A 119,430-nucleotide genomic window follows, 5' to 3' on the forward strand; every position below is an offset into this window, starting at 1 on the left:
CACATAAGATTGTAAAACACGCAATAATAAAGCAGATAAAATCACTGAAAGGCAGTTCTAAACGAGTGGGGTTTCTAAAGTGATTTAAAAGATGAGACTGATTTTGCAGCCCTGATCTCCTCAGGCAGGTCATTACAAAGTCTTGGAGCTATAACTGCTAAAGGCTTGATCACCTGTGAATTAATCTAGACCTAGGAACAAAAAAAGATCCGTTAACAAGGCCTCTCAGCAGTGGCGGATCTAGACAAATTTTACTGGGCGGGCAAAGGTGGGGCCAGTGTTTAATCAGAGGGGCACAATAAAAAAAGGGAACAAATGATATTTAAACATTAAATACTTTTAATTTTGCATTACATTAAAATCATACAAAAGTTTATTTTGTACATGAAGAGTGCATCGATTGAAACAATGAGGTAGGTCCATCAAAAATGTTGAAATAAAATACAGTGTAGCAATGCTGCAAAAGGTGAGCATGGACCCCTGACCCCCTCATACCAGTCTGGCCTAAAACTCCATCTCCTGTCCCCCATCAAAGTGGTTGGGAATATGTTCAACTTGGGCTGCACTGCTACAACGTTCTTGGACCTGCTGATATCTGTGGAGAGATGCACGGTAAGCATTGGGCACAACTATAAACAACATTTTTTTTTACTTATGTATGCATTTTTTTTAAATGTAGGCCAAGTACTTGTTTATCTTTTTAACATAAGAATCACATATTAATGACACAAAAAGAATTTATGGCAGAAATCTCCATTTTATGGACACCCTGTACTGTGAATTGTAATGACACTGCTTTGCAAATGGCCTGAACAAGAAGAGCTGTTGTACATGACAAACCTGATGGTGCAGTACTTGATCCACATGAATCCACTTGCTGTTCCTCTGGTTGTTCCTGTTTTCTTCCTCCTCACCCTCTGGAGTGTCCCTCTCTGTGTCAGTGCCCTCACTTTCATCACTGTGAAGGTAGATTTGTGTCTTTATTATTCAATCAAAAAAAAGTTTGCTTCAATCAAAATATATATTTTCAATAAAAAAACCTTCACTTCAATCAGAAAAACCCTTTTCAATCAAAGAAAAAAAGTTTTTGAATGCAAAAATATAGTTGAGACTCAAAAACATGCATTTGAACACTGTTTTTCTTTGATTGAAAATGTTTTCTTTGATAGAAGTAAAGGTTTTTTTGTTTGAAGCAACTTTTTTGATTGAAGTAATGTTGTTTTGTGTTTGGGCCATATTATGGGTAGGACATTTGTGTCTTTATAATTCAATCAAAAAAGAAGAGTCCCAAAAAAGAAGAGTCCCAAACTACTGACCAAACATTCTACTTTTGTGATAGCTGAATTTGAACTATATCATATATACACATGCATATGTTCTTTTTATTTCAGAACTAATACATGAAAATCATTCTGAAATAAATATGGATTATAGGTTATTTTTATTCTATAGGGGGCTGACAGACAGCTGCTGCTGCTGATGTTGATGATGCACTAGATGTATCTGTTCGAACGACATGTTTATTTTAATTATACTCTGCCTCATTCATCATTATGTGAGAAAATAACTTGTGTTTGAATTTCTGTCATTAATAAATATTTCCTTTTCTTTTTTGTAATGGTAAAAAGAGCCAGAGAGAGAGAGAAATCTCCACAGACTCCCTGCAGTGATGCTAACTGGCGTGTCATTGAACACAGTGTTGCTCGCCTTCTTCACTGGGACAGTTATGGGGAGACTGGGCTGCTGCTGACTCTGCTAAATGGAGCAGGGACAATGATTTAATATAAATATCTTGCTAAACGTTTCCCTGCACTGATTAAATGTTGATGAAATGTAGGCTAACACTAGTCTGTAGCTAGCTAGCTTATTTCACTATGGACGTTAAGCCAACAGGTTAATACCACTCACAGACTGAAGGCTTCCCACCTTTCTTGGTAAAAAACTGGGTTACAGATTGAATCCCTGTCGTTTGTCTTTCCTCTCTCTCTTTCCTCTCTGTCCTTTTTTGAAAACCAGATTTTGATTTAGGCAACATTGTGATCATTGTAGTTCTGGCGCATCTACTGACTGCAAGTAAACACCGTCACTGATAAGTGCACTAAGGCAGGACCAAACCATTTCATGCAGATACAGGTGGGTGGTGGGTCAATATGGATGTTTACTTTTTGGTCAATGGGGATATTTAACTATTTATTATTAGGTTTGAAATATATACTCGATGATGATGGTTTAATTATTTTTTATTAGTTCTTCTTTTTTACCTATTTTTTGGGGCCTCTGACAGTCCTTGACCTTGGAATTGTCCTAACTTTTCGGCGCCCCTGTGACACATATGAAAGTTCAGAGAGGGGTGAATACTCATTTCCTTAAACTAAGGTAGAAAAACAAGTTATAGAAAAGGTGCAAGCAGGCCTGGAATTTCATCATTTTAGGGGCAAGGCCACTTGGCCTTTCGTATTGTCAACTATTTGAGGGCACAAAGGCCAAAAGCCAGGGCAGCAAGGCCATAAAATAAAACAATGATTTTAAGTCCAGGTCCATAATAAATTTAAGGACTAAGAATGAAAAAATATCTGTGAAATGATTACATAAAACAAGCTCAGGCGAGAAATGTTCAACTTTCAACTATTAATTAATTCATAAATGCATTTATTTTTATTTTACATTTATTTTTAACATATACTAGTATTTATAAACAAACAATGTTTTTTCAGTGTACATGATGAAATGATTGACTGAACAATATCTGTTAACAATTATTTTAGTTTTTTTTAGATAACTAACAAACAAACAAACTACAGTAAAGGTATATAGTTGCCTCTTTAAACATAGTTTAACACTCACCTCTTAAAAAAAACCTCCATGGTTTTGCAGTTTTTAGCTGCATCTGCAAAGCTTTTTTTTAAGGCCCCTCTCCCTCTGTTGTTTGCTTGGCATGGTGATTGCTCGGGGTAAATGAATAAAAGTAAATATAATGTTGTAATGAAGCCAGCTACCGGTGTTAGCCTACCTGGCTACCGCCGGTGCTTGACAGCAAACTAGCAAGCGTTTGTTGACAAAAATGTTACAGGCTGAGGCTACGGTCGGCACGTTAAACACTGGGTCAATGTTGTTGCGATATACAAGCAACGCGTATTGCGTAAATGTAATGTTAACTCTGGATCAAATTTTTTTTCGCTAATTTATCACACTGTCATACCTTAGACCCGGCGACTTTTTTCCTCCTCCTCAGACCCAATGTCTCGGTCACGCGGACGTTGGGGGTGCATTTGATGAAGTCTCCGGGTTAGCCAGTGATATATTGCTGTCAAAATGTCGTTGTAGCTTGCCCGAGTGGTTAATACCTGGCTCAAATCGAACCTACCACTGGTGATGTACGCATCGTCTCATTTGATGTTGCCAGAATGTCATAAAAAGACGCATTTCTTTTTCGCAAAAGATTAAAATGACTCAAGTCAGTTTTTCTATAGTGATTACAGTGTATGCTGTAACCTGACTGCAGTTTTTAAACATTATGTTCTAGTTGTTTGATCATTCCTTTTTTTGTTTTTGGAATAAAGGGGAAAGTCAGCTGGCAATTTGCTCCCAACCGCCATGTATAAATGTACATTAACTCAAAAAATTAACAAATCTAATCACCTATAGTAAATGACTTAACTTTCAGCCATTACCCTTGTCTCGACTGAGATCTGACCAAACAGCCTGGTCCCTTAATAGCTTCGCCACATCATAATTTATTTAGAGGTTAAGCTTAAATTTTCTGTTTTTTGTTTGTCAGGCATTAAAAAATAAATCCGCTCAAAGTTCAGTGCTGGGTTCTTCAAAACAAATTCTTGTTTGAGGTCATACTTTTTGTTAAAACTTGTTTTAGTTTTTGCAAATGCATCTCTGATTTATCAGATCTGGCACTGGAGAGCTGAAAGAGATATTATTGTGGGATTGCTGCAGTTCTTGATGCAGATTTTGGAACCACTGGAACCAATCAGAGTTACCAACAAAGTAAGTCTGATTGACTTTAAATTGGGCATAGGTTCAGGCAAAGGTGCTCTACAAAAAACACCTTGACCATCATTTGTTGGATTTTGTGCCAATTAGCATAAACTGTGACTTTTACTTTTCAATTTCTCTCAATCAACACCAAATTGGGTATATATATGGAATAGAGGTATGTATTTTTCTATCAAATGAGCAAGAACATTTGAAACACTTGGTGGTTTATAATAGATGGGTCATAGCTCAACAGCCATTTAGTCCAGTCATCCAAAGATTCTGTAGATATCTTCAGGCCATGGTTGGGAATAGGTCTACTAAAGCATCTTGAGCCCCAACCATAGGGTGCTCCACAAATACCAATGTTTATACCACAAAACCCGGTGGACAGAATTTGACACATTTTGCCTGAACCCGCTCACTGCTGCTTGTATATATGTCTATTCTATTTCTTCCCTTTTCAATTTTATTGCTTATTTTTGCTATTGTTTCTGTTCTTGTAATATGTTTCTGTTCTTGTTATATTCTGTCGCTGCTGCGACAAACAAATTTCCTGTCTGTGGGACATTAAAGGATTTCTGATTCTGATTCTGATTCTGATTGTGTTCCAGCCAATTGAGCTTCTTGGGTGACAAAAGCTTGAACCTGCCCAATAGCCACTTTCAGTTATATATTCTTTTTACTTTTGGGATTAAAAAGATGGATGAATTGCCAATTTACATGTATTATTGTTCACACATGTAATTAATCCCATTGTAATGTAATGTAATGATGTGAAAAATGAAACCTTCTCTGTCTCTCTCGGCTGTCTATACTAGCCTTTGGGTGATTTGTTGAAGTTGTTTAATGCTGCTGGTCCATGGATTTCTTTTTGAGGAGGACCGATTTGGGCAACAGTCCAATGGATGTGACTTTCCTTGTCTCAGTGCCTCTCTCTGCTCTGCTAACAGAGAGTAACCGTAGCTAGCTTTGGTTTAGAAATGGAGATGGCAGAACATAAAGTGATCATAAAGCCCTAATTTGAGTCAATTTCTTTCAGTTGGGTTGCACAGAAGCCAGGCTATTTCAGTGTGCTATGGTGTGAAGTCCTGCCTCAAAGAATGTTTCACAGCCTGAACAGACCAAGCAGATTTATGCAGTTAGAGCCGTCTTTTTCCAGTTGCTTTCTAAACGCAGCTGAATGCAGAACAAAAGAAAATTTATGATGGAAAAATTTGTTTTGAGTTATAATATTAGAATATTATACTGCATATTGCCTAGTATATATTATACATATTGGCCCACAGGATTAATATATAATATTAAATATAATGTTAGGGTTGCAGGTTTTTAGTTTGAACTCCCCTCCAGTTAATTAGAACTCAAGAAGCCTCCTGGATTAGAGGTCAAATTACTTCAAGACAATGAAACAAGTCCGGTTGCCTACAACACAGCACTGAGATTAGCACAACCTGTATGACTGAGAACCTTCATCAACATGTAGTATAACTTATTACTTTCAAATGATAGTAACTAGTAATAATCAATACATTACATTTTGTAAGTAAACTAGCCAAACAATGATTTAGAGTAAGATATTCTAGCTGATCGGGGCGAATAAACCTGCGGTCAAACTTGAACGATTAACTTGAGTAAACACAAAAGATCCTGCGATCAACCTGACGGCAAAAATGCGATTATGATTTGCTTGTCTCTCTGTGTGAACGCAGCAAGTTTCTCAGCCTTAGCTAGCTTGGTAACCTCCAGCTAGGTGGGCCTGTTTTAATAACCAGTCTTCACTCGGCTCCAACTCTTTGCCCATTTTCTAGATTAGAGTTAGATTAGTGTGCCTGGCCATGAGAGGTGGTCACAATTTCCTTCCATCTTCCCTCCCTGCTGCTTCTCTCCTGGGCTCTTTCACACAGCTTCTCTTCTAACCGTCCTCTGTCACACGCAAGATGTCCTCACTTGCTCAGCTCGTCCCAGGGGTTTGAGCCTGTTCTGGTTTGCTCTTGTTCTGGTGTGGCCTGGTTCGCTTCATCCTCGCTTCAATTATTCATCACAGGCTGGTTACTGTTAGGCTGCCGACTCCTTTGGGCTAGTGTCCCTGTATGACTGTGTTTTGGTGGTGTACTACTATATAAAAGCGTGCAGTGAATTCATAATAAGTTTACGGCTGGGAAACATATCCTGGGCGAGCGGCGTGTATGCATTGTGGAACAACCTACTTTTCATTTCGGTGACCATGTCAACAGGTTAGTGCAGCCACACACCTGGTATGAGCAGCTCACACACAGCAGCTAGAGATTCGGAGCCTCACCCAATTTTTCCACAACATGCGTTCCTTTGCTAAAATGCAACTGAAAATAATCAGTGGACAACATCAAAGCAACAGGTGTAGGGCAGTATTTCTCCAGTTCGCGCTTTTGTTCTTTCTCCCTCTCTCTTTCAGAGAAGGTAAAGGAAAATCAAGTCATCGTCTTCATTGATCATTATGGTAAGCTCCATGTGAGAAGATAAGGCTGGTAGTAGCAGCACTGCAGCAACAACACTGTCTGTGTAGACAAGCATGCACGTGTGAACGGCAGCAGCTCAGCAACGCTGATCACACATGGCACACAGGATATGTGTCTCAGCCCTGATACAGTCTAGTGTTTCTGTTTGCTCTGTACTGTTAACATTTGGAGCCACTGATGAATTCCAGCATGAATTTACCTGACACCTTCCTTTCAGATTTGTATAGATGATCCTCACTGGCATTGAATGCCCAAGAGATAATATAAAACTAGATTAAATACTCAACTTCACCTTTTTATAAAGCAATGACATAACACAACAAACCAGGGTAAGAACCAGTGTAAAGCCGGAAAAATAATCATTTTAGTGACTCAAACATATTATTTAACATCTAGAGTTAGAGTAAAGCAAACATGAATTCAGTATTGAGCGTATTAGTAACACATTAGAGCAAAACTGACATTTCCGTCAGCCTCAGCTGTAGTTTGTGTTTGCTGCTACTGAGACAACTAAGAATCGTAAACATGGTAAAAGTTACCTGCTAAACATCCAAGTGTTAGCACTGTGATAGTGACATGTCCTCCGAATTTCAGTCAGTTGACCTGGTTTTAGTCTCTGAGCCTGTCAGTGCTTATTTGTATGCTTGTTTATGAGTAAAATGTTTACAGCAAGACCTGCCACCTTTCAAAAACATAGGCAACTGTCGAAGACGTGAAACATCTATGACAGATATATATGTGAGATATGGGACAATGAGGAGATGGCTGGCACAGATTACAATGTAAGCCTAAATAGCCCGGAGCATGTCAACGACATCAACAAATTAGTTCTAAGTAATGGAGAGGAATTACCCGATCCTTCTGCTATTCCAGGAAATTAAAAACAATTAGAATGTTATCAAAAATATAATTCAAGATCTTAATAATTTCATTAGATTTACAAAATAAAATAAAAAAAAAGCAGTTGTAAATGATTCCCTTTCATGTGATCCTACACACAGCAATTACAAATGAAAATGTCCACAATGTGTGCAAATGAGGATGTGCGTGTGTGTCCGCAACACAGCTGCTGCCTCGGGCACAGATACAGCATCAGAAACAGAAAAATGAAGTCCTTTAATCCCCGACAGCGTCAAAAGAGGCTATGGTGAAATGAGAATGCATTGCACAGCTGACAGCCAGGAAGATCTACAGGATGTGATTAAAGAACAGGCAAAGTGCACAGCACTGAAAATAAACAGAGTGAGATATATAACAGGTAGTAGATTTAACAGGGTTGTTAAATACAAGGGCACCTCACTTGAAAGTATTGTTAATCAACTAATGCAGTATAAATCCAAAGATCGTACTGTTCAGACTGTCATGTGGGGTAAGCAAATGAAAGGTAACACATGCCAATGTCACCAGTGAATAAATAGAATACATTTGAACTTCAACGAAAGCAGGTAAGCAATACCTGCTAGTTTGTCCTTGAAGTTCATGTATGTACAAACAGAGACCAGAGTTGTCAGAGAGGTACGCCTTCTTTTAGACTTGATGAAAACTGTCATCTGTCATTTACCCACCCATATTATTGACGGCTTAACTACCTATCAGGTTTGTTAAAAAGACAGCTGTGATTTCATGCTGTGGACCAAGACAGGGACCATTTTGGCTAGTATAGGGAGATAAGCCCTTTCTATTAGGAACTGCTCCCGAGTCTAAAGTCTTCTTAAAGGAGAACTTCGGTCGATTTAAACATGCAGCTTCATTGCTCAAGCTATCATTGACTTGCCAGTACCGAAGACGCGAACAAATTTGGTCCAGCCATTACAGAGCTCCGTGAACGGAGATGTAGCATTGAACGCTAACAGCATGGGGTCAGAACTTTACACTGTGTTTTAAGCGTCTTAACATGCTCCACATCTCACACCAAAAGTTATGCAACATCAGCAGACACCTTACAACACAGCACTGTAGCGTGTATGACTCAAAATGAATAAAAAAGTAGTTAAAACAGTGTGTTTGTGCAAGCAGCTACTTACCTGTTTGTTGACATCCGCGTCTTCCGGTAGCTAGACCAAACTAGCATATCCATCGAGTTTAAATCGACCGAAGTTCTCCTTTAAAGGACCCCCTCCTCCCAGAACTTATATCTGTACATCTATATACATACTATATATATACTATACATCTGTATACTGTTTCTATTGACAGCGCAGTGCAGTGCTCTATCTCTTGTTAAAAGTCAATCTAGCTCATCCAGCCGTCAATCTCTCTTTCTCTCGCTTCGGTAAACTTAAACGATTTTACAGTTAGATCGTCTACAAAATCCACAGCAAAAAATGAACAAAATAGATAGGAAAACTCTGAAAAGAAAAAAAAGGCAAAGATTATTAACATAGACTGTATAAGTGAGGCCCAGCCAAAATTACTGTGGCTCACCCAAAACTGAAATCATGGCGCTGTATCTGGTCGAGACACCATTAAACAACTACCAGTGCTCATGAAACTCTATCTGACATGACTCAGGCCCAAATGTTCGCAGACAAGGTAATGTTTGTAAAGATTTATTCATGTTGCGTTTAGTTTCATTTGCCAACTTCTTTCACTGTGACCTCTGGGTTTACAATATTGTTTGAAACATTTGGAATAATGTAACTACACAACTCCAAAAGTATATAACAAAGGTCTAGTAGTTTGTAGACATTTTAATGCAAAAATATTACATAGGGAGGGGGGGATATAATTATTTGTACTAGTTGACAGGATAAATTCAGCATTATGTATATTTCCAAGGAGGTGCAAAGTGCAAAGTTTCAGTGATGGTAGCTTAATCACAATCTAAAAAATGGCAAAGCCACTGGAAATATTCAGTAAATTAAAATATTTTTTAACTCAGAGCAGCAGTGAAATATATAGTGAATTTATCAAGACAACAGTTAAAGATGAAAGAAGTTTTGAAAGGATCAACAACAATCTAGAATGGCGTCTCACCAAAGTGTGATAAATATGGAAATTAGAAATAATGGCCCAGTCTTAATATGTTGGTTTGCTTTATTGCTCAAAGCAGGAGAATGGCACTATTCTTAAAGCACTAAAACCTGTGTTGCCATTGGAATCTGTTAGTAAACTGTTAACAAGCTGAGCCCAGGGCAGCAGTATCAACAGAGTTTTTGTCTTGTCTTACAGAATGTTTACCAGTTTCTTTCAGTAATTATTCTAAATCCTCAGTAATCTAGTGATACATGCTACTTCATGGCATAACAATAAATTGACAGCAGTACAGGTATTATAAGCACTCTTATCCAATAGCACATACATCAATCATAATTTACAGTAATACGTGATGAATTACATAAATAAACACATATTATTCTTAGAACAGGACATGTATAATGCAAAAGACAGTATCGGTGTTACTGAGGAAAATCAACATAACTCTCATCCACTTAAAGGTGTAGGATTTGGGAGGATCTATTGGAAATGGATTTTTATATTCATCATATCATGTTTTTTTTTTTTTACTGGTGCATAAGGGGGGAGAAGCAGGTCCTCTCAGCAGAATCTGGAGAGGGCCTTTAACATTTTTGCTGCCACCATAGGGGAGATTGAGGCGAGGGGTGTTTTGCTGGGTGCATTTTGCAACCTCACCGCTAGATGGCACTAAATCCAACACACTGGTCCTTGAAAGGGCATCCATCCAAAACCCTATTCAGCCATTTTAAAACACATGTTTCATTTGACCAACATCAAAAGTAGTGATTATTGCGAAAGTACAAAACACTGTTATTAAGAAAGTTTCTAGCTTTAGTTACGTTAATAACATATAGCATTTAACAACCCCACTGCCAATAAACAGACATTGAGGGTTGGGATTGTATATTAGATATTCAAATCCCATTTTGGATCAATGCTGTCCTGACAGAAAGCATTAATAGGGATAGTGTTGCTATCTGGATCAAGAACTTCTCAAACTCTCCAATGTTTGAATATATGTACGCATTAATAATCACCCATGGTCATGACACATATTTTGACATGGATATAAAGTTAGGAAGCATATGTTGATAGATGACACATATCATGGTACCATACTTAACATGAATCTTAAAACTTATTCTGACATTGATCATACAACCAAGTTAATGAAGAGGTTATTTTTATTAACTTTATCCTTTATCCATTCTATCATATCCCTGTGAGGACATTTGGTCTGCAGAGAGTTCTAATACTAAGAACACACACATAAAATGAGTTTCATCAAATGATGAAGCTGCATCTTTACAAGTAAACATACTATAATATTGAACATAGCTACTGTACCTCAGCAGAAGCTCAAGATGGAGCAATGTAAATGCCACTCTCTCCAAAACCCTTAACTTTTAAAGTAAGGTGATTTTTGTGGGATGAAGGTGGGGGACATTTGTCTTTAATAAAGAAAATATAAATAACATTACCAGCGATCCTCCAGAAGCAGAAACAACATAAATATTTCTCTCTTAACAAGAGTATTTATGCACGAGGATAAACTTCATTGACTGACAGAATCAGTTAGTATTTCATTACTTTACATTTTTAAGTAATGTTCTGTGTTCTTCTACACATCAAAAAGTCACACACACAGTTCAGATTTATACAGGAAAATAGTTTGCTCCTGATAAATTCTGAGATTTAGTTTAAAAATATTTAATTCAAAAGCTTGAAGTTTCATTCTGTTTCCTCTGGAGGGTTTCCTTTTAGTTTTGCTGCTTAAGTATGCCATAATATTGTTTAAAATGACCGAAAGCAGCCTCTCTTATGATAAAAGCACAGTGTACGCAGGTTGTGAACTTGCCTGTGTAGGTGAATCTGAGTCTGAATAATGCATTCTTTAAATAGCAGGAAAAAATACTGCAGCATTGACTTCTGATCAAAGATAGCAGTGCACCTGACCACACCTCATTTTAAGACCAACTCGCCAAGGGACGCACAGGTGGGTGCAAGTACATTTGCTATTTAGACAACGTGGGTGCTGGGTGTGAAAATGACAACTGTAAGATAGAGCCCCAGATCTTAAACAGATCAAAAAGTCTGTGCCATTGAAGTTGGTGTTTGGAGTTCTGGCCATTTTCCAGTGTTTCTGAGTTTGAACATTAGAAGCCAATATACTGTGACTTCTGCTTCAAGGATTTTGACAATCCTTTTCTAATCAGTCTTCTAGAAGTCATCTTACCTAATGAAAGTGCAGTACTAAATAGCTGGAGCTCAACCTTAAGGTTTTTAATGTAACCAAAATTTGCACGTCATTTCAAAACTAGCCAAAATCTTCTTTTTGAATGGATATTAATGCCCTTTATAGCAATTACTCTGTTTTAAGACACAGACCTTAATCGTGATATTCACTGTGCAAGTTCATTGGCTATAAGAGTATACAGAAACAACAATTTAGTGGCAAGGATAAAAAAAAAAAACAACTACCACTCTATTGCTACTTTAAGTGAGTCAAGTGAAGTCTTATATAGAAAATAGTCAGTAAAAGTGAGTAAATGAAATAGTAAATGAAGTGTGAAATAAATAAACTGTAAGTATATGAGTATTTATTTTTGTCTACTTCTCAAAGTCACTGCCACGGTTTTGTGGTATATTCTCCACCTGCAACCTACTGCATACAGCGTGACAGGATATAAGATATGGACACACACATGCAATACGTACACGCTAAAAGGGATGAGCTGCTCAAGAAAGAAAAGCTTGCGCTGTAATGCTGTAATGTTATGTAACATGCAAGGATAGATCTGCAGTTAACTTAAAAGATGATGAAAGATGAAGAGAACCTCCATCTTTCACACACATACATTGAGTTATGACATCCCTGACAGTCATAATGATCCACTAAAGGTAACTGTGTGGAGCATGAAGGCCTTGGATTCTGATCTACAGTGAGTACAAACAAGTATCTTAGTATCAAACGAGAAATTTAACCTGAGTTAAAACAACAGTCTGTACGAAATACTACTACATTTATCATAAATTTAAAAAAAATCTGTGTTAAATAGACAAATCACAATTTTAATAAGACTAATTAAATGTCTGTTTTCACATGACAGCATGGAGAGAGATGCTGAAAAAACTTTCAGATACTTCCATCCTTATAAGCCTCCATCTTAAAAGAGCGAATAGATTGGCTCAAGGCAAAAGAAAAGAAAACCTTTATCCCACTAAACTCGGAAAGGAGTTTTAGTTTTCTGGTCTCTGCCGTCACTCCTTTATCTAACATTCTCACTGAACTCAGGAATCCAATGCTAGTAAGCGTCTTCTGACACATTTAGGCTAGAATGATGATTCCCAAGCTTCTCCTCATTTTTCGTGTCCCTTCCTTTCTCCTTTCTCAGAGAGATAGGCAAAAAGTGTAAAATGAGTAAGGGAGAAAAAGTACACCGCTGGCTGAATCTACAGGGCCTCTCTGTCTCCTCAGAAGGGAAAAAACAACCCAACTGTGCTGCTACTCGAGCTCTACCAAAGAGCTGGTCCAGGAGCATCACAGGGACCCTTCAAACAATTGCCCTGTCACCATACAGTTGGCTTAGACGCGAGATACCAGTTGATAAGCTGACAAAGGTGGGCAAAGTCACAAGATGTTGTCGTAATCCAGCAGCTTCGAGTGCTGACGGCTTTTCCACAAGCGAAACAGGCGGAAGTCAAAGTACATCTCAATCATCTCTTTTCCTGTAACAAGAGGTAAACACAAAGGAAACAAGGTTAACATTACAATACTGTACACTGCAGGGACAACCTGATTCAGCCTGCATCACCCCGAGCAACTCTGGAATATTCTTATATACTGTTATTTTTAACTTACTTGTGTGCATTATAGGTTCATTACAAGGACCACATCAGTATTTTTTCTTGCGAGCCATTTACCACAACAGAAACAGGAAACATGCCTCAATTACATCACTTCCACGGGGACCGGTTACATTTGTTTTAAGGGTTGTTACAGTTCAATTTGAATTGGTAATCTGTGTTTTTAATTTCTGGTGTTTCACTCAAAGTTTTGATCTAAAATTACATGTCATCACATTTGCTGACCATACTATGATTATGGTAGGAACAGTATCTGGGTCATGGAGCTGCAGTCAATCAGTATGTTTACATGCACAGCTTAGTCAGATTACAGCCATAGTTCGACTCTGCTGCTCAATCAGACAACTGCAATTATCAGAGTATACATGCCAGTGAGAGAATCGGATTATTGGGCCGGAGCATGTCATACCCCGGTACGATATGTGGCGCTGTACCCATTTCAACTAGTGGTAACAGGGCCACCTCGGGCTGACCTCTTTACGTCACCAGCTGCCTCGGCATTCAAGAAAGATGGCGTACGAAGAGCGAGACGAAGCTACATGTTTGTACATTTCGTATATGGTGTACATGATAATTACACAAACTAGGTGCACAATGGCGCTCTTTCTTTCGGTGGTTTCGGAGGAAAGACGCCGCCGCCGCCGTCCGTCTACTTGCGGCTCACGGCCCCGGGGAAAAAATCTGAACGCAAAATCTGATCCGATCTGATGGAACGTATACATGCAGGAGTAATGCGACTATCAATCGAATAATCTGGGTGCTTTAATTCAACTATGAGAAATCCGATCCGGTCCGATTTTAGTCAGACTAAGGTGTATACATGCACCTTAAAAATCCATTCATAGTTAGACTAACACAGTAATTCGGTTTTCTTGAGTGTCATGTAAACGCACTGAATGACTGTCTGGCATGACGTCTTCTCTTTCCAGATTCATTGTGCTGATTTAATAAAAAGGACATACTTGGTAATTCGACATCCATTTTTCCAACATAAGTTACCTGCAGTAGGCACTGGTACTATTGCATTTCTACCAGCAAACTGTTTCACACCTAAAGTTGACTTTTTTTTTGCAATGTTTGTGCATCTATGAAGATGATCCTTTGTTTTTGCCATGTTCACGAAATGTTTCCCAGTGGATTAAACTGACTTTGATGACCCTACCACCATGTCAGAATATTTCAACTTCCATTGAATGGATTGCCATGAAATATATGTGAAGACATTTACTCAGGATGAATTGTGTAAAGGTTGACCGCTGACCAAAATTCTTTGGTTTAAAATAAATCAGATACCTGCAGATATAATGATCTTCCCTGTATTCCCTGTGGTAAGTGCTAATTAGCAGAAGCACGCTAACAAATGCTGAACATGGTAAACATACCATCAGTATGTCAGCACTGAGGATAAAAGCATAATCACTGTGCTTTTAGATGAAAGTAAAATAAAGACTGAAGCCATGAAGGACATCCCAGGTCATACTGTGTTGTGCTGGAAGCCACTCCTTCTTTAAGAGTCATTGCATGAGGAGAAACTTAACAAACTTTAGCTTAACAAAACCTATGGCAATTTTTAAATCCTCAGTGCCTCCTTGTAAATTCGACATTAAATACAATACATTAGTATGTTTCTGTCATTGTAAAAAGTGTCAGGTTGTCGTGGTGTGGTAGTAAGTGCCTGTCTGCTTTTTGTATTTTGTCTGAAATGCGTCATAACTCCCAACAGCTGTTTCAACACACTGTCTCAACTTACATCACCATTCACACCAAATGTATCAAAGAATATAACACATTGCAGGTAAACAGTAATTGATATTGGTAACTTCTGTTACCGTCTACAGGCTTGCATAGGCAACAAAGAGTGACAGATAAGGTCTCAATTTTCATGTAAAGAATCAGAGACACACAAGCTTTTTTTGAGATCTGTGTTGACATCTGTGCTGATTGACATAGAGGTGTACCTGATCCATGTGCAGGGTCATGAATGACCACAAAATGGCTGAAACACTGTTCATTTTAGCGATTGTGTAAGACTAAAAACACTAAACACACACATACTTCAGTGCTTTGACTACTTTCTCTGTCTCTATGATGTGCCATTGGCAAGAATGGATGCAAAACTCTTTCACGCAGTGCGTGTTGAGAGCATTGCCCTTTGGTTCTGGCCATTACTAATCATCTGCTATCAATGGAAGTTTGAATTGTTGCCATTAAGTCATGATTCAGGGCACCAACTGCATAGACTAAAGGAATGTAGAGTAGTAACCTAACACCTGCTGAAAATCTTGTTTTTGTTCATTTCTTGTGGTATAACTTCTCACCAAGCAGCAACCTCCAGGGCAGAGGAATTTTTAAATGATATTAAGGTTTATAGTTATGCATAATTAAGGGCATGGTCACCAGTGTTGTGCTTGAACGCGTTCAATGAACGATCGTTCATGAACTCGTTCATATTTTGGGCGAAAGTGAACTGAACGTACTGTATTCTGCCTGATGAACGTTATTGTGAACGCGTTCATTCTGGCGTTAGTGAACGGCGCGTTCTCACAGTTTAACTTCGTTCAAGACAGTGCCAGATTTCCATCGAGCCTTCCAGGCGAAAACCGGCTAAAACACACCGAGAACAGGCCTTAATGTGTAGCGGAAAAACACCCAATCTGGCTGTTGTGTATAAAAAAGGACACTGGACGAGAGGTTTGTGCAATTCGCTTTACTTTCAATCAAAACGAAACTTAACTATTTCAGACAGAAACAGCTGCATATCAAACATTCAGTGAAGCATTACCAAACGAACACAGATGAATTTGTCCTGAATGGACACAACACTGGCAACACCAGCCACCACAGAGTCGCTCCGCGCATGTGTCATCAATGTGCTAAGCATGGAGGCAAAAACAAATGAAGGCTTCACATCTGTTTTTTTATTGTGATATATCTAAAAAGTTTTGGAGTGATGTTGAATCTCATTTTTTTTGATGCTGCTAACTCTGTCCATTCTCTTACCCTTAAACATGTTATTTGCTGTTAACCCAGAAGATAATGCTCTTGAACACACAATGAACTTTGTTATCCTATGCAAAATGTTTTATTCACAAACAAAAATTTGCAAAATCACTACCTAAATTTGCTCCTTTTCTGCTGGAACTGAGCTCTTTGCTTAAATCTCTGATTTTGTTAAATAACAAGAAAAGTAATACCTTACTGAGTCATTTTGAAAAGTTTTTCCCTGAAGCCACTGTCTGAACTATCTATTTATTTATTATTTCATTTTTCCCTTTTTTCTTCTTCTTCTTTTTTAAAATTATTTATTTAGTTACTTATTTATGTATTCTATTTTTAATTTGAACTCTATCCTGTACCGCAAACCTGAAACGGCACATTGAACTAAAGCACCCGGCGAGCCTTTCAAGGTATGTGCAAGTGAATAAAAAATCAAAAGACATGGCAACGGCGAGCCAAAATAGATCCTCTACCACCCAAATTGCATTAACGGAGTACAGTAGTGGCTCCATTGTCTTCATCTCCCAGCCGCAGCTGGACAACCTGGTTTTGCAGTATATTGTGGGAGAGCTGCAGTTTCAGTGTTAAAACTGATAGAATAATAGCCGTCTGTGGTTCTATATGGGCTGTGGCAATAAGTTTGAAAAATAATAGCTTGCATCAACATATTGAAAAAAAAAGAACTAGTTCATTTTTGGAACTGTGAACTTAGTTCAAAATTTTGAATTATGAACTATGAACTGAACTAGTTCATTTTAAAATTTGTGAACTGAACTTTGAACTAGTTCATGTAGAGAGTGAACTTTCCCAACACTGATGGTCACTTTGCGTGACAGTTAACTAATCCCAGTCAATGATCTTGACCTATCTGCCATGTTTGTGGTGTTTTTGGTGCCTTTTGGAGAATTTTTAATTCAAATATTGGACCAACAATATGGCTGCTGTGCAGTAAACAGGCCAAAGTGGGAAGACACTGGTGTTTTGGATGAACAAGCAACTCTGTTAATGTTAACTGGCGGACAGCTGCTAGAGTTGGTGAGCTCTGGAAGATACAGCTGAGGGCAGAGCCCAGAGCTTCTGGAGGAATGAACACACTGAGTCGAGGAGAGCACAGATTTTGTTTTTCAAACTTTTGTTTGAAAATACTACCTCTGGTGGTGTTCACTACTGTGCAGGAACTCTCTCTTATTTGATTACTGAATGGAGGGGAAATGTACCTACTTCACAAATGTATGGAGAAGAGAAAGAAAAGACACTGCAGAATAGCAGGAAGAAACAGAGTGCAAGTGGGTGCTTAATTTGGTCAGATTTATCACAATCACGCACACACACCTTCAGTGCTGGGTGTTGCTCGCTACCTTACAGCAAGTGAACAGTGAAGTAGATATCTTGTTGGCCTTAGCTCGCTTGGTAGCTTCCAGCTGGGTGGGCTTGTTTAACTAGGCTCATCTCAAACCCACGCACCCCCCATTTTGTTAATTTTTTGATTAGGCGTTGTCAGACACTGCCATAATGATGACATGTACCACTCACAATGTGCTACATGTTGGCTCTTCAGAAACATATGAGTGTTGTCACTGTGGCTCTGTCAACTGTTTTATATCCAATGCTTATCACCTTGATGCAGTGATCCAGCTGACAAAATTGTTGGGGTGTGTTGACAGGTGCAACAAAGCACACTTCTGACCCCACTTTACCACAGCTATCCATGATGTTGGGTTTGGTTAGACGTTAAAAAAACGTTCTACTATGAAGGTGCATTTAGCCTATTGAATTACTACTCACTTTTCTAATGGCAATATACAGTATCTGTACTTAGCTATTCAAATTGCTCGAAAGCAATATGCACTATGAAAGATGACCTTCTAGCAAATTGCATTGAAAAAACTGAAATGCAGAGGAGGCGGAAAGTATTGTATAAACACCTCAGCATAAGGCACTACGTTTTAGGGCTTATCTCTGACATGTTGATCTCACTTTGATGACATTTGTTCTTGTGTCTCTGCATTCAGTCCAGTCATAATAAAGTACATTGAGTGCTGCATGCTTCTTCACAGCATTACAGGTTGTACATATGGAGGGAAAAAAAAGAAAGATGCTGACAAAGCAGCGTGTGGTGGAACAAGAGAGGCTCGGAAAATACATAGAGGCAATAATGACATCGTAAGGAAAATAATTAGCATTGCATGAGCAGACGTCAGGAAAATGATTGATGAGGGATGCAGTGAGAGCTCAAAGGAGTTCACGCCTGTGTGTTCGTTCATACTTCCTTACTGGCAACGATTAATGCTCGCTATTAACATTCAGTGGGTGTACAGCTGGGGTACTATATCGATACGTTGACTGACTGTATGTATCTTTTTTGTGTCAGAGGTGGAATAGACATCAATATAAAGGCAGCAAAGAACATAACGTGTTCGAGTTTGTAACTATTTGCAAATGTGTGTACAATATAAGATTACTCTCACCTTGGGCAGACAGCTCTAGAGGGGACTTGAATTCGACTGAGGAGGGTCGCATCAGCTTCTTCAGAGTCTGAATCAGCTGGAGGCAAAGAAGGAGAAAGAGACAGAGAGGAATAGTTAGAGAGAACAAATGCTTCATTCCGGATGCCAACAGGGAGTTTTACACACAAACAAACCAGTGATGATGCAGAGATATGACTGTATGCAGTGAGCATGAGGAAGAAGCCCTGCAGCACTTTTCATGTACGTGAAAAGGTCAATATGCCAGTTCTAAGTGAAAGACACTTCAGGGTCTGTTTTCTCTCCATATAGACACTGTCTGAGTGGATCTATGGTGGGCTAAAGGCCTGGCAATGCAAGGTCACATTCTGGTAGGTAGAAGAGGAACATCCCTTATCTCACGTACCTACCTCTAAAAGCAGACATAGACCTTTGTGCCCTAAATTATTTATGATCCCAGGATCAAACTAAAATAACTTATAAAAACTTGTTTTTTAAGAAATGAAAAGTGTTCTTTAAAAGGTGTAGGTATACAGTCACGTAAGCCTCTCTGGAAATAGAGACTTTCATTTTTAAGCCATTCTCAGACATGGAATCCTAACACTGCTGACTTCATCCATCTGTGACGGCTTGCTGTCATTCAGACAAAATCCAAAATCCTGTTATTTTTCATATTTTGTAGTTATAGAAAGATGTAGTAGGCAGGCATAGAAAAATTATTTTCTTCAATCAACACTTGAGTCTGATCACTAGAAGTGAGTGGAAGTGTCAGGATGTCAGCCTTTGGGGAGTGGATGTGTAGCCTCCGGCAGGGTGTGAGGTCAGAACTCTATATAAACATAGCAACCAGATTACAGCGCTGTCTCCGTCCCTCCTCTAGGCCTGTCATGAAGCTACAGGTCTGTTTGTCTGTCTGACTGAGGGCGGGCTAAGCTACACACACACAGGGAGATGCCAACTCGGACAGGATGTAGCCTGTGCTTCAGCTGCATTCTGTGGAGGGTTTTACGCCTCACTTCCACTCCAAGCTCTCTGGTAAAGAGTTGCACCTAATGTGCTTGTTTAGTTGGAGAGAATACCATAGCACTGAGTGGGTGATCAACAATGACCTCTTGCCACACACTTCTAACAAAAAGACATTGGGCCTCATTCACCAATATCTTCTTAAGAATCTTCTTAGAATCTTTCTTAAGTTGTTCTTAAGAGGTTCCTTAAGAAAACCCTACGTCAGATTCACCAACTCGTTCGTAAGCCTCAGAATTGTTCACAGCTGTGTTCTTACATTGATGAAAGCCGCAGGAGCAATATATATGCCATTGTTTTGCGGGCGTTGGATGGAGAAATGCCACGTAATAAATATGGTGTGGGGGTGTTACTAATTGATGGCATGTTTCCAATTTACTTGATTTATCTTAAATCATTGGCACATTTAATTTATTTTAGAATTTAAATTCTTTGTAAATTACCAAAAATATGAAATGAATAAATAAATGAATAAATATGACAGAATTATCACTGTAATATTGCATTTTATTGAACTACACAAGAGAAGAAAACACAACCACGCCAACATTTCGGCACTGAAATGTGCGTAAGAGTACTCCTGAGTGTTCGTAGGATTTGTTCTTGCCTAAGAATAAATCCTAGATAAGAAAACATTTATGAATGCCACAATCTTCGTAAAATCTTCGTAAGTGGGACTTAAGAACAAATTTGTTCGTAAGAACGGTTCATGAATGAGGCCCAATGTTACTTTACTCCAGAGATTTACTTATGGAAATTTCTTTTCTCATGTATGACATCAGCTGTGAAAGATGGCTGGTAAGAGTGCTATAAGGAGTGGTGCTGCGTGGTGTGGAGCGGAGCATCACCTGAAGGTCGCTCAGTCAGTCAGTCTATAAATAGTGACTCTCCAGCTGAGCTTGCAGGAGTGCACATAGGCAGCGAGAAAATTGTTAAATGCAGCGAATCAGCCCTCCCCTGTTCAACCCCCTCCTCATGTGACTCATACTGAATCACTGTGGAGAAGATGCAAAATGTCACAGTGACTGTCAGAGTGCACTGCAGGGTCCATCATACCTATTAGGTACAGGCCAAAGGCACAAGTGTCTATTGAATCTTGTAAATGCATTGTGTGTCTGAAACATGAAAATAGCATTTTGATTAATTTCTGCTTGTGTCAGACTTTTAAAAGCTTGCAACCAGTTATGACACATGCTTAAGTTATACCCACAGGGTACACGCAGTTATGACTCGGAGTCGCATATCACCAATTTTACGCATTGTAACATAACATTTTTTTTTTAACTCAACTTTTTTCTACCTTTTTTTTCATCTAAATGTATTACATTTCTGTATCTCTGTCTCTCTCTCACATTCACTCTCTATATTGGAACCTAGGGACAAATGACATCACATTCATAGCAGTGTTCATGGTTTATGTATGATTGTGGGACTGATGGTACCTTGCTTCAACACGTTATGGACAGTACATGCTTATGGAGAACAAAGTTTCTTTTTCTTAAACACAAATTATGTTTTGAAATATTGTGTTTACAGTAGCATGCCCTGGTGGTTTCGAGGTTTAACAGGCTATGAACATATTTCAGCGTCTTCACTGAAGTCTTGTGCAGCTCATAGTGCAAAAAGGGTTTTGATACAACTTGTTGAGCTAGGAGAGTATTTTCAGTGATAAACAGAGATTAAATTGGGCCGGAGCCCTCCGGAGCTCAGCTCCGCCTCCTCACCTCGTCAGTACAGCCAGCAGGAGCTGAGCTCCCTCTGCTTCAGTGTTTCATTGTAATCATGGGTGTAACTACCATTATATGACTTTTTAAAATCATTCATTTGGATCCCCATCAATACATCAGCCTGTTCACTCAGCGCTGTTTTCAGAGCGCTGTGTCAGAGCTTCATTACTGAATCCGTTCCACTCGTTTATTGAGATAAAACCTGAACCAATGAAATTCCGTGTTTTCACTGCTACCGGCATCTTCTCGCATACCGCGCAAGTGCACGCACGCACACACACGGTGCTGCTGACGCACAGAAGGTGGGTGAAGTAACTGTCACAGCAAAATGTTAACTTTGTTAATTTACTGAAACTAAATGTCTGTATTTTTCACCTTTTAGTTTCTGTGATAAAGTCTCTACATAGCTAATGCTACGTTAGCAAATTGTGAAAAGATGAGGAGGGCGAGTAGTTTTCATTTGATTAACCGCCATCCTCATTAGCTAAACGTAGACGAGCTAATGCTAAGTTAGCGTTTCCCATTAATCAAGTCATTCCGCCACAGTCTCTCACAGAAAAAAAAAAAAACGTTACATCGCGACCCCCCACCGCCGCCACCGCTGATGATAAAATATGTGTTACACTGATGGTGCAAGGTAAAAAAAAAAATATTTTGAGAGATAATGGCTGCTGAGTGAAGAAGGGCTCCCCCTCCTTACAAAAGACAATTTAACCACTGGTGATAAGTACCATAAATACTAACCCCGAAGCATGAATTATCAACTGATTTTTGCCTTCTTTTGAACAACTTTCTCCCTTCTCATTATTACATGTTCTGCACTAATTTATGGCATCAATGGGATAAAGATCTTGGTTATCCAAAATAATCCAACAGTAGTACTCCACATGCCACTGGCACACTCCAAGTATTTCTCTGACAAACTTCTAGTTAGGTCATCTTGTTGTGTCCTCTTCTTATGCAGTGGTTTAATGGCACTGACTGGAATATTTTTGTCACCAGTTATTTATATTAATGTGCTCAGCTGCTAATAGTCTAGTTAGTTAGTTTTTCAACATGTTTCACCTTAGCTGTGTAGCTTCATGTTAGTCATTTGCTAATAACCTGCATGTTAATTTGTTTTTGTGTGTTGTAAATTCTCTTTTTATGTTCAATTTGCAGTCTTTCTCTATTTACACGTTTTCTGTATTTGTTTTGTTGTTCTGTATGTATTGTGAACGCAGTTAAGATGTTTTTTATAGGAATAGAAGACATGAATTTCCATGTGTCTTCCTCAGCTCCTTTGAGTTCTGAACTGCCAAAAACCAATGAGTTATGCAATATACATTATGCAGAAACATTCTGCATCCTACTTCAGATGGGGCAGCTCTCTTATCTACAAATCTGACCGAGTTTGTTAGTCATCCAAAACCTACAACCCGGAGTTGAGACCAGCAGACCACCAGAGCCCTACACACTCCTGTGCATTTCCTTCAGAGCAGTTACCCACCTAAAACCCCACTGAAACTGTGTCTGTCCCCAGACCACATGAATCAGTTAGAAAGAGAGGAGTTTCACATAGAAACTTGATAAAAATCAACACTACAACTGTTACAAAAAAATAGGAACATTAAATGTGGACTCTTAAACATCAAAGATTTCTATCACTCAAAACTCTTTTAGTAAATGATATAATATCAGATCATAATATTGATTTATTCTGTCTCGCTGAAACCTGTCTGTGTAATGAAGAATATGTCAGCCTTGATGAATCCACTCCTCCCAGTCACAGTAATAATCCTATTCCCTGAGACACTGGCCGAGGAGGTGGAGTTGCAGCCATATTTGACTCAAGCCTATTACTCAATCATAAACCTAAACTTTATAACTCTAATTTTATTCTGAATTCTTATCTGAATTCTCAGAGTTTTAATCAAAGCCAATCCTTATATATATATAAGTATATATATAAATATATATATATATATATATATATATATATAGATATATATATAGATATATAGATATATACACACACACATATACACACACACATACATACATACATACATCTAAACCATCAACATGTCTGTTCGACCCAATCTCAACTAAACTGCTTGACGAAGTTATACCTCTAGTTAGCACTTCTATACTAGACATGATCAATCTGTCCCTATTAACAGTATATCTACCACTGTCCTTTAAAGTAGCTGTAATTAAACAGCTCCTTTAAAAGCTGAGACTTGATCTAGACGTTTTAGCCAACTATAGGCCCATATACAACCTTCCCTTTTTCTCTAACATCCTTGAGAAAACAGTTGCCACTCAGCTATTTGACTTTTGACTTAATAATAGTTTATATGAGAATTTCCTAGAGTGCATCATTGGACCGAAACAAATCGCATCTTATGAGGGTCTTGTCTCTGTGTTAGTCTTGTTAGATCTTTTGCAGATTTTGACACTATTGACCATCACATCATATAACAAAGGCTGGAACATTTAATTGTCATTAAAGGAACTGCAGCAGGCTAGTTTAAGTCCTATTCATCAGAGCGATCTCTGTTTGTACAAGTTAACAATGAATCCTCTTTGAATAACAAAGGTAGTTACGGAGTTCCACAAGGTTCTATTCTCTGATGAATACTATTTACTCTACATATCCTTTATTTTGTGAAATTGTCATTGTTATGCAGATGATACACATTGATACTTATCCATTAAGTTAGATGACACTAATCAGTTAGCAAAACTTATGGCATGTATTAAGGACATGAAAACCTGGATGACCTTCAATTTTCTGCTACGTACAGTAGGCTTACAGCTATGAATCACTGGCTAGCGCATGACTGTAGGGAGCAGGGATACATGTTTGTGGATAACTAGCCCTCTATTTGGGGATGCCCTGACCTGGAGTTATTCTACTGGAGTTGGCGCTGCTGTTTTGTGTAGCAATACAGACAGGTATTTGAAGCAGGTTTAACACTAGGGATGTAACACTCTGTAGGTTGCAGATGACTAGAGAGCCTGCTAGTGATTCAGTTAGATCTCGTATGGAGTCCACTAGCCCAGTAAATATTTCTCAGTCTCATCATTCTGCCCTATATGCCTGATATAGGGCAGAATGGTGAGACTGATATCTTAATTTAGAACATTGAGACTGTCACCTTCCCTCGCCACTCTCTCACTGAATCATCCTCTAAATGTGGAAATCACAATAATCTAATTTGGATCTCCTCCTCTGACGGTGGGAAATGTCTCAGCAAGCACCTTACACAGTCTTACATGATACAATACCAAAGCTAGTGACTACTGCATCCTGTCATCCCTACCTGCATAGGCAGTGGAAACATACTGCTACTAAAAGGTACCTTGTTCCATTCCTAAATTATCATGAGCTCCATTGAATGGCCTGTCACTGGGAACTGCAGCTCTAATGATCTTAAAACCCTCAGACGTGTCTTCATTAATAATAGATCACTGTCAACCAAAGCCTTACTGATTGACCATTTGATTACTGAGAATAAGATGGAAATGATTGGCTTATGTGAAACATGTCTGAAACTTATACTTTCCGCCATTAAATGAAGCCTCTCCTCCTGACTATAACTACGCCCGTGTTGCTCGGGCCTCTAAACAGGGGAGAGGTGTTGCTTAAATCTACAAATCTATTTTCAGTTCAACCACCAACAAGGATTATTAAATTTACATCTTTTGAGGCTCTGGTTTTTAAACCATCGACATCATGTAGCAACGCCCTCACCAATGGAACAGGCTTTCACCTGGTGGTAATCTACAGACCTCCAGGGCCTTACTCCCATTTCTCAGAAGAATTTGGTGAAATCTTCTGACTCGTTCGGATAAGATCCTAATTATTGGAGATTTTAATATCCACTTAAAAAAGCCTTCAGGGACTACTTGATATTTCTGTCTTCATTCCGGCTTGTTCATGAACCTACTCATTCCAGTGGTAACCCTCTGTACTTGATCCTTTTCCATGGATTAGATTCTGTCAGCCCTGAGTGTCACTTCTGTCTCTTCTGCAGAATTCGGACCACTTTCTTATTACATTTGAAGCATCATTAGCCTAACCTTGTACTAGCGAAACAAATGTTTTTACTTCTCATCATATCAGCTCAGCAATCACAGCGACGCTCAGTGATAAATTGCCTGGGGTCTTGGCTCCTTTTTTGACTGTGACAAAACCTGTGGAAAAATTCACTAATGAAGTTAACTCTGTAGGTTCTCTCCTTGATTCTGTGGCACCTGTCTCTACGAAGACAAGATGACCAAAGAAATCTAATCCCTGGTTTAATGATGAAACCTGAGATCTCAAGCAGGCCTGCAGGAAAATGGAATGTGCATGGCGAAAATCTAAATTTGACACTTTCTATCTTGCATGGCGTGATAGTGTAAGCGTGCTCTTAATACTGCTAGAACAGCACATTCAAAAAACAATAATAAACACAGACACTGTGGCTAAACTTACTCACACAGTATGTGAACTGTGCACCCTTTAATGCAAATTATTTCTCAGATTTCTTTTGCAATAAATTGGTGAGATTAGAATCCAAATCAACTCTTCATCTCTGGTTTCCTCTGCATAGTTTATTATAAAACATCCTCCAGCTGACTCTCAGTCTCAGCTCTTAACACTTCTTCTCTAAAGTCTTGGAAAGACTTGTGTCCCAGTAACTTTCAGGATGCCTACGTCATAGAAATCTTCTGGAACCATTTCAATCAGCTTTCAGAGCTAGTAAAGTGATTAATGACATTCTACTTACTTTGGACTCAAACTCTATCTCGGTGCTTCTGTTACTGGATCTCAGCACAGCATCTGATGCCATAGATCATGGCATATAGTCAGACCGACTTGAAAGTCAATTTGGCATCTCTGGCCTGGCTCTCGCTCGGCTACAGTCTTACCTATCCGAAAGAACACTATGTGTTTCTTACAACAATACTACATCAGTATTTACTGATGTGAAGTATGGAGGTCCCCAGGGCTCTGTTCTTGGCACCTTGCTCTTCTCTTTTTATATTTTAACTGTTTGCCAAATCATATGGTGTTATGAAAGACATTTCCACTGCTATGCGGACGACACTGACGATGATGTATCTCAAATCACTGAATCCTGCTTGTATACAGTGAATACATGGATATCAGAAAACCTCCTGCTCCTAAATTCAGATTAAACTGAGATGTTGGTCATTGGCCCCACTCAACAGAGACACCACTGTGATGAGGTGACAGAAACTCTTGACAACTGTGTTATTTCTCAAAGTTCAACTGTCAAAAACCTTGGTGTTACTTCAGCACATTAAGAAAAAATTACCAAGATCGTCCTTCCCGTCTAGGGCTGACACAAAGATCCTGATTCATGCCTTTGTTTTATCTAGGCTGGATTATTGCAATGCCTTATTTTCGGATCTGCCACGTGAGAGCACTTAAAGTCTTCAGATGGTTCAGAATGTTGCAGCCAGAGTCTTAACACGTGCAAGAAATATTTATCATATTTCACCAATCCTAGCCTCACTGCACTGGCTACCGATTCATATAAGATCAGACTTGAAGGTGCTGCTGATGACATACAAAACTGTACATGGCCCTGCCCCGTCATACATGTCCGATCATATTATAACACATATTCCACTTTGTGCATTACACTCTCAAAATTCTGAGCTCCTGACGGTTCCCAGGGTTAGGAAGAAGTCAGCTGGCTGCAGGGCTTCTTCCTCTGGAATTACCTTCCTGCTGACATTAGACAATCTGGCTCTATTAACACCTTTAGATATCCTGGATCCACACAATTTACATTGCGGCTGTGGCTCAGTGGGTAGAGCGGGTCGTCTAGTGATCAGAAGGTCACCAGTTCGAATCCCGGCTCCCCCTAGTTGCATGTCGAAGTGTCCTTGAGCAAGATACTGAACCCCAAATTGCTCCTGATGAGCAGTTGGCGCCTTGCATGGCAGCCTCCGCATCAGTGCGTGAATGGGTCAATGTGGCATGTGTTGTACAGCGCTTTGAGCTGTCGTTAGACTGGAAAAGCGCTATAAAAATGCAGACCATTTGTATCAGATATTCTGTCAATGCAACTTGTGATTTTGTTGTTCTTTTCTGTACATGTGACATCTATTGCACGTCTGTCCATCCTGGGAGAGGATTCCCTCCTCTGTGCCTCCTCCTAAAGAGGAGCCTGTGTTAAAAGGGTTTTTTCCATCAACATGGCAAGTTTTTCTTCACTTGAATCCAGGGTCTAAGGACAGAGGATGCCTTTTACTGTACAGATTGGAAAGAATTGAGGCAATGTGATCATGATTTTGGGCTATATAAATATAATTGATTTGACTTGATCTTTGGTCATGATTTGTCCTTCAACTACTACATAACAAATTTCAAGGACTACCTTCTTCTACCTACAGAACGTCACAAATATTAGGAACATCCTGTCTCAAAAAGATGCAGAGAATTTAGTCCATGCTTTTGTTACTGCAAGACTGGATAATTCTAATTCCCTTTTATCAGGCTGCTCTAATACGCCTCGAAAGACTCTCTAGCTGATCCAAATGCTTCTGTACGTGTACTGACAAGAACTCATATTACATATTTCTCCCATATTAGCCTCTCTGCACTGGCTTACCGTAAAATAGAATTTAAAATCCTCCTCCTCACATACAAAGCCCTTAATGGCCAGGCACCATCATGTCTCAAAGACCTAATAGTACCCTATTATCCCACTCGAACACTGTGCTCTCAGGATGCAGGGTTAGGAGTTTGTTACTTTTGGTTCCTAGAGTCTCCAAAAGTAGAATGGGAGGCAGAGCCTTCAGCCATCAAGTTCCTCTCCTGTGCAACCATCTTCCAGTATCGGATCAGGAGGCAGACACCCTCTCTATGTTTGAGAGTATTTTAAAACTTTCCTCTTTGACAAGGTTTATAGTTAGAGCACTCCCATGATGCACTGAGCTCCTCTCTCTTCATCTGTACACATTCATGTCTCAGTAATGCATGTTACTGACTTGGCTTCTTCCCCTGAGTCTCTGAGCTCTCTGGTCTTGCAGGTTCCCATGGATGGTGGTTGGCCCTGCTGCTGCGGTTCTGCTTGACTTCTACTATCATCATTATTATTACTATTGTTATTATATCTATAACAACAACAACAACAACAACAACAACGGCAATAATAATAATAATAATAATAATAATAATAATAATAATAATAATAATGCTCATATCTCAAGAAGTAAATATGTTATACTACTGTGGCTGCTGTGATGAGATGTATTGATAGTTATAGTTTGACTGCCCCCATAGCTTCTTCCTGCATTAAGAACTTCATTCTTTAAGTATTAAAGTCAAGAGCCTTAAAAATGCATCAAGCCTGCATCCAAGCCAGATTTTTTTTTTATTTCAAATTCAGATTTCTTTTTAAGCTGACAGGAGAAGCTCTAGCTGCATTTTTTTTCACCAAAGTGCAGAACAATGACTGGTATTACAGTTAGCAATCAAAAAGCAGTAGTACAGTGGTTCAAGACGGGGCTTCTTGGGAAACTATGAATATTTTAGTGAGTGGGCTTGTTCATGTGCATATGCTGTATGTGAGTGAGTCTGCATTTTGCATGCGTGTCTCAGTCTCTGAGGGGGTGGATGGTTCGTGGCAGGGGTTGTGGAATTTGTGTGTGAGTACATGTGTGAGTGTCTAATTGCAGCAAGGATGAGTGGGTGCCTGTGTGTGTGTGTGTTTGTGTGTGTGTGTATAGCCTAATCGAGTGGGTTTCATTTGAAATTGTGTGTATCCTCATTATTGTCCCAATTAGAAGCAGACATTTAAAGTACATGTAAGCACTGCCTAGTGGACTGTGTGAGAATCTTATTTGTTCCTGACACCTGACATGACTCCAAATACAAAGAAAACCACCTTTTCTCCATTGGCGCTGCCCAGCACATAGCAGCCCATGATGTGGATGACATTGGGCTCTGGGTTTAGCTTACTCATCGACTTGCTTAGCCGCCGCCAAAACCTGGAGAGGACAGGTGTTACAGAGGTTATGAAAATCAAAAACAAGCTGAGCAGAGAAAATAAGAAGAGCGAGTTTGAGAGAGGGTCACAGTAAAGTTTTGATGAGGGGTATGAGTAACTGAATAGTTCCTATAATTAACACAATTTGGAGGTAGCTATGTAATGATTGGATATTTTAATTGCATGATTTTATGCAACACCAAACATAATGTTGAGTTACAAAGAACACATGCCAATTGCCGCAATAATTGAACTCTTGTGTTTGGTTACACCTACAAAACAAGTCTTACTGGATCATGTCTTCTTCCTTCTCCACCTTTGCAAAGGTGGCAACCTTATTCTTCAGCAGGTACACATGTCCTGGACCTCCCTGCAGAAAAGAGTCTGAGTTACTAGATTCTGAAAAGTATAAAAGTCACCTCATTCCTTCACACGCTGTTGAATTTATGACAGTGGTTGAAATTGGAGGCAAATTGTTTGCATTACAACAACAACATGATATATTAATTATGTCTAATTTGTTTCATCATGGCAGCATAAGATGTGTTACATTGTTCAACAGGATGGCAGATTATAGTTGCATGGAGGTAAGAAACATCAACAAGTGTCGACAAATGTCAAGATTTTTTTTATTCACTTACCACGATATTTCAAGCCCTGCGATATGTACATATCTCATCTTAAATAATATTAGGATCAATTTACAGTCACATAAGTATTTTCTAATGTCATTCTAATGATTTAAAATTATGTTTGAAATTATGATATTTATCTGTCATATGAGTATTTATATTTTGTGACTTTACCTACATCTATCCTAAGCCCTATTCAAATGTGACTCGTATCACCTGGGGATCTCTATTCATTTGTAATTATTATTGAGATCATCTGTCATCTTAATCCTGTGTAAATCTCCCATATCTGTCATTTGTAAAGTAAAAATTCCACCACATATTGTAACATATGTCAATAATTCAGAGTTATATTTTCATTTTTTTAAATTAATTTCTATTGTCAGATGTTGGTTGTGGCTCATTTTAAACAGATGTTTTTTTATTTATTTATTTTAAGCTGCCAATATTTGTCACAAAATATTATAAAAAACTTTATAACTGCAAATAGTTTCAACTTCATTATCATTAGCAGCTGATATCAGTTTATCCTTTAATCAATGCTAATTAGAGAGGACTAACCTTACTCATTGCATCCTAACACTAAACCTAAAACCCAATCATTTCCCAATGTTTCTCTGTCTCTCCTGTCACTCACCTGGCAAAAAATGAGCATGTTCCAGATTTTACAGCCTTTTCTGTATGCAGTCAGCTTCTTCTCTATCTCCTCTGGGTGACAGTCAGAGAAAGAGGGAGAGAGGTGTCACTTTTCCCACTCAGCTGTAATGGTGAGACACATAAATTGGCTGTCCCTCAAGACACACACATGTACAGATACAATGAGTCATCTCTGCTCTCCAGCAAGCTGAAACTTACCCATCCCTTCTCTTTTCCACAGTTACACTGCCAGAGTAATTTTCACTTGAAAGCTAATATTTGAAAACAACAACACATGCCACACTCACCAAGGATGTCATCAAATGTGGCATGTTCATGGTCCTTTGAATGAAAGATAAAAACAGAATTATTTTTTTAATTAAATCTTATTGAACAGAAATTAAATCAAAGTGACCTGTTGTAGCAGTAGATGGACTGGAGACTAAACATGAATTTATACTGTAAGTACCAATTCACACGATCTCTATAGTAAAGTTGCAGCGAATGTCAATGGTGAAGAGCAAAAAGATTCAGGTTACATATTGTGCTTGCATGTAATCTCAACACTTCCACTCACTTTCAGGGATTAGGCGATGAATTGGTCTATAGTAGTAATTCATAACCTGTTTTTGGCACTGCACAGCATGGAGTCAACTGTTCTACTGTCCCCCATCCTCCTCAGTGAGTGAGAGATGCACAGAGAAATAGAGATACTCATGCAAATGTGGATGTTCTGAAGAGAAGATATCTGGTTTCTTGGGAAAAGTTTTAAAGGAAAGGGGCACACATTTTGTAAAATCTGCCACATCAATATATCTGTTGACCACGGGGGTCCCACCATACCAATCATAATGAAGAGACTTGGTAAAATTACATAATTTAAAATTGTATTATTATTATTATTTTATTTTATTTTATTTTATTTTCATCTGTTAAAAGTCAACAGAATGCAGGAAACAGAGTAACAGGGGGAGGGCTCACAGACCTGCTTTGGTTTCAAAACCTCCTTATTTTTTAGGTGTCAAGTCTGCAAGCTTTCTGCACAGCTCCATACTGCCATTGTAGAAGCAGACATTAGAGAATCATCTACAACATTTCACAAACATGGCATTTATATTGTCAACAAAGGAACATTTCAGGGGAGTCCCTTGATATTCCCAGTTGAGGAAATTAAAAGCTTCTTCTTCTGGAAAGCATTAATTTCTCCCAAGTCAACGTGGTTACTATTTACATGAGGGATATTACTGTTACAGTTGTACTTGCAGTGAGAGCAACGTGGCACCTAGTATCTGGACACACACTACACACTATTCTAAAACCAAACACCTGTCACCAGAGCTGGGGTAGTTCACACACCTGCAGCTTTTCATGTTCATCTTAGTTACTTTGCAAATACTGTATGTTTATGCCCTGCTCGAAGACAGCGTCAAGATCCCTGTGAATTAGTTGTGGCAGAGTGCAACTTTAACCAGAGGTGCAGGTAGAACAAAATGTTGTAGTAGCTTATACCCACTTCTAAATCCCCTCTGATCTTCATTACATTGTTTGAGGGAAGTATAGGTGACTGCGTACTGGTGGATACAACCGTCACTAGTCCTTATGTATATCCTCAGGGATTCAAGCTGTTATTTTTTAAAATTTTGACAATCGAACCCGTGTTGACACAGTTTTAATTTTATGCGTTATTGTTCTTCAGACAATGGGGCTAAGCTAGCTAAAATGTGCTTTGAGTAGTTGCCAATTATTGCCATAGCAACAGTAAGTATCACGTTATTTGAATACTACTATAGAGTGCCGATTCAGGCTACATTATACATACAAATGAGATCTCTTGTGTTCAGCAGGTAGTATGTAGGATTTTAGTAGTTATTAAGCCTATAGAAAAAAAATACCTTTTGATATATTAGATAAATAATTCTTTGGGATATTGAATACTGTGACTTTCTGTGGTTTTTACTGTGATTTTACGCAAACAAAGACGTACCTAAGCACTCCTCCTCCTCCAGTTAAATAGATCAGCTGTGCTGATCAATGAGAAGAAGGCAAAATCGATGCACATGGATTTCCACATCCAGTTTTTTTTCTGCCATGTGAACCTAGAGGGGCTCTGTAAGCTGGCGTATACGGTCTTGTTCTTCCTGTGATGTTACATCAACTACATTTGCCTGCTCAATACTGGCGCTTGAAGGTGAACATAGAGAGAGCTGCCAGCCATCTGTAGCTCAAGGCATCCAGTTTTGCTGTAGAGAGAATATGTTTCACAGGGTTACTGTCGGTTACGACGGTGACCTGCTGAGTCTTTACCTTTCGCTTGGTACTCTTGCGTGGAGGTGGGTAACCTGAAGTCAGATCAGTGAGGGGTTTCACTGTGCTAGAGTAGTTTTTATGAAGCACCTATAGTACCCAGAAAACCCAAGGAATCTAAATCTCTAAAACCAGTCTAATTAGGAAAAGCCTCAGCTATACAAAGCTGCAGTTGACATGTACTGCTCAGACTTCTTAAGTCCAATCAAGTGACAATACAGAGCTCAGCCTGGCAGTCAGTTTGAGCTGCCCTCAGATGGTCACTGTGTAGGCAACAACTATTTCATCTGGTGCCACAATGACGCCAGGCTGGAACCTCATTTTAAGGATGTTAAAAAAAAAACAAAGTTTATCTTTACTTTTAGATGGTTGAAAGTGTTTCTCTTTATTTCTTCACAACCAATGATGATTTAATACATTTATACTGCTTAAACCTAAATACAATGGTGAAGCCCTTGATGGCTGCTACTCACATAAAGAATGGGGATGATGGAGGGGTCGTCCCTACGAATGATGTTTGGAACATATTCGGCCTTTGGGACCTTGGAGGATATCAGCTGTAAAAAGGGTAAGATAGGAAACGTCAAACGTCATTACCTATGGCAGCATCAGTATGGAAATATGCAGTTTAATTTCAAAGTCACAAATTTGACGTTGATTGCTAGGATCCTCACCATAATTTTAGGTGGGATGAAGTCCTCTCCTTTACAGGCCACTCTCTCCATATCTCTCTCCTCCTCCCACTCGGCATCCTCATTTAGGCCTTCATCTAGTGTGCCTGAGGAGGTCTGAATCTCACCACCTGGCTCACACACACACACACACACACACACACACACACACACACACAAACAAAGGACAAGATGAAAGGACAACACATAAACAAGATTAAAGGAGGGTGCTCTATTTAAAAGCAGTGCACCTGTTATACTATCTTTCCAGCACAGAGGGGAGAAACAGATGAGTTAAAATCAGACAAGCAGACAAAGAAAACAGCACAATAACTCTCTCTTCATGCACCCAGCCAGACACAGATAGCTACAACACAAAGCAACAGGCAGATGGACAACAGGTTGAAAGATGAGGATGTGTGTGTGCAGATGAATGGCAACAGCTGGGCAGAAGCACAGATTGGCAATACAGGCAGCACACACTATAAACAGAGTAAAACTACAATAAGATGTGTGTGTCAGAGCACACCTGTCAATCAATTAGCCTGTGTGTCTGTGTTTATATATCTCTCGGTAAAATAGTGTGCATGTGTTTCTATCGTGGTGGGTGCTATCCCAGTTTCATCACCAGCACCGTTGTTACGTTCAACCACAACATGGTGCAATACCGCCATTAATGTTTTAGTGTTGGGGCACCATTTAGCTCAGTTGGTAGAGCATTGTCCCATATACAGAGGCTTTGTCCTCGGTTTGAGTCCCGGCCTGGGGCCCTTTGCTGCGTGTCACTACCCTTTTCTCTCATCCTATTTCCTGTCAAATCTGTAAAGTTCCGCAGCACAATGATGATCATTACTGCAGGACTCTGCTGCACTCGGTAATCGACTCACAGGGCTTCCCCACAACAAGGAAGGCTTCTCGGGTGGTGAGATTTGTTTATCTGTTCTGACAAATACGGCAACTATATTAAATGTTTGATGGCTCGAAATATGTGCTGGGACCCTGATTCTAATGTTGCTGAAGTTTAGTGCTGTTCTGAGCATTATTTGTGGCTTTTTGATGGCGGTTTTATATTTGGACCCATTTACTGCAGTGTATTGTTGTCGTGAGGCCGTTTCTGAGGATGCTAAAACTCCGTTAGCTAGCGGTCTGCAAACTTGATCTCTCGAGAGGGAGTGTAACACAGTTTCACGGTGTGTTAGACCATGGATTAAACTTACACCAGAATATCCCTTTAATACTGCAACACAAGCTCAGCTAGCTTTGTTGTTAACCTTACATGAAGGCTCCTTCTGCTCTGTGGTTCTCAGACCAATGTCTGTCGCTGCTTTATCTAAATGTACCTGATAGATGAGCCTTGTTGTAAACTGACTGTTAATCTTCCACAAATACACTTTGGGTTTTCTACAAATAAATGCTGTTGTGATGCCTAATCCTACCTTTTGTCTTTGGATGAATCACATTACACACTAATAAACCTATGTTATCAGGCTACTCTCCTCAAAACATGTGTAGCTATTAAGATGTAATATAAGCTACCTATACCTCATTTCCGTTCCGACTGTAAGACAATAAGCACATATCCCTTTTATTTCTGCAATACTTTCAAATAATGACGTCACATAAATGTTAGGTCATGTCACCCAGCCCTAGTTTCTATGTGCATTTTTGACCATGAGTATCAGTATGCTGTTTTTAGTGTGCAAGCAGAGTTGATCAGTCTCTGGACTCGTGAGCTGCTGGGTTTATGTGCCTGTGTAAAAGCTTGCATGTATTTGGAAAGGAAGTGTCTGTGTTTGTGTTCGTGTGCGTGACTCACTGTCTCTGGAGTCATGCAGTGAGTCAGGCTTGATGGGGGTTGGGTCACTCCATGAGCGGCTGAAACTCTTGGCTCTGCGGTCGGCGAAGGCTGGTGGAGTTAGGGGGGAAGAGAGTCACTCACACACACACACACTTACACCCTCTGAGGGATCATCAATTCAGGAAATCAAGGGTTTTGTCTTGTGTTTGTAAAGAGTATAAACACCAAAGTCATTCAAGTGTCCCTACAAGAAAGTTGTTGGTCTAATGCTTTCTATGAACAAAGGACTTATTCATGTTATCCTTCTTTTATCATTACACCACCATGTTGTCCAAATTATTGATTCAGAACGAATTATGAATTCAAGTTAAACATAGATAACTTTTAGATTTTTGCTGGCTCCAGCGATTTGACTTCTCATATCTTTGCAGTGATGTAGAAGTGTCCTTCAGGGTGTGTTAGTACACCTTGAAATTATTGTTGGGTGTGGTTAAAGGTGCAACAAAGCACACTTCTAATGAGAACTACAGCTTATGATATTCTCTTGACTAATCTTAATATTGTAATAAACCCATTGCAACTTCTCAAAGCCCAAGGTAACGTCTTCATATTACTTGTCCAATACCCAGAGTTATTTGATCTGCTATCAAATAAGAAAAAAGAAAAGCAGCGAAGTCTCACAGTTATAAATCTGGAACATGTGGATGTTTGGCACTTTTACTTGACAATCTGGAAATTATATTTGGATCTGTTATTGCACCATAAAAGTTGCTAATATGTAGAAATTAAAGTTATTATCGCATCTATAAAATATATCGATGGAAGAGAATCTTCTTTTTCTACAGACTGTAACTATTTAGGCTTAATGCAGAGTGAAGACATCTTTAAATGTCCAAACAGTTTTTTTTCAGTGGTTGTTGAAGATATAATACAATTAATATAATAAAATGTTATTAAAATGTATTAAAAATGTTTAAAATACAACACATCAATAGAATATTCAATATCATATATATATACATATATATATATATATATATATATATATATATATATATATATATACATATATATACATATATACATATATACATATATATATATATATATACATATATACATATATATATATATATATATATATATATATATATATATATATATATATATATATATATATATATATATATCTATATATATGTATATATATATATAAACAAAACAGAATCAAAATTATTCTATTGGTCCCTTAGGGGGGAAAGCAGCAGGAGCAAATGTACATCGATGCATGCACACTTCAGATGAAAGAATTAAAAATATAATAAGACTCATACTCAATAAACACAAATAAATTCTCAGGAACCTCAGTACTGATATTATGATGGTACACACTGTGGAGCATTAATGCATTACTGCAGCACACATGCATGCATGCAAAAATGCTAAATACATTCATAGCAGACACTAAAAGACTTACTCTGGACCTTAATCCTGCGGCTGCCCACCATCCTGAGGTGTTTGCGGAAATTTCTACCATTTTAAGAAAGAGAAGGAGACAAACACATCAAGAATGAGGAACAGATAATAGTAAGAACTTTAGAGAACAAAAAGAATGTAGACAATGTACAAATCCTTGCCAGGACTGAATAATATAGTGAACATTGGCACTAAGATGAGCTTCAATCTCCAGTAGGTAGCTCCTTTATATATAAGCATAGATAATAATAACGAATGCCTAAAAGTCCTGGGGCCATATCCCTACAGCTCCCTATACTATAAGAGTTGCTATTCTTTGGAATTCTAATAAAATTGTCAGAATTATGATGTATTTTAAAGAATTTTTCTTTAAAATTAAGACTAGTTCCTGTTAAAGAAAAAAGTTATTCACAAGTCATCTCAGCCCTTAATATAATAATAATAATAATAATAATAATGGATTGGATTTATAGTGCACCCTTCAAGAGACCCCATGATTCTTTACAAAGTAGGATAAAAAAAGATAAATAAAACAAACAAACAAACAGACAAGTCACAAGATGACAGTCTGCCAGGGAAGCAGAGTTAATAGAGGCTGTCGGCTGTAGTGAACAGGTGGTGTTTGAGGAGATTTTTTTTAAACGTGTTCAGAGATTATGCATTTGGGATGTCAGCAGGGAGAGCATTCGAGAGGGTTGGGGCTGCGACTCTGCAGGCTCGGTCTCCAAAGGTACGGAGTCTGGTATTGGGAATGGAGAGCAGGCAGTGACGAGTGACGCTGAGACCGAAAATTGGCCGAAGGTACGTCAATTGCTGCTCAGAGGCATATACCAACCAATCCCTGGACTGGAACACAGATCCCTGTGGTATGCCTCTGTTATTCCACAGACACATGATTACATGATCACACTTTCCTGCGCTGTACTTTGCTCCTCTTGGTTCGTTTTAGCTCAGTTGCTACTTTTGTGTTTTTGGCATTTCACTCTTCTCGGTTTTTGTGATTATTATCATTTTTGGATTTCAGTGAAATAAATACTGTATTTGTCCTTATTCCTGCCTGCCTCATTAGTGTTTTGCATTTGGGTCCTCACCCATTTTTTACCACAATGTAACAAATATGATTAGATTGTTAGATTCTAGGATTCTAGAAATGACTCCAGAATACTGTTGTTAAATATTACAGGTACGAAGATAAATGGTCTTTCATTTCTATAGTGCTTTTCCAGTCAAATGACCACTTAAAGCTAGGGTCTGTAATGTTGTTCAGAAACACATTTTGTTATACTGGGTGATATGATCCTGCTGTCCTGAGAGTAGTCAATACATCATGTATTCAGAAAAAGGAACGAAAATAATTGGACCTCTGTGGCAGCTGTAGGACTGAGAAAAATCTGACCAATCCGTGCCGTCCGGCCTGGATAGCACGGATTGGTCAGATGCACGGATTGGTCAGATGCCTTCATATCTCCCCTCGGTCCCTCCCTCCTCCGCTCGCACACACGTTACGTTTCACTAATGCCGGAAATATTCAGCACACTCCTCTACAGAAATAGGAGTTGCAGGAGAAGACGTTCATTTGGTTACAATGGCAGAGAAAATGCAGCCAGCGTTACTTGTAACAGCTCACCCCGCTAAAAAGGTAAGGAAAAGAAAGCCCGAGGCAGGAAAGGCTGCGACGAAAAAGGCTCTGGATAAAGAAAGAAGTCAGACCGAGTCAACATTGGTGCGGCGTTTGAGCGGTGGAGACAACTGGGGCATGTGAAGGGCTTGAACAGTGATGCAGAGGTTGCTCTCTTTCTGTTGGACAGGTAATTATTTGTTTTGTTTCAGGGGGATTTGTTATTTTCATGAAATATGTGAGGTTTGCCAACTTGGCTACGTTTGTAGCTCGTGTTAGCCCAATGCTAACGTTAGCTTCTTTGTGTGTTGTTTTTAGCCATGAGAATGGCTAATGAGTCGGCCCAGTTTCCGCTGGATACGGTCCGCTGCGTTGCGGCTCCGATCCGGTTTTGCTTCGCCGTCCGGCAATCCCCACCGGTTGCGGTTTGAGTCCGCAATGGCGCAGTACGGTAGACAGCTGGCCTCACGATGTGTGCTAATGTCAACACGGAGTGTTTATTTTGAAAAGTAACCAGATGTTGTTTGTTATTTTGGCGCTTGACTTCCTGTCTGCTCCGTGCTAAATTCAGCTGTATTGCTGCGTCTTGCTCCGGCATCTCCTTCTCCCTGCTGAGTCCCACTAACAGATGCGCGTTCAAGTTTGAGGGGGCGTGGCTTTGGACGGAGCACTGACGGGATGGGGAGGGGGGGTGGAATTTAGAGGAGGTGCCACTTTCAAATCTTGCTAGCTCTCTTGCTAGCTCTCCAGGATTGTAGACCCTAGCTTTAAAGAGCTCTAAGACACTTGTCACATTCACACATTCATACACTGATGGCAGAGGCTGCCATGCAAGGTGCCAACTGCTCATCAGAAGCAAATAGTGCTTCAGTACCTTAGATTAGATTAGATTAGATTGGATTAGATTAGATTAGATTAGATTAGATAGTCTTTATTTATCCCTCAATGGGGACACTTCTTGAAACAGCTCAAGATACAGTACAGGAAAAAGAATCCGACAAATGCACATAAAGTTATTTTAAGATATCTTGCTCAAGGACACTTTAACATCCAGTGGGGGGAGCCGAGGATCCGACCCAGCAACCTTCCGATTACTAGACGAACCACCCTACCTCTTGAGCTACATACGCCCCAGATTGCTGAGAATTGGATTCTTAGCTCTGTGTTTTTAAATTAAACTTCATGTGCCAAAATGAGGCGTTGCTGTGCTATCTATGTGTACTCCTGACCTGTCTATAGAGGCATGGCAATGACACATACCACCAGGGGCGCTGTATAGGGGGGAAAAGTTAGGGTAATTAAAAAAACTCATATAAAATGATTAACCATCATCATTTAGTATATATTTCAAATATAATAAGAAAATGAATGATCTCTTTGTTTTGACTTGTTTTTTGCAGTAAAAGTTAAATATCCCCATTGACCAAAAAAGTAAACATCCATATTGGCCAATCACCACCCTGTATCTGCATGAAATGGTTTGGTCCTGCCTTAGTGCACTTATCAGTGACGGTGTTTACTTGCAGTCAGTAGATGCGCCAGAACTACAATGATCACAATGTTGCCTAGATCAAAATCTGGTTTTCATAAAAGGACAGAGTGGAAAGAGAGAGAGGAAAGACAAACGACAGGGATTCAATCTGTAACCCAGTTTTTTACCAAGAAAGGCGGGAAGCCTTCAGTCTGTGAGTGGTATTAACCTGTTGGCTTAACGTCCATAGTGAAATAAGCTAGCTAGCTACAGACTAGTGTTAGCCTACATTTCATCAACATTTAATCAGTGCAGGGAAACGTTTAGCAAGATATTTATATTAAATCATTGTCCCTGCTCCATTTAGCAGAGTCAGCAGCAGCCCAGTCTCCCCATAACTGTCCCAGTGAAGAAGGTGAGCAACACTCAGTGCGTTTACATGCATAGTTTAGTCAGATTACAGCCATAGTTCGACTATGCTACTCAATCAGACAACTGCAATTGTCCGAGTTTACATGCCGGTGAGAAAATCGGATTATTGTCAGACTAAGGTGTATACATGTATCTTAGAAATCCGTTCATAGTCAGACTAACACAGTAATTCAGTTTTCTTGAGTGTCATGTAAACGCACTGACTGTGTTCAATGACACGCCAGTTAGCATCACTGCAGGGAGTCTGTGGAGATTTCTCTCTCTCTCTGGCTCTTTTTACCGTTAAAAAAAAGAAAAGGAAATATTTATTAATGACAGAAATTCAAACACAAATTATTTTCTCACATAATGGTCAATGAGGCAGAGTATAATTAAAATATACATGTCGTTCGAACAGATACATCTAGTGCATCATCAACATCAGCAGCAGCAGCTGTCTGTCAGCCCCCTATAAAATAAAAAATGCCTATTTCAGAATGATTTTTATGTATTAAAAACAGTTCTGAAATAAAAAAAAAAGAGCATATGTATGTGTATATAAAATATAATTCATCACTATAGCTATCACTAAAGTAGAATGTTTGGTCAGTAGTTTGGGACTCTCACCCCTCTGCTTTGCAGTAGGAACAGAGGAGAAAATTCACCCCAAATCCAATGCGACAACCTGTGAGTCTACAGTTGTGGAGATAAATTAGACCTGCATGCAGGACTACAAGGGAGACAGTGAGCAGTGACCAAGTAACTGTCATGTTGTTCTTTTCACAAATATGGGAATGATAGTCAAAAATATAATTAAAATGCATAGTTTTATATAAAACAGCATCACATTTTTTCGCCAGTCTATACAAGGGCCCAATTAGATTTCTTTTCATGGGGCCAAAAATCCCTGGTGGCGCCGCTGGACACCACATAGAAACTGAGAAACACCCCATTGATTTTTATCCCTGTGAAACCAGGAGATTAACAGGAGAAATGACCAATCGAGAGCACAGCAAGAGAAAGGGTTAAAAATAGGGAGACTGGGGACAAACTGGGTGTGCTGGCAGGCAAGGGTTTTTCTCTGGACAGATTTGAGAAACACAACTTTTTAACAAACTAAATGTCTATCTGTTGTTGTTTATTTGGGATGTATTTTTCATTGGATTATTGAATCTTTATTTTTAGTGAATGTTACTTGAACTTGCCTAAGCCTCCAGGCCACAGGCAGGCTGTTCCTGATCATAATTTGAAAATGTAGAAGATCTGTTGATGTATACAAATCCAGAAAAAACACTGAATTGAGAATCAGAAATCTAACTTTCCCCTTAAAATCAAAAGTCAAGTCAAATTGTTGATTTGGAGTACATCACAACCCTTCTAATTACTTATCAGCCTGTGAATAAACGTGTTGCTCTGTAAGGACCTGCTAAAGTCACAGAGAGATAACTCAGTGATGTCATCAGGGGTTATCTCAGCGTGGGCTTGGAGTCTAGAAAACTCTAATGGAAGCCTGTGTAACACACAAGGACTTAACCAGGCAGAGAGGTTCACACAAAGAGATGCTAATATGTTTTTGGAACTATTATTAGGGCCCTGCAGAAATATCTCATAGTGAGTAAGCAATTCACAGATAGAGGCATGAGCCAGATTATTTAAGATTTTAAAAGCAAGCAGCAAAACCTTAAAATCAATCAAAAATTTCACAGGTAATGTGTGACAGGTATGTCCGCAAAAAATGGTGTAATGCTGTCACTTTACTAAATGCATTCAAAAGCCTGGCAGCAGGATTTTGTATCATTTTGTATAACAGTGGATATCACACCTGCTATTTCCAAAATAAAGTGTATTGGAACACTTGAGCATGGAAGATAAAAAAGCATGAATTACCAAATTACTTTAGTCACCTGAACATCAATTCTGAGTCAAAGATAACACCAAGGTACGTGGGCATCAATTGTAACCTGACTACACTGGGCACCCATACTGGAGGAAAGTTTCCAAGTGCTGCCAGTACGGGGGTGACAAGGTGTAATGCAGAGTGCTTCTATGGTGCCAGGCTTCAGGACGTACAGGTGGGTATCATCCACATAGCAATGGAAATGAATCGCATATCTGTGTACACTTTGCCCCAGGGATGGCAATAATATGGTGAACAAGAGAGGACCAAAATACATCAATTTTTCAAAGATTTGATTATAATTCAGAAAATGAATGAGTGATTGGAGACAGCTGTTTTTCATGAAAATGGCAGCTTTTAAATGGGCCTACTATTCCTCCGAACATAGTGAACTAGATAGGGATTCTTTAAAACAGCGCCAACAGCAGCATGTTTAGAATTAGAGGGGAAAATACCAGTCGAGAGAGAGCAATTAACACTGGCTCAAATAACTGAACCAACCATCTGAAACACAGGTTTTAAAAACTGAGTGGGAATGCAGTCAAAAAGACAGGTGGATGATTTAGAAAGTTCAGCAGTGCATTCCAGGTTTGACTCAAATAATCTGAAAAATGTAATAAAATCAGCAGTAGGCAAGGAGGGGCAACAGACTTGGATACTGGTTTAAATCACCAAGAACAAGAACTCTGTTGATTGAAACAAGAAGTTAGTTTAGGAGGTTGGCAAACCCAGCAAATCCAAAGTGCTTTGGACAGCAACTTTTCAACCCACATTTCAACCCACTTTAAACATGGGTAGTTAAGTTCACAGGCTTATGGAGTTATGTGCTGATCTGAAAAGTGATGAGAAGCAAAACTAAGTGACACTATGATATAGTTGGTGCCAACCTATATGGCTGGTCCACAACCCCACAGCTCATTATTTTTATCACACCCACCTCTGTGGTCAGTTAATGCTATCTTAATTGTGCCATCACTTTACACTAAACAACAACAGTCAATAGAAGGTCAATATTAACCTCATATCATAATGAACATCACTGCTGTTTGACTGTGTTTACACTAATATGTCTATGTAAAATGCAAAGCACACCCGCTCCCACATTCATTTTGTAAAATGTCAAGTTATTTTGTATCGAGGGTGCAGTTTCAAGGCATTCCAAGAAAATGTTCACATGTCAGTGTTGTTTGCAGAAGAGGTGAAGGCAGTGCCTAAAATAGAGGGATGACTCAGAGGAGACGGGGATCCATCAATCAGCCAGTGTTTTATTTTCATTCTCCCACACAACAAGACTACTGAGTCAAATTCGTATTGGTGTGTGTGTCTGCAGCTATCTCTCCCAACCCTCTCAATCAGGCTTTGACCTTTCTGAGCACTTTGCAGAATGCCTTGCTTTTTTAAACATGCATGATTAAATCTGTGAAAGTAACTAAGATGTACCTCTCTGTACACTGCATTTTGAAAGTGACAGAGCCATGTACACAGACAAACACACACAAAGTAAGATAATTCTTGCGATAAACACACAGACTGAACAACGTGATGGCATGTCTCATCTTTGGGGTTATAAGGTTTATGCCACATAAAAACAAAAAAAACCCCTGCAAACTCCTTTAAAGAAGGGATTGTTAGTGATTAATTGGGGAGTCTCACAGCTGGTGGAATGAAGCTGCTCTGTAGTCTGGTAGTATGTCAGCAGATACTGTATCCTTAGTCAGATGGCAGCAGAGTGAACAGACTGTGGCTGGCGTCTTTTAGTATCCTTTAAGCTCCGTGCAGACACCTCACTTCATAGATGCTCTATAGATGGTCATTGGTGATGGTGACGGGTCGACCCATAACACGCGGGACCCACTTGTTACACCCCTGGGTTTGGGTCAGCTTATGTGGCGCCCTTTCATTTCAAGTCACGATGCATCCAGAATGAATCACATATGAAGTTAAGCAGAGACAGGAACATTACCTCGAGACAGGCCCCCACACAACTTAAATAGGGTTGGTAATCTTTTGATATCTCATGATTCTGAATTTGATAAGATCCTTTGGTGTCCAATTCAAATCAGAATCAATTGTTGATTTAATGATCAAAAATTAAGAAATGAATTTAATGATTTATTTGAAAGCATCTTTCACTCCCCTGACTGTATGAGAATAAGTAACTAAAGGGGACATGTTATTAACATTGTGTCTTCAGGCAGTAGATAGCAGTGTCTGCTGTATCATTACCTCTGAGGAAAGCATCACTGTCTGTGACTCAGAGCAGGCACAGAACTAGACTGAGTAGAGAGTTCTTCACAACAGAGTTGGTTTAAGTTGTGTCATTTTGCAGTGTGTGTTAGTTAGCTGGTCTCATTTATTAAACAACAATATGTGTTTATTATTCATAAATTGATCAGAATTAACAATGCATTAGTAAAGTTGATGTACTTTGACTTGTCTCTCTTCATTCATGTTGAAATCTGACTGGAGTAGTAATGTACTTTTAAACAACAGAGAGGAGTGAGGAAAAAGAGGCTAGAGAGAAATTACTGAAAGAACCAGCCTGGTGACTGAGTTTAGTCAGAGGCTGAACTGGACAAAAACACATATAATCACTCACACAACCTCAATTCTTGACCTGGCTCAATCCTTGCCCTGGTAAGAGCAGCGCGTGGGCATGGTGGAACATCTTGCTTTTCATTTCAGCATCCATATTAACAGGCTAGACTGGCCACACTGCCGGTGTGAGTAGCGCAGCTCACGTGCGTGTCAAGTAAGACTGCAGTGGCACGTCATCTAGAGAGTCTCACCTATTGGTACTGCAACATGCCCCCGGTTCTCAGCAAAAACAGACCTGACACATATATGGTAAGCTGGTCTGGCTGTTTGGAATGAATAAACACAAATTATCACATGGTTGCACGAATTACTAATTGAAAATTCACTTTGATACTACTGACCGCTCAAAGTGCTTTACAATACTTGCCACATTCAGCCACACATTCATACACTGATGGCGAAGGCTGCCATGCAAGACACCAACTGCTCATCACAAGCAATTTGGGGTTCAGTGTCTTGCTCAAGGACACTTCGTCATGCAGCTGGGGGGAGCCAGGATTCGAACCAACAACCTTCTGATTACTAGACGACCCTCTCTACCTCCTGAACTACAGCTGCCTCCACTAACTGACTACATACAGACCTCCACTAGAAGGTACAACACAGTCTAGTCTTTACATCTGAATTTACAAAAGTCTTTAATATTCTTTTTCGGCTGCACAAATGGATATTTGTTTCTGTATGTGATGGCTGGCTGTCAGGAGACGATACAAATTAAAAGTGGGAATGTTGTGACAGAGCAGAAGGCTTTCCAGTCCCAGGATGCTACCGGTGCATGCACAAAATTCCACATAAATGCTCAATATAAAGCTGTTGTTTAAATAATGGAAAAGTCAGGTTGCTTATAAAGTGCAGGTAAAAACATTGAGTGGTGGAATTACCTGTACAAGGTAAATTCACCAGGATGCACATTTTCACTGCACTAATTCAGTGAGTGCAGCAGTGTCAGATGTTGAGATGCCAAATTACTGTCAATAAATACTAAATATTAAAATAAAAACTACTGCAAGTTTCAACAGGATGGATTGTGAACTGCTGGAAGTCTTTTATTGTGAAACATCTGTGCTGGAAGTGTTGACTTTCAATGAAAGTAGGCTCTCTTTGTATTTAAGGTAAATACATGCCCAAGCCATTGTTTAAAATGTACAGTAGTCATAGAGATGGTGGAGGTTAAACAACAAGAGATCAATAAAAAAAAAAAAAAGGTTTCCAATCTCAGGCTGTTGATGAGACTAGGCAAGAAGGGTATTTATTTGCAATATAAAGGGATTGAACAGGGAGGTTAGCACAATACAGGACGGAACAGCCAGGTCACGGTACCTCTCCATCATGATGGCTGCCTCCTGCTCTCTTTTTCGCCTCTTTCTCTCAGCATTGCCGCGGAAAGCCCTGCCAGGACGTCAAAGCATTGAGTGGTTTTAAGGGGGAATTAAATCTAATGTTTCAGCTCTCCTGACCTATCAACAAAGGGTTATTGTCTGAACCCAAACTGACCCAGGGGCTAAATAACCTTTAAAGATTTAAATTGTTTCCCTTATTGTCCTAATACTTTTGGTTTTGAGCAATAGTTTTTGAACGGGGCTGACATGTGAGTGGAGGAGAGAGAAATTGACCAGATTTAAGCCCTTTGGGTCTATTTGGGTTCGGGCATGAATAAGGTTCCAGTCAGGGTGGGGTGGGGCGACAGATAAAGGGATTTTTAGTCATGAAGGGTTAGTGAGGGGTTTAGTTAGATTAAAGTTATAAGAGAATAAGAGTTAACAGCACAGGGAAGTTTTATTCACCAGGGGGAGAGAAACATTGTGGATATTTTCAAGTAGCACACACAGAAACACTGAAACACACACACACACACACACACATACACGACCGCAATACAAGATTGGGATCTACAAGAAAAAACACTGAGGAGAAGCCAGGAAATCCGGTCGTCTAATGTGAGTTACCAGTATTAGCCATCCCAGAACTACAACACTTAAGAGTCTTTATTATAATTTTTATTGAAAATGATTTTAAACCATCATTGTTGATGTGTTTTCTGGCTTGATGTCTATTATTTATCATCCTGTTGGTGTGTTGGTCAGACTGGGTGTGCCTTTCACAGAGAGGACATAATGGCTTTGACAGAATGTCAGACGAATGAGAATCTTCTGTGAAAACGTATGTCAGAAATGAGGTCATGTCCTGCAGTCAGGATTTGACTGACAAACAGACAGACAGCTGAAGAATCCAGGGGTGATAAACAGTGGGCTTCAGTCACTATCATTGCTTATAATCCAGAAGCTCACAGCTCTGCTTCGGCACTGCTATTGCATCGTTTCTTCCTCTCCATTAATTTCTGTTCCCTCTCCCTGAAAAGATGAACATGCTGGAAGTGACTCCTCCTCGGCCTGTCACTCCTTCCACCATCTGCTATCAACAGAAACTCCTAAAGTGGAGGGCTTTATTCCTTATTCATTTAGTCTATCACAGAATACTTTCACAGCTACTTGTTAGAAGCACTTAAATCTTGAAATGTTGAGTAAAGTTTTATTATGTGTGTCGGTAAGCTCATACTATTGCACATCATATACGCATTTATGAAACAACCAGAGGTAGAGAGTAAAGAGATACATTTACTCAAGTTACTATATTGAGTAGTTTTTAAAAATAGCATCTGTTACTGAGTAAAAAAATCCTAACATCATGCAGTGCAAGATGTGGCCTGCCTGCCTCAGCTGCTTGTGAGCGGCTTTTTAGTTGTGCTGGATTACTGTTACACGTCAAAGCGAGCAAGGATGACCGCAACTAACTTTGAAAATCAACTGCTGCTCAAACCTAACAAGATGTTTGTAGACTAATGCTCTTATGCAAATATCTTTTATGCAGACATACAGTGGGAAAGGGCCATTTTAAGTTTTTAAGTTGATAGCAGCTGCCATTGAGCTCATAACAAGTTAGGAGTTTATTTAAACATGTTTTATCATTAGATATTAAGCGCACAGCCTGCTATCAGAATGTGTCCCTGACAAATAGATTTTAGTTTTATTTTGGTAATTTATGATGACTTCACTTCACTTGATTTGATTTGATGACTTGATTTGGCCTTGATTTGTATTAATGTTGTTGATGTGTTTGAAGAAATGAAGGATGGCACTCAGAACTAACAATCTTGGGCACTTTCAACTGATGTATTGTTTGAAAAAATGTTTTATGGGATGGTCTGAACTTAAAGTTGCACATTATACCTTTCCAAGTGTCTTGAATGTCCTGTGTTGACAACTTGACATGTTTTATGTTGTCATTGCACTTACAGGTGTATCGATTTTTCTTTGATTAAAAACACAATAGTTTTGGATTTATGACCTCTTGTCCTATTTACACCACATGCCCTGGTTTTATTGTTTTTTAAATGTAACTAAGTAACTTTTACTTCAATTAGATTTTAAACGAACTACTTTTTATTTTTACTTGAGTAGATTTTGAGACAGGTAATTTCACTTGTACTTGAGTAATATTTCATCAAAGTATTGGTACTTTTACTTAAGTACAATATTTTAGTACTTTTTCTACCTGTGGAAACAACACAGTGGCCATTTTCAAAACAGATCAGTTTCAATTACTCCACAGAGAAATGAATCAACAAGGAGCAGCCACAGTGAGCTGTTATGATGAACTGCAGGCGACAGGCTGCACACTTCCAACCGCTCCACAAGGTAAATTCATTTGCTCCTTAGGATGATAGAGAGAGGCCAACTATTGCCTGATTTCTTTATTAAAATGACAATATTTTATACAATATTCTACCTTTACAGGATTTTAAATGATACAGAGAGGGACATCGTTTTCTAAAGAAACCAGCTTTGCTTGAGAGTTAGTAGTACACACATCTGCTCTAGACTCAGAGAATGATATAATTAGGTACAGCTTAGTAAATTCAGCAATCGGCTAGCGAAACACTTACAGTCGCCTAAAAAGACTTTCACCTCTGACAGCTTGTTAAGTGTTATTCATCAGCATATTATATGCGTTATTCATCAGCGTGATATATTTCTATCTTTGTATGTAACCACAAAGAAAATAGCTTTGCTCAGGGGCATTGTTTTGCTTTGGCCAACATGCTGTTCATGATGGTTACGTAAACTAATGGTTTTAGACAGACATTAAGTGTGTGTGTGTACTAAGTCATCATCATTGCACTGTTATGCTATGTAATACAAAGAGAAAACAAAGCAACTTTTAGTATTCATTTGAGGTACACCAATACTTCTGAAGGGGTAAAGGACACAGCAGACTGAATAGCAGAATGCCAAATTAAAGGAAATGAGTTGAGGACATGCTAACTGACAGAATGTGAAGAAGGGAATGCATTTATGAATTAGCCAGATGGCTAACACTGGCACATTTACAGTAATGTTGATAAATGTGTTTTATCCTTTAAACGAATAAATGAAATTAAAGGAGAACAGTGGGGGCGGCTGACAGAGTTACTCACGATATTCTAGTCACAGTTTGGAAAACCGCCACAGGGAGAGGACAGGAAGAGAAGAGCACAAAATGAAAGAGAAGTTAGAAACAGGGCCAGCCAAGTGCTCCACACATTTACACATCAGAGACTGCAGTGTCGCAGCTCTCACTTTCACTGTGGATACAGTGAACAAAACAACTCACCTTGACTGGAAAAGTCCTGACTATAAACTTCAAATATCAGTAAGCAAGAAGAGAGTCTTTGTCAGTCTGATCAAGACATTACCTTTTGAAGAAGTGAGGGTCGGTACAGGACAGATGAAAATGCACAAATCTACCTGCCCACTTACAACTTACTGTAACAAAGCCATCATATTAGAGGTTTAACACACCAGTGTCAGGCCCCTTTAATTGGACATGGGAAAAAAAGGAACATGGAAAAAGAGAGAAAGAAACCAAGAAAGAAACACTGTTATATGGAGAGAAAAGACAGAAGAGAGAGCGTGGGAGAGACGAGGGGAAAGATTATGGTGGGTGAGCTTTGTCTGTTTGAGGGTCATAATTATAAGATCTGGGTGATAGGTGATAATTAACTGGTCTCTAAGAGTGACACACTGTGTGTGTGTGTGTGTGTGTGTGTGTGTGTGTGTGTGTGTGTGTGTGTGTGTATCTGTGTCTGTGTGTGTATGTGTGTGTGTGAACTGACCAACATTCTCTTCAAGGCCCATCTTTTTTTTTATCAAGTATTCTTGGAAACAGGTTTTTTTTAAACAAAAAAACAAAAACAGACGAGCGTTTTAGCACCCAGTGGAGACAAGAACACTAGTAGAACACAAGACTAGAGAAGAATCAGTCAGAAAGGATAAGGAGAGAGCAACTGTCTGAGCCAACATGTAAAACCACTCCCTTTTTGGGGAATTGTCTTGCTTTTGTCTTTCCATTGCACTTGTTGTCACTTTCATTTGCACCAAAGAATATATGTATATATATATATATATACACACACGCACACACACTAGGGGAGACTGGGGTAAGTTGAGCCACCCCTTGTTGCTGGGAAACAGTAAAAAAACATTGATCATGTGACCAAATATTTAGGAGGAAGGAATCATTTCATGGAGTCTGTGAAGGTAAGAATCACATGGGTAAAGTGGTTCGACATTTATTTCCAAAGAAATATTTTTAAATTTGTTTTATACATCAATTGTGGTATCTATGAGCTACAACATGAGGTCATAAACCTAGCATAAAAGTGCACCATTTAAGCTCTGGGGACTAATAAAGTCAAAATGGTAGCTCTGGGGTAAGTTGAGCCATTTGGCCAGGGGTAAGTTGAGCCACCCAGCTGGATGGGATGGGTAAAGATGGAACAAGGGGAAGATGGACAGAGGAGTTTAACAAAGGGGATAGGGATACAGCTCAACTTACCCCGCTCCTATGCTCAACTTACCCCATACACAGGGTAAGTTGTGCCACAAGACCACTTTTTTTGGACATGCTATATTATCGAAACAGTTATGTTTACACTCATTCTGTTTGTTTGAAGGGATGCACAACATCCTGAAACATATGCAGATATATTAGTTAGCAACAAAACTATGATTGCCTTGATGTAGTGATCCTAAATATGGAAAATAGCTCATCTTACCCCAGACTCCCCTATATATACATATACATATACATACATATACATATACATATACATACATATACACATACATATACACACACACACACATACATACATACACACATACATATACATACATACATACATACATACATACATACATACATATATAATTCACCTGCTTGGGTGCAAGAAGTGGACTAGGACTGGTGAATACTAAATGACTGGTGAATACTAAATGACTGGTGAATACTAAATTATTACAAGTTGAACTGAAACCAACAAGTACAAATGTATAAAGACTCATTAAGATTTTGCGGATTAACACTACATTTGTGTTATAAATCTTGGAACAAAAAGTCTGATCCATTTCCTGCCAACCCAGTGGTGGTGCAGTAAGACACAGTGATGTACAGAGTGGGAGTGAACATGGATTTCCATGCCATACTCACGCCTGCATGGTGGTGGTGGCTGTCTGAAAGCTGAACATATTCTCTTTGGGGAACCAGCTATTAGGATTGTCCTCTGCAAACACAGAAAACAAAAGGAAGGCGTGTTGTCAGCTAGCAGAATATTTAAACAGGGGCCTGACAGTTAGTGCAGGCTGCTAGTGAATACCTGATGAAGATAAAGTGAACCTTTGAGGGTGAATCGGGTAAAATATACTTTGCTTTATTCACACGCAGTTTAGGGTAACTTACGTATTATCAATATTTTTCAAAATGTTATTTCAGAAATTGTAGCATAGGTGAACACATGAACCATAAAGCCATTGACATGTCGAATATATACACTTTACCCCTGTCATCTGTTGATGCTCTGTCCTCGCTGTACATCCTCTCCAGTTTCTTGCGTTGCTTCCCTCCATCCCATGGTGATGTGTCCAGGTCCAGAGAGCGCTGGCTTTGACACGGAGCCCGAATGCAGGCCACACAGTCTGGGGTGTTATCATCTCGTGACCCCCCTCTTCTCATGCCCCAGTCCTGGATGTTACTGGCACTCCCTGAGCTCTGCAGTGGCTGTGATGATGACGGCTGGCCTCTGTGGTGCTGGTGGGCATGGTGATGGTTGCTGCGGTGATGGCTACTGCGGTGATGGCTATTCCGAGGTGCTGTGGTGGAAGGCTGACTGGTGCAGGATGGGTTGTGGTTGGCAGAGGCCTGGGACAGAGGCTTCTCCCTGGAGCCTTTCAGCACCTCCAGCTCAAGGCTCTCTTCGCTGCCATTGTCCCCAAGGGTCATCCCTGCTTCCCTGGTAATTGTGTACACCTTGGCCGGCTTCACAACTACGCTCCCCTCTGTAACTCTGGCACCTGGTGGTTCGTCTGTGGAAAGGCTGCGCTCAACAGACAGTCGACGTTTGGAGGTGCCCAAAGGTGCTTGAGCCTGGAGGGTGTTGATTTGAGGCTGACACTCTGGATGAGCACTGGAATTGGTCTGGCTAGACAGATTTGGATTAGCTATGGGCAAACAGCGGCTCTGTGGTGGCAGATTGTTGAAATGCAATTGGCTGACGACTGGGGAATCACAATCCTGGCCGGGGAAGGTGTCAGACAACAGATGATCTGGAGAAAAATAGGGCAGAAAAAGAGGAGAGTCTGCTGATAAATCATGTTGTCCATAATTTATTAATTTTAGCTCAGCTAAAATATACAGTTAATATGAATGATCATAGAGACTGTTTGCTACATTCTGGGATGTAGCTTTGGGAGTGGAGTTGTAAATACTTGTGAGCAAACAAACCTTTTGGGTGGACAAGAATGGAAAGCAGAGAGCTGGCTGAGTCATAGAAAAAAACACTGGGAGAAATGATGAAAGATTTGGAAACTGATGAGCTGGTACAGTGCATGAGGGGCTTTGGCATCCAGGATGGTCAGGGAAGAATCAATGACCATACTTATACAGTAAGCAGTTTGTAAAGTGTAAGCTCATCGGAATGGGAAAGTTTTTGTGATGAAGTTTGTGCTGTGGATAAACAAAAGATGGGACATCATTTTTGTAGCGATAGATTCATGTGTTTTTTAAGCCCTTCTTTCCTTTCAACACTATTTTTTGATTAAACTATACTTTGAGGTAGGTGAAGTTAATTGGTGCTTTGTAACACAGTGACAATTCACAGGGATGAATGGTGAACTGATTTAGATTGAGAGCTCATTTCTACATGCTAGCTCACAGGGAACATGCTGGAGATAGTCAATCACAAGAGCTTTCCTTTCTAGCTAGAATACAGGCTAACTGTCAGGTGGCAAGGCATTTAGCTTGGTCTGTACCTGAACAATAAGTAACCAAGAAGACCTGCTTTAAGTTCAAATAGCTCATTCAAAAACGTATGTTTTGTCTTATTGTGGTTATTCCACTGAAATTGACTGATTTCATTGTAACATGGTGCTGTTTTAAATGCCGCTGTGTGCATGTTTTAATGATGACTAAGTAATTGCTATTTACTATCCCATGAACTGGTTTTGAGGCAGGTACCTTCAGCAGTGCATGAAATTGATACCAACAACCAGCTGAAGGCATTATTTGCTGCTAAAATACGAACAGTGGCTATATGTTTCATATAATGGAAGCTTTATGACTGACAACTGACAAAAACAAATGTGTAACACGCATATAAATGCAAATCCAGTCTGCATCTCATTGATAGTCATGGTATAGATGTTTTGTTTTTCTTCCTGATGTAAGCTTAATCAGTGTCTATTCTAATTTAATTTATTTCTACATTCATTTATTCTATAACCTATATAACCTGTAACCTAGTTTTAGTGTTCCTTGCTGATTTTGGTGTAAGTTGCTAGATAATAATTTTTTCCTGTGTGTGTGTGTGTGTGTGTGTGTGTACCTGCTCCGTTGCGGTTCTCTGGATTGGTATTGGACAGATACTCTCCGAATGCTCTGGCTGCTCTGTAGAGACACAACAAGTGCAGCAGTTAACCCTCAGCTCTACCGTATAAATACTGTTGTCAAACACAGAGAAGAGATACACAGTCAAGATATCAATGGAATCTCTCTATATAAAATCTTGTTTGAGCGGTCTGGCTTTTATATTAATTGGTGTCATTACTACCAGTCTAGTAGTTTACACCCCCACAGAAGGCTGTAAGAGGCGTTTTACTGTCAGTGTGGAAATAAGTTCATGATGGCCCCTTGCTCAGCAGAAACCTGTTGCAGCAGCTCCTGGTGTGTGTTTTGAATTTGGTCAGTTTGTCATTTATCTTAATTTTCATTTGTGGTTTTTATATTGTCATGACTTGAGTAGCAATGAGACGTGTTTTTTTTGTGCAACTTTTCTCATGGTTCTTCTGTTACTTTCTACACACTTTGTAACAGAGAGCCATGCAGAGAAGAGTGAGGACATTGTTTACGAACACCACCAGCTGATTGCATTGTGTATACCAGCGCTACTGCCTGGAGCGACGCCTAATACCTCAGAGGAGCTGCAGAGGCACTGACAGACTTGCAGAGTTGGAGCTAAGCGAAGAGCGGAGAAGAGGAAATATAAACTTTCCGTCCTGGTGATCATTGTGGGGAGCAAAGAATCGTTGGGCATTAAGATGGATAGTGATCAAAACCCAGAGGGAACACTGTCTGGGACAGGGCTGCTGTACCTAGCTTAAGGACAGCTCAGACAGACAAGGATGTTATACAGAGCAGTATAAATAAAAAAGGAATGGTGAATTGACTGTAGTGATATAGCGCTTTTTTAGTCTCAACAACCATTCGAAGTGCTTTTGCAATACAAGTCAGCATTCAATCATTGACACACAAATTCATACACTTGAGGCAGAGGCTACCGTACATGGCGTTGACACGAAGCGAAGGTGAGACAAATCACTCTGATTGCTATTAAGGCAAGTGGATCAGTGCCGAAAAGAGAAATGGAAAGGGAAAGGGAAAGCCCATTCAATTGGTTGCATTTATAATTTCACCCATTTAGTTCGGTGTTCAGTATCTTGCCCAAGGACACTTTGACATGCAGACCAGGGGAATTGAAGCGATCCTCTGATAACAAGACGCTGGCTCTACTGAGCCACAACTGCCAGGAGAAGGAAACATAACATACAATGTCTGGGCACCAACATATCTAAGTCCTACAATGCACTATACCTAATTTGGTTTAGATACAAATCCAAAAAGTTCTACTTATATTACTGTTATCCTGGCAACTGAAAACCAGTCGCTTGTCTAGTGCAGATGAGAGTTGTTCAAAGACCAATACTCGACACAATACTCATTTTCTAGAAGTGCTTTATTTCAGTCAGACGAAGAAAGGCAGTCTCTCTTCAGCCTTTGTAGTTATACAAACCCATACACGCAACTGTAGCATTCACAAGGTTAAATCTGGACTCACTTAAAATAACACTCCCACTATCTCCAAATCCAAATAAGGTTAAACATATGTTTAACATACACGTACATTGCATAGTTTACGTGTCATACATCAACCACTGTCGGAACACGTATACACATGAGAGGTTACACACAAGAGGTTCCAATAACACTCTTCAGGATGAACTTCTTCACTGAGTTCCTATCTACAACCATGTAAGTTTATGCAAGAATGACATATCAAAATGATAAAGGGACATTAGAGAATTTCCCTCACACCGTATTTAAAAAACAACAACAACCTCAAAATGGTGGAAAAATATTATGCCAAGTTTTACGGTCCAACAGGCTTTTTTGTTGAGCTGGACATTTTGATGTGAGGAGTGTGGCCCTTCCAATATTGCATTTTTGGGTCTTGATTACAGCACCACCATCTGGCAACTGGGCTCTTATTTCCTGGGAAGCACCTGCATATCAGTTACAGTTATTCAACTTTGTTTCATGTTAGCTCAATCTAGCTCAGAACAGTTTGAGCCGTTGTAGCAAACGACAAATATTTTTTTAAAAGACAGAATCGTTCTGCACCTTTTTGACATGAACTTTAAAAATGACCACTCTCTCCACCCACTGGATAGTAGAGGTTGTAAACTCTACTCTTTTTTCTGACTCGAGACACTCACCGAAGGGAGTCTTGTTTTCAAGTCACCCGAGTCAATCACCTAGAGCTCCTGCCATAGAACAAGCGCACCAGAGACCTCCCATAGCTGAGCCAGCTAATTTTTGGTTCAGCCCTCCATTAACATGAGCAGAACTAAATAAAAGTCTCCTGGAGACTTTACAAAGGTTGTCAGACTATGGATCAAATTCTGAATCATTTTGTGGGGGCTGTGATGCTCACAAATATGAATCCACTGTTTAACAGCTGTTCCTTCTTCCATTATTGTGTACCGGAGACCCTTTTTGGGCTCCTGTGGGACAGAGAAGCTGTTATTACAATGTTTGATAGCTGTGTCAACATGGTTTCCAAGCCTCACACTTTTCCAGGAGGCTCGCATCAAAGCACTCCTACAACTGTTGGCAGCCGGGTATCAGGACATCCAGTCACTCACTTACTCCTGCTGCACTAAATCAGCGAGTGCCACGCACTCCCAGTCCATACTCACTCACACTATGAGCTCAAGAGACCATATCTCTCTCTCTCTCTCACTCTCTTACACACACACAGAAACAGATTACATGCCTCCTGTACTTCTGAATTGATTTACAAATGGGTAGTTTATCTTTAAAAAATCAAGTAGTTGTAGGCATTTAATGATTGAATATTGATACTTATGAGGTGGTGTATGTTAGAAATTCTTTGACATCAGACAGAGTGGAGAGCGAAGCAACAGACCGTAACAAGTGAGTTTGGTTGAGTAACACACATTGCAGCACTGGGAGATCAGTTAGTGAGTGAGTGTCCAACTGAGGGATTCAAGACACTTCAGTCAGACATCTCAGGACAGTGAGCAGGCTTACAACAAAATCAAAGTGGTTTCTTTTCTGACAGTGGCTGAGCTTGTTAACTTGTAGAAGATGCTGCGTCGCCTCATCTACAGATTCAGGATCTTATCTATCTTCATTGTGACATGCGCATGGTTTGGTTCTCAAAATACAGAGTTGTTTTGATTCCGATACCAGTATCAGAAATGTTGCCAATACTGCAGAAAATGCAGGTATCGATATTGGCAAGTTTGGAGTCTATTTACTGATCTGATACCACGTGATTTAGAAACAGCATACTGCTACTTAGCAGTTAGCTCCGTTAGCTCTGCTTAATGTTACACACTGGAAATCTATTCCTCTTCGTTGCTCTAAAAGCCAACACAGTTAGTTGTGCTGAGCTTCCCCTGCAACTACTGTTTTCAGTGTGGCAGAGAAGAACTTGATTTCCGGTACGTTATGTCAGCTAGAGCTAACAGAGCTAACTTGGACGTAGCAGGGTTTCATTTCTAAATGACATATAGAGGAGTCAGACGGAGCCAGCATCATGTCAGCTATTTGGCAATATTTGACTCTGGATAACCCCACCAGTAAAACAGCAACATGTTCAGTAAGCAAGGCTGTAATTCTGAGGGTTGGCACAAATGTTGCCAATTTCAACACCAGCAAACTCCCTGCTGGAAAAAACAGCATAGACCAGCATAGCTGGTGACCAGCATAGACCAGCATATGTGTATGTGTTTTGGTGCTGGTATGCTGGTGACCAGCATCCCATGCTGGTGCTGGTATGCTGGTGACCAGCATCCCATGCTGCTGCTGGTATGTTGACCAGCATGGGATGTGTCAACAACTTATTTCATATTGCAGAGTATAAGGAGGAGTGAATTTGGCTGTAAATTCCAATACAGGGCACAGAGTCAGTGAGGTTTTCACAGAACACCAAGTTTATTGAATACAAGCTTCAAACCTGCAAAATTTTGGGCTCATTTGAGGGCACCCGAAACAAACTGCACTATAAATGCAACACTTTGTTTGATGCTTCCATTTCTCTCCCAAGTTTAAGTTAACAATTTTATAAAGCTTTTCTTTTGTATGTACACAAAATAATTTCTTCTTTCAGATGTTGAGCACACATTTGTTAAAATCCAATAAAATAAGCCATCAAGCTGACAGGTGTGGCAAATCAAGATGCTGATTGAACAGGACTCAGGCACAGGTGTTCCCTGCTAGCATGGGCAGGGAACTTCCCATGCTGGTGCATGGGATGCTGGATGCTGGTCACCAGCATGGGATGCTTCCTCAGCAACATCACCAGCAAGACTATGCTGGTAGGCCATCATAATTAATGGTATCTTGCTGGTGGACCAGCTTCTTCATTCTGGTCCACCAGCTAAACCAGCACCAAACCAGCATGGACCAGCATGGAAATCGTGCTGGTCTATGCTGGTATGTTTTTCCAGCGGGGCTTATAAAGTTATTGAAGATGCATCGCGCGAAAGAGCATGACAAAACTGCTCTCCCCAAACGTTATGAGACAGTAATGAAACACGTTTCATGTAGACTGAAGGACGTGCAGGCAATCAGCTTTACTACTGACATTTTAACCTCCGACGTGTGCCCCATGTCTTTGCTGAGTCTGCACACTGGGTGGACACAGTATCGCTGTCAACATTTGCCCTTCAATGTGCGGTGCTACAAGCAAAAGGAGTTCCATGATTAGGTTAAAGGGAATTATTTATTCCTAGATTTATTGATATTGCTGTTGCACAACTTTTAAACTGTTCTATGGAAGTAGTGGCTGCACTTCAACAGTTTTTAAAGGAATTACTATTTTTTCTTTGATTTACTTTTTGCTCCTCCTCCCACTTTCTCACTCTTTCAACGGTGATCAAGGAAAATCACATCATTATATTGATAATCATCAAAGTGAAACTCCTTGTAAACATGGCTGACGTGAGCCACACTGCAGCACAGTCATCACACACTACACAAGCAGCCAGTGTGGCCAGCCAGCAATGTTCCCATGCAGTCCCTGGACAACCTGCTGCTGTAAGCGTATCTGTCTCTCCATCTGAATGCATGCTGCCTCTCACCAGGGGATTCTTGCATAAAGAGTGAAGGACTGGAAAACAGCTTGAAAACTACAGCTCACCTCCCCTCCACAGCTGATAGGCCAGATACAGGCTTGTGACACGTGCCAGCAATAAAGCCAGGAAATAAATGCAGGCACGCATACAAAGTACACATACTGGCAGGAACAGTGTGGAAGTGGCATGTTGTGCAGAATGTGGCAGAACATTTCTAGTTTATAAAACGTAATGTTCTCTCTTATATATAATACTCAGATAATTGTCAGTTACATTTACAGTTCTAGCAACAGATCCACTCACTACTGAGTTACCCTGCAACTGACAAAGCTCAGCTGTGGACTTACTGTATACTTGTATAAAGCCACACGCGGTCCAATTAATGCTACACTGACCTGAAGCAGAGCCTAAAACACGGGCCATGACACTGCGGGCTACAGACAGCAACTTTTATGATGGGTGATTTTCTTGCATGCTACTCAGTGTGTTAGTTTATATAAATTTACTTTAAATTTGAAACATGAAGGATCTGCTGCTCTTTCGCTCAGTTCATTGGTCTTTTTTCTCTGGAAATCCCTTCTCTACTTATTAGTTAGTAGCTTTTATTGTCTCCCTTAGGAGAAATTATTGAAGATATTAGTGAGATTTCTCATGAGCAATTGACAATAGTGTTAGATGGGATCAAGAAATGCTCTATAAATGCTCGACTGAAACTCATTCAGTACAAAGCTTCTCATCAGCTGCACTTTTGTAATACCAAATCGAACAGAATCTTGCCTATACCGTTTCTGCTACCTTGCTTTAAATATGGTTAAATGACAAAGTTACGTGTTTATAACTTGAAGAAATCCGGTATACTTTCTTTTTTTTTTGTGAACAACTTTTTATTGCTTTAAAATATAAACATGTATAGCAGTCCGGAAACAGTACAGGTACACTGCAATCAAGAAAAAAAAACAAAATAAAAAACCACACAAAAACCCCTGGATCTCCATTTCACTTAAGCAGGACATGAGACATCGCAATTTAACAACAAAATAAGTTAATAAAAAAGGATATTACAGCAATTCCTTGATCTTTTCTGCAATTGTTTGCCATGCTAGGATAGTATCAGCTCCAGCACTGTGCATTCTTGCCACTGACAACTCCATATTTATTATGTCAATAAATGTATTTCATCCGGTATACTTTCTATGATGCCCACATTGGTCACATGGACTCAAGGGCGTAGAATTGGGTAGGGACGCTAGGGACATGTCGGACAGTCAGCCGCTGCTGTGTAGTCACTAATATCAATACAACCGCTGTCCGTAGTGTTTAGTCAATGATTATGGCACACAAAGGGTTAAATGTCGGTCTCTGCTAGAAGTCCCGCCTCTAACCTGAATATCGCTCCCTGATCGGCTGTCGGTTTCTCGATAACTTACATGTGATTGGCTGTCCCCGCTGTCACTCCTGCTTGTAAAAGCTACATGCAACCTGCTAGTTGGACCAGACGAGAGGCAGTGCATGTTATCTGCAACTGCGAGTGTAAGTTGTCAACATGTTTGGCATTTGTTCTTCCTGGGTCACGTCAGGAGACGGATTTTAATATCAGTGGTGTCATTTACATTTGTGTTTGTGTATGTTTTCGTGCGTGTACGTGTGTGTGCGTACGTGTGTGCTGTATAGGATTTGAAGAATGTCAAAGAAAAGAAAACTGGATATAAGAGACTTCTTTAGGAGTCAAAGTGTAAGTTACTTCAAGGGTGTATAGGTAGAGGCTCAACAATACAGATATTGAATAAAAGAGAATATTCAATGCCAAAGAGATACACTTTTTTAAAGTTATTTTTAATTCTTATTTTCATGTATTTGTGTAGAAGTGAGCAACGGTTTAAAAACACAAATGAAGAAACTTTGAGGTGGAAATTCAATAAAACCTCACATTCTAGATGATCTTGTGATTTTATAATTATAAAATATAATTAATTAATATTTAGTAATATTAATATTTAGTAAAAGCCTTTTTGCTCAGGCAGTAACTGTACCATCAAGCTCTATGATCATTGTATCCCTAATGTATCTGTTCATATGTCATGCATCAACATATTTTTGTAAGGTGACAGACAGCAGAGAGGCTGGAGGAGATGGAGGAGGAGAGGCCAGAGAAGGTAGAGGAAGAGAGGCAGGAGGAGGTAGAGAAGGAGAGGCTGGAGCAGATGAAGGAGGAGAGGCTGAAGGAGATGGAGGAGGAGAGGCCAGAGAAGGTAGAGGAAGAGAGGCAGGAGGAGGTAGAGAAGGAGAGGCTGGATCAGATGAAGGAAGAGAGGCTGAAGGAGATGGAGGAGGAGAGGCCAGAGAAGGTAGAGGAAGAGAGGCTGGAGGAGGTAGAGAAGGAGAGGCTGGAGCAGATGAAGGAGGAGAGGCTGGAGGAGATGTAGGAGGAGAAGCTGAAAGAGAGGCTGGAAATTCACAGGTGAGGTTAAAATGTATGATGGATATGTTAGTCATGAGATTCATCACTGTGACAAATGTTAGTGTGATGATGATCTGAATAGCAATGCTTCACCCATGTGGCTTTAAAACTCTTCGAAGTTGCCTCCTTGTCTTTCATTAGTTGCTTTAACCTATAACATCTGCATGACGTGAAATTATGATTGCTAATGTAAAAAAACGTCAACTTTCAGGAGTGCTGCCTTGGAGCACTCCTCACCTTGTGTCCTCACCAATCTCAAAATCAAACCTACTGCCTTGACTATCTCTGACCATCAGTGAATGGGCTGAAATATACATATCGCATACACTTTCTCTTTGATCTGGCAGTCAGTTCTGTCATACTTTCTTATATACATTGCTCTTTTTTTTGTTGTTCTTAAGTCAAATTTCTGTGTGTTTTGCTCTCAGACTGTTCCAGTAACTTCACAAGCTGAAGAATGTGTGAATGTTAGTATGGGCTGCATTATGAAGGAAGGCCAGTCACTGTCTCCTGGTGATGTCATACCTAACGTCCAAGATAGTGGACATGCTCATGCAAGTGCCACTCACGTCGGCTACTGACACTGATCTATGTTCCTAAGTTATTAGCACTAAATAAGGATCACAAAAGTATTTTTGCAAAACTTTAATATGTCAAATTGTAGCTAACCATTGACCTTCTGGATATAAAATGTCATCACTTTATCATTTTATCGTATCAGACATTTGGGTGCAATTTTGTCTAAATTAGCATATGTGGCCCGCAGGTAGTTGAGTGGTTAATGCCACGAATGCAGTGGACCCTGGTTTGAATCCAGCCAGAGGACCTGTACTGCATGTCACACCCCCATCTCTCTCCCCTTTCTGATCTATCCACTGTCAAATAAAGGTGTCTATGCCTTAAAAAAAAATTTGCAGATGTATTATTGAGGATATCTTTTGTGAGTTCACCATGACCATGTCCTTTGATCTATGACCAACAAATTGTAATCAGTTCCTACTTGAGTTGAAGTGGATATTTGTGCCACATTTCAAGAAATTCCTTTAAAGCATTCTGGAGATATGGCAAGTATGAGACAGATGGTAAACCCTTTAATCTTTGAATAATAATGTCCTAACACTAGTTGAAACAGACTCCTCATATTGTGGAACAATTTAAGTAAAATCAGCAGTTGTACTACAGTCTAAAGTATAATGGTTACAGAGACAGATTTCTCATGCTGAAACACCTACATAATAATTAATGTTTTAATCAATACACGTCAGAAGGATATAGGCCAAATGAACACCTTGTAGTATACATCATAGAATATATAGGCCACACACACACACACACACACACACACACACACACACACACACACACACACACACCTACAGTATAGCAAAACATCCAAGTCAATCACTCACTGGCATCCCTGCTGCTGCACACGAACACACACACACACACACACACACACACAGTGCACAAGGACCAGCATGTAGAATAATAAATAGGGCACACGCATGCACACACACAATATATTTTTCTTCATGCACTGGGCTAAATCTCAAGGGAGCTGCTGTGAAATGGGATGCTGTGTTGTTGCTGTAGCCTGTATGCCTCCGTGCTACGACACTCTGAGTAATTAAATGAGGCGGCACGTGCAGCAGCAATTCTCCCGTTGAACACTCCCCTCCCAGCCTGGATGACGGGAGGGAAGGAGGAGGGAGGGGACAAGAAGATGCAATCATCTCTGCTCTATCTGCTTGACTCCACGCTCTGTTCTAAAATAAATTCCGTATGCTGCACTGAAAAACATGGGATGTCAAAACATGTCAGAGTTCAGTGGACAAAGTGCAGACAACATTTTTAATGGAAGAGCATGGAAGTCTTATCAAGACTGATATTATACTGCACTTCTGCTTGAAACTCATGTTTAAATAAATTAACTGTGGTCCACAGCTGTGCATTACATGAGACTAAGATCATTCTAATGTGTTGAATAAATGTTAATTTTGTTTTATTAGCTACTTGCATAGCTTTATTCAATTCAGTTAGTGGATTTTATAATACCAAAATAATATTTGAAGTTGATTCATTTATTTAAATTTGGGAAGCACTTTAAATATCCATTGTAATGTTATATTTTTAAATCCATTGAGGTTATTGTTATTTCTTGCATGTGCTGTGATTTAAATTGAGAAAAACATATCTGTACTATTCCTGTTTACAGTCAGTGATATCGAAATCACAGAAGCATTATATATTTTTTTTTTTATAAATATAAACTTTGTAACTAAAATGATAATGAAGTACATCATAGGTTTGTCTGGTATAGACCCCATCAAATGTTACATCATCGTCATTTTAATAGTTTTTTCAGTTAAAAGGAAAGTGTGATGCATAAATGGTCATTCCCATGTATCATGAATCAGATCGAGATATCTTTCGAAATAATTGCAGTGTTTTTCTTTTAGCATGTCTTTCATCTGTATGAGTTCATGAGGTTGTTTTAGCAGCAGAATGCAGTAACTTCACCAAAGCAAACAGGAGTGGATCTAAATACGAGTTCATACCAATGACCAATTATACAGAAATCAGAGAGAATTACAAATAAAAGCTATCCTCCAATACAAGCCTGCTTCATATAAAGGCCTGGCAAATTCTGCAGTTTAGGTTGATAGAGGCTCTGGTCACTACTAGGCCCTAATACCTCATAATCAAATTGTTTATAATTAGCATCAACTGTGAGCTGGAAAGAAATGGGATTTGGGTTCATTGTTTTCAATGTAGACAGTTTGGTTCTGGGTGAAATAGATGAGAAATAGGAGGATCTATTTAAGGTTCAATCGTTAAGGCTGGTCGTATTTAAGCACACCTTGAAGTTGTGCAAGGGCATAATAATAATTACATTTAATATATCAGTTACAACTGTTATAATTGTCAAAATGTTTGCCTCGTTTACAAAAAAGGATTCAAAATATAATCAGGAATTGCAGCATTTATTATATTTGAACTGATTTTGGTCCAACCATTTTCCCTTTGATTCCACCCATCTTAATATAATTTCTAAATCACCCTCACTTCTCATTAACATTGACAAAAAAACCTTTACAATGTATCCTCAGTGTGGAGAACTTGCCTTATCTTTAGCACAGTATGTGATGAGACTGAGTTCTCACAAGGATAGGAGAAAGGTTACATACACATTCCCACATGTTCATATAGTACACACATATTCACACAATTTCACCACAGCCACAGCAAAGGCTCAACATGCTCCTCAGGACATATATTCATCTAACAAGCTTTATGATGACATTCAGCTCAGGTTTTAAATGCATCCATTTATTTCTTACCCTTACAGACTGTTACATGTTTTGAAACACTAAATATTTAACACGTGTCAAAGAGATTTTAATAATACATCACAGTTGGCCTCCATCCGGCTATGCCCCATATTGTCATGACCCCACGCAGCTGCACCAGCCGCTTTGCTCTGTGCTTTTAGAGTTCTATCCTACTGCATGTTTTCAGACATGTGACATGAGGAGGGGGAGGAGGAAGAACATGGTGACAAGAGAAAGATGTGTTTATAAGACCAAAATAGAAAGTAAGAAGGGAGTGGGAAGTGGAAGGAAGAAGGGAGGCATACTAGGAAGGAAAGAGTAATAAATAAGGAGTGGAGGGGGGACAGAGAGGAGATATATTATTAAGAAATTAAATAATATTATTCCCTTATGAGCTGGTCATATGCCAGGCTTCTCCCCTGTTTCTTCACTCAGTATGTGAAGGAGGGAGATGAAATGTACAGTATATATGGAGCACATATGGATGGTGCAGTAAATGGATGCCTTGGGAGACATTAACTTCTAATGGCACAGTGATGAAAGGGACAGAGCCGGCACACTGCAAAGAAGGTCCTCTGCTCGTTGACTGAGTGATTTTGCTTTTGTCCTGTATCTTGACATGTGTTTTCTGCATGTAAAGGCTTTTATGCACACAGTGCATGACAAGTATTCTTTGAGCACATAGTTACCTGAAGCACTTGTCTATCCATGTCAGCATGTGTGTACTTTTGAGGATTGGAACATGAGTTAATAAGTGGTTGTTCAACATTTAACTGTGGCAAATTGTTGTCAATTTATGCTACACACACACGATGTGGTGGGAACTGTCTTTAGTCAGTCATTTGACTTAAGTCATTTGGTCGAACTCATAAGCAAGTCCCACGACATTTCTTCTTGGGCCTTCACAGCCAGCCAAGTCACAGCCTTTATACAGAGAAATGACAAAGTATTTGTACCTGTCTAATACTGATCTACTCTGTTTAAAAAGCATGACAAATTCATTGAATCGTAACTATTGATATTTGGTGAAGACAAACAGATAAAAACAACAATAACTTTAGTCAAGCTTATATATTTCTTAATTGTTTCTTTATTATTATTATTATTTTTTATAGATTTCATATACACAACAATCAAAGAACCAAAATAAAACCCAAACATATATCCTCGAGACAAAACAGACACTGACAACAAAAATAAGAAACAAATAAAACAAACCAAAGAATGAAAAAAGTGGAAAATAACACACTCACAATAAACAAAAAATCTACCTAGGGGCAGCTGTGGCTCAGTGGGTCGAGTGGGTCTTCTAATGATCAGAAGGTCACTGGTTCACATCCCAGCTCCCCCTAGCTGCATGTCAAAGTTTCCTTGAGCAAGATACTGAACCTGTCTGAACTCTGTCATCAGTATGTGAATGAGCAAATGTGGCATGTATTGTAAGGCACTTTGAGCTGTCATTAGACTGGAAAAGTGCTATAAAAATGCTGACTATTTACCACAAATTATTACATTCAGATCATACCATTTTTGCTATGCCTTATATTGATCCAGAACACTCTTTTAAAGTCAAATTCTATATGAGATTGCCAGATTTTTAAAAAGTCTGTAATATATACTGTCCAGTGTGAGGTAGCTTGAAAGTTCATTCCGCCAGTGCACTATTACTGGAGGTTCAGATTCTTTCCATTTTAAAATTACATATTTCCTGGCTGCCAACATAGCAAGATCTATATACCTACTTTGATGTTTATTCCACTTGTCAGACATACTAGTTCCCAAAAGACATAAACGAGGTAACAATGGAATGGACACATGTAAACATTGAGATATCAACTGGATAACAGAATTCCAAAAGAAGGAGAGTGAGTCACATGACCAAAACATGTGAAAACATTTTCTTTGTTTCTTACAACGCCAGCAGAGAAATGACTGCTCACTGTTCATTTTATGTAGTTTCTCTGGAGTGTAATAAATCCTATGTATCATCTTAAATAGAGCTAGTTTATGCCTTAAATTGTAAGAACATTTATGAACTTGCCTACAAACGTAAGACCAATCCTCTTTCTGAATTTCCATATGAAGATCTTGTTCCCACTTTTGTCTTACATTATCAGTATTTACTACAGAACAATCAATAAAGTCATGATATAATTTTGAAATAACTTTCTACTTGTCCTGCTTCTTATTGTTTAATATAGCATCAATTTCTGATGGTGTGGGATCCTGAAGAGAAGTATTGTCTGCATGTCTTATTTGAAAAAATGTCCCATTGTCCCATTATCAAACAGATGACAAAATTCTTCAATACCTTCATCATACCATAATTTAAAAGTGTCTTCCACATAGCATGTAATACTTGGGTTCTTCCAAATTGGAGAAAAAGGAGAAAGAGTCTAACAGTTTCTGAGACAATTTACAAATGCTGAGGCTGGAACAGGATTCTTGGTAATTTTATCCACTTCTTTGAACTCAATGTATGGTAAATGTTCCAGACTGTATGGATAAATATCAAAGGATTCTATTCTTTTCCATGAACATAAAATATTTAGAAACCATTGTTTAAACTGGGTAAGCTGAGATGGCAGAAAATAATAATAAAAATTGGGAAGCTTCAGGCCACCAGACTCATATGGCAAATGTGACACTGACATTCGAATTTGTGGGGTTTTATTGTTCCATATAAAGGAAGACACTAAACTCTGTACATTTTTAAAAAAGGATTGTGGTGGAGTAGTCGGAAGATTTTGAAATAAATATAAAAACTTAGGCAACACAGACATTTTAATTATATTAACTCTACCGATCAGAGAAATTGGAAGATGACCGATTCTCTTAGGTTCCTGATATTTTATTAACTAATGGAAGATAATTCAAATTAAAGGTGCCTTCCGGTTTTCTTGGAATAAACATATCCTTAATTGTTTCTTAATGAAAAATATATTCTCTCCCATCACTCTTACTCAGTGAAATATTGACATCGTGACTATGACTTCAAGTACTTCTCTTTCTCATTTTCTATCTATAAGGGGGTATCAACAAGGAAGAAACATGGCTTATTGACTCTACATACATCATACATACACACATTGCTAGATACTTATCCTCTTCTTTTGTGTCCTGCTGTGACCTCATCTGAGGTTCATTTCAGAAAAAAAGAATTGGATTCAAGGATGCCTGAGCTTTCTTCCTTCACACATGTTAAGCTGGTTAAATGACTGATGCTGTTGGGGTCGCAGGAATGTTTGTTTGCTAATTTGATGGCAGAACAAAAGGACTGACTTAGGAGCTGGTTAATGGCTACCAATCTGATCCAAACTCTGTATTGCCCCTCTTATTTTGAAATGTTTAGGCCGGAAAAACGTATTATATTATTTGTGAGTGTGTGGCCAGCATGGCCTGAGAAAAGTATGAAAGCTCAAATCACTCCTATTGGGGGATCAATCAACAATCTTGCAGAGTGGTGTGCAGAGAACAATCTGCGCAACTTCAGTAAAACCGAGGAGCTGAGTGTTGATTTCTTTGTTTTTTTGTTGTTGTTTTCTTGAAGGAGGCAATGAATCCCTTGTCTATCAGTGGAGCTGAGGTAGAACAGGTGAACAGTTTTAGGTTGCTGGCAATCAGCATCACAAAGAACCTGTTATAGAATTCACACATCTCCACCCTGGTGAAGAGGGTTCAGAAACAACTGTACTTCCTGAGGAAAACTCCAGATTGCAAAATTTCCATGCCAAGTTATTGTCGACGCTTACACAGGCAAAATAGTCATCCTGACTGGACATTCCAACCTGCCAAGGCATGTAAAAAGCCCATCCCAAATGGTACTAGTGCTGTGAAAAAAATCAAAATATTGATAAATGCCACTATTGAATATTTGAAATGGTTTCAATATCAACTTACCATATTAGCTACATTTTCTGCTCTCCTCTGAAATAGCGAATTCACACATAACGACAGTGCTGACATAGCTCTAGCTTCAGCAGAGGTGAATTAACTTGATTATGTTCTTGTTATTGACACACAGTAAAAACGCTTTGTTATATAAATCTTCAATATCAATAGAAATTAAAAATGTTATGCCCTTAATGTCCGTTCTTCCTGTGATATTAAACATGCTATTGACTAGCTCTATTTTTTAGGTATTGTACTGAAGTTGTAATTTCCAGTATCGTGACATCACTGATACCCACCTACAGAGCATCAGTGATATCAGCTGAAAAGGGCCCTACCCAAAAATGGTCCATTCGTCATAGTTTTTTTTAATCAATTTACACATTCAACTGCAATTCATGCACTTAATAATGATTATACACCTTTTGTTTTAAGAGTTGATTTTCATGTATATGGAACTTCAAAGTATTAAATCGTGCACTGCATCTAAGCCTAGTAATGTTTGATGTACTGTGTTTCAAGCACATGAATTAGATGGAACAAGGATCATGGCCTTTCACCCACCTAGTGAACGCTCATTCCACTAAATTCTCCGAGCACCCAGCAACTTCAAATAAAGACTTAAGGACACACAGAATGCTGAAGCACTGTCAAGCGTCCAGTAACACTGCCAGCTTTGTTTCGGTGCCCATTTTAACCAACTGGGCTGCTCAGATGAGTGCCAGCGATATCTGCAGAAATAGTTTCTGCGTCTGTTCTATTTTCTCCACTTGCAGCAAGTAAAGGGCAAGAAAAAACACTGACAATCTATTAGAAATGTCTCCAGGTGAGACAGCTGCTCTCCAGGACCAGGACCAACACGGCTAGAGGACCACACAACATCAACCTGAAGGCGCTCATGGTATGTGCAGAGCAGCTGGCAGGAGACATCCTGCATAGTCCCTGTACTCAAAAAGGAGCGTCCAAGAGCCCTAAAGCTTCAGGCCTGAGGCTTTGTCACGTGTTATGAAGACCATCATATGGCTGGTTCTACGGCACTTCAGGCCACTGATACATGACTGCCTGCATATCATGTATCAGGTTGACATCATCATGGAGGATACCATTATCTACCTGCTTCTCAGGGCTTATACACAACTTGAGAAGCTGCAAAGCACTGTCAGGATCATGTTCTTTGATTTCTTCAGATCTCTTAAGTGCTCAAGGAGAGAGATGCACCATTTAGGTCTCATGACAGATGGGCCTACAGTGATGCACGGGTGAAGATAAAAAAGTGGCATTAGGGATGCCAAGTGCAAATACAAACAGCGCATTGAAGAACAGTTCAATAACAACAACCCCCATAACATGTAGGAAGGTATCAAGGCACTGACGGACTACAGAGGGAATACTTCGCTGCCCAGTGAAGACTTCTACCTGCCTGATGTCCTCAACCAATTCTTTGCCTGCTTCGACACACAGAGAGAGGTGACTTCCCCACTCGTCAGCCCACCAGCTGGAGAGTCTAACCTGGATCTCCAGCACCACCAGGTGAGAGCAATGTTTAAGGAGGTTAATAGAAATAAGGCAGCAGGCCTGGACTGTGTACCAGGCCTGGTACTGAAGACATGCACTGAACGGCTGACATAAGTGTTTACGCAAATATTCAGCCTCTCCCTACAACATGCCACTGTTCTAACGTGCCTGAAATCTTCCACTAACATTCCTTTGGGGAAGAATTCACATGCAAAGTGCTTGAATGACTAGTGCCCAGAGACTCCGGGCTATGCACCTGTAGTCATGAAGTGCTTTGAGAGGTTGGTGCTCTCACACATCAGGTGCATCGTTCCACCAGACCTGGACCCACACCAGTTTGCCTACCAGGCAAACCTCTCCACTGAGGACACTGTCAACACAGCGCCCTGACACATCTGGAGAAACCAAATTGCTATGTGGGGATGCTGCTTGTGGACTTCAGCTCCGCTTTTAACACCATCATCCCTCACAAGCTGATCAATAAACTCATAGATCATGGACTACATCCTTGTCCATGATAAGCTTCAGCTTCAGAAGCGGTGCGTCATGCCTGCCTGATGTTGACTTGTTCAGATAGTGTTCATTTAATAATTTCTCCTTGATTTTTGTGCCTCTGATTGTGCCTCTTTTGTTCAGTAGGCTACATCATCCACAGCGAGTGAGATTTGGAAATAACACCTCCTCCAACCTCATCCTAAACATAAGCACTCCACAAGGCTGTATGCTGAACCCAATACTCTTCACACTTTTCAAACATGACTGCACCCCCATCTACACCTCCAACTCCATCGTAAAATTTGCTGATGACACAACTGTGGTAGGCCTGATTGCAGACAATGAGGAGCCAGCATACAGGCTTGAGGTGAACCATCTTGTGAGGAGGTGTGAGGACAACAACCTGGTCCTTAACACCTCCAAGACAAAGGAGCTTATTATTGACTTCAGGGTAACTAAAGGAAGAAGACACCCCTCCACATTACATGGTAATGAGGTGGAATGTGTCGACAACCTCAAGTTCCTTGGAGTCACTAGCCCCTTTCACACGGAGAAGCTGTGTTATCGCCGCAGCGGTGGTTCGCCAATTCTCCACCACTGTGTAATTCACACAGAAAGCCGGCGCTGCAGCCCCTAAAGAGGTGTGACGGTACATGTCATAATGATGACATCTGTGTGATTTCAAGGTGTTTCCCCGGTGCCCTCCTATCAATCTAAACCCGCAGACAGTTTATAATCATATGGATGCTGTTATAATATATTGTGATTGAGATCCTGACCCACCAAACATCCTGGAAAGTGACAAAGTTACGTTTTTTGCTCTAAATTACATATTAGCCAGGGCCGTTCCTGTCTTTTTGAGGGCCCTATGCAAGATGCTGTTCTGGGGCCCCTATTTTGTCAAACTAAGATGGATAGATTCCTAACCCTTTTAGTTGATCCACAAAGATGCAACAGTCTATTACATTTTAAGAGGAAAACAGGCTAGAGTCATGAAAATCTCTCTCAAATTAAAATCAAACATCTTAAGTTGACCCACCCTACCAAGTTGAACTGACAATACAAGGCAAATAATGAGGATCCTCTATAGGTCAATAAATGAAACTGATGCAGTGTTCCTCAAAAATGTTTATTTTAAATTGTAAAATATTTTTAAACTTAAACATCCTGGTCAAGCGGTGCCGTGCTGCTTCCTGGTCCATGGCCAATGTGCTGGACCTGCTATAATTCACCTAAACGGGTGTCACTTCAGTCAATCAGTCTTATGGCATTCACATGTGACATATACATTTTATTTGAGCACTTTCCTAAAGCAAACACTTAAGCTAGCTAAAGATTCAGCATTAGCTCCCTCTCCACCCACATCATGGAAACAAACCTTACACTTATCCTGTGAGCGTTTTTCTTCATCTGGTTCCTTCTCTCATCCTTTTTTCTGAACCAGATGAATAGGTTCGTCTTGATGCCATGGTAATTACACTGTTATTCTCCTCACGAATGCGAATACTGTGTTACCGGCATCAACTCAACTTATCTCGCCTCTCCTCGCTTAGTAGCATAGCTGGTGGTCATAGTTACGCGGCGCGGTACAGACACCGGCCATAAAGCTCTGGCTGGATGATGATTTTCTCTGACCAATCAGCAGGGGTATCACCTTGACTCGCTTGGAACCTCAGCGAAGGTGCTACGAAAAAAAGTAAAAGGTACTTTTCACGACTTTTCCCGGTGAGAAAGAAAAAAGACGAGTCGAGTCAAGCCAGTACCATGCAGTGCAAATGCGCGGGTCACTCCTCAGATATTGCGACTTGAGGGGGCGCCCTAGTGGTGCGGGGGCCCTAGGCACCCGCATAGCCCGCATATAGCAAGAAACAGCTCTGATAATTGCCATCAGTAAACTGGACACTGTCTGACTCTATCACTCATGGGAATGGAGGCTGTTTTCTGCGGGAAAGTTCACTGAAGCCTCGGTCTGGAGGGCTGACCGTCACTGTGATTTATTTCAGACACAAACACTCAGTGAGTTAAAGTATTTTGCCGGTCACAGACGCTGGCAGAAATGTGACGAAAAGTTGGTAAGACAGACAGGAGGACAGACAGCAGGACAGACAGGAAAACAGACACTTCTCCACGAATATCTGCAGTATTTTTTTCCTCATATAAGTTGCAAAAGACAGTAACAGTTACTGCATTACTGTTGTTAGGTCATGTAACATTGCTTTTTGGGACATTTCTCTTAATTTAGTTGAGTGAGGGATCTGTGTCGTAATCAGACTGTCAGACCGACACGCCCTTGATACGCGCAGCCGTTTTATCCATTCACACTGGTTCTGTTCGCCAATGCTGCGCCTCTGATACTACCTCTGATACAACCTGTAGAGGCAGGTCAGCGCCAAAGCAATATTTCACACCTTGCCGCCTCCGAGAGATTTACGCAAATGGGCCTCGCAGTGTATTTCGCCGCTCGCAGACCACCTAATAATGCGTTACGCTAATGTGTAGGGATACGGAGGTTCTACGGTTGAGAAAATGTAGTGCCAAAAGAAAGGGCGGTCTGACGGCGAAGTAAAGCTGGGAGTTTTCTCTATATAACGTACACTTGAACTGATATAGATTTTTTTAAGTGAGCCTTGTTTTAGATGGTTAAAATTCGCTTTGCGAGCCTCTGGGCTGGAGCGGCTCTCTACTTCTCCAAACTGAGGCTGCGCTGATCGATGATTAAGGTAGGGAACAGACCGACTATAGATATGTACTTTATATGACCCCACATCAAAAAACCCGGACTATCCCTTTAACAATGTTAAAACTGCTGACTCTTATTTTTTTATGCTGTTTTTCTTTCTATTTTTTTCTATTTTTTTTTTAATTTTTTTTTTTACTGTGTATATGCATATTTTTTACCATATATTTTATCTGGTATATTTTCCCTTGTTGCTACTGACCTGAGGAGAAAGCCATTCACAATGTCATTGTACATGTGTACAGTGACAATAAAGGAATATATATATATATATATATATATGCATATATTCTATTCTGAATATTCACTGTGGCTGGCTGAGAAACTCTCAGGGATGCAGGACGTGGCATGAATTATGAACTACCTGACAAACAGGCCAAAGTATGTCAGGCTGCAAGGCTACTTGTCTGGTTCACTCCAGGAACCATTGTACCCTCTACCCATTGTTCTGCTTCAACTTGGTAAGATGCCATCGGCAGAAGTTTGCGGACGACTCCTCAATTGTTGGCATCATAGCCATGATAAATTCCAATGCCCGCTGGAATCTGAGGGTCACAGTTAGTGCACATGTATAACCTGCCTGTATCAGTGTACTTTCTTTATTTATATCTCAGGATATCAGGATTTTTTTTGCATATTGCATATTTATGTGAATATTGCCCAGTTATATGCACACAGAGCACAAGTGTACAGTATATAACATTTCTATTTTATTGTACTTAATCTATTTATTTCATTATATTTGTATTCTACATTATTTTATATATCTCTTAGTCAACTCCTACCTCATGCTGCTACTTTTATATTGTATAGTTTTCACAGCGTTCATTCCCTTCTGCTGCAATGCCAAATGGAACTCTCTCCTATGGGGGCTCAATAAAGGTACACCTTATCTTCTGACGTGCAGATGATAGAGAACCCCTCCCTGCAGTCTATAACACAAGTCTATGGTCATTTTAACTTCATTGTTGCAGAGGGAGCAACACCTTTTGCCTTTAGCCTGGTGCTTGGAAAAGTAAGCAAACCCTGGTGAGTGAACCTCAGAGTCCTACTTGATCGTAGGACATTAGGATCTCTTGAATGTAGGCTGGTGCCTCATCATACAGAGCTGTAAATGTGATAACCAGGATCTTGAAGTGAATTCTTACTTGTATGGGCAATTAGTGCTGCAATAAATCTAACATACCATACTTATAGATTAAAGGCCTTTTCTGGTTTTCCACCAGTGTTTCTAGTACGTTTATGTTTTGGAGAGGGGACCCAGATGTTCTATAGCTAATAGCCACACTGACTCATGGCTGGAGCTAATCTGTGCAGTGATGAGGACAGGCTGACACAGACTTGTGGAAAGAGACCATGAAATCCTATTTTCACCAAAGTGGAAACGATTACAATTCTTTTCAGAAGTGACAAACATTCTTGAAATATTAAAGGCAACATTACCTCTTAAGGGCTCATTATGTTTCCTATCGAGTGGCTGATCAAAGCAGACGGCCTGGTTTTGGTGTGTTGTTCTAGAAATATTCATCATAAATAGGACAGAGAAGCAGCTCGGGCCATCACTAAGTGCTTCAGACACAGTGCATAAAGGAAAAAAACACATTTTCACACTACTTCAGACACAAAAAATCAAAACATAGACATTAAATACAAAATTAAGTACACAGTTAAAGACAAAGAGTCCCTGCAGACACTCGTAAACCTTTTTGATCTTTCCCATCTTTTCCCTGCACAACCCTCGGGTGTATTAAAAAGCAGTGTCGAGCTATTCACACTGCACATTACACGTCTTCTTATATACTGTGATGGAAAATAACTGGATGGCCTGACTGTAGGTATAATAATTAGTTCCATGTTTAACTTCAAGTTAATGACAACATTCAGCCATATGACATACAACTAGAAAGTTCTCCGCTTTGTGCCTGACTTTTGACCACGCAACCAAAATTCTAAATGCTAAAACAACATCAGATGTTGTCAACAGAGGGATTTATTTGACAAATCTAAAACAGAATATCTTTATGAATACGCTGAAATCCCGCATGCTGGTCTTAGTAAACTCTCCACAGCATGTTCATGTTTGCCCACCTGGCTGGTGTGCGATTCATTCTAGCAAAGAACAGGAAAGGGATGAGAGAGGGAAACAATCAAACCTGGCTTACACTCAGCTTTCTCAGGACAGAGAGCTCCCTGACGTTGAAGAGACACTTTATGCTGCACTTGTGACCAGGGCCCTAGCCAGGACTGTAGAAATACTGAGGTCATATCCTCTAGCTCTGCTAGGAGAGTGTGTGGGCAATTCTTTGAAGTCTTAATGCAGTTTGAGAGTTTGAATTACTGAAGATATAATGCCAGATAGAGGATAGAGGAAAATTAAATTGAAATTCAACAGAAGATTAGTGACATTTATGGACAACGTTTAAATGACTATTTGTTGATTATTCTTAATTATTTGTTTTTGCAGGGAAATCACTTCCACTGTCAGACAGACAGAGCAGAGGAGCACAGCTGCAGTGGCTGTTCTTGTTGGAGCCATGAACACTGCTTACCTGATGTAAAAGTTTGTTTTGCTTGTTGTTTTTCTGAGTGTGGGGGAAGGAAACAGCCTCATACATTTTAAATTGAGTTTGTTTACAAGGAAAATGGAGGAACTGGAATATATATATATTTTTTTTAAATGAGAAAATTACAGTTTTATTTCAACCTTTTCATTGAAAGACAATTACTTCATATTCCTAGACTCCATGTTGTATACAATTGTTGAAATAATACAAAGGCCATAATATGTCTTTAAATTGTGTACATACGATATGTGCCTTAAAATAAAAATTCTTATTTGCAATACAATATAAAGAAGAGATATTTGTCATTATTGATCAATGGAAAGTTATAATGAGCTTCCTGTAACTTTTTGGTAACAACCACTGGAAACACAACTCTCCTTCTGTGCATCATTTCCTGGCTGCAGAGATACACTTGAAGAATGAATGCACAGAGAGTAAAAGGAATTAGTAAATCTTGTCATTACAATCTCTTAAACAGCACAATGACACAGGAAAGACTGACTTGGGTCTCATATATATGCGAACATATTTACTGACCTGATGCGATCTTCCATGAACCTTGTGTGAAGCCTGGCACGAGACGCTTTTGGAGTGGTGATAACTGACAGCGTTACTGCAGCCGGTAGGCTGAATGTTTAGTAAAAACTGCTGCTGTGCAGCTGAACACATTATCCTCGGTTATGATCCTAACTGACTCTGTGCAGGTTCTAAATTAATAAAGATGAATAATTAGTGAGTTCAGGACTTAAACACAATTGCTCCTTCTGCTTCTGTCCCTGTGGTGTAACTCTGCCTGATTACTTGTTTTGAGTGTGTGGGTCAGGTGGGTTAGGGTCTCTTCCTCACACACAGAGTGAATGACAGGACTGTACATGCACAGCTTGTTACATATACACTATTTGTTGTAACAACTTGCATCTGTAGAGTTCTGCAGCCCTGCTGGCGAGACGATGATGACAACTTTAATTGAAAACATGCCATGCCATTCAGTGGTTTCAACAACTGACCACCTTAAAGGTGCACTGTGTAGTTTTGGGGAAGACATTTTTAATCAGAAGATAAATATATATTTTTTCAGATTTTTGATCCTAAACAAGATAATAACCAAACTCATCATTTTCCTGACTGAAAATCCTGAATGTTTTACTTTGTTTATATGTGCTGCCACTTCAAACAGTGTTCTGGGACCTTATGTTAAGGAACTGGGACCTTAACAGTTTGTTTCATCAGTTATGGAAAAATACAGATTTTATTTTGTTTGTATTATTATCTCATTGATATTTTAGATATTCAAATTCTAAGTTTGAATTTCTTCTCCAAAACTATATTGTGCCCCTTTAATTTAACATTTTTGAGAAGTGGATATATTAACATTTTCAATAAAGACCCAGAAAAAATACAGAGGACATGATCTTGGTGTGTCCAACGGTAGCTGTGGACCTGCTTGTGACTTCTCTTGCTGAGGTCGTTCACCATTGTGCACCCTTATACCTGTCTGGACAAACAAGGTTGAGGAACAGTGTGTAGGTTGAAAAGTAAATATATGACTTCATCCGACTTGCAAGTAATGTTTTTTGGGGAAATGCAGATATGCAGCCTGTGAGGATAACGAGTCCACAGGACTTCATGCCTGTGTTTTACTCTTGCATTTCTGATGCAATAATGTAGTCTAACATTCAGGAAACACTGTCCCTCTCTCTCTCACTTTCCATTCCGTCTGTAGTAGAGCACCATAAACAAAATTAAGGTTTGGTCTGACAATTAAACTAGTGATGGTCCAAGTATTGAATAATGGTTGCTTGTTTTGGTACATCCTGGAATGTAATAAATGTTACAACACCAAAAAATAAAGCAACACAGTCATCAGCTAACGTCAACCACCAATCACCTGACCAGTTCTCCACAGGTTCTCCTCTTACCCATGGCTGTTATTCTCTTCATTCGTGTAGGTTCCTGTCTCTTGGATTCATAATTATATGGATGTGGTCCATCAAGTAAAATCAATATGTTTCTTCTACCTTGTCAGAGGAAAAAGAAGCACAGGGATCCTTCTTCCGAATGGCTCAACTTGATCTAGCGTGGTTGCTCTCCCTTTAGTCACATCACTGACATGAAAAGTATCTCACAAAAAAATGGTCTGGATGTTACTGTAGTGTTTGTAGTGTATATGATTAAATCTGAAGCTATATAGCTAAGTGCTGAAGTACTGATGTTTCCTGTGAGTGCTGTAAGATGAGGATCCAAAGAAACACATTCACTTCCTGTATAGGCCCTCCTCTGCATTCCCATTCTCATTCACTCAAAGGTAGTGACATGGGATCGGATTTGTGTGAAACAACCTTGCCTAGCTACAAGATGCTCGCTATCTGTAGTGGACTGGTGTATTAAGTATGATGTTTAATTTGTGTCAATACGTGTGCACATGGAATCTAGACGCACATGATGTGAGCCCACAAAACAGTATCGTGTGAAACATCCGCATGACGTCGCTCGTCAAGTTCCCTTTAGAGGCGGGATAGAATAGTCAGTGGCTGATATATTTTTCCCCCTTTTCATTTGAATGCTGACCATGAACTTTTGATTGGCTGTTTGGTTTGATCACTGACACAGTGGAAGACGGTTGCCTAAATCATGGAGCATGTAAGACGAAGTGAGTTAAAATTGATCAGAGACCCCATTTAAATATTGTTTCAAGATATACATTTTTTAAATGTATGCATGCTATGGTTAGTGAGATGGTGGATGCAAAAAGAAAGCTAACATTTTCATGCAAAATTTGACCACAGGCCTCACACTGAACACTGAAGTTTGCTAAAGCTTGCTGGCTATAACTAACGTTAAGCTTTAAATTAGCCTGACTAACGTCAGTGCAATTTAGATTCTTGCACACTTTGAACAGATTAACATCACTGTAAACAATTAGATTAATAGATGTCCCAATTTACCAGGTGTGTCCTGGATCCTATGCATTGTCAGATTTATGTACAATGCCCATGGTTTAGCTCTTACATGATCAGATTAGAGCAAAGCTGATTCACAGGTCTCCATTAATAACAAATCTGAAAATCAGAATACTTTCCCAAGGAACAAAGCCCTGATTGGTCTGTCATTAATAGTGTTCTGACAGTGGTAGAGGAACTATTTCTCTTTCAATCTCAGCACTGACTGAACAGAGAGGAACATAATCAGAATCTGCTTTACTGGCCTGTGTATTGGTATGTGTATACATACAAGGAATCTGACTCCAGTTTTACATTGCTTTCAGTGTACTTGTGCTCAAATAGACAAACAGCCAAAAATAAGGACAACAACTGAACAAATAGCTTCTCGAGGAGCAGCTTTAAACACAGCAAATGAACAAAGGTAGAGAGAGTACCAGAGAGTGCAGCAGCGAGGGTACCTTTTGTTTGGGACGCTAGCTGCAGCCGTCGTGATTTATTGAGAGTTACTGTGAGGTGTGAAAGAGCAAGTGAGGCAGAGAAGGAGGCGATAAAGAGATAAATGGGAAAATGAAGAAAAAGAAAAACTGAGTTGTAGAATATATGCATAAGGCAGTGTGGTGCTGACTGTACATGGAAAGGTCATATGATGTGTGCACGAGCAGATCTACTTCTGAGAGCAGAAATACTCTATTCGTCTGCGTTCTCCCTCCCGAGGTCAGTAAGTGGGCAACACAGACCACATCTCCTACCACAGAGCATTAGTCATCCTGCCTTCAGACTAGGAACACACACGATACACACATGACACCAAGACTTTTCACTGCATGACTCATAAATTCAGAGTTAAATGTCACAATTTAGTCACAAGTCCAGTGAGTCCAGGTCTATAACTATGTCATTAAACAAAGAAAATACAGTCAGTACGGGGTCAGATGGAGAGGTTTGCTTCTGTTATTTTTGGTGGTAATGACATTTTGATTATGTTTAGACGATTAGGCAGAGATACAAAGATCGAGCTGAATCAACCAAAATGTTGACTTTGCCTGCTGTGTAGTCTACAGCCGAGTGTAAGACTGCCACACATCAGTTTGACTTAATTCTAAGTTGTTGTGTTATATATATATTCATTTATTTGTATTATTATTTTTTGCTAAGTTTGTTGTTTAATATGCAGATCATTGTGTTGATTCATTAAATCAATTAGTCACTGTGGTAGCCTTTTTATTTATTATTATTATCATCATTAATTTTTGACATCTTTTAGACCAGGCCATTAATAGATTATATTAATCGCTTGGTCTACAAAAATCAGCCAATAGTGAAAAAGCAAACAGTCCAAAACGCACAGACAGTTTAAAGCTGTCAAAAAGGGACAAACAGAGTAAACACAAAAGGGTTTCAGCTCTCAAACGAAGCTTTTCCTTATAAGTCATAATTATGTCAATATGTGCCACCTTACACAATATTGTATTAGCGTCATAATGCCGGTTAATATGGGATAAATAGATATATGGAAGCCAGATCACAGCCGACATGTTTAATAACAATTAATAATGACTCCAAGGGTTTCTGTTACTTCTACCAGCTGGATTCATGAAGAGTTATCATCCCTCGTCAAAGTGTATTAAAAAGGAGAAAAAGTTTTTTTTGAAACATCTGTTTATAATAATCACGTCATAATAATACATGGAACAAATGGCACAAAGTCAGAGAGACGGAGCAGACCTCTCCACTGCGCACATTTCCTCCTTGCGGTTTCCGAGGGCTCCGACCCCGGCCACCGCGAACCCCGGACGGAGCTACTCACCGAACTTTAGCGGCCACGGACGATATAGCATCACTCCTCAGATTCTTCCTTTTAGACACAGCAGTTCCCATGCTGAAGGGGAAACGACCCAGGAGAGAAAACGCAGACCATTCCACTGACTGAAACACGCGAGGTAGACAAACACCAGAGGAGGGAATAAAAATACTCCAGCAGTACCGACGACGAGTATTTGTATCGGTTAAAACGGAATGTTCCAGAAGGCAGCAGGCTGAGCATGGAGCGCAGCGGCACAGCCGGAGGACGAGCGGAGCGAGCCGCGCTGTGTTCTGCTCTCCTCTTCAGACTGAGGCTGCCAGGAAGGAACCGGGGACCATAAAAGGATGGCAGCCCGCCTGCCTCACGCACCGCCCGCACAGGTGCGGGATGGGCAAGAATAGGATAAATACGAAGGCTCATTATATGGGTTGTATATTGAAAAGAAGCAGGTGTGGACACACGAGTCCGTAATCTTAATTAAACTAATTAGATGTAATTATCAGCTGTCAGGGGGGAAAATGCGGCGTAAGTCTTTTGAACGCTGTGGGTGTAATACATAAATGAACAGGTGACATGCTCTCAGCCTCAGCCATGTCCACTGTGATTACAGACAAACATCACATGGAACATGCAGGCCAACATTCAATGCTTCTTAAAACTAAGATATTGAACAAACAACCGTCACCAGCATGCTTATAACGGGCTCACTTTGACAGAATATGGAAGCCCATAATACTACTACTACTACTACTAATAATAATAATAATAATAAAGATATGAAATTAAAAGTCAGAACTGTGATATAAAAAGTAAAAAGTCATAATTATGAGATCCTTTAACACAAGACGAAAAATAGCATCATGGCCTGACCTCCTCTTTTTCAGTTTAATGGAGATTGGTTATGAGCACACTGAGCAGCAACTGGAATCATCCACTCAGTCTCATGGTTATAGAGGGTTGCACCAAAAATGTTGGTTGCATGGAATTGTGACTCACAGATGAACGGTGGATGGTGAAGGTGTTGATCCGAGGACAAGAAACAGACAGTGAAGGCGTGGGAACCACAGCCATGGTCCAATCTGTGTCTGCCACATTTGAGGGTAGCGACACTTAAAATTGTAATCAGTGGATTCACTTAAGGGTTTTCCAGAAAGATGATATGAAATGAAATGTATAATTATTTTTTGATGCATTTGCCATTTCTCTTTACCAGTCACTTTAAAAGATGAATGGACAGTCCTGATACCATCCCCTGTGACTCTTTCCTCCAACTGCAGCTCACCAGGTCGCCTCCCTCAGCTCAGGAGGGGTCCGGGCCCCTCCACTTCCACCACCCACCTCAGTGGAACCATCTGCAAACACCAGGTAAAGCAGCTCGGCCAGACTCTGAAGCTCCATCCACCCTGAGGAAATCTGCTGATCAGCTGTCTCTCATTCACAGAAATCTTCATCACCTAACTGTAAATATGCTATGTGCCAGACTCTCTCAAAACCTCCACCATCACCACCCTCCCCCCAGAAAAACTCAGGCCCTCAGGACTAAGTAACAACAGCCCTATCGTCTTGACCTCTGTGTCATGGAATTGTTTGATCACCTTGTTGAACTTTGTAGGACTCTTGGGGGTCTGCCAGAGCCCTGCTTAGGCCAAGATGGACTTTCAGGAGTATAAACCCAGGTATATATTTCACACAGGAAAAATATTAGATTATAGATGGAAAGATTTTTCAACTAGATTCTATTCATGTTTGGTTTTCTGTCAGTTAAGATCCCAGGGTTTTTATGATCCCGTTCTTGTTTTATTTTGAAATTTTACCTCATGTGTCTCATCTTGCTTGTTGGTTCCTCCTGTATGTTTTTCCCTCCCGGTGTTTTCCCGTTCCTTCATTTACCTGGCCGTTTCCCTCCTCTCTCCACCTGTTTCTCATCCCTCATTAGTTTTGTCAGTGCGTTATGTCTGTCTTCATGTTACTCCATCTCAGTCCGTCATCCTCTGTCTTTGTCTGTCTTCCTCGGCACATGTTGTTCATGTTACTCCGCCTTCATTTCTTGTTCTGCCGTCTTCGCCTGTGTCTGCCTCTTTGCACCTCGACACATTGATTTGCACTTTGTGTAGCTCTTAGTTACTACTTTTCTCTGTTGTCCCTAGTGACTCATTGTTTGGTTTCCTCTGTCTATTTCCTGCCTCCTGTGTGTATCTGTGTTTGGTTCCTCACCTCCTTTTGTCATAATGTAACACTGTCTTTTTTTACGGAAGAGGATTAGGGCCACACATGAATTTTTTTTGTAGTTCTGACTTTAAAGTCAGAATTCTGAGATTAAAGTCAGAATTCTGAGAAAAAAGTCAGAATTCTGAGAAAAAAGTCAGAATTCTGAGATTAAAGTCAGAATTCTGACTTTTTTTCTCAGAATTCTGAGATTAAAGTCAGAATTCTGACTTTTTTTCTCAGAATTCTGAGATTAAAGTCAGAATTCTGACTTTTTTCTCAGAATTCTGAGATTAAAGTCAGAATTCTGACTTTAAAGTCAGAATTCTGAGATTAAAGTCAGAATTCTGAGAAAAAAGTCAGAATTCTGAGAATAAAGTCAGAAGTCTGCACATGTAAATTTTTTTTGAGTTCTGACTTTAATCTCAGAATTCTGAGAAAAAAGTCAGAATTCTGACTTTAATCTCAGAATTCTGACTCAGAATTCTGAGAAAAAAGTCAGAATTCTGAGAAAAAAGTCAGAATTCTGAGATTAAAGTCAGAATTCTGAGAAAAAAGTCAGAATTCTGACTTTAATCTCAGAATTCTGAGAAAAAAGTCAGAATTCTGACTTTAATCTCAGAATTCTGACTTTTTTCTCAGAATTCTGACTTTTTTCTCAGAATTCTGACTTTAAAGTCAGAACTAAAAAAAAAATTCACATGTGGCCCTAATCCTCTTCCGTATTTTTTTAACACTTAAAATGGGAGCAAATATAAACAGGACACCCGTCAGTAAGCTAGGCTAATACTCCTCTTGTCAGCCTAGCATGCATTCAGCTAGCTATTTGTTGTAAGCCTAACATAAATCTCAATGAAATATGAACAGTAGCCACACATACAACCAAACATGCACAGCATGAACTATGCCTGATTACTAGGGAAAAAACGTTTGTCTCCCATCCAGCTCCAGTCAGCAGTCAACAGTAACGTGACATAAACACAGACCACGGAGGTCCTTCAAGCGGATCACTGCTTCAGTCAGGTTAATAAAACGTAGTTTCTGAGCTCTGCTTCCATCAGATAACATCTCTGGATCAGAGCTGAATCTGATAACACTGGTTATTCCTCAGGTGTAGTTTAGACCCTTGACTGCTTTGAGCAGCTGGGCAGCAGCTCCTCCACACAGAACACTCTGCAGACACTGTTGCTATCTCCTAAGTAAGACACTACTGGCAGTCCTAAAAGTCGCTAGAAGTCGCTTAATAACGTCATCACCCAATTTGCATAACTAGTCATGTGCATGTAATTGTAACGGACGCTGTAGAAGAGAGGAATAACCTTGTGGGAGAGACAGAAAGTGAGAAACAATCAGCCTTTATGTTGAGAACTAAAAATGAATTTATTTTACTGCAGTGATTTATTTTAGACAAAGAAAATTTTACATTTCCATCAGCCAGCGCATGCGCAATTTGCAGTATGGACGCAGAGGGCTGGACATCTCCTGCTCTGACTGCAGCTGGGAGGGACTGTTGCGTGAGGACTGGGCCACCTGCGAGGGCTTTGGGACGGGGGAGGAGAAGTGCTTTCACGTCTCCAAAAGTCTCCAACACCAGGAAAAAATGCTTGATTTGTCGCTAGTAGCTTTTTTGAAAAAGAGTCGCTAGAGGGGTCTAAAAACTCGCGAAATATATGGACAGAGTCGCTAACTTGGCAACACTGTCTGCAACACTAACTACACATTGCAAATTTAATACAACAAGATGCCTGAACTCATAGAACCTGAGTTACATACAATAACTAACAGTTACGATCATCAGCCCAAAACAAACAGTAAAGTCTTCTTTAATGGTGTTTAACTGGCCATAAAATTATACATTGCACACAAACTACATGAACAACATGTAAATACACACCAGTTCGGAACAACCCTGATTTTCAACAAAACCATTTATAAAATACTGAATTATCACACAGTTCCAAGACATAATCCAAAACTTAGCTTTCAATTCTCTTTAAAGAATTTACTCATCTGTACAATATAACTAAGAAATACTTCTTTTGCCATTCAGACACAAGTGACGTCTTCAGTCACGCCCAAACCAAGGTATTGAAGTAGAACTTATTGCCCTAATTGTCACCAAGAGGACCATCCTCCTAAACTGGAAAAGCAGGACCAAACTAAATATCTTTATATTGATATAATATGTTCTATACAGAGCTCATTGCATTGGAAACAAGTTCCATAAAGCTTAAGAGACAGTCCTTGCACTACTCGCTTACATTTTTTTAAATGTGTTCTCATACTGCGTTCATTAGTGTGTAGCAGTATACAGAGGCAAAAATCCCCTGTAGGCTACATTAAAAACTATGTGGTGAAAACACAATTCTGCATTTGAAGACAGTGCAGGTCATGCAGAGCAGCATCTTCTCTCGGCTTTGAGAGCAGCCAGTAAAGATGGACAGGAAGAGAAAAAAAAAGGCAACAGAACTTGGTCAGGCCTAAGACTGACAAATAGTCCAAGATAACAGAAAGAAAACGTGAATGATATGCAGCCAAAGAAGTTATATCATAAATAAAAGTGCAATAGTCTTCGGTTGAGTAAGACTTGATATTTTCCAGTGACGAAAATGTTAAAATAGGATATGATGGTGTCAAAAGCATACAGGCAACTTGGCACATTGTTCCAATTTCCCACAGGGAAACGTGCCTTGTCTGCACATGCCAAGTGTCTGAGGTGAGCGATTGGCACAGTGGAAATACAATTAGTACATAACCATGTGCTGAAGCCAGATGGACCTGGAGCTCCAGCTGTGCAATGACCTACTTACCTGTGTGACCTGCTTTGTTTTACGTTAAAAATGGATGACACAGAAGCTCTGAGAAGAGTAGGAGTGCCAAGGGTGGAGAAGAAAAAAAATGTCATTTGAAAGGGAAGGGCTATACGTACGTGTTAGAGGATAGCTGCAATGCTAAGTATCTGGCTTTCATCTCTTTATTTGTAGTTAAATGGGACGAGTAAGACAATGGAAGACCAAGTGGTCCAAAGTAAGTGGTAGTGGGCCCTGCTGGACCTACTGCAGTCCTCGTGTCACATTGTGGATACATTTGGCAGCTACTTCTGTAAATAAATTAAACTGGGTTTGACTTTCCCTTTCTCAAATTTAACAATTTAACATGTCAAATATTTGTAGTAAAATGTTTTTAAACAACTACACCTTTGTTATATATTTTGATGAGTTGTTCCAGTTTTCCTGAAACCTAAAAATGTTCAGACCAAAAGAAATCCTCAAGTTTACTCAAGGTAATGTGTGTTTCATTTGGTCGCCTGTTACTATGACTTCTGGCAGAGTCAGAGTGAGGAAGAGAGTTAGTGAATGAGACTAAATGAAACGCACATTATGCATTATTGCGGTTATAAAAAAGCTGTGATGCGAATGATTGCCACAAAGACCACACAGAGCCCATGGGATAGACTGCCATAAAATGTTGTAGGCATAAGCAATAAGCTCCTAGAAATATCTGTGCCAATGTACAGCCTCACAGATCCAGTTCCATGACTCTGATAGGGCTTTCAGACATTGAACCTCCATTGTTTCTGATGTAAACTCAGCTCGTAAGTCTGCGCTGCTCTGTGCTGCTGTCACATCGTGGTGGGTACCATTCACATTTGAAATGATACCAGTACCTGGAATTCCTTCAATACTGGTACCAAACATTTTTTTTTACTAATAAATTATTTAAATTCTATCCAGTAAAACCATTCACTTCTAGTCAGTATATCATGAGTCATATTTACAGTAACAGTGTACATCACAAGTCAGTCAGTATTAGTTTTATTTCAGTAGCATCTTGCTATACTGCATATAAATCTGGTAAATAAAATAAAATACAGTAAACTGCTACGTTTAGCTGTTCCTAAAGTGAAATAAGTGAAATAAGATCTTAGGCCTAAATGAATAGAGACCCTTAATCTTAAATGATGTTAATATAAAGGCTCACACATGTGGTCTGTGCAGTAGACAGCATAAATGTGAGCCTTTTAATAAACATCCTTCACTTTAAATATCAAACTTAAACTGTCCTTTTAAACTCAATGTCTGACCTTTAAAACTGGAAAATAAGATGTACAATAGTGTGAATAAAATATGTACTTTGTGAATCAAACTCCTACATATAGCTGTTCCTGCTCATCAAACTACTGCACAAAAACAATTACAATAGAAAACACAGGAGAAAACATCAGGATATACACTCTATATGTGCTGCTCTCTCCTGGCTCACAACATCTCCACTAGTGGTGGCTGTATTTTTAAATACTGAGCTTGCTGTAGAGGCTCAGTGTCACAGTGCTACAGCAGCAGATTGAATTAACAATGTGAAGTTAGCAGCTATAAGTTTGTTTTCAAAGCATAAAGAATACATTATATACCAGCAAATATAACCACACATGTCATTTTAGGCAAAGTATGTGAATTAAAGATGTCAGTGAACATCATTGTAAACAATTTGTAGATTTTCATCGGGGTCGCAATGCTAACCTCTGTTAGCGTGTTAATGAAAATTCCCATTTTGTGTTAACTTCAAGCTAGGAAGCCAAGCCCTTGTTATATAAAAATGATTTGGGTCAAAAAATGCATATTGTAATATTTCTTCATTGACAGTATGCAGTTCACATAGCCTACCATTGGTTACATACTGATACTACACATACAATACTGTTTTGGTCAAGTCAGCAGCATGTTGGCTGAGTTTTGGGGAGACATCTCACACGATCTTTCTCTCTATAATGTTACATTAAAGATGCGCTGTCACATACCTGTTACAGATTGACTTGATATGAATTGGTAGTCAGTACTGATGTCATTTGGTTAGTACCCTCAAAAGTACAGAGCTCAGTACCCAACCCTGACACAAGAGTCTATGATGATTCAATTATTACAGCTTACATATAATGAGGACCCAAATGCAAGACACATAGGCAGGCAGATTGATTAATAATGAAGCTGTTGTCCTAAATCCAAAGTCCATATAATTTAGCAACAAAACCAACAAAAACAAGCTGAGCAAGAACCAAAGAGAAACATAAAAACTGAAAGCAGAAGATCCTGAGGCACATGGTTGTGCCATTCATTCAAACACTGAGCATGTTTAGAACTGTCTGGATGAGCCCCCCTGTTCAGCCTTGTTCCTGATAACAGAAGAGAAAATGGTCTCGAGTCTCTAAAGAAAATAAGTCATGTCACTGAGTCACATAATGCCCTGGATCCACAACGTTGTCCAAGACACCACACTAAAGAAGGTTCATACCATCTCAGTCTAAAACACTCTTTTCATCTTTTTTACCTTAAAAACATTAGTCTTCACTCGGGTAGTAATAGTTATCTGCTATAGATTTTTTGACCTAACACAGTTCTATTGAAACCCTTAATCAGGTGACTATAAGCATGCGTCAGCATGCAATAGTGCTTTGGGAGAAGGGATGGTATATGAAGCTGGACTGCTGTTGTGACTATCTAAGGAATTTTGAAAAGGTTAACCAGTTGTGTGATGTAAATATCTAAGCTGTTATCTATTATTCTTATTTGTGTATTCTTTATAAGATCCCCATTTGTATTGCCCAAAATCTTGTTATTTAGCTTGGGGGCTGCGCCTTACGTTCCGCGTCACAAAGTATTTTGTGCCTGATGCCCGTTTGGATCATCACTATTTGTTTCCTGTGTGAAACCAAAAATGACCACTAACTTATGTTAAACCAGACCAAGATCTTTTCCAAAACCTAACCAGGTAGTAATACTGCCTAAATCTAACCTAACAGTTATGTTGCATAACCTTACCAAACTGGGACTGCAAACTGGAAATATTTTTTAAATACTTGAAAACAATAAATTCACTGGGTCTAAAAATCAACTCTGGTCCTCTGCACTATAACACAGTGATACCTATCCATGATGTTTTATTCAGTATTTGCTTGATTGGCTTAATGAATCAAAGTATTTTGAATCCCTGATGATGACGCATCTTAGCCAGATGTTAGTATTTTAGGCCAACAGTGTAGTGATTTGAGTAAACAGTTTTGCAAATCTTTCTGTGAAAACTGAAAACCAAAGAAATCATAAAATACAGCAACGCAATCTTAAGTTCCACCTCCTCATCAGTACTTCAGTGTAGGATCAGCTTCTTCCTGTAAATGTGCCCAGAGGAGATCTGTTCAGCATATAATACACTCATTTTAGTTAGACAGGCTTGCTCCATGCCAGACTTAGTTCCACTTCCACTGGTAGTAAGTGCTGTCATCCCTCAGTCAGATAATCAAATAACAATCTGTTCTCTTTAAATGAGTTACACAATGCTCCCATCTAGTGGCTCAAAAGAAGCTCTGCAGTCTAAGCTCTGTTTTCAAGAACAGAAAAGGAATTGGAGCGTCTACCAAGTGTTGATAAAATCACTTTCATCATTTAGCGTGGGTTGCACATTTTGTATGTTACGGCTCAGCACAAACACCTGCTCAAAGTTGTGTACTCTGTTTGCCTTATTGTAACAACTGTGTGGTCTGTTTCTCTGCTGCTTCCTCTTGGCTTTCTTTGAGGACTTAGATTCAATCAAACTAATGCTGCTGCATCTGACCTCCCTTATAGGATGGAGGTTGCTTCTCTTCATCATCATCAGATGGGGAGTGTCTGTAAGATTAGATCAAGAAAGAAAGGCAGATTCTTGATCAAGACATCTGCACAAATGAGAAATGTTGTTGAAATTGAAGCTGGATGCATTTCTGAATATAAAATATTTTCAGTTTCTACATCTGCCTCTGATCTTTATTTAAGTCAAGACCAGAAGGTAAAATTACCTTTCATTTTAACTGATACTAAAATGGGCAGTCCACACCAAGAACAATAACCACATAATTCAATATAAATATATAATTTTAAATTGTTCTCAATTAAAACAAAAAAGAAACTCAAGTGGATGCTGGAATCCACAGCCCAACTAAAACAACAGCAGTTAGAAACACTGAAGATAGAATCCATCTGGATCTACAGGGCCAACAATTGGCTTGAATTTAGGAGGTTTTCAACTAAATAATGCCTCAGTGGTGCTAATTGTTCTCTAACTGTAACCAACCTCTTTCAAGTAAGCCCAACTGATAGCGTTTAGGAGACACTTTTTAGATTGCCTGCGCTAATAAATCAACTTTGAACGACAGCTTATTAAATATTTAACAGGAATTAAGGCAGACGTACTGACAAGCTGCCTTTGGATGGGGTCTCTGAGGATTATTATAAGATAATTGATTTTGACAACAGTACGAATAAAATTCATCATCAAAAGATGCTCCGGTAACAAGTGCTGAATTCTCCTAGCTCCTCGTCTTTGAAGAATTCTGTGTAACTGTATCCACTTGTTTTTTTTTTTTTTCTTGTACTTTTGGCCAACATACAGTAGTAACAGGTCATTTATATTCATTTTCTAAAAGCTGCTGACACAGCTGAAGCGTGCAGTGCATGCTGGCTGCCAGTGATTCATGGCTGACCTGTTTTTGTGGTGATTGTTGGATTACCATCCAGATGGTGACTCGTCTCTCAAATATTAGCAAACAGCTCACGGTTATATACACCATATGAACAGTTGTTTTACTTTGCAAAATAAATAATCCAATTTTATTCAGATCCAACCCCCAGTCCATTCTTGGATAGTTTATATATATCTTGTGCATTTTACATAATAATAATAAGTCTCTGATGAACACATCTAGTAGCTTCTCACCTATGGGGTGCTTGGTCTCTTGTTGTTCCTCAGCTCCATGGTGTGGAGCTGTTCCAGCAAGCTGTAAACCTAAGGGGAAAAAGCATAGCAAAAGGTTGTGGTTAAATTATTCTCCAGACAAAACAGACTATTTGGTTATGCAATTAAATGATTTAAAGTCCAATGCATGATAAATCAATGTAGGAAACTACAATAAATTTAAATATTTAACTTTCTTTTTTGATGAGGATGCCACCAGGGCGCCTTCCGAGGGAGGTGTTCCTGGCACATCCAACTGGGAGGAGACCTAGGGGTAGACCCAGGACCAGGTGGAGGGATTATATCTCTTCTCTGGCCTAGGAGCGCCTGGGGATTCCCCAGTCAGAGTTAGCCGATGTGGCCGGGGAAAGGGATGTCTGGGGCTCGCTACTGAAGCTGCTGCCCCCGCGACCCGATTTTGGATAAGCGGTTGACAATGGATGGATGGAACTTTCTTTTTTCAATTGGAAAATTAACACAGAATTTAAACCAAATTAGAGTTCTGACAAATATAAAAATGTATGGACAAGTGACGGCAAAGATAAAAATAAAGATACATATGAGTACACATAAATACTGTATATCAGTCGTCTCATGTTACTCTGGTAAGTCCATTTTCCAGAATGTCAGTAGAAACAGTTCCTCTCTACAAAGGGTTGCTATCCCAACTGTATAGATGAAGTGATATGTGCTACTAGCAGATCAGATATTAAATATGTCACTCTGCAACAACACACTGAGAACGGTCCAAGGTAACAGGGAGGGGATTGTGAAAACATCTCAGGAGGAATCAACAAAAATGTCAATCAAAGCCAATCAGCCTCGAGAAGATGCTGTGAACAGATTTCCTAGCTGTGCCAGACTGATAAATCTACAATTCATCCACAGGCGGCTATCAGGGCTGCTAGTGTAAGATGCTTTCAAATAATCATCACTTTCATAATCAAACCCTTCACCCACCATGTGAGCTACAAGACAGATGCAGTACTCCAGATTGATGGCTCAAAGCAGAATAGACTGGGTGGTATGTATAGGGGACTGAGACTGCCAAAATCAGATATCAATCAATAAATAAATAATATCATTTCATTCTCATTAAATGCATCAAAATATTATTTCGAAAAATATATAATATGAATTAATATATAACATGGGACATAAATTGATATTTTTGCCATATTTGCCTATGTATTTATTTACCTTTGTATTAAAGTGAAACTCTCACCAATATGAGTCAAACCTTCATGTAAATGCATAATTACGACGAAAGAGGCACTTTTAAGATTTACTGTAGTTTCGTTTTCGGGCGAGCTAATTTTCAATGGGGTGCAGGGGCACTTTTATGCTAGCATCAAAATGTCTCTATGTTTAAAACAGTAAGAAGTCTCGACACAACATGAAACTTTGCTCGTAGTATCACCAGGGTCTCTATACATGAACACGAGCATTGAGATCATTGTTTATGTACACAGAGTTTACTAAAAAGAAGGTTTTTGGACAACTCGTGTTAGCAGTAGGACCTCCAGCAGCCAAAAAGTGTCGATCCCCGAGTGCGACCTAACAGGTAGGAGGTCCACCATTACTCTCCTGCCTGTTAGGTCGTACTCAGGGATCGACAATTTTTGTCTGCCTTGACGGTGGCACGCCGGAGATCCAGCTCCAACGGTGAGCAGTTCAAAAACCTTCTTTTTAGTAAACTCTGTGTACACAAAGAATGTCCTCAATGCTCGTGTTCATGTGTAGAGACCCTGGTGATACTACGAACAAAGTTTCATGTTGTGTCGAGCCTTCTTACTGTTTTAAAAATAGCGATTTTGATTCTAGCTCTTAAGTGCCCCTGCACCCCATTGAAAATTAGCTTGCCCAAAAACGAATCTACGGTAAATCTTAAAAGTGCCTCTTTCATCGTAATTATGAACGAAGATTCGACTCATATTCAATCACAAATAAAGCCTTGGTTGCTTTTTGGCGAGAGTTTCACTTTAATTCAACTATTCATTTACTTTCCCCATTTCATTTTATGTCTCTCCATGAATCCTTAGAGGAACATGCAAGTGAAGGATTGGGATGTACCCTGTTTCTCTCTGAAATGAGTCCTACAGTCTGGGGTTATTTTCAGTTCCAACGGAAGGTTTCTAATCTTGAGCAGGTCGGTCCTTCTCTTTGCTTACAAACTAACCAATGGATTACTGAGATAAAGCTCTGTGTAACCTGTAGTGTGTGTGGCTGGCAACTGGGCCGCCATTACAAACCCCACAGTGCAAAGCAGAGCAGACCATTCTCTTTTTATTTCAGTACTGTTATTATCAATTTATTGCACGTTTTATTCACAATAATATCCAAATGACCATTTTTCTTTTACTAAAATCTTTCCAACTTTGCTCTTTTGGCACAAGAAATGTTAAGATTTTGTGCTATATTTTCTGAAGGTTTTGGGCTGCAACTACACAACCTTTAACATAAGATAAGATGTTCCTTTATTAATCCCTCTTGGGAGAAATTCACAGGTAAGCACAGAAGTACAGATGGAAATAAGAAGCAGCACAAGAGTAAGTCTCAAAAAATAGAGACCCTAATAGAGAGATATTGGAAAGAATAAAATAACAATTTGAAAAAAATATATAATAAAAAATATCAGAATAAAAATAAACACACTATATACAGAAACTTCCCTTGTGTGTACATGACGTGTGTAATATATATATAGATAAATACTTAATTGGTGAAGAAAGGAGGTGTTGGGAGCTGTGGTGGTAGTGTTGTGTAGTCTGATGGTGTGAAACAGCCCCCCAAGCGCTTTGAGGCACATGGTTGAATCAGTCTGTGGCTGAATCCTCTCCTGAGTTGCCTCAGCTCGGCGTAGAGAGAGTGAGAGGGATTGTCGATTGCAGCTTGCAGCATTCCTCTCATCCTCCTCTCCGTCACCGCCTCCACACTGTCCAGTTTCATCCCCACCACAGAGCTGTCTTACAAAGTTCTGTATGTATTTCATAAAACACGTAAACAGTTTAAATGCCCATCAGCTTTAAAACCTGACCGATATAACATGTGGCCAATATTATTGGCTTGCATTTGCCTCATGTCGTATAGGTGTGTAATTGTCCGATATGCAACACTATCAAAAAAAATGTTTTCTATTTTTACAGAGCACATTTTAGAAAAGATGATTGGGGCATTGTGTTATAATTCAGTTACGTTAACCATGTCAGTGCACTGATGTATTTTTGACAGCAAAGTTTACTGTCAAGCTGTAAAATATCCTCATGTTGGCAGTCAGTCTTTCCTCTCCTAAATGTTGTTCCCCCAGATGGACAGTAGATGATGATGTCATCCAGGTGAACAAAACCAATGTTGCCTCTCAGCTCTCCCAAGGTTATTTCTATCATCCCCTGAAGAGTTGCTGGTGCATTTCAGTGCAAAGGGCATAACCTTGAAGTGGTAAAGTCCAAAAGGACAGTTGAAGGCATTTTTGTCCCTGCTGTTCTCCTCTATCAGCCGCTGCCAGCAGCCACTGTTGAGGTCCATGGTAGGGAAAAAAACAGAGCCAGCAACCAAGTCCAGAATTTCTTGTATAGTGGGCAGAGGGTAAGCATAATTTCCTAAAATTTTAGTCCGTCAAACTGGTTTTTAAGTGTTTGCAGAACTTGGCACCAGCTGTGCTGTGCAGTCTTTTTAGCAGACAAAATAGTGATAGGATCACCAGGGGTACGGTAAGTGGTAACTGTAAAATCTCATGCCATAAGACCTCCTTTGGGCAATCAGCCTTTTCTATAAAGGGTTCATAGATGTGGAATACACTACCGACCGAAATAAAACTAACCCGAGACATTAAGATTTTTAATACTAATGTTAAAATCTGGCTGAAACAAAATCAGAGCTGTATGCATTTTTAATGGGTCATGACTTGGTATGATTTTAGATGTATTGTACATTTTATTGTGTTGTTATGTAACTTTGATGTCTTTCTTCTTACCTTCTTTCTTCTATTTAAAGCCTAACTAGGGACGGGAGTTGGAAACTAGCATTAGCTATAATCTCTGTATGCAGAACATCAGTCACATTGACTTGTTTGTAACGAGTGGAAGTGTTACTATGTTAACCTGCATTGTCCCTATCAAATAAACTAAATTAAATTAAATTAAATTGGTGTATGTCACTGTGTTATGTTTAATCAAATTCACACAAAACCTAGGCTTCCCATTGATTTTTGGAATGAGGACCACAGGAGATGCCCAAGAACTTATTATTTTGTGTAACGTTATAACATATGAGTGTTTCATTTTGTGCAGGCCCTCAAAAAGTGATTTACTTTTGGAATAGAGAGAATAATAAACTTTTCGCATTTCAAAAGGGTCTCGCACCATTCGGTGCTCAGCCTTAATTAAAACCTTTGAGGATGTTAAATATTGCAGACCCTGTGGTCTAAACTTGGACTAGAACCTGTCTTTGAGAGACCACAGGCTGAAAATGGAAACATCTCCAAGATATGGGTTTAAAGCATGTATGCTAGTTTATTATGCAGGGTAAAATAGTATGAGTTTTCATCTCCAGATGATCAAAACCTATGAAATCACAAAATCAAAAAAAAAATTAAAAAATGTTACAAAGAAAATGATTGAAAACTCCAAACAGCTTGATAATGATAAAAGGAAAAGTCCTATACAATTGATTTTGATCAGTCAGTTCAAACTGTTACACAAAGTTTGCTGAGAAATATTCCTTTTTTAAATACTACATGCAATTGTCTATGATATACCTTATATGAAATTATCTATAGATATAATAAGCTGATACAGGGAAAAGCAACCTGTAGACATGCAGAAAGTTTACTTAAATTGCAGATACATTTTTATCGGCACAAAACACAAAGTAGCAACAAAGACAGCTTAAATAAAGTGCAAAAAAAAGCAAAGTACAAATCAATGAAAAACACAAGGAACAGAAACACTTGATAATTCTGGAAGATGCAGGGCTGAAACCATGGGGAACGGAAAAACACGGGAACGAGGGAATCACAGTGGGAAGAACTGATAAGCAAAACAAGTCACATGAGGGCACAATTTCAAAATAAAACAGGAAATAACAGAACAGGAAAAACCAGGACAGGACACTTTTCACTTGTAACCCAGCCCAAGTCGACTGAAGTGGCAAAAGAGAGGGATGGTGATAGACAGACAAATAAACTGTAAACAAAGAAGACAAGAAACATATGATTAAATGAATATCAAGAATTTCTAAGATGCAAAAGAACATAACATGTAACAGCTAATAAGAGGAACTTACAATATACTGTACATTGTTCCAGCTTTAAGGTAAGCAAACAATACTAATGTTAAAATGCAATTTACAGAACCTAAGCCACTGTGCAAAGTTGACAGCTGCCCTTATATTTTTATACAAACAAATATATCAAATTACTATGTATTATGTTAACGAGGTTGCTTACTGGCAGTTAGCCTCTTTCCGACAAAAACTTGACTGTTTTGGTTCACTCTCACCGCTATAATTTATATCACAGCTGATAAACCCACAGTGGACTTTTCCAAAAGTTTTGGAAGGCTAATAGTATTTTAGTAGTGTGTTGTCTTATTGTCTCTTTTGTAATATTTTGTCCTTTGGCTGCTGTGGCAAACTAATTTCCCCCTTCGAGGGACAATAAAGGAATACTGATTCTGATACTGATAGTATTTAGCAAGTGGGCTTAAAATGAATTGTTCTCAGACAGCAGGGCACAAATTAACCATGCAAACTGAGTCCCATTGAGAAGTCATCAGCTTTCTTTAGCTGTTGGCCTTCAATATGGTAGCCATTAAAACTACCTCAAAAAGTAATTCAGTACTGCATCTCAGAGTGGTAAACTGCAGCTAGACAGCTCCCCATCAAGTTAAATTGAAACATTCGAAGCAGATGGATAATGGACAACACCTGCTAGGAATTCACTAACTGGAGTTTTGCAAGTGCAACATGCTTTTAAATTTGATTCATGGCTTGAATATACCTTGTATGTCTGAAAGCACTTTACCTGTATGATGAACATTGTTACAACGCCGGCACCTGTGCTAAGATAATTTCTGGCAAACCAGTTCCTCAGTTTCGAGAGACAACCCTGAAAGACAAAATGTTATGTAGAGTAATCTTTAATTTACACAGGCTATAATTTGACTGAAACAATCAATATCAGAAAGAAAGAAAGAAATTAAGAAAAAGCTGACTAAATAAATAAATATGCCATTAAATGCAACCATGAATAATATTGAAACTATAAATGTGACCTAAATGAGAATGTCTGCTTTAATTTGCCTCTGTATTTATCGACCTTTGTATTAATTCAACTACTGTTCTGTAAACTGTACTTTCCTTTTTAAAATTTGCATTCTATTTATTAATTTTTACATGTATTTATTCATGTATTATTTTCCCTCTGCATTTCCCCGCTATTTATTTGACAAACTTAATAATATTTGTCTTTCTTTTATATATCCATATGCAAATGAGGTGGCTGTTATAAAAAGTCACAGCACATTAGGGTGGAAGTGGGCAAATCATTCTTGTCTCATCAAGGAGACTACAGTGGTAGGGCTCTGATTTAGATAATATTATATGTAAAAAATGTTTTCTTGTTCCCTCTGATGTCCGACAGGTGCTCCACCTGAACTTTAAGTCATTCACAGAGTTCCCCTGATGGACATATAACTTAACGTTGTTGTTAAAGTAATGGCTAACTGCTACTAGCTGTAGTGTTAGCTAAATTAATACAAAATATGCATTTAATGGCATATTAATTAATTTATTAAGTCACAAAACAGATTGTGATGATATGCACGGCATCACTAAAATGTAAAAAAAAAACTCGATTTGATGAGGTGGATGAGGCGATGAGGGACCATTGTGTGTCTGTTTGGAGATAATTTTGAGAACCAGGTGTTTATTGAAAAATAATAACGTAACCTCTTGCCAGTTGGCGTGGGAGAGGGTGTTACAGGGGTCCTTGGTACAACATGAAATCGGGACATTACCCTTCCAGTCTGCTTCACCATGAACTCCACAGCACCTGAACTGTACAAAAAAATGTCTTTAATGAATGAACATCTTTGTCATTTGAGCAGGGGGAAAGGAATGACCACTGCATTGATCTACATGAGAGTGTGAAAAATACAGGCATTAAAACATAGTCATATATGATATGATATATCATATGTTATGGTTATGCTATATGAAAATCTTAATATAAAGAATGTAACGGGGGAAGAAGAAAAGTGGATCACTTACCAGGTGCTGGACAGCATCAAAGTCATCTTTAATTGTCTTGTTGCCTTCAGGACTGGACTGTCTGTAGATCTCCAAGCTTTGCATGAGGTCTTTCTCAAAGTATGTGTCAATCTGCAGACAGGTTTGCTAGATTACCTGCAATTCAACGCTGTCTTCTGGACATTAAAGACAATGACCTCTAGTTTCATGCCATTGCATGCTGGTGGAAAGACCAAGGGCCATAACAAGGACTGAAAAAGTGGGTTGTGTAGTTTGTCCCTCTACCAGCTGTCTGCTACTGACATTATGACCCTCATCTCAGTTTAACAGAAGTGAATCTGGGAAATGTCTGACCAAAACATTTGTTAACCAAAAAGTTTGATGTGAAACTGTTTCAAATAGAGTGCCATATTAATCTAATGATCACAAATAATCATCTATAAATGTATTGTTGTGTAGGCTACATAAACGCTCCTACCTCTCTACTGTAGACCAGAAACACACAGGCCATGGCCAGCTCCACCAGCATCAGGATGAACAGCAGGATGAAAAACTGCAAACAGACAATCAGATTTAAACATGAGTAAGTTCTTCTTCATAACATGTACGATAGTTTGCTAATTTGTAAATGAGTCAGACAATACACTCACAGCCCACCTCATTAGGTAAGCCTGTACAATGGCATGTAATCCATCAATAATTCTACTTTATGCCTCTTACTCTGGTTGTAGTGGGGTGGTGGTGGTTTCCTGGAGTGCATTATATTGAAAGGAGTTCATAATATCTTGGCAATTATATGTAAGCAGAGATGGTCAAAATGTTCAAAACAACTCTCAATATAATGCAGTTCAGTGCAATGCCACTGCAAACTACAACCTCAATAATGAACATGTGGTTACATGAATACCTCAGTCAAGTGTCAGTCATTATACATCTTTGTAAAGGCAGAAGTTATAGCAGAGCTTTTATGTCAGATGCATTTAGACTGTGCAAGTTTCCCTAATGAAATGATATGCCTCACTCATGTACAGCTCAGCTCGTCTAGACTCACAGTCGACGGAGGTGATACCACAGATAGTCCCAGACACTATACACAACTTCTACTGATGGAAAAACCAAAAGGGAATGTATCCAGTCAAGTCTAGTTGAACCAAGTTGTACCATACAGATTGAAATAAACAGAAGTTACGTCTTTAGAACGATTGAGCAAACATCACAAATGTTCATTCATGTAAATCTTTGGCAGAAGTCTCTAGTGCACATGCTCTACGGGCTCCACAATATATTGGTATAATTAGTATATTCATGTTCATGCTTCATACTCACACTGATGAGCATGCAGCGGTTCTCCTTCAAGCCTCCTAACACTCCCAAGTAACACACACAGGTAACAATGGTACCGGTGACCACCAGAGTGTTGGCAGGGTAGATTGGCCAGAAGGTGGTGATGAGTGAGGCGAACATGGAGTGCATCATCTGGAACTCCCCAAAGGCCACTACAAATGCACCGCAGAGCTCCACAGGAGAGAAAAAAAGACACGTCACATTATTATTCTGGGTATGGGAGATGAGTTTGGACTGTACAGCGTGTATTCCTGTCGTCAAAGGCCATCTTACACTCTAAGGGCGCACTCACACTTGCCCAGTTGATCCGTATCGTGCCGTAGCATGATTGTCCCTCCTCCCCAGTACCCTGCTGTCCTGCACTCACATTGCTTCAGCTGCAACACAGTTACCTTTTGTACATAGGTCATCACTTCCTAGTGCGGTCGCGGCACAATGGAGAACAACAGAGTGAACATAACTAACTTTACTGGCTTTTTTGTGGCTTATTTTGTGTCATTTTGATCATAGACCGCCCTCTCACATTGCTGGATTTCTTGATTATGCAAGGAAGTGTAATACGATTTGATTATGAATATACCTCATGTCCATGTTGTGCACCTGTGCTTGTGCTGATGCATGAGCAACTATACCATGTTTAAGCACCCCTCTGTGAAGTGTACTGTGCTTGAGTATGGTACGCAGTGCGCACACTTGTGAAACAAATCCTAAATTCCCACTGACAGGAAGGGTATAACGAGGAAAATACACCTGCTTGGTGTTTAAACACCCGACTCTTTAAACACCCAACTCTTTTTTTAAACATCCTCCAGATTAATTTATTTTATTTTCTAAAAACAACCACTTTTGGTTGGTTTTAGTCGAGGAGCACTTGGACAATTTACTCTCACCATCTACTGCTTCCAGAGTCCCTTGCAAGCCACCCAGTTTTTGGAAGTGCCATACCAAATCTCTGGAGTACCCCTTAAAAAGGTTGAAAGGTGAAAGCTTAGACTAAAATGAATAATCAAAGCCAGGCTGGTTTTCATACAGTACCATTCTCCCAGCAAGGGAACTTGTACCAGCCACCCTGAAAAGTCCCACAATCGTCATAATAATATTACACATTCACAAGACAACACAATTTTAAGTTTGAGAGGGTGTTAATGAGTGCCATCATGGCTGCATCCTGGTCTTTAATAACCTACCCAGCACAGAAAGTTGAGGAATATCACCATTGTTTTCAGGCATTTTACACAGGAGCGATCCATCCTTCTGATGATCTTCCTCTGTTAGATTTGTGAGCATAGACAAGTTGGTTATAAACTACTGCTAGCATGAAATACTAGTTACATACAGAAAAACAGATTTTTAAATCGAGTGTCTGAGTGGCAGATACCCCTCACTATTTATGAAGCAAAACAGGTGACGCTGCTGAGTGTTTACAGGACACCACTGTTTGATATGGCAACATTGAGGCCTGAAGTACAGCTGTGACCTGTACAGGCTCCAGTTAATCATTATTATCTACTCTTATCTCCAGATCAACCATTTGTTGCAAGTTTGTACCTTGATGTTGGGGAATGTGTGTTGTAAAGTGGCTTACTACTTGTCTTCCTTTCTGTTGACGAAAAACCAAAAACTGAATGAGGTCTGTGTCATTGGTCTTTGCTACACAGCCTCTGTCCAAAGTGGCATTTATTTTATGTTGCTCAGTCAGGCATTCTAGCATATAATTCAACAAAGTGATTTTTAAAAATAAATGCTGATTAATGATCAATGCCGACTGGTCATTTCTTACTGACTTTATAACTAAATTTCTGTTTTTTTCTTTAGCAATAAAGCTGTTAATTGTACAAAGGTGTATGAAATCACAGTCATTACATATAAATGTATATCTATGTATTCTTGTATATTGTATAATTTAACTGCGATGAAATCATCAATCATGAAATAACTAATTAGATATCAAGGGGCTTACCTTAAGTACACTGTATCCAGCAGTATTCCAGTTACAGATGCAGTGAGCAGTAATTTGGTGTTGCTCCTGAGATTGTCAGTTTTAACTAACAACAGGCAGGGAGGAGGGAGGAGGAAATACAACTGAGGCCTCTGTCTACCAGCTGGCAGTAAAAACATACCTACATGACCAACACTAAAGAGGAGGGGCATCCACACTTACCAGCTAGAATGGCACTCAATATAGTGCCCACCAGTCCCCTTTTATTCAATCAAACCTAATCCAATATGAAACTCCAAAGCCCTGTCTCACTCTAAATTTCAAACAGTTCATAACTGCTTAATCGGAATTTAAGCTCAGCAGAACAGCTAACCACTAGGACAACAAAACAATGAATAATCATAAATGTGTTGTCAAAGAATTCACATAGATAAAGATTCAAAAACTGTTGAACTAAAATCAAAATGCCTTTTTCAGCATTTTAGGTCACATCCACAGTCATATTGTGCACCTGTTTGACAATACCTGCCAAAAAAAAAGAATTTCTTTGGCCTCGTTTTGTGTTCACTGGGATCTCACAATGACCTGGTCAGACAGAGGTGGCAACTGTGACATGTGGCTGCATGCAGGGGTGGATTCACGCCAGTTGTTTAGTCTGCTATAAATAGTACTCAATAAATACAGTCAATTCCCTCTGATTGTTTAGAATTTAGATTTTTTTTTTTAACTGTGACAGTTCTCCTGGCCAGGGTTCCATGGTGAAGGGGCAGACTGATTGGGGTGGGCATCTTTGCAGAGGTTGCAGCCTTGCTTGTCAGAGATGGGCTGAGGCGGGGAGTCATAGTGGTCGTAGGCTGTATTTCTGAAGGGTTTGCAGGAAATGATATGTTTGCTTTCAGTTATCGTCATCAGCAGTTGTCCTGGTACTGGTGTCCAGTACAGACGAGTTATAAGCAGATCTTGAATTTGGCAATATGGAGCGTTGCTTTGCTGTAGGAAGGCTCTATGGTTTTTTTTATTCCTCCTGTATTGAGGTTAAGGATGCAGATGAGTGCCAAATAGGGATCCTGTTCTTGCCTTCCTTCTGGAAAAACAGAGCAGATGACATTTCAGTAAACGCCAATAGCAACAAGAAACTGCCTGATACATGCATCTCTGCTAAGCCGGAGATCTGATGACAAATTGCCATGATAATTACACTGGTGGCGAGAGCTTTATCGCACTCGGGGGAAGGCAGGATGAGACTGACTAGACTGTCAGATAGAAGTCTTTACCTTCGATTATTTTTACCTTAGCTCAGGGGATATGTTATGGCTTGAGGAATGTATGGCCTATGTACGGCTGAGCCAGAGTTAACTGAGTAACTTCGGCCAGTGAGGATGAAAAGGGCTGAGTAGACGAGAGGGCTTGCTGCCATATTGAGGCCCCGGGTGCGCATCAGGGGGAAGTGGCTGCCGGGAGCTAGTTCCCCGATGGATTGTGGCATATGGCTTGGTCGGCCAACTAGCAGAGCTGGTCGAGAGGGAGTGAGGCCTGGGGGTGCTGAGATGCCGTGGTCTTGGAGTTGAGACAGGAGTAAATCAGTCTTGTTTAATGGAGTATTAGCTCATAGCGCCAGGCAAGTGCCACTACACTGGCTGCTTGAGGAAATTGATGCGATCTCCAGCAGCATATAGGTGAAGGAATCCAGATCCTCTAGAAGAGGATCATGATTGGAGTCGGTCATCAGCTTTAAGGTTGACGAAACCTGCTAGCCTGCCCAGCCTAGCTAGTTTTATTTAATTTAAAGATAGAACATATGTAGATTTTTTTGTGTTAGGTGTCTGTGCCACAAAGCAATTATCATGTTATCCAGTTGACTTGATGAATATGCCAACACATTCTCATCAAACCTCCGGCATTTGTAAATTCAATAGTTGCTTGACAGATATTGATGCCTTTTGTCATAAAATGTTGGGTTCTAGTTCTAAATATTAAAGTGGAGTGTTCTTCCTAGCAGTGTTAGCGAATAAAGTTAAAAGAAGAAAATCTTGGAGGTAACCGCATACATTTTTGTACTGTCTTGTTGAAACCAGCCTTCCAGCCTCCATCATCCCAGGCCTGTCAGTCAGGTCAAACTAAGAACCTTGGTTTTACACAGGGAGTGGCATTGACCAGCACAGACAATGCCATCCCAGGAATTCATCCGATCCTTCTTCTAAATGCTTCTCAGTGGGACAATTGCAACACAGTACTGTCGTGCTTTGCTGCTGTCCCAGGAGGGCTTCAGATTGTATGGCTTGCCAATCCTCCAATAAGTGACATCTGGATGGACTCTGTTGCCATTGACCCAGGTGTAAGACCTCTCCATCACCATGTCCTGTAGCCCGATCTACACTGAATGGAAGCCTTTTTCCGGGTGCTGCTGTGCAAAAATCATGTTGGTCAAGAATGCCTGGTCCTCTGCATTCAGAACAACAGCCGTCACCCCTCATAATACTACCTGCGAGCCTTTTCCCACTTCTTTATGTCTTTGGACAGGAAGGAGCAGCGTGAAGTGTGCTTGACCCAGCTGGGCAGGCAGTGTGAACACTGCAGTGTGTTGTCGTTGCAGAATCTCTAGAAGAAGGACAGCTTGTCAGAGAACAGGACAGAACGCTCTCTGCTTGCAGTTGCACGGTGGTTTCCTGTTCAGGGTTTATGAGCATGCACCAACATTCAATTTTGGGGATTTGCTGAGATACGTTCAGAAGGAAAAAACGCAGGATGTAAAACGCAGGATGTAAACCACTGTCTACATTTCAAAAGTTTCAAAAATCGCAGGTTCACTGATGTGAAACACTCTTTACATGTGTACTTAAGACCAAAACACACATGCATACGTGTGTAGAGGGCCTTAGGCTTTTAGCATATACACTTTCCTCCATTCCCAATGATTCCCAACTGCCATTCTTAACTTCCTGCCCCCATCTGACTTTCCTGCATCATCGGGATCACGTGACTGCAAACAAGCAGATATTACTGCTAACACGGTTGTGTTGGGGATGCTGGCAAACCCAGGAGCAGATACACGAAGAGTAGTTGTTGAGTAAAAGGGCAGGCAGGTGAACGGGTTGAGTCATGGAGTGTTCTCACTTGGTTTCCAGACCAAGCAGGTATCACAGGTGAACAGGTGAAGGCATTTGAGATGATTGTTGAGCAGAGAGATGGTGGAGATCTGCACACGAGTCAAGCAATAACCACAAAAGAAACAAAAAGCACAAGATACTATACTTGACAGAACAATCTGGCTGAAGGGAGGTGAAGACCAGAGTTTATGATAATGACATAGGTGAGTCACTGCTGCAGCTGTGCCACCAAGCCCACAAGCAAACACACAAGGGAAAGGAGGGAAACAGGATGGAAAACTGTCCCGGTAAACACCATGACAAACACTTGGTAATAAGTGTATGAGACAAGGACGGGCTTGTTTTTCATATGATTTTTTTTTTTTTTACATAGTTTTATAATATTTCTAGTAGATTTAAATTTTGTGATATCTGAATATGGAAAAATGCTAATTGTAATAGATATGAAAGTTTTTTTTTTATTTGACATGGACATGGATTTTTTTTTTAAACCAAGTGTTTTAAATTTAGTAATTTGCGTGTGCGAGTTAGTGAAATGAGAGGTAACTGACTTCGTTGCTGATAGCGGTTGCAGCTGATCACAGCTGATCACATCACTGTCGGTTGGCTTTGACAGCTGTAGAGACATCCGATGAATTCATGACAAAAATGCCTATAATTCTGTAAATTATAACAGAACTTATATTTGACGAGATTTAACTAATTAATAAAGTAAAACTGATGTTTCGCATGCATGATTGTGCACAGCTCTTTAACCAAAAAGACCTGCAGTGTCCATGGATAAACCTGTGATCCACGCATCAATAAAGTGTAAAAAGCAATCAGTTCGGACATTTCCATGTTTAAAGTCATAGTGAAAATAGTTTAGACCTACACAAATTAGACTGTGATGAACTTAATTTATGGATCGGTTAAAAGAAAGATGTGAATTTTTATTGCAGTTAGTGCTCTATAGCATTTCAGCTGCTCTCTGTGTCCTACATTATAACCAATCCTGTCCTTTATACCTGTTTAAATATCTTCGAAGCGGACAGCAAACAGTTTTCCTGGATGATCAGTTTTTCCTCAAAGGCTGATCTCCGGAGAAACTCTGACAGCTGGATCTGCATCTGCTTTGCTGTCTGTTTTTTTGTTAAAGTTCAGCTCTGATTCATTCTCACAGTTGTATCACTCATTGGACATGTCAGGTTGGGATGCTCCTGCTGATATCCTGATTATTCATTTTTGTGCAAACAAAGCTTCTGTTATACACATTAAACTTCTTCTGGGTTGTTTTTGTGAGCCCATAACCTTAAAGCTCAAATTACCCATGAGTTGGAGGAAGCCTCTGCTTCTGAACCATAATTAGTGGAAGTGAACAGAGCAATCAGAGATGGACACTTGGAGGACTGTAAACTATTTGCACCAATCACAAATTAACTGTGTGGAATGGGATATGGAGTGTTGTGTGAAAATCGCATTGTGCTGTAACAAAGTCTACTAGCAAAAGCAAAATAGAAAAATAAAACAACACCTCAGAACCAAGGTTCAGTGGCCTGACATGGATAAGGCAGCTGAAAGGTATTGTAAGGCATGTCATGGCTGTCAAATTGTCACCAGACCCAACCCACCTGAACCAGTGAGAACCACACCTCTGCTCGGCTCCCGACCTCTACAACTACAGAGAAAGTCATCGACAATCTGGAGTCAATGTTCAGCAGAATGGATGACCTGTAACGAACCGCAATTCAAATCTGATTTATTCTGGGAATAAAACATAGAAAGAAAACAACAAGATGGGCTCAAGCCAATGGAGAAGGTGAGTTCCAAAACGCATCTTTGATGAAGAGAATATAAATTGCTCAGGCCGATGGACTAGTATGTGACTATGTATGGAAGCATAGAGATTGGAACAATAATAAAAAAAACCTTGTTGAAGCCAAAATGAAATGCTGATGAATGAAGAAGACCTTCAGTTCTCAAAGGTAGACATCAGAGACACAGTACCATTGCAGCAGGAAAAGTTCAATACGCCTTTCAACACCACACCACATAAAGTTGTAAATAAAACAAGAAATTGTGGTTGAATCTACCACTGAGGTATGCTATCGGAGGAACACCACACATGTGAAAAGATATAGTAATGCCTTACATTACATGATTACTCCCTGAAGAAAGTAATTAGTTACATTACTAGTTACATTACTCGTTACATTCATGTTGCTCCACGGTTCCTTAGCAATAAGCTTTGTGTGTGTGCGTGCTTTCTCTGTAGGTGCTTCGTTAAGTTTGAGGTAGTGTTAGCAGCGGTGGAGAGAAGTTTCCAACACGGACAAAGTGTGCACCTTACAGTCAAGTTATTTTCCTTGCGTTCAACAAATTCAAAGTAATGTTTGTATCTCCAACCGTCAAAAGTGGCTTTACGCAGCGGGAGGGTGGATATGTTTATTTCTGAGAAAAGGAGGGATGTCTGGGTTTATAGGTATCACATGATACTAGGTAAACAGGAAGTGAGCCAAGAGTGGAGCTCGCCATGAGGCGTACAATAGGTACATCCAAATTCCCTTATTTGTTATGTCCTCACTTGAATGAGAAGTCGTTCCTGTCTGTTATCTCACAATTCAGCCCAAAGCTCTTATTTGTGCCCCCAGGAGTTTAGACTGGTCTCTGACAGGCGATGATGACAAGGCTGATCTTTCCTTGATGCTGGGTGTAACATGTTACATCATTTCAGTTTTCCCTGAAACATTAACAAGCAAAACACAACCAAACATCAACAAACAAAACACAATCAAACATCAACAAGCAAAACACAACCAAATATCAGCAAACAAAACACAATCAAACATTAACACAACCAAACATCAACAAGCAAAACACAACTAAACATCAGCAAACAAAACACAATCAAACATCAAAACAACCAAACATGAACAAAGAAAACACAACCAAACATCAACAAACAAAACACAATCAAACATCAACAAAGAAAACACAATCAAACATCAACAAGCAAAACACAACCAAATATCAGCAAACAAAACACAATCAAACATCAACAAAGAAAACACAATCAAAAAACATCACAACCAAACATCAACAAACAAAACACAACCAAACATCAACACAACCAAACATCAACAAACAAAACACAACCAAACATCAACACAACCAAACATCAACACAACCAAACATCAACAAACAAAACACAATCAAACATCAACAAACAAAACACAATCAAACACAGATTTGAGGAATGCTAAGGAGTAGATTTGAAATAGAATTACTTTAATGATCCCAGACTGGGAAATTATTTTGTTTCTTATACCTAATAAGTCTATTTTTGCCAATTTCTGTTTTTAATTTTTTATTAAAATGTTCAATAGAAGTCAAATATGAATTCAAATCTGCAACTTTGACAGGAGTGTAATCTTTCAAGCCATTTTATTTTCCATGAATGTAATAACTGCAGAATCTACATAAAAACAAATGGAGCATCATCTGAAGAAGTCAAAATAATCCAGATCAGGAGCAAGGATGAGTTGGAGAAATACAATAACTAAGGTATGGCTCACGAACACTCCATAACTACAGCACAGCAAAGTTCAACGGTTCTTACACGGACTGAAAGTATGATGGGAATATCTGAAAGGATTGCTGAGCTAGGAAGTGTGGAGTTCATTACAAATCAACATGTGAATCATACCTTATCTGACCCGAACGAAGGAATTGACCCGGATAATCACTTCTGTTTCAACATGACTGGGAATTGCAAGTATTATACTGAAGTTCAATACAGAGACAGCGCTGAGATGGACGGGAAACTGTCTCTAATTCACTTTAACAGCAGGAGTCTATATACCAACTTCGGCCACATCAAGGAATACCTAAATCACTTCAAAACCCCTTTCACCATCATTGCAGTGTCGGAAACATGGATTAATGAAGACAAAGGCACAGATTTTTTCCTGGATGGATATAATCTTGTAAAAAGTATGTACATTTAATTGTTGATCAGTACAGATCAATACAGGAGGGTTGATAAAGGTCAGAGGCACGAATCAACAGACACTGTGCAGACACTGTGTTGAGGCGGCATGTGAGCATAACAAATACCATTCTGTACCCAAACAATAAGTTGAACCTGAGAAAATTGTATGGTCCAAGGCCAATGCCAGTTGTACATAGCAGGATGTTGTTATAATGTGTATCAACAATGTGAGATAACTTAGGTACGAACACTGTGATACTACTGTGAGTTATCACAAGTTCTTCTGAGCTGTGAAGAACTCAACTAGCCCTGTAAATCGGCACACAACAGTAGACACACATGTAATCTGTATGTACTGTCTAGAGCTTGAATTCAGCTCTGTATGCTACTGCTGTAATATGTTTTGTCAAAGGTCATAAAAAAAGAAGTTGAAAAAAAAAAAGAAAGAAAAGAAAATGTAAAATGCAAATGACAAGAAAAGATCAGGATGAAGATTTTATCCTGTGGGTAATGGGGGCGGGACTTGATAAGCTTTGGCTTCTCCCGCTTTTCCCTTTCGGCCATGTGTATTGTATTATTTGAACAATGATGAAATGTGATGTTTATGAATTGACATGCCCATATAAACAGCATAAATAAAAAATAAATAAATAAAATAAATAAATAAATAAATAAATATTTTGCTTAAATAATATTTCGATTAATTATATACATTTCATCTGGGGAGATGTTGGATCCACAGCCCCAAGTACTTCACGCCGAGTCACACCGTCCGGAGTGGGAGTGTTCAAGGAGCGGTTTGGAACGGGTCCAGTGTAGTCGACAGGGAGGCAGGCAGAGCACACACCGGAAACACCGCTACATTCCGCTTCCTGTCAAGAGATCCGCTCCTCTACATCATATCATGTAAGCATTAACAGTTCGAAAAGAACATGCCAGAACATCTGTTTTAAAATTGTTGGTTTAATAGAACAGATCGGTGTTGTACTGCGCTGCTATTTATGAGGATGAACTGGCTACATGAGTTAATTCCTCATGTTAACGAGCCAGCATACATGTGCGACGGGGCTCCAGCCTTGCTAATGTTAGCTACTGTGGCTAACCATACAGATAGCATTTAACAAAGCCAGCTAGCTACCATCTGTGCTTGTATACAAACACAGTCTTGTATCAGTACAGTGCAACAACAACGTGCCCTCTCGTCCATCACCTCTATGTCAGCGGCTCGTATTTCTGGTTGACACTTCCTGAAGTCCTACGCAGAATGTGGTGCAGTCGGAAGCGCTAAAACGCCCCACCACAGGGGGCTCGTTTCAAATGAACTGCTCCCCTCTGGAAGATTATTACCTGGACACGCACTAATCACTGAGCCAACTGCAAGTGTGTCTCCCCCGAATCCAGCAATAGTTTGAGCCCGTGTAACACGCTGTGTTGCGCACATGGTCCTCACATTAAGTCATGTGTAGTGAGACGCTGTGTTACATCGGCGTGGCGCACAGTTTTAATTCTTTGTGACGCCTAAAATGTACGTTTTCCCAGGCTAATAGTTGTGTGCAGCAGCTAACATCTGCAGTCTGTTCAGTATGGTCACCACCACTACAGAAAAAAAACGACCTCGCGCCTCAAACATACACACACCAGCCCCTTACTGTGACAGTGTAGTGATTGGCAAAGGACAAAAACGCAGGAAAATCCAATTTTTTTGTCCCGTTGTTGGCTTCAGCTAAGAAAGAAATAGTTCGGCCCACACGTCCAAAATTCTTATAACACAGTATTTCCCCTAATTTTTTGTAGCAGTTGTGCTCTGAGTCGGAAACAAGCAACTCTAGGGGGCTCCGGGTGCATGGCCCCCCAGAAGAACATTTTGAAAAATAACCCTTTAAATGGTGACTACTGGTGAGATATTTGAAAAAAAAAAAATAATTTTCAGAATCGAAGACATGAGACAAAATAGTGTAAAAGTTGACATTGCTGCTTGAAAATGTTAACCTCTTGAGCATTAGAGAATTTTTTTACCATTATTTTCTTTATTATTATATATTTGTTATGGAAACAGAATCTGTTTCAGAAGTCAGCAGGCCATATGACATGGAAGCTATTGAGGAAAAAAAATCATTATTTCTGCATATAGAGGGAAGTGCTAAAGTACAATAGGAAGAGCTGTGTCTCATTCATCCAGGTTACTACTACAATCTACTGCTGGTTTGGAGTCACTGGGTCACATGACATGGAAGATATCGGAAAAAACTGCAATTATTTTGTATTAATATATTTATGTTAAGTAATTTTATGACGGTCCCTGAATCAGTTTCCAGGGATTCAGCGCGAGGCTTGGGAGGTAAGCTGACCTCCTCAGTAAAGTCGCAGCTGGACCCGAGTAAATATCTGCCGAATATCCAACCTGAAACTAACTTCACCCCGGTTTGATGAGTCGCCTGTTGCAGCCTTTGAATAGGATGACGAGGATTTCAGTCACTCAACTTAAACGGTGACTTGTAGAAATGATAGAAATAGCAGTAATGAAAATAATAATCAATTTCAAGATAAGTTGGGGTGTAGTGCTTTCACTGTGTGCAACTGAAATTCGCCATTCGCCCGTGTTATTAAACCTACAAAAATCATGTCTGCAAAATTTTGCGGTGGCGCTGAAAATCCAGCAGCAGAATGTATATTGGGGAAACACTGACCTGACGCATCAGATAACCTTCTGAAACGATTGCAGGCTCTTTGGTAGAGCTCTGCTTTGAATTAAGTTGCGTTGTGACCAATGAATGGATGACTTGCTGAGTGACATTAAGACATTAATCAGAGGCAAAAAAATACGTTGACAGCGGTGGCCGACCCGACCCGTGCCTTGCCTGATCCTATACTTGGCCTTAACCAATATTTTCCTAGATAATACAGCTGCATCTAGAAAAAAGTACCTGAGATTTTATCCCCAGGTTTGCAGGAGTAACGTTACATGCGCGTCTGTGTTCTGCCACATATTGTGCTCTGACGTATAAAAAAAAAATCAGACCACGTTCAAAATTGCCAATCCCCCATCAGTGGAAAAAATGCCGATATCGGCCCGATCCTGATCCTGCAGATTGGATCGGGACATCCCTAGTTGTGTACATACAAGCAATTTGTAATCTTTTCTGTTACAGGTCTTGCAGAGTGCTATTGCATACGGGGAAAAGTAGTATAAAGTCTTTTGTGGTTCATGTAGAAGCTGCTAAAATCTGATGATTTGCGGTGATGTCACACAGTGACTGAGATACATTGTGGATAATTCTCCACTTACTCAATTTAGTGTGTCATATGTTTTTTTTTTTTTTGTACACACTGCACATTCTCTTTGCCTTTAGTACCAACGTCACAGTATACATCCATAGTTATTTCTATGCTTTTTCACCCCTAATGTTTAACTTTTCACAGTTTGCTTTGTAGTTATTATTAATAATATACCTTTCGTTTTTGTGTATAGTGTTTTTAGCATTCTTGAAGCACAACCCATTAATACTAGACAACCTCTTAACATACAGTTGGGGAATAAAAACATACCAGTTACACATACAGAGATTTTTGTAGCCCTGTTAGTCTACTGGACAACAACTCGGCTGTCCCCCAGACGTGTACTGTAGAGTTGGCAACCAAAGAAAAAGGACGTGCCGTTCATAAAGCAGAAATGTGTCACTCTACATTGTGTGAATGGAGTATGTAGGTCAGGTTTTGAAAAGCAGTCCACTGTTTCTAGCACTGCACGTTTGGACTCTTTATGGACAGTTTAAAAGCAATTTATTAAAACCATCCAGCAGGACCAGAGATATCAACATTTTTATTCAGAGCTTTCCTCTTCCTAATCAAAACCTGGAGCCCACATTACCCCCATGCAGCTTAGCTACTGACTAACATCACTGGTGGTAATTTTTATCAGACTACCATCTGCCCAAGTTAATGTCTCTTTGAATAGTTTTTGCTTTAATGATCCCTAAAAGATCTGCTGTAAAATAAAGGTCTGACATTTGATCCCTGTCTCAGCAGAATGCCAAAATCAAAGGAAGTTCTGTCTTCCACATCTGGAAGTGACTCCGACAGTGAAGTAGAGACCAAGGTTTGTACTTTGATGCTACATTATTTATATATATATATATATATATATATATATATATATATATATATATATATATATATATATATATATATATATATATATATATATATATATATATATATATATATATACACACACACACTAGGAGTGTTGCATGCACTTAGGAGTGTTGGTATGATGCTGTTGTGTGATGACAGAAAAAATGCACGTTGGTTTTGGTTGACATCTGCTCATGCTATGTTAACAGAGGGCTGACCACATAGCAAGCTTACAATGTGTAGGGTGATAAAAGCACAACCCTCACCAGCAATTGATCAAACAACCTCTATTTGTGAAGTGCCAATTCACAACATCTCATGACACTTTCTGAAGATGAGCTGGTGTATGCTGGCACCTGCAGAAAATCTAGGACAAGCTTATTCTGGCTGTGTCACAAAAGCACATTTATGGGAGTGGATTTTACACTAAATAAATCAAGGAGTATGGTCTAGACTTGCTCAATTTGTCACCCCCTGTGGGTCATTTGTGTATCAAAAACCTGGCAACATCACTGAAATGTGGACTCATCAGACCACAGCACATTTTGCCAGTTTGTGTTAGTCCATCTGAGATGGACTTGGACTGTCTTAAGTCTGTGGCCTCTCTGGATATCGTTGATGTGTGGTTTTCACTTTGCATGTGGAGTCTTAACTTGCATTGTTGATGCGGTTAAAACATTTTTTAATGTGCAGCACAGTGGCACTGTAGTTAACACAGTTCAGTAACCTCACAGCAGGAAGGTCACTCTCTGGAGTCAGGGTTGTGCCATCTCTTTTAAGGAAATGATGTGGTGCCAGAATCTGAGAAGCAGCTGTCTATGTTTTTCAGGCAAAGAGAAAGAAGTCAAGTGCACCAGAGAAACCAGCCAAGAAACCAAAGAGTGGAGAGAGTTCCAAGCCAGGTGGCTCATCCAAGGGCAGCGGCAATGGTGATGACAACATGTTCCAGGTAGGTATCACAGGTATAACGTAGTTTCAGTTTAGAAAAAATAAACTCTACAGAAATAGAATTATGTTTCAAGTCTGCACTTCTAACATTTTTTTCTGTTTAACAGATCAATTTTATTATAGTGTATTGGCAACTTGATATTAACCAAATATGTATCATGATTTTGCAAAGACACATTAACCTAAAAATCTCTTAATGGAAATCGTGACAAAGGCTATGTTCAGACTGCCAGCCCAAATCCATTTTTGTTATGGCATGTCCAGATTGAATCCAGATTGATTTTTAGTCTGGACAGCAAAAACACACATGAAAGCAATTTCAGCAAATCAGATCCATACCACATTCGGAGGACATTCACCCGCAGCGTGACACACAATGATGACATCAAATCCAGAGAGACAGATGTTCATTAGATTGGGAGACAACACACAGAACAGTCCGTAGACAGTCACTTTCAAATAAACTGCTTGCTCCACAACTACACAACATGAATGTTGGTAAGGTTCAGGAGCATGCAACAAACCATACCGATAGGCTGGTGTTGTCTGGACACAAAACCCAATCTGATCTCTTGCAAATAACATGCGGCATCTCCTTGTTTCAGATGTGATTTGAGAAACCAATTGGATTTCTCTACAGTCTGAATATAGCCAAAGTAACAGAGATACAGAGCATCCCCATAACCATAGTAACTCACTCACTCGGGTTGGTTGTCGCCAGCAGGAGAGAGGGAAGATGGAGAGATGCAGACTGAAATTACATCATACATGGGAATAAGTTACTATATATTGCACTTGTAGACATTTCTCCCTTTCTCCCTGAAGATCAGAGAAACTCAGCTGTATGGTGCTGTGTCTAGTTTTGTGTCACATATTATCAGTTTGAATGTGTGTTTCACTGCATGATATCTATTTTTAATTCACTATGCCACAAAGTCCTCATATACATATGCACAACACAGTGTGCAGAGTTAGTTAGAATTGTGTAGTATTAAAGCATTGCAAATATTTTTTTTGGTTAAGACCTTCAATGTATTGACAGTGAGTTTGCTTCCCACAGATTGGGAAGATGAGATATGTCAGCGTCAGGGACTTCAAAGGTAAAGTCCTCATTGACATCAGAGAGTACTGGATGAACCAAGATGGAGAGATGAAACCGGGGAAAAAAGGTAATCACTTCGGAAGTTTTGGTGATATACATATGGAACACATTTATCTGAAAAACTACAGCAGGACCTGGAAAAAAAGGAATGTACGATGTTTTGGATAGTTTGCAGCTGTGCTCTAAGACACACTTTAATGATCTGTCTTAAATTTCTTGTAGGTATCTCCCTGAATCCTGAACAATGGAACCAACTGAAGGACCAGATTTCAGAAATCGATGATGCCATTAAAAGAATATAAGCATTCCTTTAATGTTATTTGTTGAACTCATTGAACATGTTGGCTTATCATTTTTGTAAAGAGCCTGGGATTGTTTTCTAATGGACTTAAGTTAGTAGTTGTATCGATCTGGTGTTGTCTGCATTCTCTGGGTTTCTGTGTAACTTGTTTTTGAGCTGTTGTAGTAATGGTATGGGGATGAATAGGTGGTTGATAATTATGGTTGGTGGGTGGGATGCATCAATACAGTGATGTTTGTATTGGATAATAAAAATGAGGCACTAGCTTAATGTTGTTGTTCAGTTGATGTGTAAGTTCATGTTAACAGTTTGACTGACATGTAAATGTAGCTCATAAGTCCTGTATGTAGCACCAACATCAGTGCTGAGCCCAGTCCTTCATGAGCCTGCAGGTGGTTGGATTCATTGGTAAAACCATGGCAAAGGGTTTAAAAATAAACTATACTAATAACCAAACTGATACACATATTACATTTATGACAGCATTGTATTAGATTTGCATCACCTAACAGGGTTTGTGGTAACTATAAACTAGTTCTGTCATGAAGAATGTGAGTTGTGAACCTGAGGCATGTGGTGTGTGTAAGGCCCATAGCTGTTCGCCTTTCATGCTATTTTCACGAAACTTGGCAGATAGATATTAGTAGAGTACAAAGTCCCTCAGTCCTGACTCAATATATCATTAAACATATTGTTCAGGCCTTTGTACAAGTTCAATTTTTTTTTTTGTATTTAAGTAAATATGCCCCATTGAAGTCAAATACCGCTATTGCAATCGAGACCTGAAGAATAAACCTGCAGATAAAACTACATTTTTGAGGCCTTGAAGGTGCTGGAAAACTCACAGAGCTTTGCACATGCATTAGAACTGATAGAAAACTAAATATTTTATAGATAGATGTGTCAAAATGACTCAAAAACACTCCCTGAAGAGCTGCCCTAGCAGCAAGTCTGAATATAAACACATAATGACACATAAATGGGTCATTCCATAACAACTCAGGGCTTTCCAGTTCATGTCATGGATTTTCTTGACAGAAATTCTTGTTTAAATGTCTATTTAATTCATGGGACCTTGTAAAATCCTATAGCTGTACTCTTAATACTGAATTTGTGAAGTTTGGCTCTCTGAGCATTTTTATGGTTCTTTGAATGTGTATTCTAAACCTCACCAATCGCTTATTTTTCACCACATTGGGCTGAAATTTGTCCTGAAAATCCAGGAATGGAAGAAATTTGGCAACATTCATTCATGTAAGTTTGGTTATATGTAGTATATGTAGTTCTATCACTATGGAGCCAGAACGGTGACTTTAAAATTTGGCATCCAAAAAAAAAATTGCCATTGAAAACAAAACCAGTACATTGTCATTGAAACATTTGTATTGAAAACAGTTGTATTGGCATTGAAACAAGTATTGGCACTGAAAAAAGAAAGTAATTCAAATCCGAAAATCTTATCATTTTATTTTATTGGGATTTTTTTTGTATTTTTCAATGACAATCTTCAGATTTTTTCTTCATGTCACTTTTTTTTCAGTGACAGATTTTTTTTACAATGTCACTTTTTTTTCAGTGTCACTGATTTTCAGTTTCAACTTTCTGTCACTGTTTTGGCGTCGAGAGGGAGGGGCAAGTAGAGAGTGGTTTGCATATCATTTGAGAAGGTAATGGCAGCAGCCTGCGGGAAGGCGGGGCTGGACGGCCCAGCCATAATACACCATTTAGGGCCCGTGTGGCGGCCGTCTCTGGGCAGCACAGAGTCCAACTACCTCGCAGACTTTTCTTATGCAAACCACGCTCTACTTGCCCCTCCCCTCAGGCCCCTCCCTCTCAACGCCAAAACAGTGACAGAAAGTTGAAACTGAAAAATCAGTGACACTGAAAAAAAAGTGGCATTGTAAAAAAAATCTGTCACTGAAAAAAAAGTGACATGAAGAAAAAATCTGAAGATTGTCATTGAAAAATACAAAAAAATCCCAATAAAATAAAATGATAAGATTTTCGGATTTGAATGATTTGAATTACTTTCTTTTTTCAGTGCCAATACTTGTTTCAATGCCAATACAACTGTTTTCAATACAAATGTTTCAATGATAATGTTTCTTTTTTCAGTACTGGTTTTGTTTTCAATGCCAATTTGTTTTTTTTGGATGCCAAATTTTAAAGTCACCGTTCTGGCTCCATATATCACATCCTAATGTTATTTGGTCCACAGATGTTGCTAGCTTTGGAGCTGAAACCCCATTTTTGAGGGGGTACTTTGACAGTAGATTTTCCAAAGAAGGATTATTTTCATTTCCTTGATACTTTTCTATGTGGAAGTGTTAATATTCATGGCTACTGACACCACTGACTTTCTAAGCTGCCCAGCTCCTGCTGCCTAGCACTGAGGGGGTCCAGCACTCCAGAGCTTAATCTCCCCAGTGCCTGAGTGGAATAGAGATGTAAATTAGCTTGTAGCTAACTCTGATACAGCTAAGTAACTGTGCCTGGTCCCTGACAAATAAACAAATAAATAAAATGAATATTAAGAGACAAATTAAGAACACGTCATAAAGCCATCTATGAAAAATGGTTTTGTAACTGGTGAATGACAATTTTAAAACTGCTCAAAAGGTTGACAGATATCTCGCAGTGAAAATGTGTATACACTGTGAAGAGTTTACACTTTACATTTGGGGGATGTGAAAAAGTTTGATAATGGTTTGCATATAGGTAGATCCTTTGTAACAGATAAGGATAATCAGAAGTTGGTTATTGATATTTATGTATGATGAAAAGTACACTTCAGATTAAGTGTGCAAAATTGTCAAATTCAGTAATACATTTACACACAAATTATTAAAGGTGAGCTTCACTGATAATTCCCTTAAAAAAGAAGACATTTGAGACTTTGGTTATGAATAGTTAACACTTTAGAATAGCTGCTGTATAAACCTCAGTTTGTGTCATTAAACATCAATATGTATTACCCTAGGTGAAACTGTATGCATGTTTTGAAATCACTGTGTAGAAATTGGCATTTTTTGCTATTCGGCTCATCACTGTCAGACAATCCCAGGTCTGTAACAGTTTGTCAGATGTAATGTAGGTGCCAACTACAAACAAAACTCATGGCATCATCACAATGTTATGTCTTGAAAACTTGTATTTTGAAGTAAACATGAATGAAACGCTGTGATCATACCCTCTCACTGAACCTGCTGGTGCAGAAAACAAGTGATGGGGGGGCAAAGTGGCCACAGAAGCCCATTTTTTAGACTGTGATTCTGCAATAATGCCATAATGGAGGCTCGCCTCAACTCTGCCTTTGTTTGTTCACACTGAACCAAGCAGTTCCAGCATGAAGCCCCTCATTTCATGCAGCATGCAGCACAGGTGTGTTAGTACACATCATAACATTGGGCCTCATTCACCAATATCTTCTTAAGAATCTTCTTAGATTCTTTCTTAAGTTGTTCTTAAGAGGTTCCTTAAGAAAACCCTACGTCAGATTCACCAACTCAGAATTGTTCGCAGCTGTGTTCTTACATTGATGAAAGCCGCAGGAGCAATATATATGCCATTGTTTTGCGGGCCTTGGATGGAGAAATGCCACGTATAAATAGGGTGGGGGTGTTACTAATTGATGGCATGTTTCCAATTTACTTGATTTATCTTAAATCATTGGCACATTTAATTTATTTTAGAATTTAAATTATTTGTAAATGACCAAAAATATGAAATAAATAAATAAATGAATAAATATGACAGAATTATCACTGTAATATTGCATTTTATTGAACTACACAAGAGAAGAAAACACAACCATGCCAACATTTGGGCACTGAAATGTGCGTAAGAGTTCTCCTGAGTGTTCGTAGGATTTGTTCTTGCCTAAGAAAAAATCCTAGATAAGAAAAAATTCATGAATGCCACGATCTTCGTAAAATCTTCGTAAGTGGGACTTAAGAACAAATTTGTTCGTAAGAACGGTTCATGAATGAGGCCCATTGAGATCTGTGTGTGTGTGTGTGTGTGTGTGTGTGTGTGTGTGTTTTATGTATGAAAATCTATGTATCCGCTGACTGTTTCTAATCATATAGATGCTGTTATGATGTCATGTTATGGAGATCCTGATCCACAATGCACCTTGGAAAGTAACATTCGTTTTTTTCGTTCTAAATTACATAATTACGTTACCACCATCAGTACATAGCGGACTCTGTCTGGCTCTCACTCGTGAATAGGGATGCTGCTTTCCGTGATAAAGTTCACTGAAGACACGGTCAGGAGGGCCGACCATGGCAGTGACAATGATGACGTGAGTGTTTGCTCAAAATCACGTCACATAATCATTGCCAACTGACCTTTACACACAGACGTCGTCTCGCCTCTGTAACGCTTCTGTTACTACCTCCACTGGTGGGTCAGAAGCCTTACAAAAACCCCATTCCGCCTCTGTAACTTTCACACAGATGGCAAGGCGGAATAACGGCACTTGATTCCCACCTTGAAAAGGCAGTGTGAATGGGGCTAGACACACCATTCGCCCTACTACAAGACACTGCACCATCGGAAATATTTTAAAGCTATTAATTTAAGGTTGAAAGTTACATAATGTCATTTTAAGCATAAACCTCTTCT

At 39.5% G+C, this 119,430-nt stretch overlaps 3 protein-coding genes and 1 long non-coding RNA gene across 11 annotated transcripts; 1 reads left to right on the forward strand and 3 right to left on the reverse strand.

Annotated features, from left to right (window-relative positions):
* Positions 1 to 9,021: 9,021 nt before the first annotated feature.
* On the reverse strand, positions 9,022 to 81,172 carry nsmfb (NMDA receptor synaptonuclear signaling and neuronal migration factor b). Of its 5 annotated transcripts, XM_030418102.1 has the most exons (16): positions 80,746 to 81,167; positions 53,949 to 54,010; positions 51,907 to 52,671; positions 51,560 to 51,632; positions 49,506 to 49,511; positions 46,352 to 46,420; positions 37,038 to 37,090; positions 35,579 to 35,668; positions 33,766 to 33,893; positions 33,565 to 33,648; positions 31,096 to 31,129; positions 30,789 to 30,859; positions 29,810 to 29,889; positions 29,418 to 29,520; positions 18,776 to 18,851; positions 9,022 to 13,172 (listed from the first exon to the last, which is right to left on the reverse strand). In XM_030418102.1, the coding sequence occupies exons 1-16, from the start codon at positions 80,814 to 80,816 to the stop codon at positions 13,075 to 13,077; spliced, it is 1,863 nt and encodes a 620-aa protein (XP_030273962.1). In that variant the 5' UTR covers positions 80,817 to 81,167; the 3' UTR covers positions 9,022 to 13,074. The 5 variants fall into 5 exon arrangements, with proteins under 5 accessions (XP_030273962.1, XP_030273965.1, XP_030273963.1 ...); XM_030418105.1 differs by lacking the exon at positions 35,579 to 35,668 and having other exon boundaries at positions 80,746 to 81,172; XM_030418103.1 differs by lacking the exon at positions 46,352 to 46,420 and having other exon boundaries at positions 80,746 to 81,158.
* Positions 81,173 to 95,195: 14,023 nt separating this feature from the next.
* On the reverse strand, positions 95,196 to 101,364 carry LOC115581155 (leukocyte surface antigen CD53-like). Of its 3 annotated transcripts, XM_030416036.1 has the most exons (9): positions 101,261 to 101,304; positions 100,849 to 100,900; positions 100,488 to 100,568; positions 99,283 to 99,471; positions 98,435 to 98,509; positions 97,978 to 98,088; positions 97,657 to 97,764; positions 96,731 to 96,814; positions 95,196 to 95,891 (listed from the first exon to the last, which is right to left on the reverse strand). In XM_030416036.1, the coding sequence occupies exons 3-9, from the start codon at positions 100,548 to 100,550 to the stop codon at positions 95,823 to 95,825; spliced, it is 699 nt and encodes a 232-aa protein (XP_030271896.1). In that variant the 5' UTR covers positions 100,551 to 100,568; positions 100,849 to 100,900; positions 101,261 to 101,304; the 3' UTR covers positions 95,196 to 95,822. The 3 variants fall into 3 exon arrangements, with proteins under 3 accessions (XP_030271896.1, XP_030271897.1, XP_030271895.1); XM_030416037.1 differs by lacking the exon at positions 100,849 to 100,900 and having other exon boundaries at positions 99,283 to 99,452; positions 101,261 to 101,364; XM_030416035.1 differs by lacking the exon at positions 100,849 to 100,900 and having other exon boundaries at positions 101,261 to 101,363.
* Positions 101,365 to 102,191: 827 nt separating this feature from the next.
* Positions 102,192 to 107,125, reverse strand: LOC115582349 (uncharacterized). Its single transcript, XR_003984159.1, has 3 exons — positions 106,910 to 107,125; positions 105,957 to 106,056; positions 102,192 to 102,323 (listed from the first exon to the last, which is right to left on the reverse strand). It is a non-coding gene; the product is annotated as an uncharacterized LOC115582349 (long non-coding RNA).
* A 1,945-nt stretch (positions 107,126 to 109,070) lies between these two features.
* LOC115582376 (activated RNA polymerase II transcriptional coactivator p15-like) lies at positions 109,071 to 115,257 on the forward strand. Of its 2 annotated transcripts, none has more exons than XM_030418334.1 (5): positions 109,071 to 109,222; positions 112,343 to 112,412; positions 113,280 to 113,399; positions 114,459 to 114,567; positions 114,723 to 115,257. In XM_030418334.1, the coding sequence occupies exons 2-5, from the start codon at positions 112,344 to 112,346 to the stop codon at positions 114,800 to 114,802; spliced, it is 378 nt and encodes a 125-aa protein (XP_030274194.1). In that variant the 5' UTR covers positions 109,071 to 109,222; position 112,343; the 3' UTR covers positions 114,803 to 115,257. The 2 variants fall into 2 exon arrangements, with proteins under 2 accessions (XP_030274194.1, XP_030274193.1); XM_030418333.1 differs by having other exon boundaries at positions 109,095 to 109,222; positions 112,340 to 112,412.
* Positions 115,258 to 119,430: the final 4,173 nt, after the last annotated feature.

The sequence above is a fragment of the Sparus aurata genome, chromosome 5, assembly GCF_900880675.1.
Source record: "Sparus aurata chromosome 5, fSpaAur1.1, whole genome shotgun sequence".
Classification (NCBI taxonomy): Eukaryota; Metazoa; Chordata; class Actinopteri; order Spariformes; family Sparidae; genus Sparus; species Sparus aurata.

Excerpts from the sequence above, each read along its gene's own strand:
- nsmfb (XM_030418102.1), bottom strand. The coding sequence starts at position 80,816 with ATGGGAACTGCTGTGTCTAAAAGGAAGAATCTGAGGAGTGATGCTATA. Across the intron at positions 35,669-37,037 it reads CCGCAGGATTAAGGTCCAGA|CCTTCGCCGACCGCAGAGCC; the intron begins GTAAGTCTTTTA and ends TAACTCCACCAG. Across the intron at positions 18,852-29,417 it reads GCAGCGCCAATGGAGAAAAG|CTGATTCAGACTCTGAAGAA; the intron begins GTGGTTTTCTTT and ends CTTTGCCTCCAG.
- LOC115581155 (XM_030416035.1), bottom strand. The coding sequence starts at position 100,550 with ATGGATCGCTCCTGTGTAAAATGCCTGAAAACAATGGTGATATTCCTC. Across the intron at positions 99,472-100,487 it reads TCCTCAACTTTCTGTGCTGG|CTCTGCGGTGCATTTGTAGT; the intron begins GTAGGTTATTAA and ends TCTCCTGTGGAG. Across the intron at positions 95,892-96,730 it reads TAACAATGTTCATCATACAG|TTTATTTGTCTGTCTATCAC; the intron begins GTAAAGTGCTTT and ends CTTTGTTTACAG.
- LOC115582376 (XM_030418334.1), top strand. The coding sequence starts at position 112,344 with ATGCCAAAATCAAAGGAAGTTCTGTCTTCCACATCTGGAAGTGACTCC. Across the intron at positions 112,413-113,279 it reads ACAGTGAAGTAGAGACCAAG|GCAAAGAGAAAGAAGTCAAG; the intron begins GTTTGTACTTTG and ends TATGTTTTTCAG. Across the intron at positions 114,568-114,722 it reads GATGAAACCGGGGAAAAAAG|GTATCTCCCTGAATCCTGAA; the intron begins GTAATCACTTCG and ends AATTTCTTGTAG.